The sequence below is a fragment of the Cherax quadricarinatus genome, chromosome 1 (genome assembly GCF_038502225.1).
Source record: "Cherax quadricarinatus isolate ZL_2023a chromosome 1, ASM3850222v1, whole genome shotgun sequence".
NCBI classification, from domain to species: Eukaryota; Metazoa; Arthropoda; class Malacostraca; order Decapoda; family Parastacidae; genus Cherax; species Cherax quadricarinatus.
In genome coordinates this window covers 70,231,431-70,373,267 of record NC_091292.1, presented here as the reverse complement: position 1 = coordinate 70,373,267, position 141,837 = coordinate 70,231,431, and the positions used below count along the sequence as shown (strand labels likewise).

The 141,837-nt window shown below is 43.3% G+C and overlaps 2 protein-coding genes across 2 annotated transcripts; one reads left to right on the top strand and one right to left on the bottom strand.

Annotated features, from left to right (window-relative positions):
- The first annotated feature begins 23,128 nt into the window (after positions 1-23,128).
- On the top strand, positions 23,129-69,589 carry LOC128685630 (uncharacterized). Its single transcript, XM_070082671.1, has 11 exons — positions 23,129-23,200; positions 30,720-30,843; positions 31,345-31,443; positions 33,110-33,227; positions 35,105-35,241; positions 44,964-45,057; positions 60,004-60,233; positions 62,924-63,081; positions 63,333-63,473; positions 64,000-64,133; positions 68,772-69,589. Coding segments are annotated over exons 1-11 (1,338 nt in total). The 5' UTR covers positions 23,129-23,198; the 3' UTR covers positions 68,873-69,589.
- A 19,265-nt stretch (positions 69,590-88,854) lies between these two features.
- Positions 88,855-122,298, bottom strand: LOC128688597 (uncharacterized). Its single transcript, XM_053776492.2, has 2 exons — positions 121,083-122,298; positions 88,855-89,800 (listed from the first exon to the last, which is right to left on the bottom strand). The coding sequence occupies exons 1-2, from the start codon at positions 122,041-122,043 to the stop codon at positions 89,574-89,576; spliced, it is 1,188 nt and encodes a 395-aa protein (XP_053632467.1). The 5' UTR covers positions 122,044-122,298; the 3' UTR covers positions 88,855-89,573.
- Positions 122,299-141,837: the final 19,539 nt, after the last annotated feature.

Below are 141,837 nucleotides of genomic sequence, written 5' to 3'. Positions count from 1 at the left end.
GGGTTGGAGAACTTCCTGCGGGAGGTCCAGTGGGACAGAGAACTGGCAGGAAAGCCAGTAAATGAAATGATGGAATATGTAACAACAAAATGCAAGGAGGCAGTGGAAAGATTTATTTCCAAGGGCAACAGTAAGAACGGGAAGACCAGAACGAGCCCCTGGTTTACCCGACGGTGTAAGGAGGCAAAAACAAAGTGCTATAGAGAATGGAAAAAGTACAGAAGGCAGAGAACACACGAAAATAGGGAGATCAGTCGCAGAGCTAGGAATGAGTACGCACAGGTAAGGAGGGAGGCCCAGCGACAGTATGAAAATGACATAGCATCGAGAATCAAGACTGACCCGAAACTGTTGTATAGCCCATATGACAACAGGAAAATGCAAACTCCCTTCCTGTAAGCTTTTTCACCCTGAAATGTGTACCTCTTCAGTACAGGAAAGACTGTGCTATAACTTAAATTGCCAGGCATACCATCTAAAGGGGACAAAAAGATACAAAACATCCAGGCCATGGGAAAACCTGGGTAGCCACAGCCACTCAAGAGGGAGAGGTTTTTTAGTGCCAGGAAGGAAAAAAAACTGGCAGGAAATGGCAGAAATCGTACACCAAATCCAGTCACTCCTGGAGTGGAACCACAGTCGATGGCCTCCACTCGAAACCAACAGATACAGATACTAATGCCGGAAAAAAAATTTCCCCCCAGTACCAACAATACCACCAGTCCGATAACATTCTTCTTTGCAAATATACAGGGTCTAAAGCCAGCAACAAACAACAAAATACCTTTCATCCGTGGACTGCTTGCAGAGGCAAAGGCAATGTTCGCGGCTTTCACTGAGACCCACATAAAGGATCACTTGGACAACGAAATATGGATCCCAGGTTACAACCTATACAGATGTGACAGAGTGAACAGGCAAAAGGGGGGGGTTGGCCTGTACATTGCAGAGTCACTTGTTTGCACAGAACTGCTTAATGCCTCAAATGATGTAGTGGAAGTTTTAGCAGTAAAGGTCGAGAACCAAAACCTAGTCATTGTGGTAGTCTACAAGCCTCCGGATGCAACATCCCAGCAATTCCAGGAACAGCTGTTAAAAATTAACCACTGTCTGGAAAATCTTCCAGCTCCTGCACCCAACATCTTGCTCCTGGGGGATTTCAACTTAAGGCACCTAAAATGGAGGAATATAGCAAATAATATTGTTGCAGTAATAACACCAGGAGGCAGCTCTGATGAAAACTCACACTCACACGAGCTTTTAAATCTCTGCACAAAATTCAATTTAAACCAGCAAATAATAGAGCCTACTAGACTGGAGAATACACTAGACCTCATCTTCACTAACAATGATGATCTGATAAGAAATGTCACCATATCAAAAACAATATACTCAGATCACAACATAATTGAGGTTCAGACATGTATGCGTGGAGCCCCAGACCGACAAAATGAGACTAGTCATGAGGGAGCATTCACCAAATTCAACTTCAATAACAAAAACATAAAGTGGGACCAAGTAAACCAAGTCCTAACCGATATAAGCTGGGAAGATACACTAAGCAACACAGACCCCAACTTATGCCTAGAACAGATTAACTCGGTGGCACTCGATGTATGCACAAGGCTTATTCCTCTAAGAAAAAGGAGGAGTAGATGTAAAATAGAAAGAGACAGGCGCTCCCTTTACAGGCGACGGAAAAGAATAACAGAGCGGCTAAAAGAGGTCAATATATCTGAAATGCGTAGGGAGACACTGGTCAGAGAAATAGCAAGCATCGAACTTAAGCTAAAAGAATCCTTTAGGAGTCAGGAATCGCGGGAAGAACTAAAAGCCATAAATGAAATCGAAAGAAACCCAAAGTATTTCTTCTCCTATGCCAAATCAAAATCGAGAACAACGTCCAGTATTGGGCCCCTACTTAAACAAGATGGGTCCTACACAGATGACAGCAAGGAAATGAGTGAGCTACTCAAGTCCCAATATGACTCAGTTTTTAGCAAGCCGCTAACCAGACTGAGAGTCGAAGATCAAAATTAATTTTTTATGAGAGAGCCACAAAATTTGATTAACACAAGCCTATCCGATGTTATCCTGACGCCAAATGACTTCGAACAGGCGATAAATGACATGCCCATGCACTCTGCCCCAGGGCCAGACTCATGGAACTCTGTGTTCATCAAGAACTGCAAGAAGCCCCTATCACGAGCCTTTTCCATCCTATGGAGAGGGAGCATGGACACGGGGGTCGTCCCTCAGTTACTAAAAACAACAGACATAGCCCCACTCCACAAAGGGGGCAGTAAAGCAACAGCAAAGAACTACAGACCAATAGCACTAACATCCCATATCATAAAAATCTTGAAAGGGTCCTAAGAAGCAAGATCACCACCCATCTAGAAACTCATCAGTTACACAACCCAGGGCAACATGGGTTTAGAACAGGTCGCTCCTGTCTGTCTCAACTATTGGATCACTACGACAAGGTCCTAAATGCACTAGAAGACAAAAAGAATGCAGATGTAATATATACAGACTTTGCAAAAGCCTTCGACAAGTGTGACCATGGCGTAATAGCGCACAAAATCCGTGCTAAAGGAATAACAGGAAAAGTCGGTCGATGGATCTATAATTTCCTCACTAACAGAACACAGAGAGTAGTCGTCAACAGAGTAAAGTCCGAGGCAGCTACGGTGAAAAGCTCTGTTCCACAAGGCACAGTACTAGCTCCCATCTTGTTCCTCATCCTCATATCCGACATAGACAAAGATGTCAGCCACAGCACCGTGTCTTCCTTTGCAGATGACACCCGAATCTGCATGACAGTGTCTTCCATTGCAGACACTGCAAGGCTCCAGGCGGACATCAACCAAATCTTTCAGTGGGCTGCGGAAAACAATATGAAGTTCAACGATGAGAAATTTCAATTACTCAGATATGGTAAACATGAGGAAATTAAATCTTCATCAGAGTACAAAACAAATTCTGGCCACAAAATAGAGCGAAACACCAACGTCAAAGACCTGGGAGTGATTTTGTCGGAGGATCTCACCTTCAAGGACCATAACATTGTATCAATCGCATCTGCTAGAAAAATGACAGGATGGATAATGAGAACCTTCAAAACTAGGGAGGCCAAGCCCATGATGACACTCTACAGGTCACTTGTTCTATCTAGGCTGAAATATTGCTGTACTCTAACAGCACCTTTCAAGGCAGGTGAAATTGCCGACCTAGAAAATGTACAGAGAACTTTCACGGCACGCATAACGGAGATAAAACACCTCAATTACCGGGAGCGCTTGAGGTTTCTAAACCTGTATTCCCTGGAACGCAGGAGGGAGAGATACATGATTATATACACCTGGAAAATCCTAGAGGGACTAGTACCGAACTTGCACACGAAAATCACTCACTACGAAAGCAAAAGACTTGGCAGACGATGCACCATCCCCCCAATGAAAAGCAGGGGTGTCACTAGCACGTTAAGAGACCATACAATAAGTGTCAGGGGCCCGAGACTGTTCAACTGCCTCCCAGCACACATAAGGGGGATTACCAACAGACCCCTGGCAGTCTTCAAGCTGGCACTGGACAAGCACCTAAAGTCAGTTCCTGATCAGCCGAGCTGTGGCTCGTACGTTGGTTTGCGTGCAACCAGCAGCAACAGCCTGGTTGATCAGGGGCTGATCCACCAGGAGGCCTGGTCACAGACCGGTCCGCGGGGGCGTTGACCCCCGAAACTCTCTCCAGGTAAACTCCAGGTAGCCACATCAGGAGGAAGACAACAGTCAAAGACCAGGTGATCAGATTAAGAACAGAAGGTGGAGAACTCACAAGAAATGATCAGGAGGTATGTGAGGAGCTGAACAGGAGATTTAAGGAAGTTTTTACAGTAGAGACTGGAAGGGCTGTGGGAAGACAGCACAGAAGGGAACATCAAGAGGGAATATACCAACAAGTGTTGGATGACATACGAACAACTGAGGAGGAGGTGAAGAAGCTCTTAAGTGACCTTGACACCTCAAAGGCGATGGGACGGGACAACATCTCCCCATGGATCCTTAGAGAAGGAGCAGAGATGCTGTGCGTGCCTCTAACCACAATCTTCAACACATCCCTTGAAACTGGGCAACTACCTGAGAAATGGAAGACAGCTAATGTAGTCCCCATATTTAAGAAAGGAAACAGAAACTAGGCACTAAACTACAAACCTGTGTCTCTGACATGTATTGTGTGCAAAGTCATGGAGAAGATTATCAGGAGGAGAGTGGTCGAACACCTGGAAAGGAACAAGATTATAAATGAAAACCAGCATGGGTTCATGGAAGGCAAATCTTGTATCACAAACCTCCTGGAGTTTTATGACAAGGTAACAGAAGTAAGACATGAGAGAGAGGGGTGGGTAGATTGCGTTTTCCTAGACTGCAGGAAGGCCTTTGACACAGTTCCCCACAAGAGATTAGTGCAGAAGCTGGAGGATCAGGCGCAAGTAAAAGGGAGGGCACTGTAATGGATAAGGGAATACCTGACAGGGAGGCAGCAACGAGTCATGGTACGTGAAGAGGTATCACAGTGGGCGCCTGTTACGAGCGGGGTCCCACAGGGGTCAGTTCTAGGACCAGTGCTATTTTTGATATATGTGAACGACATGATGGAAGGAATAGACTCTGAAGTGTCCCTTTTCGCAGATGACGTGAAGTTGATGAGAAGAATTAAATCGGACGAGGATGAGGCAGGACTGCAAAGAGACCTGGACAGGCTGGACATGTGGTACAGCAACTGGCTTCTCGAATTCAATCCAGCCAAATGCAAAGTCATGAAGATTGGGGAGGGGCAAAGAAGACCGCAGACAGAGTATAGGCTAGGTGGACAAAGACTACAGACCTCACTCAGGGAGAAAGACCTTGGGGTGACCATAACACCGAGCACATCACCGGAGGCACACATCAACCAAATAACCGCTGCAGCATATGGGCGCCTGGCAAACCTGAGAATAGTGTTCCGATACCTTAATAAGGAATCGTTCAAGACACTGTACACTGTGTATGTTAGGCCCATACTGGAGTATGCAGCACCAGTCTGGAACCCACACCTGGTCAAGCACGTCAAGAAGTTAGAGAAAGTACAAAGGTTTGCAACAAGGCTAGTCCCAGAGCTCAAGGGAATGTCGTACGAGGAAAGGTTAAGGGAAATCGGACTGACGACACTGGAGGACAGAAGGGTCAGGGGAGACATGATAATGACATACAAGATACTGCGGGGAATAGACAAGGTGGACAGAGATAGGATGTTCCAGAGAGGGGACACAGGAACAAGGGGTCACAACTGGAAGCTGAAGACTCAGACGAGTCACAGGGACGTTAGGAAGTATTTATTCAGTCATAGAGTTGTCAGCAAGTGGAATAGCCTAGCAAGTAAAGCAGTGGAGGCAGGAACCATACACAGTTTTAAGAAGAGGTATGACAAAGCTCAGGAAGCAGAGAGAGAGAGGATCCAGTAGCGATCAGTGAAGAGGCGGGGCCAGGAGCTGAGTCTCGACCCCTGCAACCACAATTAGGTGAATTAGGTGAGTACACACACACACACACACACACACACACACACACACACACACATGGTGACAGCAGTAAGACAAGAGAGAGAGGAGTGGGTGGATTGCATTTTCTTGGACTGCAAGAAGGCGTTTGACACAGTTCCACACAGGAGATTAGTGCAAAAACTGTAGGACCAAGCAGGGATAACAGGGAAGGCACTACAATGGATCAGGGAATACTTGTCAGGAAGACAGCAGCGAGTCATGGTACGTGGCGAGGTGTCAGAGTGGGCACCTGTGACCAGCGGGGTCCCACAGGGGTCAGTCCTAGGACTAGTGCTGTTTTTGGTATTTGTGAACGACATGACGGATGGAATAGACTCCGAAGTGCCCATCTTTGCAGATGACGTGAAGTTGATGAGAAGAATTCATTCGATCGAAGACCAGGCAGAACTACAAAGGGATCTGGACAGGCAGCAGACCTGGTCCAGCAATTGGCTCCTGGAGTTCAACCCCACCAAGTGCAAAGTCATGAAGATTGGGGAAGGGCAAAGAAGACCGCAGACGGAGTACAATCTAGGGGGCCAGAGACTACAAACCTCACTCAAGGAAAAAGATCTTGGGGTGAGTATAACACCAGGCACATCTCTTGAAGCGCACATCAACCAAATAACTGCTGCAGCATATGAGCGCCTAGCAAACCTCAGAACAGCATTCTGACATCTTAATAAGGAATCGTTCAGGACCCTGTACACCGTGTACGTTAGGCCCATATTGGAGTATGCGGCACCAGTTTGGAACCCACACCTAGCCAAGCACGTAAAGAAACTAGAGAAAGTGCATAGGTTTGCAACAAGACTAGACCCAGAGCTAAGAGGTATGTCCTACGAGGAGAGGTTAAGGGAAATCAACCTGACGACACTGGAGGACAGGAGAGATAGGGAGGACATGATAACGACTTACAAAATACTGAGAGGAATTGACAAGGGGGACAAAGACAGGATGTTCCAGAGATGGGACACAGCAACAAGGAGACACAGTTGGAAGTTGAAGACACAGATGAATCACAGGGGTGTTAGGAAGTATTTCTTCAGCCACAGAGTAGTCAGGAAGTGGAATAGTTTGGGAAGCGATGTAGTGGAGGCAGGATCCATACATAGCTTTAAGCAGAGGTATGATAAAGCTCACGGTTCAGGGAGAGTGACCTAGTAGCGACCAGTGAAGAGGCGGGGCCAGGAGCTCGGGCTCGACCCCTGCAACCTCAACTAGGTGAGTACACACACACACACACACCGATAAAACAGGCCTAGTGTCTAATCAACATGAGCCTAGGACAAAATGGTAACTAACACGCACTCACACACACACACACACACACACACACACACACACACACACACACACACACACACACATACTTGTCAGGGAATACTTGTCAGGAAGACAGCAGCGAGTCATGGTACGTGGCGAGGTGTCAGAGTGGGCACCTGTGACCAGCGGGGTCCCGCAGGGGTCAGTCCTAGGACCAGTGCTGTTTCTGGTATTTGTGAACGACATGACGGAAGGAATAGACTCTGAGGTGTCCCTGTTTGCAGATGACGTGAAGTTGATGAGAAGAATACACTCGATCGAAGACCAGGCAGAACTACAAAGGGATCTGGACAGGCTGCAGAACTGGTCCAGCAATTGGCTCCTGGAGTTCAATCCCACCAAGTGCAAAGTCATGAAGATTGGGGAAGGGCAAAGAAGGCCGCAGACGGAGTACAGTCTAGGGGGTCAGAGACTACAAACCTCACTCAAGGAAAAAGATCTTGGGGTGAGTATAACACCAGGCACATCTCCTGAAGCGCACATCAACCAAATAACTGCTGCAGCATATGGGCGCCTAGCAAACCTCAGAACAGCATTCCGACATCTTAATAAGGAATCGTTCAGGACCCTGTACACCGTATACGTTAGGCCCATATTGGAGTATGCGGCACCAGTTTGGAACCCACACCTAGCCAAGCACGTAAAGAAACTAGAGAAAGTGCAAAGGTTTGCAACAAGACTAGTCCCAGAGCTAAGAGGTATGTCCAGGAGCTCGGACTCGACCCCCGCAACCTCAACTAGGTGAGTACAACTAGGTGAGTACACACACACACACACACACACACACACACACACACACACACACACACACACACACACACACACACACACACACACACTCACACACAGGAGATCCCAGACCCAGGAAGAAGATCAAATACAGCCTCCCTCACAACTTCCTATAGAAGCCTCCCAACCACGTCAACCCCAGTGCAACCAAACATTCTAAACCAAAACACCCATACCATAACCAATGCCCCCACCCACTGCATTACAAACTCCACCCCACAGCAACCACCCATAGTTCCTTATCAGGTCTCCCACTCCCTCAACCCCAATATACCTCCCAGACCGCAGTCTTAGAAAAGAAGTTGAAGGTGTGGTTTACAAATGCAGATGGAATAACAAATAAGTGCGAGGAGTGGCATGAAAGAATCAAGAAGACATCCCCAGACATAATAGCACTCACAGAAAGAAAACTCACCAGCATAATAACAGATGCAATATTCCCATCCGGATATCAAATCCTCAGGAAAGACAGAGGAAGGAGAGGGGGAGGAGGAGTTGCACTGCTCATTAAAAACCAGTGGGGTTTTGAGAAAATGGAAAGAATGAATGGCAAGGGCGAAAGGGGCTACTTAGTAGGAACAATCCAGTCTGAGGGACATAAGGTGATAATTGCAGTAATGTACAACCCACCACAGAACTGCAGGAGGCCAAGAGAAGAATACGATGAGAGCAACAGAGCAATGGTCGACACACTAGCCGAGGTGGCCAGAAGAGCACACATGGGGGGAGCAAAGTTACTAGTTATGGGTGATTTCAATCACAAGGAAATTGACTGGGAAAACCTGTAGCCCCATGGGGGTCCTGAAACATGGAGAGCCAAGATGATGGATGTGGTACTGGAAAACCTCATGCATCAACATGTTAGAGACACTACCAGACAGAGAAGTGAGGATGATCCAGCAAGACTGGACCTTGTATTCACCTTGAGAAGCTCGGACATCGAGGATATCATGTATGAAAGGCCCCTAGGAGCTAGTGATCATGTGGTTCTGTGCTTTGACTACATAGTTGAGCTTCAAGTGGAGAGAGTAGCAGGAATAGGATGGGAACAACCAAACTACAAAAGGGGGAACTACTCAGGCATGAGGAACTGCCTTCAAGACATTCAATGGGAGAGGGAACTGCCAGGAAAACCAGTACAAGAAATGATGGACTATGTGGTAACAAAATGCAAGGAGGCAGAGGAGAGGTTTGTTCCCAAGGGAAACAGAAATAATGGGAAGAACAGAACGAGTTCTTGGTTCACCCAAAGGTGTAGGGAGGCAAAAACTAGGTGTACTAGAGAATGGAAAAGGTACAGAAGACAGAGAACTCAGGAAAATAAAGAGATTAGCCGAAGAGCCAGAAACGAACATGCACAGATAATAAGGGAGGCTCAGCAACAATATGAAAATGACATAGCATCTTTAGTGTTTTTAAGATGTGCAGTAACTGCTAGCAGTAATCAGTGGTAGTGACAACGTCAGTGAACAGTCCTACGAGTGATAACTAAAGTTATTAGTTAAAAAAATGTCGAGAGGAAGCCTGAAATCATTAATATTTCAAAGTGCCAAACCGTTAGAGGCTAGTAGGCACCTGTTGCCACACAGATTCAAATATACAAAGATCAAAGTGAGTGTGGAAGCGGGAGTTCAAGAATTACCAGCGTTTGGATAACAAGTGAAATGTGGGGCACCATACAGTGAGAGGGAAAAAGTTAATAACCAAAAGGAGAAAGGAAAAAATAAAACATATAATAAGGGAAAGTGGCAGAGTAGGCCTGCTGAAGCAGTGATGTCACAACAAGTTGCATGCCATTATTCATATAAAGTGAAGTGTATATAATGTGAAGTATATACTATCATAAGTGAAAATTAAAATCACATGAGGAACACGGGATGTATGAGCATATATGGTTATAAACATCACAGGTGAAGGATCTCCAAAATAGTGAAAGAAAGCCTATGTACGACGACTACATCATCAGCATCTGGCAACCTGTCATCGCACAGCTGCCAGTGCAAGTATTGCTCATCTATTGTGGTTGCATGTTGTCAGATTCTGGTCTCTGCATCACTGTTAGATACTGGTCACTCACTCCTGCAAGCTATTACCAGAATTAGGGTAGAAATAGCATAGATAAGGTGAAGAAAGTGTTGACAAGAGTGTGAGGTGTAGAGCAGACTAGCGAGGGGTAACGTAGTTTTACTACCAGTAGTTATTAGCAGTATGAATACTTAGGAAGCTAGGAAGTCCTCTCTCAATGTGAACAAGGAATAGGATAATAACCAGCAGTAACTGATACTTAAATCCAGAAAGGGCAATAAGTGGAGAGAGTAGCATTACTAGGAAAGACAACTGGGACTAAATTTGAGCCTACATGACAGAGAGGTATAACAGATCTTTCAACCACAACAACCTCTCCCCTACCCCCCCCTAACCATCTCTCCCTCACACACATACACACACACACACACACACACACACACACACACACACACACACACACACACACACACACACACACAAGGGTAGACACTTATAGAAGCTTTAGACCCTAGTACCAATTTCTGCCAAACACACGAACACACACATACGCACACATATACACACATACACACACACACACACACACACACACACACAAGGGTAGACACTTATAGAAGCTTTAGACCCTAGTACCAATTTCCGCCGAACACACGAACACACACACATATGCACACATATACACACATACACACCTCTACTAGGCGAATACACACACACACACACACACACACACACACACACACACAAACACACACACACACATACACACATACACACACACACACCCTTACTAGGCAAGTACATGCACACACTCATATACACACACATGCACATACACACACACACACACACACACACACACACACACACACACACACACACACACACCCGTAAGGACCCCGTTATCAAGCAGTCACTCTACCATCAGCCTTCTCTTCCCTTCCCTTCCCCTTCTAATCCCATCAAACACACACACCTCCACTGCTTCTAGGGGTCACTCTACTGGGGAAGGATGCTAGTTGAGCTTGCAAGGAAGATGGAGGAGAGGTTAGCAGCAGAATGCAGAAGGTGGGAGCAACATGCCACAGTAGCAGAAGCCAAGATAGAGACATTAGAAGAGGAGTTGAGAAATCTGAAACAGCCTAGAGACAAAGATAATACAGAAGTAGCATCAGCAATGTTTACATCAGACACAGACAAAGGGTCTGAAGGAAGCATGGAAGCTAAACTATATGCAGAGGTCCTGTCAAACCCACATGGGGCCAAAACAAAGACAGGGAGCACATTAGGACAGAATGAGAGGTTGGAAGACATTGAAGGAACTAGGACATGTGCAGGGACCTTACCAGACACTTGTGGGGGCCAGGAACAGGTGAGCAGGAAGGACAAACCAATGAGCATAGGGGCCACAGCTAGGGAAGGGACTGAAGGAAGGAACACTCCATGGGAAGGAACTAAAACACCTCAGAGGATGCAATGGGAGTCACGGTGGGAGGTGGAAAGGGAGAGATCAGTTTTTGTCTATGGGCTAGACGAAGCTGAAGGGGAAACTTATGATGAAAGAAAGCAGGAGGAGAAAAAAGTGATTGAATGTATCATGAACGTGATAGGCGAGGGAGACATGACCCAGGTGGCAAATTTTCGGAGAATCGGGTGGTTCACAAAGAGAAGGAAATGGCCTCTCAAAGTAATTTTCAAAGCAGAATCAACTCGAACCATGATCCTGCAGGAGAAAGCACAGTTGAGAGGCAAACAGGAGTTCATGAGTGTTACCTCGATCGAGACAGAACACAGGAGGAAAGGATGATACTGAAAGAGAGATTGCAAAAACGAAAGGAGGAATGGGAGAAAATGACAAAGAAGAGCAGAACAACCCAGGCACAGGTGGAAGGACAAGCACACCCCCAGAAACACCTGCAGAAGGACTCCAGCCACGACACCCCCAAGGCAACTGAAAAATCCAAACCAACCATCACACACCGATCCCTCTGTTCCCACCCCCGCTCCACGAACCCTACCCCTACAGCAACTCCCTATGGGACCTCTTCCTCCACCTCCACTGCAACCCCCCACAGGCTCCCACCAGGGCTCTTGCTCTCCCAACCCTAGTATTCCCCCAGGACCACAGTTACAGTATTAGAACAGAAGTTGAAGGTTTGGTACACAAATGCAGTTGGATTAACGAAAAGATATGAGGAATGGTAAGAAAGAACCAATGAGAAGTCCCCAGACATCATAGCAGTTACAGAAACAAAGCTCACGGAGACAATAACAGATGCAATCTTCCCACCAAGATACAAGATCATGAGGAAAGATAGAAGGGGCAGAGGGGGAGGAGGGGTTGCTCTGCTCGTAAAAAAACGATGGAAATTCGAGAAAATGGGAGGCATAGACAAGACAGGAGATAGGGACTACATAGTAGGTACACTTCAGTCTGGGGAGCACAAGGTGGTCATTGCAGTGATGTATAATCCACCACAGAACTGCAGGAGGCCAAGAGAGGAATATGAAGAAAGCAACAGAGCAATGGTGGACACACTTGCTGAGGTAGCAAGAAGAGCTCACTCCAGCAGAGCAAAGTTGCTGGTTATGGGGGATTTCAACCACAGGGAGATTGACTGGGAAAACCTGGAGCCACATGGGGGTCCCGAAACATGGAGAGCCAAGATGTTGGATGTGGTGCTGGAAAACCTCATGCACCAACATGTTAAGGACACTGCCAGAGTGAGAGGGGAGGATGAACCAGCAAGATTGGACCTTGTGTTCACCCTGGGCAGTTCAGACATTGAGGGCATCACATATGAAAGTCCCCTAGGAGCTAGTGACCACGTGGTTCTGTGCTTTGAATACATAGTAGAGTTGCAAGTGGAGAGAGTAACAGGAGCTGAATGGGAAAAGCCAGACTATAAAAGAGGGGACTACATAGGGTTGAGGAACTTCCTGCAGGAGGTTCCATGAGACAGAGAACTGGCAGGAAAGCCAGTAAATGAAATGATGGAATATGTAACAATAAAATGCAAGGAGGCAGTGGAAAGGTTTATTCCCAAGGGCAACAGAAACAATGGGAAGACCAGAACGAGCCCCTGGTTTACCCGACGGTGTAAGGAGGCAAAAACAAAGTGCAATAGAGAATGAAAAAAGTACAGAAGGCAGAGAACACATGAAAATAGGGAGATTAGTTGCAGAGCCAGGAACGAGTATGCACAGGTAAGGAGGGAGGCCCAGCGACAGTATGAAAATAACATAGCATCAAAAATCAAGACTGACCCAAAACTGTTGTATAGCCACATCAGGAGGAAGACAACAGTCAAAGAACAGGTGATCAGACTGAGGACAGAATGTGGAGAACTCACAAGAAATGATCAGGAGGTATATGAGGAGCTAAACAGGAGATTTAAGGAAGCTTTTACAGTAGAGACAGGAAGGGCTCTGGGAAGACAGCAAAGAGGAGAACACAAACAGGGAATATACCAACAAGTGTTGGATGACATACGAACAACCGAGGAGGAGGTGCAGAAGCTGCTAAGTGACTTTGATACCTCAAAGGCGATGGGACTGGACAACATCTCCCCGAGGGTCCTTAGAGAAGGAGTAGAGATGCTGTGCATGCCCCTAACCACAATCTTCAACACATCCCTTGAAACTGGGCAACTACCTGAGAAATGGAAGACAGCAAATGTAGACCCCATATTTAAGAAAGGAAACAGAAACGAGGCACTAAACTACAGACCTGTGTCTCTGACATGTATTGTGTGCAAAGTCATGGAGAAGATTATCAGGAGGAGAGTGGTGGAACACCTGGAACGGAACAAGATTACAAATGAAAACCAGCATGGGTTCATGGAAGGCAAATCCTGTGTCACAAACCTTCTGGAGTTTTATGACAAGGTAACAGAAGTAAGACACGAGAGAGAGGGGTGGGTTGATTGCATTTTCTTCGACTGCAAGAAGGCCTTCGACACAGTTCCTCACAAGAGATTAGTGCAGAAGCTAAAGGATCAGGCGCATATAACGGGAAGGGCACTGCAATGGATCAGAGAATACCTGACAGGGAGGCAACAACGAGTCATGGTACGTGATGAGGCATCACAGTGGGCACCTGTGACGAACGGGGTACCACAGGGGTCGGTCCTAGGACCAGTGCTATTTTTGGTATATGTGAATAACATGATAGAAGGGATAGACTCAGAAGTGTCCCTGTTTGCAGACGATGTGAAGTTAATGAGGAGAATTAAATCAGATGAGGATCAGGCAGGGCTTCAAAGAGATCTGGACAGGCTGGACACCTGATCGAAAAACTGGCTTCTCGAATTTAACCCCGCCAAATGCAAAGTCGTGAAGATCGGGGAAGGCACAGAAGACCGCAGATAGAGTATAGGCTAGGTGGTCAAAGACTGCAAACCTCGCTCAAGGAGAAAGATCTTGGTGTGACCATAACACCGAGCACATCTCCGGAAGCACACATCAACCAGATAACTGCTGCAGCATATGGGCGCCTTGCAAACCTGAGAATTGCGTTCCGATGCCTTAGTAAGGAATCGTTCAAGATACTGTAGACTGTGTACGTCAGGCCCATACTTGTGTATGCAGCACCAGTTTGGAACCCACACCAGGTCAAACACGTCAAGAAATTAAAGAAAGTGCAGAGGTTTGCGACAATGTTAGTTCCAGAGCTAAGGGGAATGTCCTACGGAGAAAGAATAAGGGAAATCGGCCTGACGACACTGGAGGACAAGAGGGTTAAGGAAGACATGATAACAAGATACAAAATACTGCGTGGAACAGACAAGGTGGACATAGACAGGATGTTCCAGAGATTGGACGCAGAAACAAGGGGTCAAGCTTGGAAGATGAAGATTCAGATGAGTCAAAGGGATGTTAGGAAGTATTTCTTCAGTCATAGAGTTGTCAGGAAGTGGAACAATCTGGCGAGTGATATAATGGAGGCAGGAACAATACATAGCTTTAAGACAAGGTACGATAAAGCTCATTGAGCAGGGAGAGAGAGGACCTATTAGCGTTCAGTGAAGAAGCGGGGCCAGGAGCTGAGTCTCGACCCCTGTAACCACAATTAGGCGAGTACACACACACACACACAGTTATATGTTTATACTGTGTGTGTGTGAGTTAAAGATATGATAGAAGCACAAGGTCACCATAGTGTTACTAAGAGGAAAGTTCGTTTCAAAATAATCATGAACAAGTGTGTTGTTGATGGGATGCGTCACTTGAGGGTGCTCACTCCACCAGTTGACCTCCACCTCCTGGGCCTCGCCTGACATTTTAATCCATTGACTTCTCTTAAATGTATAAATTTCATTTAATCGGTTAAAAATAATACTACGTTGTGTTGTGGCAGCACACAAGGTAACTTTTAGACTTATTTATTAATGAAACATCCTGCAGCTGTACCAGGGCAAGATTCTTACTACTGTACTAAGCTACGATCTACTGAATAATTGGCTGGTGAGGACAATGTCAGAAACGTAATAAGATTCAGAAAATATTGTAAGAAGTTAGATATTTTAACCCAACCGAAGATATGGTTACGCCATGTTACTTCTCATGGCTTAAAATAGGTATCAGTTAGTAACACCATAAGTATTCTTCACGTTATAATCATAATTAGCCTTAATCTCTTAGTTGCCTTAAACTAAAGATTAATACACTACAGCAACATCTTTAGTTTATGCCACTCATGGCTCTCAAAGCACTTTCTTCAATAAGTGCTGAGAGGAACATCCATATAGAATTCCTAGATAAAATAAAACGGTGTCTTACACAAACTATAAATGAAGCGAGTGAGCTAGATAACTCAAGGCGGTGGGACCAGACTAATGTCTTAATGGATCCTTAGAGAGGGAGCAAAGGCACTGTGTCTGTGTCACTAACAACACTTTTCAACACATTTATGGATACATAGGAACTACGTGAGATGTGGAAGATAGCAAATGTAGTCCCAGTCTTTAATAAAGGAGACAGGCAGGTAGCATTAAACTACAGACCAGTGCCATTAACATGTATAGTATACAAAGTCATGGGAAAGTTTGTCATGACAAGACCGGTGGAGTTTATTCACCATAACTAACACAGTTTCAGGAAAGGAAAATCCTGTATCACAAACCTACTGGAGTTTTATGACAAGGTGACAGAAATAAGGCAGCAGAGAGAGAGAGGGGAGGGGTAGACTGCATTTTCTTGAACTGTAAGAAGGTTTTCGACACAGTTCCGCAGAGATTAATGCAAAAGATGGAGGAGTAGGCAGGAATAACAGGAAAGCACTGCAGTGAATCAGGAAATACCTGACAGGAAGGAAACAACGAGTGATGGTACGTGACGAGGTGTCAGAGTGGGATTGATTCAGAGATGTCCCTGCTCGCAGATTACGTAAAACTAATGAGGAGAATACAAATAGACGAGGATCAGGAACGACAGGCTGCAAGCCTGGTCCGACAAATGGCTCCTGGAGTTTTTAATCCCACCAAGTGGAAAGTCATTAAGCTTAGGAATAGACAAAGAAAATTACAGACGGAGTACATGCTCAGGGGTTAAGGACTGCAAACCTTGGGAAATTGGGGAATCATACCCAGCGCGTCCCCCGAGGCGCACAGAAGTAAAGTAACTGCTGCAGCATATGGGCGCCTGGCATACCTAAGAATAGCTTTTAGACATCTGAGTAAGAAGTCATTCATGACACTACACCGTGTACATCAGTCCCGTATTGGAGTATGCAGCACTATTATGGAACCCACATCTGGTGACACTCGTCAAGAAATTCGAGAAAGTGCAAAAGCTTGCAAAAAGACCAGTCCTAGAGGTTAAGGGAAATCAGCCTGATGACACTGGAGGACAGGAAGGACATATTAACAACGTTTAAAATACTGAGAGGAATTTACATGATAGACAAGGACCGAATGTTTCAGAAATGGGACACAGCAACAAGGAAACAACTGGATCCATACATTGCTTTAAGAAGAGGTATGATAAGTCTCTTGGAGCAGAGAGAGAGTGGACCTGTTAGTTACTTATGAAGAGGCGGGGCCAAGAGCTGTGAATCGACCCCTGCAACCACATATAGATGAGTACATATATGTGAGTATACACAAACACACACACTCAGACACACACACTCAGACACACACACTCACACACACTCTCTCACATACACACACAAACAGGTGTTGAACACAGGGTCTGTTCACAGTATTGGCTGGTGGATTTCCCACTGTTGGTACTGAGCACGTGAGTGTTGTGAGTGTGTGTGTGTGTGTGTGTGTGTGTGTGTGTACTCACCTATTTGTGGTTGCAGGGGTCGAGTCCTAGCTCCTGGCCCCGCCTCTTCACCGGTTGCTACTAGACCCTCTCTCTCCCCGCTCCATGAGCTTTATCAAACCTCGTCTTAAAACTGTGTATGGTTCCTGCCTCCACTACGTCATTTTCTAGGCTATTCCACTGCCTTACAACTCTATGACTGAAGAAATACTTCCTACTATCTCTCTGACTCATTTGTGTCTTCAACTTCCAATTGTGGCCTCTTGTTTCTGTGTCCCCTCCCTGGAACATCCTGTCCTTGTCCACCTTGTCTATTCCACGCAGTATTTTATATGTCGTTATCATGTCTCCCCTGACCCTCCTGTCCTCCAGTGTCGTCAGGCCGATTTCCCTTAATCTTTCTTCATAGGACATTCCCCTTAGCTCTGGAACTAACCTTGTTGCAAACCTTTGTACTTTCTCTAGTTTCTTGACGTGCTTTATCAAGTGCGGGTTCCAAACAGGTGCTGCATACTCCAGTATGGGCCTGACATACACGGTGTACAGTGTCTTGAATGATTCCTTACTAAGGTGTCGGAATGCTGTTCTCAGGTTTGCCAGGCGCCCATATGCTGCAGCAGTTATCTGATTGATGTGTGCTTCCGGAGACATGCTCGGTGTTATACTCACCCCAAGATCTTTCTCCTTGAGTGAGGTTTGCAGTCTTTGGCCACCTAGCCTATACTCTGTCTGTGGTCTTCTGTGCCCTTCCCCTATCTTCATGACTTTGCATTTGGCAGGATTAAATTCGAGAAGCCATTTGCTGGACCAGGTGTCCAGTCTGTCCAGGTCTCTTTGAAGTCCTGCCTGGTCCTCATCAGATTTAATTCTCCTCATTAACTTCACATCATCTGCAAACAGGGACACTTCTGAGTCTAACCCTTCCGTCATGTCGTTCACATATACCAAAAATAGCACTGGTCCTAGGACCGACCCCTGTGGGACCCCGCTCGTCACAGGTGCCCACTGTGATACATCATTACGTACCATGACTCGTTGTTGCCTCCCTGTCAGGTATTCTCTGATCCATTGCAGTGCCCTTCCTGTTATATGCGCCTGATGCTCTAGCTTCTGCACTAATCTCTTGTGAGGAACTGTGTCAAAGGCCTTCTTGCAGTCCAAGAAGATGCAATCAACCCACCCCTCTCTCTCTTGTCTTACTTCTGTTATTTTATCATAAAACTCCAGAAGGTTTGTGACACAGGATTTGCCTTCCGTGAATCCGTGCTGGTTGGCATTTATACTCCTGTTCCGTTCCAGGTGCTCCACCACTCTCCTCCTGATAATCTTCTCCATAATTTTGCATACTATACACGTCAATGACACAGGTCTATAGTTTAGTGCCTCTTTTCTGTCTCCTTTTTTGAAAATGGGAACTACATTTGCTGTCTTCCATACCTCAGGTAGTTGCCCAGTTTCCAGGGATGTGTTGAAGATTGTGGTAAGTGGTACGCACAACATATCTGCTCCCTCTCTAAGGACCCATGGAGAGATGTTGTCCGGTCCCATTGCCTTTGAGGTATCGATGTCCCTTAGCAGTTTCTTCACCTCCTCCTCATCTGTATGTATGTCGTCCAACACTTGTTGGTGTATTCCTTGTTGGTGTCCCCATCTGGTCTGTCCCCCCAGAGTCCTTCCTGTCTCTACTGTAAATACTTCCTTAAATCTCGTGTTGAGCTCCTCACATACCTCTTGATCGTTTCTTGTGAGTTCCCCACCTTCTTTCCTCAGCCTTATCACCTGGTCCTTGACTGTTGTCTTCTTCCTAATGTGGCTATACAGCAGTTTCGGGTCAGATTTGACTTTCGATGCTATGTCGTTTTCATACTGTCTCTGGGCCTCCCTCCTTATCTGCGTATACTCGTTTCTGGCTCTTCTACTAATCTCCTTGTTTTCCTGGGTCCTATGCCTCCTGTACCTTTTCCATTCTCTGTTGCACTTAGCTTTTGCCTCCCTACACCTTCGGGTAAACCAAGGACTCGTCTTGGTCTTCCTATTATTTCTGTTTCCCTTGGGAACAAAACTTTCCTCTGCCTCCTTGCACTTTGTTGCCACATATTCCATCATCTCGTTTACTGATTTTCCTACCATTTCTCTGTCCCACTGAACCTCCTGCAGGAAGTTTCTCATACCTGTGTAGTCCCCCCTTTTATAGTTTGGCCTGTCCCCTTCAGTTCCTGTTACCTTCTCCACTTGTAACTCTACTATATAGTCAAAACTCAGAACCACATGATCGCTAGCTCCAAGGGGCCTCTCGTAAGTGATGTCCTCGTGTGTGTGTGTGTGTGTGTGTGTGTGTGTGTGTGTGTGTACTTAGAGTTGTGTTTAGGGATGCTGAGTCTTAGCTCCTGGCCCCTCCTCTTTAACGCAGTAGCCGTGAATATTGGTACACGGCCTCTCCAGCACTATCATACCTATTCTTGAAACTCTGGATGGTGTTTGCCACCATCACTTCCTCAACTAGATCATTCCACTTAACACCTTGAGACTAAACAAACATTTCCTAACCTCCCTGTGATTCATCTGTGTTTTTAGCTTCCACTTACGCTCTCTTGCCTCTGTGCCTCACATTGTAAACAGTCTTCTCTGCCAGATTCCCTGAACTGAATTTCTTAACGTTGTAATAACGTCTCGTGTGGTTCATTAATAAAGAACAAAGATTTTATTTCTTTTGCAAAGGTTACAATGTGTAATTACAATTTTGATTTGTTAAATACAAAGAAAGTTGGATCGCTAGCACACTCAGGTCACACACTGAGGTCCGGAGTTCGAATCTCCTCCGGTACGGCTGGAAAACATTAGGGACGTGTTTCCATAAGAAACCTGCTGTCCCTGTTCATCCATCAGTAAAATAGGTACCTGGGTGTTAGTCGACTGGTGTGGGTCGCATCCTGGAACAAAACTGACCTAATTTGCCCGAAATGCTTAACATAACAAGCGGCTTTCTATATAGTAATATATCATTGATGTCAGCTAGGACTGTATACCATGTAGTAGTATATGTACTTGTAGTAAATAAAGATATTATTATTATTATTATTATTATTATTATTATTATTAATTATTATTATTATTATTATTATTATTATTATTATTATGATCATGCAGGGGCATTGCGGGTTGCTCTTTCTTAGGTTGTCAGTTTCAGTTACTCTAGTTTTTCCTCATAGTTCATAGTCTTGTTGTAACCTCTGGACCTCTTGGCGCTTCCAAACATGGTTGACCAAGTGTGGACTCCATGCTACGATACCTCTGACGTAAGAGTCTTTACTAAGGTTCACGAAGGAAATCCCTTAGATTAGCTAAGCCGGCATGTGCTTCTGGTATTATCTGGTTTGCTTGTTAGTGAGGATGTAGGGGTTGGAATGATGGTTACATATAGGCAGTGGTGAGGATGGTGCAATATGGAGGTGGTGGGCGGGAAGGGTTATTCTGGGGTATTGCGCTTGTGTGGGTAGTGGGAGGGGGTGAGGGAGTCACTAGGTGACCCGCCCTCTCTGTCCTCTTCGCAGAACTCATCCAATTGTTGTTTTGTTAGAAGATTTGTTTTTCTTTTCTTTCCCCTTCCCCCTTAGTCCTTCCCTCTGTGCCTGTGTTCTGTGTCTCAGGTCTCAGATCTGCTTTCTAAGATTCTGTCTCGTGAAATTCCTCATGCGAGAATGAATTGGATCAGATAGCATTTGTCCCTGCACTGTTTGCTGATCATTAATTATTTACATTTCCCTCGTTTCTTTCTTCGTTCCTACAGCCTCCATGACACTGTGTATTAGTGATCTCACTGCCTGGCTTCCTAAGTTCCTCTGTCATCCTTCAATACTTATCTTGTTTAACTTGTGTCTGGTGTGAGTGTTGCAGCTGGTGAGAGAGAGACCAGCTGACCAACCCTAATTCATGCTTACTCTCTCTCTCTCTCTCTCTCTCTCTCTCTCTCTCTCTTACACAAGGGTTTTTGCAGGATTGAATTAAGAGGTCATATCTTTATAAACAAGGTAAGAGCTGTTACCTGTTTTTTCTCATTTGAAAATCTTCCCTATCCTTATCATTATTAACTGTTTATAAATATACAAATAAGGAACAGGATTAATTGAGAGCCAGCTGTGAACCAGCTGGTTCACAGCTGGTTCACTGACTTTATTTCATCAATGTTTTCATGCTGCATGAACATGTTCCAGACTGAAGTCATTCTAGAAATGAATGATACCAGATGAATTGATCATCTTGAGGAGGGTACAGGCAGAGTGTGGTTGTTGTGGGCTGTCCGTCTTGTGATAAAATAAAGCTGTTTTCCGACTGTCCGCGAAGTATATACAAGTGAGGTACCTTGACAATATTGGCCTTTTGCGTAACGGTAAGACTTACCCACAACTCCCCGGTGTTGAAGGTTCTGCTGAAATTACAGATCTATCCAGGTCGGTCCAGCAAAAAATAATTCGTCTTGCTGGGATCTCTATTCTGACCAAAAGTTGCAGATGAGACTGGGGAGGATGGGGGAGGGTCAGGCAATCCACGAAAGTGGTGCATACTCAAGGTGTGAGCACACTTGTTCCTCATGCAGTTTTGCAGCCTCTACTGTCGAACAGGTACGAGATATGCTTTAGTGCTGTTAGCTTCTTCGCTGCATTGCTTGCAAAATTTACTGAGTAATTCTTCATAGACATTTTGGAGTAAAATTTCACCCTTAGGATATTAACTTCATCCCCGGGTTCTAACACTCTTCTTCCATTCATCCTTACTACTGCTCCAGCAATAACATCTTGTTGCCAAGAGACCATCATCATTGTGTTTTCTCAGGAGCAAATGTAACAAGTCATCGCTTTCCCCAAATTCACATAGCTGTAAGCTGGTGGTTGATATAACGTAGAGCAGCTGGCATTTCCTTTGCATATGCATGGGATTTTGAATGAGGTGACGAAGGTCATTAGAGTAAACATTCCATAACAATGGATTGAACATACTTCTCTGTGGAACACTGACACCAAAAGAGTGTCTTGTTGACTCTGCCCCATTGATAAATATTCGAAGATAACTTTGAGGGTAATTACTAAGGAGGCATCATTCAGAGCCAGCGACTCCAAGTAACTGAAGTTTTGCCAATAGTCCCTGGTGCTATATTCGCTGATCCAGTGCTTCTACACAGCTGATCTTGGATTCATCCAGTGACTGATGCCACATAGTGGGGAAATTTAACAGATCAGCAGCAGGAGTGACACTGGTCCGTAGTTTACGAATACGGACTACATTCGCTTCGTTCCATAACGATGGCCATTTATACTTTGCTAGACAGTGTTGATAGATGCGAGTTAGAGGTGAAGCTAGCTGGTCTGCACATATACACAGCAACCTTGGGTTCACCTTATCGAGGCCCACAGCCATTTTTTGATCCAAGCATTTAATTAAGAAGATAAATATCATCCGGCCTTATTGCTACTTCTGACAGTTATTGCAACTAGCAAAGAAGGTTTCCTTGCTAGATCAGGAACTTGCATCTTGGCAGCAAACTTTTCAGCAAATAGTAGGTCAACTTTTTCTTGACTTCTAGTAGAAACAGTCTCATCCAACCGATTTCGAGGTGGACCACCTTGTGGTCCTTGACCAACGAACACAAGGTTTTGCAGCCCACTCTACCTGATGCCAGTTTTCTTTTTGTGTCAGCCTCCCATCTAGAGATGGCCCACTTTCTGGACTTTTTCCATTTGCCAACAGGCTTTCCTGTGCAGGTTCCTGTTATAGATAGTGGAATGACTCTTGTACCTTCTTCAAGCCTTGTTCTAAGCAGTAGCAGCCTCTCGACAACGAAAGGCAAACCAAGGCTGATCTGAAGGTTTCTTTACTTACTGCCGGTCAGAGATGTACTTCTCTTGGAGGTTAAGGACATGTTTAGTGAAGTCATTCACCAGGTTATCAACATCACTTAATATCATCATCATTCTCTCTCTCTCTCTCTCTCTCTCTCTCTCTCTTAAAAGAGAGGGTAAGATGAATGTAAAGAAGAAAGGAAAGGGGAGGTAGGGAAGGTAGGAAGGAGGGGGATAGAGAGAAACAAAGGGAGGGTGAAGAGGGGAAGGGATAAGGGGTTAGGGGTGGTGTAGTTGAGATATATATATATATAGGCAAGGAAACCTGTACTCTCGGTGTCAGCCTTGGTACACGTCCTCTAGCAGACATGTAAGTTAACGGTGTGTGTGTGTGTACTCTGCTTGCTAGGCTTCCCAGTAGTAACACTCAGCTTACCACTACCTAGCTAGGGTCTCCAATGGTGACCTCTAGCTTACCACTGCCTGACTACCCTTCACAGGTTTACTTCTGCCTCATATATATTGAAACATAAGTGTGTCATTTTTAAAGCGATTTAGTATAACCATTTCTGATATATTAACTAAAAACTAACCCATACTATCAAGATATAAACAAAATACAAAATTCTGAAGGCGGACTGTATATTAACAATGTGAATGAAAGGACACAAATGTATATATTTAGGATACTTTTATTTGATGCGTATTGGTGTGTGGACCTCGGTCACTCCAAATCAAACTTGGAGCGACCGGTAAGAGGACAGTAACATATACGGTACTGTGGAAAATACTGTATATATTTTCCAGAAATACAGTAGTTATATGTAAATAGATGGCCATACTGTATTTAATAATATTTATGTCATAGAAAACGGAAAGCCTGCGTCTGTGCAGGACAGTCGCCATTTTGTTTGAATGGGAGTAACAAACGTTGTGTATAATTGGAAGAATTTTTCGTGCTCTAGAGGTTAAAATTGGGCTGACACCTCTCAAATAGGAGGCGAAATTGTTGAATGTGCAGTCCTGCTTAACTTGAGATATCAGACGACTGGACAAGACAGCTCCAGGAACCTCAGATAAGTCTTATGTAGTAACCTGGCTAGTGTTATTTTCATACATAGATAGTGAGGTTTTCTGAGTATGATACACATTAATCTCCAGTCAAATTGGTGAGTGATATTAAGATATTTTCCTTCTGTTATATAAATGTGTGTATATATAATCCTTTTTTTAATTTTAATATACAGTCCACAAATTTATATATTTACCAGTATTCCTGGAGATGTATAATTCATTTAATTAATAGGTCCAGAGCAACTTGTGTATATGATAGTGGTAGGTATTGAAGGGGGACATTTTTTGCGACCTAGGTGTCCCAAATTCCTACTTGTCTAACTGATAAATAATAATTATCTATGTTCATTTACTGTTATGTATATAATGATACATTCAGATAAATGCAATTTTCCACAGGTACAAAGTTATTAGTGTGTGTAGTGCACTTGTGTCCTGCTCAGGTCAACTCATCTAAACTCTTGCATAGAAGCCGTCCAAACTTATTTCAACACAAGTCTGCATTAATCCAAATGGTTCATAAAACTCGACCTCTAAATGAATAAAATTCACAAGTTTTGCTAGAAAATGACAACACTTTCCTGCACCATTGGAAATTACCTCTTTCCAAATCACTATCCTTATTTTTACTTGAAGAACTTTATTTAATAACAGTCAAAGTCACGTCTTGTCTTAATTGTCACCTTATCTTAATGCCTTAGCCACACAGCATTCCTTTCCACAAGTTATATATGTTGATTTTTCCGCCCACCAATCCACTGGTGCAGCTGGTAGTGCGGTTGTTGTCGTGCAGGAGACTCCTGAATGGAAATTGGAACACTTGTCAACAATTAGGCTTCAGACAGAAGTTTGTGATGCTCCTTGCACTTATATGTGTCCATATATCTAAGGTTGACACTTTATTGCAAAGTGATTCCTTGTTATTGTTGTAGCACAAGTTATTCTGTTCATACTCTTGCGCCTTCAAGTGTTGAGAAACACCTAGTGTTTTGTATTGGAAACTGTGTGTGTGTGTGTGTGTGTGTTTTAGTTAGTTACCATTTTGTCCTAGGCACATGTCGATTAGACACTAGGCCTGTTGTCTGTGTGTGTGTGTGTGTGTGTGTGTGTGTGTGTGTGTGTGTGTGTGTGTGTGTGTGTGTGTGTGTGTGTGTGTGTGTGTGTGTGTGTGTGTGTGTGTGTGTGTGTGTGTGTGTGTGTGTGTGTGTGTGTGTGTGTGTGTGTGTGTGTGTGTGTGTGTGTGTGTGCTCCTCGCTGACCACCCCACAGGCCCGCCACCTGTGTGTGTGTGTGTGTACTCACCTAGTTGTACTCACCTAGTTGAGGTTGCGGGGGTCGAGTCCGAGCTCCTGGCCCCGCCTCTTCACTGATCGCTACTAGGTCACTCTCCCTGAGCCGTGAGCTTTATCATACCTCTGCTTAAAGCTATGTATGGATCCTGCCTCCACTACATCGCTTCCCAAACTATTCCACTTACTGACTACTCTGTGGCTGAAGAAATACTTCCTAACATCCCTGTGATTCATCTGTGTCTTCAGCTTCCAACTGTGTCCCCTTGTTACTGTGTAAAATCTCTGGAACATCCTGTCTTTGTCCACCTTGTGTGTGTGTGTGTGTGTGTGTGTGTGTGTGTGTGTGTGTGTGTGTGTGTGTGTATGTGTGTGTGAGTGTGTGTGTGTGTGTGTGTGTGTGTATGTGTGTGTGTGTGTACTCACCTAGTTGAGGTTGCGGGGGTCGAGTCCGAGTCCAAGTGTGTGTATGTGTGTGTGTGTGTGTGTGTGTCTGTGTGTGTGTGTGTGTGTGTGTGTGTGTGTGTGTGTGTGTGTGTGTGTATGTGTGTGTGTGTGTGTGTGTGTGTGTATGTGTATGTGTGTGTGTATGTGTATGTGTGTGTGTGTGTGTGTGTGAGTGTGTGTACTCACCTAATTGTACTCACCTAATTGTGGTTGCAGGGGTCGAGACTCAGCTCCTGGCCCCGCCTCTTCACTGATCGCTACTGGATCCTCTCTCTCTCTCTGCTTCCTGAGCTTTGTCATACCTCTTCTTAAAACTATGTATGGTTCCTGCCTCCACTACTTCACTTGCTAGGCTATTCCACTTGCTGACAACTCTATGACTGAAGAAATACTTCTTAACGTCCCTGTGACTCGTCTGAGTCTTCAGCTTCCAGTTGTGACCCCTTGTCCCTGTGTCCCCTCTCTGGAACATCCTATCTTTGTCCACCTTGTCTATTCCCCGCAGTATCTTGTATGTCGTTATCATGTCTCCCCTGACCCTTCTGTCCTCCAGTGTCGTCAGTCCGATTTCCCTTAACCTTTCCTCGTACGACATTCCCTTGAGCTCTGGGACTAGCCTTGTTGCAAACCTTTGTACTTTCTCTAACTTCTTGACGTGCTTGACCAGGTGTGGGTTCCAGACTGGTGCTGCATACTCCAGTATGGGCCTAACATACACAGTGTACAGTGTCTTGAACGATTCCTTATTAAGGTATCGGAACGCTATTCTCAGGTTTGCCAGGCGCCCGTATGCTGCAGCGGTTATTTGGTTGATGTGTGCCTCCGGTGATGTGCTCGGTGTTATGGTCACCCCAAGGTCTTTCTCTCTGAGTGAGGTCTGTAGTCTTTGTCCACCTAGCCTATACTCTGTCTGCGGTCTTCTTTGCCCCTCCCCAATCTTCATGACTTTGCATTTGGCTGGATTGAATTCGAGAAGCCAGTTACTGGACCACATGTCCAGCCTCTCCAGGTCTCTTTGCAGTCCTGCCTCATCCTCGTCCGATTTAATTCTTCTCATCAACTTCACGTCATCTGCGAACAGGGACACTTCAGAGTCTATTCCTTCCATCATGTCGTTCACATATATCAAAAATAGCACTGGTCCTAGAACTGACCCCTGTGGGACCCCGCTCGTAACAGGCGCCCACTGTGATACCTCTTCACGTACCATGACTCGTTGCTGCCTCCCTGTCAGGTATTCCCTTATCCATTGCAGTGCCCTTCCTTTTACGTGTGCCTGATCCTCCAGCTTCTGCACTAATCTCTTGTTGGGAACTGTGTCAAAGGCCTTCCTGCAGTCTAGGAAAAAGCAATCTACCCAACCCTCTCTCTCGTGTCTTACTTCTGTTACCTTGTCATAAAACTCCAGGAGGTTTGTGATACAAGATTTGCCTTCCATGAACCCTTGCTGGTTTTCATATATAATCTTGTTCCTTTCCAGGTGTTCGACCACTCTCCTCCTGATAATCTTCTCCATGACTTTGCACACAATACATGTCAGAGACACAGGTCTGTAGTTTAGTGCCTCGTTTCTGTTTCCTTTCTTAAATATGGGGACTACATTAGCTGTCTTCCATTTCTCAGGTAGTTGCAAAGTTTCAAGGGATGTGTTGAAGATTGTGGTTAGAGGCACACACAGCATCTCTGCTCCTTCTCTAAGGACCCATGGGGAGATGTTGTCCTGTCCCATCGCCTTTGAGGTGTCAAGGTCACTTAAGAGCTTCTTCACCTCCTCCTCCTCAGTTGTTCGTATGTCATCCAACACTTGTTGGTATATTCCCTCTTGATGTTCCCTTCTGTGCTGTCTTCCCACAGCCCTTCCTGTCTCTAATGTAAAAACTTCCTTAAATCTCCTGTTCATCTCCTCACATACCTCCTGATCATTTCTTGTGAGTTCTCCACCTTCTGTTCTTAATCTGATCACCTGGTCTTTGACTGTTGTCTTCCTCCTGATGTGGCTATACAACAGTTTCGGGTCAGTCTTGATTCTCGATGCTATGTCATTTTCATACTGTCGCTGGGCCTCCCTCCTTACCTGTGCGTACTCATTCCTGGCTCTGCGACTGATCTCCCTATTTTCGTGTGTTCTCTGCCTTCTGTACTTTTTCCATTTTCTATTGCACTTTGTTTTTGCCTCCTTACACCGTCGGGTAAACCAGGGGCTTGTTCTGGTCTTCCCGTTGTTACTGTTGCCCATGGGAATGAACCTTTCCACTGCCTCCTTGCATTTTGTTGCTACATATTCCATCATTTCATTTACTGGCTTTCCTGCCAGTTCTCTGTCCCACTGGACCTCCCACAGGAAGTTCTTCAACCCTATGTAGTCCCCTCTTTTATAGTCAGGCTTTTCCTATTCTACTCCTGTTATTCTCTCCACTTGCAGCTCTACTATGTATTCAAAGCACAGAACCACGTGGTCGCTAGCTCCTAGGGGACTCTCATACTTGATGTTCTCAATGTCTGAGCTGCCCAGGGTGAACACAAGGTCCAATCTTGCTGGTTCATCCTCCCCTCTCACTCTGGTAGTGTCCTTAACATGTTGGTGCATGAGGTTTTCCAGCACCACGTCCAACATCCTGGCTCTCCATGTTTCGGGACCCCCATGTGGCTCCAGGTTTTCCCAGTCAATCTCCCTGTGGTTGAAATCCCCCATAACCAGCAACTTTGCTCTGCTGGAGTGAGCTCTTCTTGCTACCTCAGCAAGTGTGTCCACCATTGCTCTGTTTCTCTCTTCATATTCCTCTCTTGGCCTCCTGCAGTTCTGTGGTGGATTATACATCACTGCAATGACCACTTTGTGTTTCCCAGACTGAAGTGTACCTGCTATGTAGTCTCTTTCTCCCGTCTCATCTATTCCTTCCATTTTCTCGAATTTCCATCTGTTTTTTACGAGCAGAGCAACCCCACCTCCCCCCCCTGCCCCTACTATCTTTCCTCATGATCTGGTATCCTGGTGGGAAGATTGCATCTGTTATTGTCTCCATGAGTTTTGTTTCTGTAACTGCTATGATGTCTGGGGACTTCTCATTGATTCTTTCTTGCCATTCCTCATGTTTATTCGTTAATCCATCTGCATTTGTGTACCAAACCTTCAACTTCTGTTCTAATACTGTAACTGTGGTGCGGGGGTGGAAACAGAGGGATCGGTGTGTGATGGTTGGTTTGGATTGTTCAGTTGCCTTGGGGGTGTCGTGGCTGGAGTCCTTCTGCAGGTGTTTCTGGGGGGTGCGCTTGTCCTTCCATTTGATCCTGGGTTATTCTGCTCTCCTTTTTCATTTCCTCCCATTTCTCCTTTCGTTTTTGAACTCTCTCTTTCATTGTCTTCCTTTCGTCCTGTGTTCTGTCGTGTGTATGTGTGTGTGTGTGTGTGTGTGTGTGTGTGTGTGTGTGTGTGTGTGTGTGTGTGTGTGTGTGTGTATGTGTGTGTGTGTGTGTGTGTGTGTTTGTGTGTGTGTGTGTGTGTGTGTGTGTGTGTGTGTGTGTGTGTGTGTGTGTGTGTGTGTGTGTGTGTGTGTGTGTGTGTGTGTGTGTGTGTATGTGAACGTTTCATGGCACCTAAGTTGACACAGAATATTGTCACAAACGCAGATTTGGGCGTCAGTAAGAAACTTTTCACAGTGCGCTGAATGAAATCAAAGTTCTTGGTTGCATCTTCATTAATGCCCTTGTTATACTGATTAGTATGCTTGCTGCAACAACCAATGGAATGGTGGTGAGTGTCAAGTGTGATATACTGGTGTCCGACACGACACAGAAATGACAGACAGTGGAATGGGATCTCCTACTCATCTTCAAATACCTGATCAAACTAATGAATTGGCACGGGCATAAGTCTTTAAAACTCTTTAAAAAAGCTGTTTACAGTGAAGGGTTTGTAGGGTCTAGAAGGGACTCGTGCAATGTTAGCTTTCCCTGTTGTTTAAAGTTTTCTCAGTGTTTTTTAAGGTTTTTACATTTAGTTCACTATTACACTGTGTATTCTATGGTATAATTAACTATTTTTGTGCTTAAAAATCTTAGAAAAACAATATTTACATACAGTTCGTAGGGGTCTGGAACGGATTAATCGTATTTACATACAATCCAATGGGGAAATTAGGTTCGGGTCACGACCAAATCGGGTCGCGACCAGAGTTTTGGAGCGAATTATGGTCGTGACCAGAGGTTCCACTGTATATGGATATACAAAACGTAGGAACTAGTCTCTGAAAGGGTTATCAGGAGCACATCTGCATTTATATCTACAGTTCACTTACCTGTTGCAAGCAGATTTCAACTGGTATCTTAATTTCATCAATAGGATATCTTGGCATATCACACAGGTTATTATACTGTCTATCAATGGACAGTATAATAACCTATGTGTTGAAGAAAGCGACCAAAGGGCTAACTATCCGTGTGTCTGCGAAACTGCCAGAAGTACTTATACCCAAGCTATGGCTACTACAACATCAGGCAGTCTGTTCACATTGCAAGTTGCTCCATAAACTTACTTACCTTCCTTTATGTTATCATAGAGGGTTATAGTTCTACTCAGAGCTCTAATTGCATTCCTATGACATTCATTTTCACTATTTACTTCTCTCTTATTATTTCTCATGCTAGAAACACATACCAAAGTGAGGGAGTACGCTTCGTACGGGAAGTGAACAAGGATACTACACATACGTATATCCTTCCCAGGACAGGAGAGATGAGACAGACAAGCTTGAGGGTGGAAGGCCACAGATGCAAAACGCAAAGCACGTACCCAGACATTTAGTGACCCACTTTTAACCCCCAGTCATTTATCCACCCCTTCGATGGTGTAGACTATAGGGAAACCCTTTCTGTATCAAGATATCTGTCAAATTTAAAGTAGCTGATATTTCTCCTTTAATATCATTGCTATAGTGGCTAACATGTTTGATTCACCACAAACGAGACAGCAGTTAGATTCAGCATGATTCATCGCAATTTATAGTGTTAAATTCACTACTGTGTGAAATTTTTCTTCATATTTCTCCTTTTGTTATGTTCTCTCCTTATCTTCATTGACAGGTTGTTTCAAAGATCTGCGGTGGTGGTGGTGGTGACGTTGATAATGACTGCAGCGGCAGAAGTCAGCAGCACAGTTGATAAACCAGGATGGGAGCCACGCTTCCTTGGGCAAACCAAGTTGAAGGTGAGTGATCCGCAAACCTTTGATCCTCTGTTTCGTGGTGAAATCCTAGTTTAGGTGACGCTGGAGTTTGTCTAGTGCTGAAATCTGTGTAATGGTGATCAACTCATTTTATAAGTCCTAGAAACTGTAGGGAGAATGGGAGGCAATTAAGTTTGATCTCAGGAATGGAAGGCCCGTTTCAGTTCCTTGTATCAAGAACCTCTCACCAACGTCCAGGAACCTACCTTGGCATTGATGTATCTTCCGTTTAGGGAGTACTGGAATCCCTTCACAGTTACCAGAACCTCTTATTTAGATGTTGCTATAGGCTGTGCTGGAATCCCCTTATAGACCTGGAACGGGGTCTGGAACCCAATGAGTGATTAACGTTCATGATCCCGGATGGAAAATCGAATATTTACAAGTAACTTTTTTAACACACTGTGAGTTTCTCGTGCTTTATACTTTAGCAAAGAATGATGATGACATTACTAACGGAACCTCTGGTGTGTGCCCCTGCAGCACGCGGCCTTCATGGAAGCTTACTTCTCCGAGGACGACTCGCTGGAGTACGAAGATAGATGGAACCTCTACATCTCTAGCTTCGACCCTCTGGGCGGGGTAGGTCCTGTTGCACCTGATCATGCAGTGGTTTTCAACCTTTTGACACCTGCGGACTGGTAAAATTTCGAGAAATATTTCGCGGACCGCTAAAGCAGAAATAAAAACCATTATTTATATATAATAGAAATTATTTTTTATTTTGTGTATTAGTTTTTAAATCTAATAATATAAAATAAAAATTCTATAGCTACTTAAAATAACCAGAAACCGAACAATAAACAAAAAGTTCTAATAATATTTAATATTAGAACGTCTTGAATTTTGGAGAAAGCAATATTTAATTCAAATTTTAATTATTATTTACTTCAAGTAAAATTAGTTTGAACTCTGCTTCTGCTTCTTTTCTAGAATGTTTGATAACAATGGCTCCAACCTTGTTTCTGACAGACGTAGCTTGATAACCATGGCTCCAACCTTGTTTCTGACAGACGTAGTTTGATAACCATGGCTCCAACCTTGTTTCTGACAGACGTAGCTTGATAACCATGGCTCCAACCTTGTTTCTGACAGACGTAGCTTGATAACCATGGCTCCAACCTTGTTTCTGACAGACATAGCTTGATAACCATGGCTCCAACCTTGTTTCTGACAGACGTAGCTTGATAACCATGGCTCCAACCATGTTTCTGACAGATGTAGCTTGATAACCATTGCTCCAACCTTACTTCTGACAGACGTAGCTTGATAACAATGGCTCCAACCTTGTTTCTGACAGACGTAGCTTGATAATCGTGGTTCCAACGTTGTTTCTGACAGACGAAGCTTGATAACCATGGCACCAGCGTGGTTTCTGACAGACGTAGCTTGAAAACCGTGGCTCCAGCGTTGTTTCTGACAGACGAAGCGTTGCATTAATATCCATTCGGTTTCTCTGTTTGGTTTTTATCACTGACATGGCTGAAAAAGTCTTCTCACACAAATAAGTAATCGAAAATGAGACCAAAAATTTAGTAGCCCAGTAACTGAGAAATGGACATTCTTTTTCCAGTGATAACCAAAACTGAGACAATGATTGTGTTTTATGTTTGGACACCACAGTGACATCAGAAGACAACCCAAAGGTTGCCTTTACGAGGATACTCATTCGCAGGGTAATAATAATTAAAGCTTTGAGCTAAAGCCCTTAAATGTTGACTTATTATATTGAATATGACTTTTCGATTGACGTCAGCAGTAACCAAAAATTCTTGCAGAAGTGGAAACATTTCTATTTCTTCTTCTTGTACGTGATTATCCCAAAAATATCAGCATCTTTATGAACGCATCTGTCTAATTTCTCATTGTAAAAATATTTGTGCAAAACCCCTGAAGAGAAATATTGAGTTCGCTAAGGAGGCTCAATATGTCCGCCATATACGCAAGCTTATCCATCCATTCCCCATCCAACAAATGTTCTAATAGGGTTACCAGGGGCTTTCTGTAAAGTACATTAGAACATAAGAAAGGATGCCAATAATATTAAGTAGGCCGGTTTATTTTGTAGAAATTATTATTATTATTATTTTTATTATTATTATTATTATTATTAAGTCATAAATTTAGAATTACAAATGATTCACGATGAACTGAAATGTCATCTTATTTCCATCTGTAATTTATGGATTAAAAGCGAATGATTCAGAGTGTCCTAAAAGGAAAATCAAGTTTGATTGTATCATTTCAGCTGGATGAGGTGTACATCACGAGAGCTCCAGGGAGATACCTCTCAGATGTAGCCTCCTGGAACCTGGAAGTGATGGACAAGTCGGCCTACTGGCCCAATAATCCTGACTACCTTCCCAGTGAGTTTATTTGTACAAAAGGTACAGTCGTACCCTTGTTTAGTCGTTTATCGTATTGCCATCTATACATGTCCCAAATGACTTGTATTTTCCTAAATTCTGGAAGAAATGTGGTGAACAGAGGTTCCATGTTTAAATAACAAAAAAGGCACAATACCGTGACTGTGACAAAGTCACAGTGTGACTGTCAATGGTCCAAGTCGGACCGAAACGTCGTCGTAAGCTTCTCTCTTTTATGTGCGGGTTATTTGTGAGGTTCCATGTTGTTAAAATTATGTTACAATTGTTATAATGGGTACAATAACGATTACAGATGTCAACAATGTGGAACTTGCTATGTGAATACTGACGAATATAACAAAGTGGAATTCCGTCATGTGTAGTGTCGCAGAATCAGTGTCAATGAGGCTATATTGTAGAAGGTTAACAAGATTATTATTCCGAATTAAAATGTCTTCAACCAGGACACAGAGGCTCTGCTCAACACTGCTTGTACAAACATACAAAATTAGAGAAAAGATTAATTTACAACACAGCGTAGGATGAATCTCTTGACCTTATAATACATTTTCTGTATTGTGGTAAGGTAACAAAAAAAAAAAAAAAAAGACGAGGAGACAGAAAAATACGTTTAGCCCTTTCAGGGTCCAAGGCCCAAATCTGGAGTCACGCACCAGTGTCCAAGATATTTCAAAAAAAAAATTTGTTATTTTTTCTTATGAAATCGTAGAGAATCTTTTTGTGAAGGTAATAAAACAAAAAGTACGAAAATTGGTGGAAAATTGACGAAATTATGCTCTCGCGAATTTTGATGTGTCAGCGATATTTACGAATCGGCGATTTTGCCGACTTTGACTCCCATTTTAGGCCAATTACATTATTCCAATCAACCAAATTCTTAGCTATTTCACTAGTATTACTTCTATTCTATCGATTGAGCACAAGAAATCGCCAAGTCAACTGTTTCAACTACAAAATAAAGTGATCGGAAATTGTTAATTTGGCCAATTTAACACAAAGTTCAAAATATTCCAATTTCAAAATAGGGTCCAGAATGAACAATGTAGGCATTCCTGGCACTAAACTAACATTTCCTCTGTTCATTAGTTATGTTTTGAGGCTTTACAAATAAATTCCATTTTGATTTTTTATTCACATAATGAATTTTTATTCACACCAAAAAATAGAAGATTTACTGTTATGCAATACTGTAATAATTGTATAAATATCATCACCATATTTGTGAATGTATATTAGACCTACCAGCTGACGTGTATTAGATGTGTGAGGTCGTTTGTTTACTTTTGAATATCGGCAAAAATTTAACATTTCCGCTACTTTGAGCTCAGTTTCAAGCCATTTCCAATGCTAAAACCAATCAAAATCATCTCTATTTCTGTAATATGTCTTCCATTCTATCAAATGAGACCAAGAAATCGCAAATACAACTATAAAAAACATACGAAAAAACACTGCAAAGTTGCTGTTTTAATCGAAAAATCATGATTTCATTTTTTTTCTCTCATTATGCACAGTGTGCTGCAGGATCTGTTTTATGTGGTGCACACATACCACATAGATGTATTCTCTCATATCTAGGCCCAAATGTAAAACTCACAGTTTATCAGAGTGAGCTGAGCTCATGGCGTAGATCTACGGTTTGGACCCTGAACATAAAGCCGTAGATCTACGGGACGGACCCTGAAAGGGTTAGAAAAATGTTGAGAAACTGAGAAGAGGCAAAAATTTTAAAAAGTACAACAATCATATGAATTCAGAAACAGTTTTTATTCTCGTATTTCTCTGTAGCTTCAAAAGTCACTTGTTTTTATTTTTACTTTTTGCATCTTCACTTGACAGTGTCTTTGTCACTTTAGGTTCGATCGGAGGCGCCGAGGGAGTGATCTGGACGTCAGGGTTCCTGGTGACCGGCAAGACTGACGGTCAACTACAGATGTATGACACAACTCAGGACCCAGTCATTGGTCCATACAACATAGCAGCTAATGACTCCGTATGTTGTAGTGAAGATGGTTATGTGTGTGTGTGTGTGTGTGTACTCGCCTAGTTGTACTCACCTAATTGAGGCTGCAGGGGTCGAGTCCTAGCTCCTGGCCCCACCTCTTCACTGGTCGATACTAATTCACTCTCTCCCTGCTCCATGATATTTGTCATACCTCTTCTTAAAGCTATTTATGGAACTTGCTTCCACTACTTCACTCTCCAGATTATTCCACTTCCTGACAACTCTAAGACTAAAGAAATACTTCCTAACATCCCTATGACTCATCTGGGTTTTCAGCTTCCAATTGTGACCCCTTGTTCCTGTTTCCCATCTCTGAAACATTCGATCCTTGTCCACCTTGTCAATGCCTCTCAGTATTTTATACGTTGTTAGCATGTCCCCTCTATCCCTCCCATTCTCTAGTGTCATCAGGTTGAGTTCCCTTAACCTCTCCTCATAAGACAGACCCCTCAGTTCCGGGACTAATCGTGTTGCAAATTTTTGCACTTTCTCCAATTTCTTGACGTGTTTGACAAGGTGAGGGTTTCATACTGGCGCTGCATATTCCAGTATAGGCCTTACGTACACGGTGTACAATGTCGTGAATGACTCCTTACTCAGATGTCTAAACGCCAGTCTCAGGTTTGCCAATCATGATATGTATGCAAGGGATGGGGTTCATCTCTCTGGGGCAGGGGTGGTAGCACTTGCAGACTCGATTGAGAAGGCCATTGGTGAAATGCCTATGATTTTAAACTGATGGAAGATAGAGGTATGGGTGTGTGTGGGAAACAAGCAGGTTGCAACACTAGGGTTGGAAACAGTAAATGTATAAAAGGCATTCAGCATGAAGTTATAAATAAAGACAATAGAACAGGTCAGAAAACAAAGGGGGACAGCAGAGGGCAGCAAGGGACTAGCTCCCTTAAGGTTTACTATACTAATAGCAGGAGTGTTAGAAATAAGATAGATGAGCTAAGATTAATTGCAAGTGCAGGAAACATAGATATTAGTGCTATAACAGAGACCTGGCTCAATCTGAAAGATAGAGAGATGCCATCTGAATGTCACATACAAGGCTATAAATTATTCCACACTGACAGGGTCAACAGGAAAGGTGGTGGAGTAGCGATGTATGTCAGAGACAATTTAAATTGTTGTGTTAGACAAGATATTAAATTAGAAGCGTCAGCCACTGAATCTGTTTGGTTACAGCTTCTCGAGGGCCGAGAAAAACTAATTTTGGGTGTGATTTACAGGGCCCCAAATCTTGATAGGGAGTGCAGTAAACTTCTATGGGACGAAATTCGTAAGGCATCTACATACGAAAATGTTGTGCTAATGGGAGATTTCAACTATAGACAGATTGACTGGAGCAATTTGACAGGAAATTTAGAGTCGGGTGACTTTCTTGATACGATCCAGGATTGTTTTTTAAAACAGTTTGTGACAGAGCCAACTAGGGGAAATAACCTCCTTGACTTGGTTCTTGCCAGTAGGGAAACACTAATTAATAATCTTGAGGTTAATGATGAGCTTGGGGAGAGTGATCACAAATCACTCAGTTTTAACATATCATGGAATTCCCCTAATAATGGCAATCAAGTCTCCGTCCCTGACTTTCGCTTGGCTGATTTCATAGGACTGAAAAATTACTTAGGTGGGCTGAACTGGAATGACCTGACTAGGGGTCAGGTAGGTGGTGATGGTTGCCGATATGATGCTTTCCAGGGCATAGTTCTAGCTGCTCAGTCAAATTATGTTCCAAATAGGGAAATCAGATCAAACAAAAATGATCCTAAATGGATGAACAATAGATTAAAATATCTGATTGGTCAAAAGAGAGGCATATATAGGCAAATCAAAAGAGGAGAGGGGCAATTAAGAAATCGATATATTCAGTTAAAGAGAGAAATAAAAAAGGGAATTAGAAAAGCAAAAAGAGATTATGAGGTTAAAGTTGCAAGAGAATCGAAGACTAACCCAAAAGGATTCTTTCAGGTATACAGAAGTAAGATCAGGGACAAGATAGGCCCACTCAAAAGTTCCTCTGGTCAGCTCACTGACAGTGATAAGGAAATGTGTAGAATTTTTAACACATACTTCCTCTCAGTTTTTACACAGGAGGATACCAGTGATATTCCAGTAATGATAAATTATGTAGAACAGGACGATAATAAACTGTGCACTATTAGGGTCACAAGTGACATGGTCCTTAGGCAAATAGATAAATTAAAACCTAACAAATCCCCAGGCCCTGATGAACTGTATGCAAGGGTTCTAAAGGAATGTAAAGAGGAGCTTAGCACACCTTTGGCTAATCTTTTCAACATATCACTACAAACTGGCATGGTGCCAGATAAGTGGAAAATGGCAAATGTGATACCTATTTTCAAAACAGGTGACAGGTCCTTAGCTTCGAACTATAGACCAATAAGCCTAACCTCCATAGTGGGAAAATTTATGGAATCAATAATTGCCGAGGCAGTTCGTAGCCACCTTGAAAAGCATAAATTAATCAACGAATCTCAGCATGGTTTTACAAAGGGACGTTCCTGCCTTACGAATTTATTAACTTTTTTCACTAAGGTATTTGAGGAGGTAGATCATGGTAACGAATATGATATTGTGTATATGGACTTCAGTAAGGCTTTTGACAGGGTCCCACATCAGAGACTATTGAGGAAAATTAAAGCACATGGAATAGGAGGAGAAATTTTTTCCTGGATAGAGGCATGGTTGACAAATAGGCAGCAGAGAGTTTGCATAAATGGGGAGAAATCAGAGTGGGGAAGCGTCACGAGCGGTGTTCCACAGGGGTCAGTGTTGGGCCCCCTGCTGTTCACAATCTACATAAACGACATAGATGAGGGCATAAAGAGCGACATCGGCAAGTTTGCCGATGACACCAAAATAGGCCGTCGAATTCATTCTGACGAGGACATTCGAGCACTCCAGGAAGATTTGAATAGACTGATGCAGTGGTCGGAGAAGTGGCAGATGCAGTTTAATATAGACAAATGCAAAGTTCTAAATGTTGGACAGGACAATAACCATGCCACATATAAACTAAATAATGTAGATCTTAATATTACGGATTGCGAAAAAGATTTAGGAGTTCTGGTTAGCAGTAATCTGAAACCAAGACAACAGTGCATAAGTGTTCGCAATAAAGCTAATAGAATCCTTGGCTTCATATCAAGAAGCATAAATAATAGGAGTCCTCAGGTTGTTCTTCAACTCTATACATCCTTGGTTAGGCCTCATTTAGATTATGCTGCACAGTTTTGGTCACCGTATTACAGAATGGATATAAATTCTCTGGAAAATGTACAAAGGAGGATGACAAAGATGATCCCATGTATCAGAAACCTTCCCTATGAGGATAGACTAAGGGCCCTGAAACTGCACTCTCTAGAAAGACGTAGAATTAGGGGGGATGTGATTGAGGTTTATAAGTGGAAGACAGGAATAAATAAAGGGGATGTAAATAGTGTGCTGAAAATATCTAGCCTAGACAGGACTCGCAGCAATGGTTTTAAGTTGGAAAAATTCAGATTCAGGAGGGATATAGGAAAGTACTGGTTTGGTAATAGAGTTGTGGATGAGTGGAACAAACTCCCAAGTACCGTTATAGAGGCCAGAACGTTGTGTAGCTTTAAAAATAGGTTGGATAAATACATGAGTAGATGTGGGTGGGTGTGAGTTAGACCTGATAGCTTGTGCTAACAGGTCGGTTGCCGTGTTCCTCCCTTAAGTCAATGTGACCTGACCTGACTAGGTTGGGTGCATTGGCTTAAGCCGGTAGGGACTTGGACCTGCCTCGCATGGGCCAGTAGGCCTTCTGCAGTGTTCCTTCGTTCTTATGTTCTTATGTTCTTATGTAATCTCCCATATGCTGCAGCAGTTATTTGATGGATGTGTGCCTCAGGGGACATGTTCGTTATAATGCTTACCCCAAGATCCTTTTCTTTGTGTGCTTGTGTGTGTGTGTGTGTGTGTGTGTGTGTGTGTGTATGTGTGTGTGTGTGTGTGTGTGTGTGTGTGTGTGTGTGTGTGTGTGTGTGTGTGTGTGTGTGTGTATGTGTGTGTGTTTTCACTTATTTCTACTCACCTGTTTGTGGTTGCAGGGGTCGATTCATAGCTCCTGGCCCCGCCTCTTCACTGATTGCTACTGGGTCCTCTCTCCCTGCTCCATGAGCTTTATCAAACTTCGTCTTAAAACTATGTATGGTTCCCGCCTCCACTACGTCACTTTCTAGGCCATTCTACTTCCTGACAACTCTGTGACTGAAGAAATACTTCCTAACATCACTTTGACACATAGGAGTCTTCAACTTCTAATTGTGACCTCTTGTTTCTGTGTCCCTTCTCTGAAACATTCTGTATTTGTCCACCTTGTCAATTCTTCGCGGTATTTTATATGTCGTTATCATGTCCTCCTTAACCCTCCTGTCCTCTAATGTCGTCAGGCCGATTTCCCTTAACCTATCTTCGTAGGACAATTCCCTTAGCTCTAGGACTAGTCTCCTTGCAAACCTTTGCACTCTCTCTAATTTCTTAACGTGCTTGACCTGGTGTGGATTTCAAACTGGTGCTGCATACTCCAGTATGGGCCTGGCGTACACGGTGTACAGAGTCTTCAACGATTCCTTACTGAGGTATCAGAACGCTATTCTTAGGTTTGCCAGGCGCCCATATGCTACAGCAGTTATCTGGTTAATGTGTGCTTCAGGAGACGTGCTCGGTATTATACTAACCCCTAGATCTTTCTTCTTGAGTGATGTTTGCAGTCTTTGGCCGCCTATATTCTGTCTGTCTGCGATTTTCTTTGCCCTTCTCCGATCTTCATGGCTTTGCATTTGGCGGAGTTAAATTCAAGGAGCCAGTTGCTGGACCAGGTGTCCAGCCTGTCCAGGTCTATTTGAAGTCCTGTCTGATCCTCATCTGATTTAATTCTTCTCATTAACTTCACATCATCTGCAAACAGGGACACTTCTGAGTCTATCCCTTCCGTCATGTCATTCACACACACACACACACACACACGTGTGTGTGTGTGTGTGTACTCACCTAATTGTGTTTGTAGGGGTCGAGACTCAGCTCCTGGCCCCGCCTTTTCACTGACCGCTATATGTGTTATATGTTATATGTGCCTGTTCCTCTAGCTTCTGTACTAATCTCTTGTGAGGAACTGTGTCGAAGGCCTTCTTGCAGTCCAAGAAAATGCAATCAACCCACCCCTCCCTCTCATTTCTTACTACAGTTACTTTGTCATAAAACTCTAGTAGGTTTGTGACACAGGATTTGCCTTCCATGAATCCGTGCTGCCGTTTATAATCTTGTTCCGCTCCAGGTGCTCCACCACTCTCCTGATAATCTTCTCCATGACTTTGCATACTTTACACGTCAGTGACACTGGTCTATAATTTAGTGATTCATTTCTGTCTCCTTTCTTAAAGATGGGGACTACATTTGCCTTCTTCCATACATCAGGTAGTTGCCCAGTTTCAAGGGAAGTGTTGAAGATTTTGCTTAGTGGCAAACGTAGTGTCTCTGCTCCCTCTCTAAGGACCCACGGAGAGATGTTGTCCGGTCCCACCGCCTTTGAGGTATCAAGGTCACTTAGGAGCTTCTACACCTCCTCCTCAGTTGTATGTAATTCATCCAACACTTGTTGGTATATCCCTTGTTGATGTACGCAACTGTTTTGTCTTCCCAGTGTCCCTTCAGCCTCCACTGTAAATACTTCCTGAAATCTCATGTTGAGCTTCTCACATACTTCTTGGTCTTTTCTAGTGAGCTCCCCACCTCAGCCTGATTACCTGGTCCTTGACTGTACTCTTCCTCCTGATGTGGCTGTAAAGTAGTTTCGGGTCAGACTTGACTTTCGATGCTATGTCGTTTTCATACTGCCGCTGCGCCTCCCTCCTTATCTGTGCATACTCGTTCCTGACTCGTAGATTAATCTCTTGATTTTCCTGAGTCTTTTTTTTTTTTTTTTTTTTTTTTTTTTTTTTTTTTTTTTTTTTTTGTGTGTGTGTGTGTGTGTGTGTGTGTGTGTGTGTGTGTGTGTGTGGGTGTGTGTACTCACCTAGTTGTACTCACCTAGTTGTACTCACCTAGTTGAGGTTGCGGGGATCGAGTCCAAGCTCCTGGCCCCGCCTCTTCACTGATCGCTACTAGGTCACTCTCCCTGAGCCGTGAGCTTTATCATACCTCTGCTTAAAGCTATGTATGGATCCTGCCTCCACTACATCGCTTCCCAAACTATTCCACTTACTGACTACTCTGTGGCTGAAGAAATACTTCCTAACATCCCTGTGATTCATCTGTGTCTTCAGCTTCCAACTGTGTCCCCTTGTTACTGTGTCCAATCTCTGGAACATCCTGTCTTTGTCCACCTTGTCAATTCCTCTCAGTATTTTGTATGTCGTTATCATGTCCCCCCTATCTCTCCTGTCCTCCAGTGTCGTCAGGTTGATTTCCCTTAACCTCTCCTCGTAGGACATACCTCTTAGCTCTGGGACTAGTCTTGTTGCAAACCTTTGCACTTTCTCTAGTTTCTTTACGTGCTTGGCTAGGTGTGGGTTCCAAACTGGTGCCGCATACTCCAATATGGGCCTAACGTATACGGTGTACAGGGTCCTGAACGATTCCTTATTAAGATGTCGGAATGCTGTTCTGAGGTTTGCTAGGCGCCCATATGCTGCAGCAGTTATTTGGTTGATGTGCGCTTCAGGAGATGTGCCTGGTGTTATACTCACCCCAAGATCTTTTTCCTTGAGTGAGGTTTGTAGTCTCTGACCCCCTAGACTGTACTCCGTCTGCGGCCTTCTTTGCCCTTCCCCAATCTTCATGACTTTGCACTTGGTGGGATTGAACTCCAGGAGCCAATTGCTGGACCAGGTCTGCAGCCTGTCCAGATCCCTTTGTAGTTCTGCCTGGTCTTCGATCGAGTGTATTCTTCTCATCAACTTCACGTCATCTGCAAACAGGGACACCTCAGAGTCTATTCCTTCCGTCATGTCGTTCACAAATACCAGAAACAGCACTGGTCCTAGGACTGACCCCTGCGGGACCCCGCTGGTCACAGGTGCCCACTCTGACACCTCGCCACGTACCATGACTCGCTGCTGTCTTCCTGACAAGTATTCCCTGATCCATTGTAGTGCCTTCCCTGTTATCCCTGCTTGGTCCTCCAGTTTTTGCACCAATCTCTTGTGTGGAACTGTGTCAAACGCCTTCTTGCAGTCCAAGAAAATGCAATCCACCCACCCCTCTCTCTCTTGTCTTACTGCTGTCACCATGTCATAGAACTCCAGTAGGTTTGTGACACAGGATTTCCCGTCCCTGAAACCATGCTGGCTGCTGTTGATGAGATCATTCCTTTCTAGGTGTTCCACCACTCTTCTCCTGATAATCTTCTCCATGGTTTTGCATACTATACATGTCAGTGACACTGGTCTGTAGTTTAATGCTTCATGTCTGTCTCCTTTTTTAAAGATTGGGACTACATTTGCTGTCTTCCATGCCTCAGGCAATCTCCCTGTGTGTGTACTCACCTAATTGTACTCACCTAATTGTGGTTGCAGGGGTCGAGACTCAGCTCCTGGCCCCGCCTCTTCACTGATCGCTACTGGATCCTCTCTCTCTCTGCTTCCTGAGCTTTGTCATACCTCTTCTTAAAACTATGTATGGTTCCTGCCTCCACTACTTCACTTGCTAGGCTATTCCACTTGCTGACAACTCTATGACTGAAGAAATACTTCCTAACGTCCCTGTGACTCGTCTGAGTCTTCAGCTTCCAGTTGTGACCCCTTGTCCCTGTGTCCCCTCTCTGGAACATCCTATCTCTGTCCACCTTGTCTATTCCCCGCAGTATCTTGTATGTCGTTATCATGTCTCCCCTGACCCTTCTGTCCTCCAGTGTCGTCAGTCCGATTTCCCTTAACCTTTCCTCGTACGACATTCCCTTGAGCTCTGGGACTAGCCTTGTTGCAAACCTTTGTACTTTCTCTAACTTCTTGACGTGCTTGACCAGGTGTGGGTTCCAGACTGGTGCTGCATACTCCAGTATGGGCCTAACATACACAGTGTACAGTGTCTTGAACGATTCCTTATTAAGGTATCGGAACGCTATTCTCAGGTTTGCCAGGCGCCCGTATGCTGCAGCGGTTATTTGGTTGATGTGTGCCTCCGGTGATGTGCTCGGTGTTATGGTCACCCCAAGGTCTTTCTCCCTGAGTGAGGTCTGTAGTCTTTGTCCACCTAGCCTATACTCTGTCTGCGGTCTTCTTTGCCCCTCCCCAATCTTCATGACTTTGCATTTGGCTGGATTGAATTCGAGAAGCCAGTTACTGGACCACATGTCCAGCCTCTCCAGGTCTCTTTGCAGTCCTGCCTCATCCTCGTCCGATTTAATTCTTCTCATCAACTTCACGTCATCTGCGAACAGGGACACTTCAGAGTCTATTCCTTCCATCATGTCGTTCACATATATCAAAAATAGCACTGGTCCTAGAACTGACCCCTGTGGGACCCCGCTCGTAACAGGCGCCCACTGTGATACCTCTTCACGTACCATGACTCGTTGCTGCCTCCCTGTCAGGTATTCCCTTATCCATTGCAGTGCCCTTCCTTTTACGTGTGCCTGATCCTCCAGCTTCTGCACTAATCTCTTGTGGGGAACTGTGTCAAAGGCCTTCCTGCAGTCTAGGAAAACGCAATCTACCCAACCCTCTCTCTCATGTCTTACTTCTGTTACCTTGTCATAAAACTCCAGGAGGTTTGTGATACAAGATTTGCCTTCCATGAACCCATGCTGGGGCCGTGTGTGTGTGTGTGTGTGTGTGTGGGTGGGTGTTCACATATTTGTAGCTACAACAGCAGAGTTATGCTCGTAGTGCCCCGGTCTTGAGTGTTTCTCAGTGTGTGTATATGAGTGAATGTGTATATTGATTTATAAAGTTGTAAATATAAGTGTGTCTATCGGAATATATATATATATATATATATATATATATATATATATATATATATATATATATATATATATATATATATATATATATATATATATATATATATATATATATATATATATATATATATATATGAGTTTTTAAAAGAAGTTTTGCAATATACTAACATTTTACAATAGTCATTGTTCTTTTGAGCATCTTAAAGTTATTTTTCAGAATCAGAAGAGACTGATCTCAGACCGTAATTTGAGTAACAGAAAACTCACCTTTTGACTCAGATTCAGCCTCATACAAGTTTTTAAACCAAAGCTAAGCATGAGCCTCATCTTTAAAGTTAGTTCCCGAGTTAGAAACAAACTTGGTCCACCTCAAGCCCTAACGTAAACATTAACTTTTCTATCCTCATGACGGAAGAAACTTCATATTCTTCATCTTTAAGACACAACAGTTACCATCATCTCCATCTTCAAGACATTTTTCACCATCATCTCCATCCTCAATTATTATTATTATAATCAAAAAGAAGCGCTAAGCCACAAGGGCTATACAGCTCTCCATCCTCAAGAGACAATATTCGCCATCTCCATTTTTATGGCACAACAATCAACCCTATTCCCCTCCAATCTTTAAACAAGAAGCACTATCTCCTCAATCTTCAAGACACAACAATCACCCTATTCCCTTCCAATCTTTAAGACAAGACGTGTCATCTTCCCCTCCATTTTCAATGCATTGTCCACCACACAGGACGAGTGGTCGTACCATCGTGTGGTGTGGAAGGATATGGACATCGATGGAGATCTGGACGCACTCACAGCCAGATTCCACAAGCCTTTGATCGGTATGTACTCATGTACTCTCTCATGTATGTACTCAGTCCCGGCACATGTTTTTACTAAGCTCCCCACGCATTATGTGCTTATCCCCTGTTCATGTATGTATTTAACCCCTGCTTGTGTATGTATTCAACCCTTACTCACGTATGAACTAACTCCTGCTCAAGTACGTACTCAGCACCCGCTCATGTCTTTACCCAGCACCCTCTCACGTCTTTACTCAGTTCCCATACAATTATGTATTCATCCCCTACACTTGTAAATACTCACATCCAAAATAATATACCATCCATGGGTCGTGAAGAAAAAATTATGTAAAATAAATGAAGAATTAATGAAAGACATCCTCGAAGATTGCATCGTCATGACCCGCGTGGGTACCAGTGATTTAGTGCACTACAGATCAGAGGCTATGTTAGATTTTCGAAGATAACGGGAAACTATTTTATTTACAAGCTTACGTACTTCCAAGATTTAAAGACACTCTCTTGTACACAGTGTAAAGCCGCGAGAATTAGCAAGACACCGCAACCTTGATATAAGAGGAACGACAAGTATGAGCACACAAACTGGGAACTTTAATTAACTTTTGTTATTGTAGTAACAAGTGTAGAATTACCGACAAAATGTTAGGCATATGGACACAGATGCAACTAATAGGACATTGTATTTTGGCAACGTTTAGCTTTCCGCGAGCTTTGTCAAGCCGTAACAGCTTGACAAAGTCGTCCGCCTGGTGATGTCTGCCTGGCCGTTGGGAATGGCCGTGGAGCTGTTGTGGGGCATGGCCGTGGGGCTGGCCGTGGGGCATGGCCGTGGGGCTGGCCGTGGGGCATGGCCGTGGGGATGGCCGTGGGGCTGGCCGTGGGGCTGGCCATGGGGCTGGCCGTGGGGAATGGCCGTGGAGCTGGTTGTGGGGCATGGCCGTGGGGCATGGCAGTGGGGCTGGCCGTGGAGCTGGCCGTGGGGCACGGCCGTGGGGCTGGCCGTGGGGCTGGCCGTGGGGCTGGCCGTGGGGAATGGCCGTGGAGCTGGTTGTGGGGCATGGCCGTGGGGCATGGCCGTGGGGCATGGCAGTGGGGCTGGCCGTGGAGCTGGCCGTGGGGCACGGCCGTGGGGCTGGCCGTGGGGCTGGCCGTGGGGCTGGCCGTGGGGAATGGCCGTGGAGCTGGTTGTGGGGCATGGCCGTGGGGCATGGCCGTGGGGCATGGCAGTGGGGCTGGCCGTGGAGCTGGCCGTGGGGCACGGCCGTGGGGCTGGCCGTGGGGCATGGCCGTGGGGCATGGCCGTGGGGCTGGCTGTGGGGCTTGCCGTGGGGCTGGCCGTGGGGCTGGCCGTGGGGCTGGTTGTGGGGCTGGCCGTGGGGCATGGGCGTGGGGCATGGCCGTGGGACTGGCCGTGGGGCTGGCCATGGGGCATGGCCGTGGGGCTGGCTGTGGGGCTGGCCGTGGGGCTGGCCGTGGGGCTGGCCGTGGGGCTGGCCGTGGGGCATGGCCGTGGGGCTGGCTGTGGGGCTGGCCGTGGGGCTGTCCGTGGGGCTGGCCGTGGGGCTGTCCGTGGGGCTGGCCGTGGGGCTGTCTGTGGGGCTTGCCGTGGGGCTGGTCCCTACTCTGTACCAATCATGGTCATGGGGCAAGATTCTCACTCTACTGTAACGTTGTCATTCTCATAACCTGGTATTAGTTCACATACATAACTTTAGCGTTTCAGATACTTTAATGTTTTTGTATAGAAGAAAATTCAGCAAATCAGTACTCACCTAACTGTACTCACCTAATTGTGGTTGCAGGGGTCGAGACTCAGCTCCTGGCCCCGCCTCTTCACCGAGTGCTACTAGGTCCTCTCACTCCCTGCTCCATGAGCTTCATCATACCTCATCTTAAAGCTATGTATGGTTCCTGCCTCCAATACGTCACTTGCTAGGCTATTCCACTTCCTAACTACTCTATGACTGAAGAAATACTTCCTAACATCCCTTTGACTCATCTGAGTCTTCCACTTCCAATTGTGACCCCTTGTTTCTGTGTCCCATCTCTGGAACATTCTGTCTCTGTCCACCTTGTCTATTCCATGCAGTATTTTTTATGTCGTTATCATGTCTCCCCTAACCCTCCTGTCCTCCAGTGTCGTCAGGTCAATTTCCCATAACCTTTCTTAATAGGACATTGCCCTTAGCTCTGGAAATAGCCGTATCGCAAACCTTTGCGCTTTCTCTAATTTCTTGATGTGCTTGATCAAGTGTGGGTTCCAAACAGGTGCTGCATACTCCAGTATGGGCCTGACGTATGTGGTGAACAGTGTCTTGAACGATTCCTTATTAAGGTATCAGAACGCTGTTCTCATGTTTGCCAGGCGCCCATATGCTGCAGCAGTTATCTGGTTGATGTGTGCTTCCGAAGACGTGCTCGGTATTATACTCACCCCAAGATCTTTCTCCTTGAGCGAGGTTTGCAGTCTTTGGCCTCCTAGCCTATACTCTGTCTGCGGTCTTCTGTGCCCTTTCCTGATCTTCATGACTTTGCATTTTGCGGGGTTAAATTTGAGAAGCCAGTTGCTGGACCAGGTGTCCAGTCTGTCCAGGTCTCTTTAAAGTCCTGCCTGATCCTCATCTGATTTAATTTTCCTCATTAACTTCACATAATCTGTAAACAGGGACACTTCTGAGTCTAACCCTTCCTTCACGTTATTCATATATACCAAAAATTACATTGGTACTAAGACCAACCCCTGTGGGACCCCGCTCATCACAGGTGCCCACTGTGATACCTAATCATGCACCATGACTGGTTGTTGCCTCCCTGTCAGGTATTCTCTGATCCATTGCAGTGCCCTTTCTGTTAAATGTGCCTGATCCTCTAGCTTCTGCACTAATCTCTTGTGAGCAACTGTGTCAAAGGCTTTCTTGCAGTCTAAGAAGATGCAATCAACCCACCCGTCTCTCTCATGTCTTACTTCTGTTACTTGATCATAAAATTCCAGGTTTGTGACACAGGATTTGCCTTCCATAAATCTGTGCTGGTTGGCATTTATACTCTTGTTCCGGGCTGCCCTGGGTGACACAATTTAGGGGGTGACACCATAGAGCCTCTTAAGAAGGTAACACTAATGACCAAAACCATGCTGCAGCAACCTAAGAGAAAAATCTTTCGTTTCTATATAGCCTATTATAGGATTACAGAGTACAAATAGGCCTATATAGGGAAAATCATTGATTTTTATGATGTGAAAGATGATTTTGCAGGATTGAAGGCAAGGAAATGAAATAGTAAGTAAGTAAGTAAGTAAATTTATTCAGGTATACACAAATACAGTTACATAGAATTATCATACATAGCAGCATATGTGTAGAGAACCTGGGATAACCCAAAAAAGTCAGACAGAGTGACTTATTTTCATTGGGGTCCTTTTACCTTATTATTATAATATAAAGGTTATAATATTTTCTTATTATTCTACAATGAAGATAACATCTTATTATCATACTAAAAAGACTATCTACTACACGAGGGTCATTAAGACTATCTACAATACGAGGGTCATTACTAGGAATAAGGTAAAATTTACACGTATTTTAGCTAAAAAATAGAAAATCATTCCCCTCCCTTTCTGTAGCTTCATTCATCAGACACTTTTTGGCAGTCTTCTTGAACTGGTTCATGCTATGACTGGCTTTTACATGTGCGGGCAGTCTGTTCCATTCCTTTATTGCTGTACAATAAAAGGTGTTTGAAGCCTGGCCACTGACTGTGGGTACTACAAAGTTGTGCTCTCTCCCCCTAGTACTATGATTGCTTTGGTTCCCAACCTTGACAAAATTGACAGCAAGATATTCTGGACACTGATCGTGAGCAATTTTATAAACATGATTTAGCTTCAGTTGTTTTACTCTGTCTTCAACATTCAGCATATCCAACTGCTGTAATTCATCCTGGCCTACATGTTCTCTTGGTCCCAGCCCCAGGATGAATCTTACGATTTTGTTCTGGGTGATTTGCAGTCTATCTTTCAGTTTTTTTGTCAAGGCAGAATACCATGAAGAGCAAGCGTAATCCATATGGCATTGTATAAGGGCTAGACATAGGGTCCTGCGAGCCTCAGTAGGTAGACACTGTGCTTGTCTATACAGGAACTTCAGTCTGGCATTCGCTTTCTTTACTACACTGTTCCCTATCAATTCTCCTGACATGCATGGGTCAAAGGGGATTCCCAGATATTTTACTGATGAAACCAAAGTGATGGACTCCCCATTACACTGAACATTAAAATTATTTACCCTTCTCAGTTTATGTTTCGTTCCAAAGAGAATGGCTTCAGTTTTCCCTAGGTGTAATGATAGTTTGTTGTCTAATAACCATTTGCTGCAGGAATCCAGTTCCAGTGTTAAAACATTAGCAATATCTTGTGGGTCTTTACCTGTCACTAACAGAGCACTGTCATCTGCATACAGTAGGAGTTTGCACTTGACACTGATAGGCATATCATTGACATAACATAAGAATAATAAGGGACCCAGAATACTACCTTGGGGAACTCCACATGTTATCGGCAGGGGTTCTGATTCCGTTTTGTTGATTTTGACTATTTGTCTCCTGTTGCTAAGGTAGGACTTAAACCAGTCTACAGAACCTATACCGATAGCTTGAAGTTTCTTACATAATATATTGTGGTTGACAGTATCGAAGGCCTTTTGCAGGTCTAAGGTTACCATACCTATGAGGTTCCCTTTTGACATTTCAGTTCTCAGGTAATCCATCAGATTAATAAGGGAGGTATCGGTTGAGTAGGATCTTCTAAAGCCCGATTGATAGCTATGGAAAATGCTGTTGTCATTAAGGTACTTAACTACTTGAGAATACACCGCCCTCTCCAGAATTTTAGATATTATACTAAGTATACTAACAGGTCTATAGTTGCTTACATCAGACCTATTATTTTTCTTGAAGATAGGAGTAACTCTGGCCTCCTTGAACCCCTCCGGTACGGTATTAGTGGTGATTGATAGATTTATTATGTGAGCAATAGGGATTGACAGTTCAGAAGCACCATCTTTTAGGAACTTAGACGGGATGTTATCAGGGCCTGTGCTCTTAGTTGGGTTTAACCTGCTTAGTTCTTTTTGAATGAAGTCATGAGATACACTTTCTAGTTGACAACTGTTTGGGGTTACCCCTTTATTGGTATAGTATGTTTGAAACTTATCAGAGTCTGTGTTAAAGGTATTTGATGCAGCTGGTAGTTTACTTACTAGTGTTGATGCAACAGATGTGTAGTAGGAATTAAAGCAATTTGCCACCTTAGATGTTTCGTGGCATACCTCATTATCGATAGTGAGTACTATGTTAGACCTATCTACTGGCTTATGGCTATACCCCAACTGTTTTAGTTGTTGCCAGAGCTTTCTGGGGTTATGCTTATACTCTTCAAATTTTGAGCAGTAGTGCTTTGCCTTTGCTCCTTTTATAAGCCTCTGTACTCTGTTCCTCACCCTTTGGAATTCATTTAGTGCTGCAATATCCTGTCTGTTTGCTTTAAATCTTTTTAGCAGCTGGTCTCTGAATTTCATATTATCTAATATCTCAGTAGTCATCCAGGGTTCAGTTCTTCGTTTAATCCTAACCTCTTTAACTGGTGCAATATTATTAAGAATGGTAGTGAACATTGTTTTGAATTTTTCCCAGGCATCATTTACGTCCGTGCAACTTGTCATCTCTGTCCAGTCACAATTGTGTAGCCTATTTACCAGTGTTTCTTTACTGTAGTTTCTAGTTGACCTCATTTTTATTGTCCTGTGTAGGCCTATCCTATCCCTAGTGATTTTCCTGGTGCAGTAAATGATGAAATGATCACTAAGACCTGTGGTAATGACGCCTGACTGACTAATGTTCTCAGCGCGGTTACAAAGTATGTGGTCAATTAGGGTGGCTGAGAACTGTGTGATCCGGGTTGGTGTATTAATTAATTGGGTGTAGCTATTTAATCCTAGAATTTGCTTATACCTTTTGCATAGCCAGTTATTTTGCTGCTGAAAACAGATATTGAAGTCGCCCAGTATTATTGTCTCGCAATTGTTTTCAACTCCGGACAAGACTCTGGAAAAGTCTTCTAAGAACTGGTCCTGGGTAGGAGGGCGGTAACTAGTTCCTACTAAAATGGGTTTGGTCTTGGGAAGCAGCACTTCAAACCATAGAATCTCCAGTTTATTGTTATTTAAATCAGGTCTTGGGTTGTAAGCTAAGTCATTTCTAATGTAGGCACATACTCCACCACCCTTTCTGTTCCTATCTAAGCGTTTTATATTGTAACCTTCTGTTTTGACCTCGTCGTCAGTCACCGTATCATCCAACCAAGATTCAGAGATGGTTATAACTGCCGCCCTAATTTTGTTAGTTAGAATCCTAATCTCTGCCAATTTAGGAAGAAGTGATCTTGCATTGACATGAATAAAGTGAAGGCCTGTTTTCATAAAACAATCATAATCATCAATATATGGCAATGGGTCATTTGTATTAAAATTAGGTAAATCAATGTCATCACTGCTAAAGGGTAACTGTGCCAAAGTGCATTTGTTACACACAAAATGAATTCTGGCACCGTTGCTATAATTGTACATACATCCATCATGCACCCACCCCTTACACATTTTACATAAGGTGCCTTTTCTGTTTTTCATGCGTACTTTAGTACAGTGTATGCACCTGTTTGGTAGTGTTTGAGATAATAATGGCTGTATTGTCTCACATTGACCTATGTATGCATTAGATATGGAGTTAAGGTTATCATCCCTAGCTTCTAGACCGTCATTATCGCCGTCATTTATCTGTCTGTTTTGCCTCTGCACAATAGTTTGAGGTCCTGGATTAATTTGGATATCACCACTTAAGAGCGCTACAATAAGAGCTGTGTGCCACTGTTTTTGTTTGGGTATCCGGTGTTGCCATACCTTGCGGCGATAGTGAGGTTTACTTTTCTGGTAGGATGGCAACTGTTGGGCTTTTACTGTCCAGGGTGCTGTTACTCCATTCACCTTTTCCAGCCCCCATGACTGATTTCTTTCTTCTTGGAATTGAAGAAGAAATATAAATATAATTATGGCAGCCTGTACCCCTCTAATGCCTGCCATTTTCACTCTTCGCTCTTTTACTCATATACAATAATATTTATTTCAGATTCTTTGAGATGTTACCTGTACTCAAGGTTAAATCAGAATTAGTTTTTTTCTTTATTTTTCAAGTTTTTTTTCATTGTTGAAGATGAATAAATGTAGGATCTGTTGCCTGTACTCAAATTGGTATTTGAGTTTATTTTTCCTCATTATTACTACGATTATTTATTTTATCATTAATAAAGTTTGGTTTATGGCCTTTAAACATTCTCATTGCTAAACATTAGTCACTGGTCATGTGTTGAGAAATGGATTACCAGCTAAGTTTATAACTTTAAATATAGGGAATACTTAGCTGATAAAAGACAGCAAATCGTCTGCACAGCCGCTCCTGCAGATGAGGTCTTGAATTGTTGTCATGATTATCTCTCAACGGGCTGTAATAGATCATATTATGTAAACAATAAATTACCCCTAGGGGGTGTTATGTCAGCATATTTCATTCACAGATTGCTGACAAAGATACTTGTGTGGACTCAAAAGTCCGCACCTCACTGCCGACTATAGGTTGATTACAAACTCCTTGCAACTCAAGAACTGCGCAGTCCCCTGTACTACAAGAAATTCGTAACCTACCTTGCTCTTGTAGCGTGAGCTATGGTGTTCTTCACACCTTCGACAGGTATCGGTGACTTGATAGAAGCTGAAGTGTCCTTGGATGTCCACGTCTTCCATAGTCTAGGAATACACACACTGGTACACTATGTTCCACAAGATTTGTCTTTATTGTTCACAATCTTATCACTGAAGAAGCTGATCACACTTCTCTTAAATGTTTATTGTGTTTTGTGAGACACTTTGTTCACACTAACACACGGATCAGTGTTCTTTGTTGGTTATCCTGGCATCAGTGTGACTCTCAGTAGAGTCAAAAGTAATCTGACCTCACAACGCCCCATGCCGTCACTGCCCCTAGCACGTAAAGGAAAAGCTGACCTAGTGCTTTTTCTTCCTTGCCACTTCCTTCATGAAGCAAAGCAGAATGTTTGATTCTTGCTGTCTTAAGCATAGACAACAATGTACACTATCTTTACCTTGGTAATAAAGTGGGAGCAGGATTTTCCGTAATTGCCCTGCTAAGGTAAGAGATGGACTGTCTTTTATTAAATTACACTTTGCAACACTGGAGTCTTGCACGGAGCGGAGGTCGCTTGATGTCGCATACTCGTACTGCATCTGGGATCAATTACTCGATGTAGCAGTAAACAAGATGCTTGCCTCTTCTGAAAGGGCTGGGCCCCTCAGGGCTGAAAAGGGCTGAAAGGGGCTGAAGGGGGTTGATACCCCCCTCCTGGAGAAAATTTCTCCACACTGGTGGGCAGCGGAGGTTTGCTGCAGGTGAACTATTCATCACTTAACATTAATTTGATTTTCTCACTCGCCACCACTGTTGCTTGCCTTTTCTGAACAGCTTTAGTCTGTGTGGTTTCTGGAGAATCACCAATTTTATTTTCAACACTGTAATTCTAATGGCACTAGTTTATTTATTGTCCACTTATTCACTACACCTTTGCTTAAAACATCAACTGTCCTGATGATTCCATTTGCATCAGGATATATGGTCACAATTTTTCCAAGTGGCCACTGGGACCTCGGACCATCATTGTCATAATCACTATGTCTCCAGTTTTTAAGGACTTATGATTTTCAGGAACACCAGCTCCATAGAAGTGTTCTCTCAATGAGGTGAGATAGTCTTCTCGCCAAATTTTCTCCCAACGTTCAATCGCTTTATTAAGGTGTTTGAATTTACGTCTGAGTTGCTCAGGTTCGAAATAAGTAGGATCCTCTATGATTTCTTTATCATTCATGGGAGGAACAGGTTCGAGCCTTCTGCCATGGAGTAAATGAGATGGACTTAACACTTCTAAATTGTCCAGATCATCGGTAACGTAAGTTAGAGGTCTGTTGTTGACTCTATTTTCTATTTCAGTCACAACTGTACGGAATTCTTCTAAGTCGATTCTTTGACGATGAAGAGTCTTCCTTAAACAACATTTTACAATGCCGATCATTCTTTCATATAATCCGCCGTGCCATGGAGATTTAGGAGGAATGTATCTCCAACGACAACTGCGTTGATTCAGCATCTGTTGTACTTCTGGTTGATCAAAGATCTTGCTTATATAAGCAGCACCAGCAACAAAGTTCGTTGCATTGTCTAAAATCATCAGTCTGGGACACGCCCTTCTGGCTGCAAACCTTCTGAATAATTTGATAAAGATTTCAGCAGACATGTCAGTGGCTACTTCTAGATGTACTGCTCTAGTCGTAGCACAAGTGAACAAACAGATGTACACCTTGATGGGAACTTTGTCAACTGTTTTGGTTAAAATTATTGGTCCAGTGTAATCTACACCTGTCACCTCAAATGGAGTGACATGATAAACTCTTTCAGAGGGATATGGAGGTGGACCTGGATACTGACATACTCGCATATCATAGTGACGACAAGTAATACAGTCCTTTATTTGTTTTTTCACACTTTGTCGACCTTGAGGTATCCAGTAGGATTGCCGTATATGACAAAGTGTGTCAGCTACCCCACCATGTAACACGTTACTGTGGGCGTTTTGCACAATCAGTTTTGTTAGCCAATGATTCTTGGGGATCAATATTGGATTTATGGCTTCTTTAGGTAGTGAAGAATTATGAATTCTTCCTCGACATCTTATAATCTTTTCTGAGTCGAGATAAAGTCCTAAAAAATTAATCATAACAGGTTTTTTTGGGGATTTATCTTGTGTTTCCAGAAATTTATATTCTGTAGAGAAAACAACTTTCTGTATTAGTTTCACCCAGTATTTAATGGGTTCAAGACATTCATAATCAGGTTTTATTCCTTTAATGAATTTAAATACAAGAGCTGTAACTCTTAAGAGTTTACCCAAAGATGAGTATTTAGATCCATCAATGACTATTTCTGTTGTGTCTGCAGTATTTACGCAACTTATTTCTGCTGTGTTCAAGCAAACTGTTTCTTCTGGCATAATGTGAGCTTTTTGCTGAGGCCAGTTATTTTCATTAGAGAGCCAGTTCGGTCCGTGGAGCCATAATTTATTATCCACACATTTCTTGAGTGGGACACCACGTGACAACATGTCAGCTGGATTCTCTTGGGTAGAGACGTGGAGAAAGAGATAATCTCTCTGCATCTCTTTTATTTCTGCTACTCTATTCTGTACATAGACCAACTTACTCTTATTATTTCTTAACCACTGGAGAACTGCTTCATTATCACTCCAGATCACGGTTTTTTCAATAGTGAGATGATCAAGTACTTTGTTGAGATAGACAGCTAATTTTGTACCTACATAAAGTGCTGTCAGTTCCAATTGTGGTACTGTTCTGACCTTCAAGGGTGCTACCCTGGCCTTTGAAGCAATTAGTGTACTTCCTTCAGCATTACTCATGTAAGCTACAGCGCCATAACCTCTGGTTGACGCATCACAGAACACATGTAATGTGTAATTGTTTCCCTCTTGACCTATTTGTCTGGAAATTTAATTTGATGAAGTTGCTTAAACTCCTTGGATATTTCATCCCATGCTTGACTCATTTCTAGAGGCAAGTTCTCATCCCATCCAATTTTGAGTTTCCATGCATCTTGCATAAGCATTTTACCCTTTATGGTAATTGGTGAGACGAGTCCTAGAGGATCAAAACATTGTGATACCTCTGACAGTAAACTACGTTTAGTGAGTGTACTGCATGATTTATTGTTTATCCTTTTGAGACTCAAAGTATCTTCCTGTGTGTTCCAATTAAGTGTCAGCATATTGTTGCAATCAGGAATTTCAGTTTCAGGGAAATCTACTTTGACAAGCTCCCTTAATTGCATTGAATTAGTATTCCACATCCTTAGAGGCATATTTGCTTCTTTCATTTCCTTGTTAGCTTCTCTGTATAAGGATTTCAAATCTTCCTCTTTATTCACAGTACCTTGAAGATTGTCCACATAGAAACTTTTCTTAAAGATTTCTTTGAAGGGACTTTCAGATTTCTTCAAATGTGTATTTAGAGTAGCTTCTAGTAAGAATGGAGAGGATGTTGCGCCAAATAATATTGATCTGAAACGATAAGTTTTCACAGGACTTTGAGGATCATGTGGATTTTCAGGCCACAAGAATCGAGTATAATCTCTATCTATTTCTTGTAGTCCTACTCTTAAGAAAGCTTTGGAAATATCAGCCGTGTAGGCATATGGGTTTGTGCGAAATTTCATAAGCACGTCTCCAAGCTTCTCAGTTAGTGAGGGTCCGGTCATCAGACAATCATTAAGACTTGCTACATCTATAGTTGCACGTGCGCTGCAATTGTATACAACACGTAGTGGAGTGGTTTCAGAATCTTTTCTGACTCCATGGTGCGGGAGATAATGAGCTTCTGTCTTCGACTTATCTTCGACTATTTCCTCAATGAATTTATTGTCCAACTGTTCTTGTATGATATTATCATAAACAGTCAGTAGCTCTGGATTCTTCCTGAGCTCATGTATTTGTGCTTTCATTTGTCCGAAAGCCATGCGATAATTGCTAGGCAGATGTGGTGGATTTAATTTCCATGGTAACCTAACCCAATACTGTCTATCTTTATATTTGACAGTGTCCAAATATTGGTTATAAGTCTGAGACTCTTGTGGGCTTGGTTTATTTACATCAATACCTATCGCATCTAAATCCCACAACTTATCAACTGGTTCATTCATTTCTTCCAGTAATGATAATTTTTGCTGTGGTACATGATCAGCGGTTATTCTCGTAACTAGTACATTTTCCACTGAATCACTATCAGCTTCTTTCCCACTTTGAGAGGGAATGGGACCACATATCATGTGGCCTCCTGCTGTTTTCAGCAAGTGAACATCATGTTTACTTACTATATTTTGCACAAAACACTGATAATAATCACTTCCAATGATTAAATCAATTGGACTAATTGTGTCCGTCTGTATGTCAGGACAGGCTAACTTGACCTTAGCTGCTTTCAGTGCTGCAACTGTTTCTTTTAATCCCTGGATCTGCACAGACTTAGGCAAATCATCTACTACCACAGCTTCTACTGTCTTTTTCCTGTTTCCTAGACCAACAGTGATTCTGGCTAGGTCATATGTCTGTTTACCAGAATTGTGGAAAAATGCAGCTATATCTAACTGTATTTTGGCATAGGGTTGTTTATTCAGTTTCTGCAACACTGTTCTTCTTATGAAGGACCTTTGTGAGCCTTGATCAAATAGTGTTAGCACATTGGTTTTGTGTAATTTATTAGATAACTCAATTCGAGCTATCGGGAGAGCAGTTGCTTTAAACTTATCTCTCACATTTAATGCTGTTGCTTGTTGACTTCCTGATTCTGTGGAAGTCTTCTGCTGTTCAGCAAAAGTATTTGGGCATAATGCATTTAAAACACTTCTTCAGTGAGCATTTTCCTCCCTTGTGTTCACCTAAACACTTGGTGCACCTTTTCAGCTGATGTATACGTTGTTTACGTGCCTCCATTGATGTGTATTGAATACATTACTGTGCCCAATGTGTTCCATCACAAAGTACACATTTTGGAGTACGTTTATGTGTGACAGTCTGTTTACTGTCTGTTTACTGTCTGTCTGGGATTTCCTATTCTGTGGTTTAGTGGGAGTAGATATACTTTTGATATACTGAGTTGAAGGTTTATTATCCACTGGATTTGTGGATTTTTCATCTTGTCTCGTTGCTTGCATGCATGAAACTATTGTTTGTAAACCATTGTTCATTTCTTCACAAGTGAAATAGCGTTTATTGAACATAATATTTAATCGTTCAATAGTTTCTGGTGACAACTTATCCTGTACAATACCACTGATAAACCAATCACATTGCCTTAGGTCATATTTAGCACCCAGAGATCTGAGACTATTGTCTAATGTGATTCTAAATGCCTGTAAGTCTGAAAAACAATGTTTTGGTGGCTTCAAGCTATTAAGACTGCATGTCTAACTCTGGCCTTGTCAGCATCAAAGTAATTGTCTGCTAAGACACGTAAGGCTATTTGATAATTGCCTTTAACCACCGGAAATGACTTAATCATAGGGTCCTCCCTTCACAAAACATTTAAGATAATTGAACTTAGCAATCTCATCTATGTCAGTTCGTGAATTTACTATGGACTGAAACCCACTAATGAATTCTTCATAATTATGACCTTGGAAAATAGGTAATGACAAGGTAGGTAAACTAGGTAATGGGACACTTGTTACAAATGTAACAGGTGTTTGACCACTAGTTACAGTAGGTCTCTGTGACAGAGTTTTGCAGCAAATTGCCTGTACTCCTGTCCACCTTAATTGTTCATTACTAAAAGTATCCAAAACATTTTTAATTTCATCCTCAGATGGATCTGATTCAAGAAATTCCTTTTCATAATCTGTATAGTCTGAATTAATTATTTTCAGACATTGTGTAAGTAATTCAAATTTACCTCAAGATCATCAAAATCTATGTTTGTATCTTGAGTTAATCCTATACAGACTGAAATTAGATTTTCTAATTGTGTAATCTTAGTCTGTAAAGACTGAAACTGAGTTTTCAAACAAGCCATTTTAATAATATATTGAAAATTCTAGCACCACACTTAGAGTGTTTAAAAAAACACTATACTGCTATAAAAGCTGAGTTTTTGTTGTGCTTAAGTCAGCAATAATCGAGTCAGACACTACTGACCCACTAAGCTTAACCTCAGGGTCAATGACCATGAAGGGTACAGAGTACATATGGCTGGTGTTTATGGCTTGAGTTTTCTGTGTCAGCCAGACCATGATGATTAATCGTAAATAACGATGTTATACACTTCATTCACTATACACTATAAATGTCACTGTATAACTGTAAATCACACGTGAATATTACTTACACATATATAAATGTCACTGTTAATATATAGTTTCCTTTAATATAACAGTTATATCTATAAGAAACTTAAACACAATCTCTGTCTATAAACATTATAAACACTATGTGTATATACACTCAGACAAACTGAACATCAGTTGGGTTGTTGCTGTAGTCAGCGTTTCTGAAAGCTGGAGCAGTAGATTCATTGCTAAACATTAGTCACTGGTCATGTAACAGTGATGTAACTGGAGTTTACTACATTCATCCCTCAGCTCTTGGATTTCATGGGGGTGACACCAAAGATTCCGCTCCAGGTGACACCAACCCTAGCGACGCCTCTGCTTGGGAACAAACCTTTCTTCTGCCTCCTTGCATTTTGTTGTTACATATTCCATCATCTCTTTTAATAATATGAGTTAAATAATATGAGTGCTCGTGGACCACAAACAATCAACCAGCGGGCCACTTGTGGCCCACAGACCCATAGTTGGACCAACCTCTTCTAGAGTGTAACCAAACATCAACAAACCCCTTCGGGTGAAAATTTTTCTATTGATGAGTCATTGTGTCGGAATCTAAGGATGCGCTGCTATCTAGCAGAGGGATGCTCTTTTATTTTAATTGGGGGAGGGGGAGGGAGACACATCATCAGCTTAACCAGTTTAGATGACCTTATCCAACTTCCCTAAGCTTCGCGAGCTACTTCAGCCAATGTATAAATTGTTGATTATATTTTGAGGTAGCTTTAAACCCAGAGGGGTCATATAGCCTCCATCTTTCCTTGTCCTGGGTGTCCTGCATCCAGGACATCATGTGATTTTTAGACCCGTGTCCAGGAAAGACACACTGCCATGTTTCCCGACGAACAAAACACCCCCACCACCACCACACCTGACCTGGGTGGGTCTCCTCCTGGCCAGGGTTCACTAAGCACGACCTGGTGTGGTTCGAGAACGCTGGGGAGGGATTCAGCGAGGGCTGGACCGCCCACGTGGTAGCCACTAATGGTCCAGATGTGCATTTTGCCACGGTCACCCTCAGCGCCGGCGGCCGCGACTTTGACTGTGTGGTGGTGGGAGAGTTCTTCAAGGAGCGCACCTCCATCTACTGGACCGAGAGTGACACCAACGACTGGACGGACCTCTCCAAGGTGAGTCTGGTCCACCACCCGAGGATGATGATCATTCTTCTTCAAGTTACTGCTAGTAATTTAATTATTTTTTTTAAAACTGATAATAATAATAATAATAATAATAATAATAATAATAATAATAATAATAATAATAATAATAATGTTAAATGTTGTTGAAGCTAGGGAAGCTGTGATTTCGTGCAATGAGCAGGGAGATATAACATCTTGTAGGAGTGATGAACACCAGTTGTGAGTGTTAGAGGAGATATGTGAGGCAGTGAGTAGAATGAAAGGGGGTAAAGCAGCTGAGATTGATGGGATAAAGGTAGAAACGTTAAAGGCAGGAGGGGGATATAGTTTTGGAATGGTTGGTGCTTTTATTTATTAAATGTATGGAAGAGGAGAAGGTACCTAGTGATTGGAAGAGGAGAAGGTACCTAGCGATTGGAAGAGAGCATGCATATTTCCTTTGTATAACAGCAAAGGGGACAAAAGAGAATGCAAAAATTATAGGGGAATAAGCCTGTTGAGTATACCTGGTAGTGTATGGTAGAATTACTAGTGAAAGAATTGAGAGTAAGACGGAGAGTAGGATCGCATATGAAGAGTGCGTATAAATCAAACGTTTACTACAATGAAGCATATAGGTGAACAGTCTTTATATAAGGGTAAAGAGGTTTTCGTTGCATTTATGGATTTGGAAAAAACATATGATAGGGTGGACATGGAATCACTGTGGCAGATGTTGCAGATGCATGGTACAGGTGGTAGGTTACTGAAAGTAGTTAAGAGTTTTTGCGATGATAGTGAGGCTCAGGTTTGAGTATGGAGGAGAGAAGAGAGATTATTTTCCAGTAAAAGTATACCTTGGGCAGAAATGTGTCATGTCACCATGGTTGTTAAATATATTTATAGATGGGGTTGTAAGAGAAGCGAATGCTTGGGTGTTGGCAAGATAAAGAATCTAACACAATATGGGAGTTGTCACAGTTGCTTTCTGTTGATGACACTGTGAGTTTGGAACATTCTGAAGAGAAAGTGCAGAGGTTGGTGGACGAGTTTGGAAGGGTATGTTAAAAAGGGAAACTGAAAGTGAACAAAGGAAAGAGCAAAGTGATGAGGATAACAAAAAAAAAAATTAAGTAATGAAAGACTGGATATCAGATTGGAGGGAGAGAGTATGGAGGAAGTGAATGTGGTCAGATATTTGGGAGTTTACTTGTCAGCAGATGGGTCTATGAAAGACAAGGTGAATCATAAAACTGAGAGAAGAAAAAGGTGAGTGGTGCACTGAGGAGTCTGTGGAGACAAAGAACATTATTCATGGAAGCAAAGAGGAGAATGTATGAGTGTATAGTGGTACCAATGCTCTTATATGGGTGTGAAGCATGGGTAGTGGATGTTGCAACAAGGAGAAGGCTTGAGGCAGTGGATATGTCGTGTCTGAGGGCAATGTGTGGTGTGAATATAATGCAGAGAATCCATAGTTTGAAGATTAGAAGAAGGTATAGGATTTCTAAATGTATTATCCAGAAGGGTGAGATGGATCACACATTTAGAGAGGACGGGACAAAATAGAATGAGTTGGAAGGCGTATAAACCAGCAGTGGAAGGAAAGCAGTGTAGGGGTTGAACTCGGAGAGGTTAGAGGGAGAAAGTAAAGGAAGTTTTGTATGCAAGGGGCATGGACTTCCAGCAAACATGCATGAACGTGTTAGGAACGAGTGGAGACAAATGGTTATTATGACTTGACGTGCAGTTGGAGTGTAAACAAAATAACACTTATGAAGGTATTCGGGGAAACCAGTTAGCCAGACTTGAGTCCTGGAGGTGGAAAGTACAGTGCCTGCACTCCGAAGGACGGGTGTTGACATGCTGCAGTTTTTTAAAACCCTTAAACTGTCCAAACAGATTTACGTTCACATGCGTAGTGCTCCAAAAGTAGATCTTCGGTTTTTTTTTTTTTACATATTTTCAAATATAACAAAAAAAAGTAGAGCAAAGATTTTTTACACGTTTTCAAATGTAAAAAAAAAAATATCTACGTTTTTTTTACATATTTTCAAATGTTGAAAAAGCGTAGATCTACGTTTGGACAGTTTAAGGTTTAACTGTAGTGTAGGTGCGCATCTGGTAACACAGTGATGGAGTAAATGATGAGGAAAGCATTTCTTCTTTTTCGGGTCACTGTCTCGGTGGGAAACGGCTGATGTATTAATAAAAAATTTTTTATTGTTATTAGTAGTAGCAGTATTAAAAATATTAATAATAATCGAATATCAACTGGATATTTAATTTATGTTTAAATGCTATAATTTAAAATTTTCTAATTTTGTCGAATTTCCACAAACTAAGTTACGTAAATACACAAACTAAGATAAATTCCTCAACTTCTAAAAAAGTTCTCTTGTATGAAGCAAAAACTCTCCCAGTCAACAGACGCGTCAACATAACCTTGCTAAATTTTGCTTGAACTCGTTTCGATATGAATCGCATTTTAATTTCATACAGCTGGTATTTTACTGTCTAAAAGGAATAGCGGAAAGCAAGAAGATATAGATCTGTAACTAGGTATGTCAGAGTCAGTCAATACTAGAACATCGAAATCACTAAAACTTAGATTAAAAAAAAAATATTAAGAAATAATCAATGAGTTCAGTTTCAGGTCAGATTTCAGGTCACTCACGAGTTCCGCCTTCTCAATGCAGGTCAAGTCTCGGGTCATTAACGCAGACGCTGGCCAGGTCTTCGACGTGTTGGTGGATGACTTCAATCGCGACGGAACGTTGGAATTTATCGCCTCTGAGTACAAGACTGACCTTGGAGTCGGACAAGTCACCTTGTACCAATTCCCTGAAGATTTCAGGTGAGCAGTGCAATGAACAGGTGATATACAGACCGTAAAGAAAATATAGCTTTAGTATACTCACTTATACGTGGTTTCAGGAGTGGTTTACCAACTCCCGTCCCCTTCTTTTTGCTGGTGAGAGAAAGAGAGAGAGAGAGAGAGAGAGAGAGAGAGAGAGAGAGAGAGAGAGAAAGGGTGAGAAATCATGTTTTATATTGTTGAACCCCAAAACTACTTTTCACCTTACTGTTATTATTTTCTGCTCATAGGACAGACGAGTTTCCCCAGATTGTGATAGCTGACGGCTTCCAGCCTCACAACATGCTGGTGGGTCAGTCTATGTCACCCGGCTCACCCAAAGTCTACTACCCGACCACCGAGTACGCCAACGACTTGGCTGAGGACGGCTTGTACGTACCTTTAAAAAATAAAAAGGCTCAATAGCGTGACCACAAAAATACACAAAGAACCCTCATATAGGAGAAAGAAAATTAGGGCGACATTTCAGTCCATCTTGGATCATTAACAGACTGATACGTCGTCATAAGTTTTTCCTATGTGCGGGTTATTTGTGTAGTGTATGTACCTTTGTTTAGTATTTAACAAGGTTAGATGCAGCCGCAGTGTGTGACTCCCTTATTCTACGTGATAATTACATTGTGAGAACTCATACTGTGTGTGGCTCCCTTATTCTACGTGATAATTACATTGTGAGAACTCATACTGTGTGTGGCTCCCTTATTCTACGTGATAATTACATTGTGGGACCTCCCACAGTGTGTGGCTACCTTATTCTGCGTAATAATTACATTGTGAGAACTCCCACAGTGTGTGGCTACCTTATTCTGCCTGATAATTACATTGTGAGAACTCCCACAGTGTGTGGCTACATTCTAAATAATTATGCAATTACACCTCTTCTACATCCTTCAACAGACCGCACAAGCCCTTCATCCTGCTGTCGGGGGATGATGATGGTTGCATGTACATCTTGTATCCTGACACTGAGGAGAGGGATGATTGGACGTACCAGAAGCACATCTTGGTTAACACAACCCACACCACCTCGGGTGAGTGACTAGCAAGGTTGTTGTTGATGGTGTCCAGATGTTACAGCACAGATTAGAGGTGTTCCTCTTGTTGTTCTGATGTTGCAGCATAAACCAGTGATGTTCCTGTTGTTGCTCTGGTGTTGCAGCGCAAACTATTGGTGTTCCTGTTGTGTTCTGATGTTGCAACAAAGGCTAGTGGTATCCTTGTTGTTGCTCTGAAGTTACACTCAAAACCACTAGTATCCTTGTCGTTGTCTGATGTTAGAGCACAGACAAATAATGTTCTTGTCGATGCTACAACGCAGACTTGTGGTGTTCTTGTTGCTTTCTGATGTTACAGCACAGACTAGAGGTGACTTTGTTGTGTTCTGTGCTCACCACAAAATCAGGACATTACTTCAGTTGATGGTATCCGGACAGATATTGATTCTACCATAGTACCAATGTTATAATTATTTTATTTACATGAGCGTTAAAAAATCCATATAAATAAATAGAAAGACTGGAATATGTAAGATAAATTGATAATATCGGGCCTGGAGAAAATAGATGATGAAATAGCAATCACTCAGGATATGGTCATTAAAGAGGGTGACCAATTAAAACAAAATAAGTTCCCAGGCCCCGATGAACGTTTTTATAACTTGGAGTGCTCAATGGAGCTTAGTGAACTATTGACTAACTTTTAATATGTCTCTCCAGACAGGTTGTGGGGTGGGAGCACTGGCAACTGCAGTGGAGGGAGCAGTTAGGACTTTAAACTAGGAATAGTTAGTGGTATGGGTTTTGGCAGGAAAACAGTGAAGTCCCAGTGTAGTAATATTACGAGTTCTAGGGGAACTAGTAATAATAAGAACGAGATAGATATTGAAAACCCAGGGACCTTGGGTGATAAGGACGGTAATAGGTTTAGTAGAAAAATAGAAATGAGCAGGAAGGGTAAAGAGAAAGGAGAGTCTTTCAATGTTTATTATGCTAATTGCCGTAGTGCTAGGAATAAGATGGACGAGTTGAGATTAGTTGCTAGTGTAGGTAACATTGATGTATTTGCCTTAACTGAGACGTGGTTTAATTCAAAAAGTCGGGACATGCCTGCGGAATGTCATATTCAGGGTTTTAAATTGTTCCAAGAAGATAGAAGTATTGGGAGGGGGGGTGGGGTGGCATTGTATGTCCGAGATCGCTTGAACTGTTGCATAAAAACGGGTATTAAGTCTGAAGTAACACATACAGAGTCTGTTTGGATAGAATTTTCAGAGGGGCATGAAAAACTGATTTTAGGAGTGATATACCGTCCCCCTAACTTAGATAGGGACCAGGGGAAACTACTATGGGAGGAAATTGTTAAGGCCACAAGGCACGATAATGTAGTAATTCTAGGAGACTTTAACTTTAGTCATGTTGATTGGAATTTCTTGACTGGGAATTTAGAATCGTACGACTTCTTAGAAGTATTTCAGGATTGTTTTTTGAAGCAGTTTGTGACAGAACCTACAAGGGGAAATAACCTGCTTGACTTAGTTATGGCAAACAATGAATCCCTTGTTAATAATTTAGAAATTTCAGAGGAACTGGGTGCTAGCGACCACAAATCAATTACATTTAGCATTGAATGGAAGTACGATAGTAGCGATAACTCAGTAACAGTCCCAGATTTTCGCTTAGCAGATTACGATGGGCTTAGAGAACACTTATCATCTGTTGACTGGGGTAACGAAGAGAGCTATCAATATGACAGTTTTCTGAACACTATACATGCTGCTCAAAGAGCGTTTATCCCATATAAAGAAATTAGATCAAATAGAAATGACCCAAAATGGATGAATAATAGGCTCAAATATCTACTAGGGCATAAGAAAGGAATTTATAGGCGTATCAAAAGAGGTGAGGGTCATCTTATGAATCAGTATATTGACATTAAGAGGGACATTAAAAAGGGGATAAGAAAAGCTAAAAGGGACTATGAAATTAAAGTTGCTAGGGATTCTAAAACTAACCCAAAAAGTTTTTTCCAGGTCTATAGAACAAAAGTTAGAGATAAGATAGGTCCCCTTAAAAATAACTATGGGCACCTTACTGACAATGAGAATGAAATGTGCTTGATTTTAAATAATTATTTTCTCTCAGTTTTTACACAGGAAGACACTAACAATATTCCAGTAATTAATTTTTACAGTGGGCTAGAAGAAGATAAATTATGTAACATCACAGTCACTAGTGAGATGGTTGTGAGGCAGATAGACAGACTGAAGCAAAATAAGTCGCCGGGTCCTGATGAGGTTTTTTCAAGGGTTCTTAAGGAATGCAAAATGGAACTCTGTGAACCATTAACTAATATTTTTAATTTATCTCTTCAATCAGGTGTAGTGTCTGATATGTGGAAGATGGCTAATGTAACTCCTATTTTTAAAACAGGGGACAAGTCGTTACCGTCAAATTACCGCCCAATAAGCCTGACCTCAATTGTAGGCAAATTACTAGAGTCAATTATAGCTGAGATTATAAGAAGCCATCTCGATAAGCATAGCTTGATTAATGATACTCAGCATGGATTCACAAGAGGCCGGTCTTGTCTAACTAATTTATTAACTTTCTTCAGTAAAGCTTTTGAGGCTGTTGACCACAATAAAGAATTTGATATTATTTACTTAGATTTTAGTAAGGCTTTTGATAGAGTTCCGCACCATAGACTGTTAAAGAAAGTGGCAGCTCATGGCATTGGGGGAAAAGTGCTCTCGTGGATCGAGTCATGGCTCACTGACAGGAAGCAGAGAGTGTCCATAAATGGGGTTAAATCCGAGTGGGGATCTGTAACAAGTGGCGTTCCACAGGGATCAGTCTTGGGCCCGTTGTTGTTTATAATATATATCAATGATCTTGATGAGGGAATTACTAGTGATATGAGCAAATTCGCCGATGACACAAAGATAGGTAGGAAAATTGATTCAAACGTAGATGTTAGGGAACTTCAGGAGGATTTAAACAAACTCTATTCTTGGTCAGAAAAGTGGCAGATGCAGTTCAATGTAGATAAGTGCAAGGTTCTGAAGCTTGGGAGTGTCCATAACCCTAGTACTTATAAATTAAATGATGTAGAACTTAGCCATACAGATTGCGAAAAGGACTTGGGGGTTATGGTGAGCAGCAACCTTAAACCAAGACAGCAATGCCTAAGCGTACGTAATAAGGCAAATAGATTACTGGGATTTATATCAAGAAGTGTAAGCAATAGAAGTCCAGAGGTCATACTGCAGCTTTATACATCATTAGTAAGGCCTCACCTTGATTATGCAGCTCAGTTCTGGTCTCCGTATTACAAAATGGACATAAATTCGTTAGAAAACATTCAGCGTAGGATGACTAAATTAATACATAGCATCAGAAATCTTCCTTATGAAGAAAGATTGAAGACTCTTAAGTTACATTCACTTGTTAGACGAAGAATGAGGGGAGACCTGATCGAAGTGTATAAGTGGAAGATAGGTATTAATAAAGGGGATATTAATAAGGTCTTGAGGATGTCTCTCCAAGAGAGAACCCGCAGTAATGGATTTAAATTAGATAAGTTTAGATTTAGAAAGGACATAGGAAAGTATTGGTTTGGAAATAGGGTAGTTGATGAGTGGAACAGTCTACCTAGTTGGGTTATTGAGGCTAGGACTTTGGGTAGTTTCAAATCTAGGTTGGATAAGTACATGAGTGGGAGGGGTTGGATTTGAGTGGGACTTTCACATAAGAGCTTATTTCTTGGATAGCATTGAAAATTGGGTTGGGTAAATGTTTTGTTAGTGGGATGAATTGTAAAGGACCTGCCTAGTATGGGCCAGCAGGCCTCCTGCAGTGTTCCTCCTTTCTTATGTTCTTATGTTAGGTGTAGCGTCTGATGTGTGGAAGATGACCAGTGTAATTCCTATTTTTAAAGGAGGGGATAGGTCATTACCATCAGGTTACTGCCCAATAAGCCTGACCTCAATTGTAGACAAATTATTCGTCAATACTGGCCGATATTAAAAGAAAACATCTTGATAAGCATAGTGTGGTTCATGATACTCATCATGGATTCGCGAGGAGCCGTTCCTGCCTGACTAATTTACTGACTTTTTTGCAGTAAAGCATTAATACAGTTGATCATGATAAAGAATAATGTGATATTGCTTATTTGAGTACCACACAAAAGTGGCAGTTCGTGGTACTGGAAGAAAAGTTCTGGTATGGATCGAGGCAGGGCTGACCAGTAGGAAGGACAGAGTCTTCATAAATAGGGTGAAATCAGAATGTGGATCAGTCACAAGTGTCGTTCCGCAAAGATCAGTTTTAGACCCACTGTTGTTCATAATTTACATTAATGACTTTGACGAGGGAATTATACGTGATATGAGCAAATTCGCTGATGACACAGAAGTAGGCAGAATAATAGTGTCATATGAAGATGCAGCTGAACCTCAGAAAAGTGGCATATGCAGTTCAGTCCCTCAGCCTGGAGTCGATGTGCATCGACTCCAGGCTGAGGGATTCATTACTTCAAATCCTTTTGATCTTCATTATTCTTCTTTGTATAGGACTGATGAAGCCAATGTATGGCGAAACATTTCCTATCAAATTGTGGGTTCTCTGAACCATTTATCTGCACTTACCTTTTCTCTCTTGTGTCCTCAGGCAAGATGGCTCACGGAGACTTCAATAACGACGGCTATGAGGATGTTGTAGTAGCAGGATACACTGCTGGCCAACTCTATGTATACACCTATGCTCCCTAGCTGTATGTTTACACTTATGCTTCCTAGCTGTATGTTTACACTTTTGCTCCCTAGCTGTATGTTTACACTTATGCTCCCTAGCATTATGTTTACACTTATGCTTCCTAGCTGTATGTTTACACTTATGCTTCCTAGCTGTATGTTTACACTTTTGCTCCCTAGCTGTATGTTTACACTTATGCTTCCTAGCTGTATGTTTACACTTATGCTTCCTAGCTGTATGTTTACACTTTTGCTCCCTAGCTGTATGTTTACACTTATGCTTCCTAGCTGTATGTTTACACTTATGCTTCCTAGCTGTATGAAGGTTTACACTTACACCCCGTAAGTGTGAGTAGATCCTAGGAAGGCCTCCCCACAACACATACGCTGAGAACTCATTACAAAAAAAATCACTTATGATAAGCATTTAGGATTATCTTCAGCGTGCGAACGTCTTTGCCGTTGATGTATGGCTGTATGAAGGTTTACACTTACACCCCGTAAGTGTGAGTAGATCCTAGGAAGGCCTCCCCACAACACATACGCTGAGAACTCATTACAAAAAAAATCACTTATGATAAGCATTTAGGATTATCTTCAGCGTGCGAACGTCTTTGCCGTTGATGATTTAGTGCAAAATAAACCTATGTGACTTTCTTATGTGATTTACTTCAGCAACACACGACTGAAAAAAAAGATTATGTAAATCTTTTCAGTAAACACCAACGAAAATCTTATATTTTTTTATTTTTCTTCCCATGTTTGTTCTCTTGAACTTTGCACTTAGATACGACTTAGAATATATTCTAAGATTGTTTCTAAGCTCAAGTTAAATTCTGAAACCGAAGATTCTAGCTGGGGTATCTCCAAAGTGCCTACTAGCTGGTTTTCTCCAAAGTGGCTACTAGCTGGGTATCTCCAAAGTGGCTACTAGCTGGGTTTCTTTGTAGAGGCTAGCTGGATATCTCCGAAGTGGCTAGCTGAGTATTTTCTAAAGGGCTACCTGGATATTTCTGAAGAGGCTAGCCTGTCATCCCAGTGATCACGTGACAGGTGTTTGATACCTACCCCAGTTATCACGTGACACGAATTTGTTCCTCCAGGCATCAAGTGACAAGTTCTCATTGCCTTAATCATCACGTGACAGTTGCTTGTTATACCAATCATCATGTGACAGGTGTCTTTTTACCCAGATATATGACAGGTGTCTGCTATAGCAGTCACCACACAACAGGCGTTTCCTATACCAGCCATCACATGACAGGTGTTTGTTATAGCAGTCATCACATGGCAGGTGTCCGTTATACCAGTCATCACATGACAGGTGTTTGTTATACCAGTCATCATATGACAGGTGTTTGTTATAGCAGTCATCACATGACAGGTGTCTGTAACAGCAGTCATCACATGACATGTGTTTGTTATACCAGTCATCACATGACAGGTGTCTGTTATAGCAGTCATCACATGACAGGTGTCTGTAATAGCAGTCATCACATGACAGGTGTTTGTTATACCAGTCATCACATGACAGGTGTTTGTTATACCAGTCATTATATGACAGGTGTTTGTTACAGCAGTCATCACATGACAGGTGTCTGTAATAGCAGTCATCACATGACAGGTGTTTGTTATTCCAGTCATCACATGACAGGTGTCTATTACAGCAGTCATCACATGACAGGTGTCTGTTACAGCAGCCATCACATGACAGGTGTCTGTTACAGCAATCACACGACAGGTGTCTGTTATAGCAGTCATCACATGACAGGTGTCTGTTACAGCAGTCATCACATGACAAGTGTCTGTTATAGCAGTCATCACATTACAGGTGTTTCTTATACCAGTTATCACATGAGAGGTGTTTGTTATACCAGTCATGACATGAGAGGCTTTCGATAAACCAGTTATCACATGAGAGGTGTTTGTTATACCAGTCATCACATGACAGGTGTTTGTTATACCAGTCATCACATGAGAGGTGTCTGTTACAGCAGTCATCATGTGACAGGTGTATGTTATAGCAGTCATCACATGACAGGCATTCGTTATACCAGTGATCACTTGAGTGGTGTTCGTTATACCAGTTATCACATGAGAGGTGTTTGTTATACCAGTCATCACATGACAGGTGTTTGTTATACCAGTCATCCCATGACAGGTGTCAGTTACAGCAATCCCATGACAGGTGTCTGTTATAGCAGTTAAGACATGAGTGGTTTCTGTTACAGCAGCCATCGTGTGACAGGTGTCTGTTATAGCATTCATCACATGACAAGTGCCTGTAATAGCAGTCATCACATGACAGGTGTTTCTTATACCAGTCATCACATGAGAGGTGTTTGTTATACCAGTCATCACATGAGAGGTGTGTGTTACAGCAGTCACCATGTGACAGGTGTATGTTATAGCAGTCATCACATGACAGGCGTTCGTTATATCAGTGATCATATGAGACGTGTTCGTTATGCCAGTTATCACATGAGAGGTGTTTGTTATACCAGTCATCACATGACAGGTGTCAGTTACAGCAGTCATCACATGACAGGTGTCTGTTACAACAGTTATCACATGACAGGTGTCTGTTACTGCAGTCATCACATGACAGGTGTCAGTTACAGCAGTCATCACATGACAGGTGTCTGTTACAACAGTTATCACATGACAGGTGTCTGTTACAGCAATCACACGACAGGTGTCTGTTATAGCAGTCATCACATGACAGGTGTCTGTTTCAGCAGTCATCACATGACAAGTGTCTGTTATAGCAGTCATCACATTACAGGTGTTTCTTATACCAGTCATCACATGAGAGGTGTTTGTTATACCAGTCATGACATGAGAGGCTTTCGATAAACCAGTTATCACATGAGAGGTGTTTGTTATACCAGTCATCACATGACAGGTGTTTGTTATACCAGTCGTCACATGAGAGGTGTCTGTTACAGCAGTCATCATGTGACAGGTGTATGTTATAGCAGTCATCACATGACAGGCGTTCGTTATACCAGTAATCACTTGAGTGGTGTTCGTTATACCAGTTATCACATGAGAGGTGTTTGTTATACCAGTCATCACATGACAGGTGTTTGTTATACCAGTCATCCCATGACAGGTGTCAGTTACAGCAGTTATCACATAACAGGTGTCTTACAGCAATCCCATGACAGGTGTCTGTTATAGCAGTTAACACATGAGAGGTGTCTGTTACAGCAGTCATCATGTGACAGGTGTTTGTTACAGCAGTCATCACATGACAGGTGCCTGTAATAGCAGTCATCACATGACAGGTGTTTCTTATACAAGTCATCACATGAGAGGTGTTTGTTATACCAGTTATCACATGAGAGGTGTGTGTTACAGCAGTCATCATGTGACAGGTGTATGTTATAGCAGTCATCACATGACAGGCGTTCGTTATATAAGTGATCACATGAGACGTGTTCGTTATACCAAATATCACATGAGAGGTGTTTGTTATACCAGTCATCACATGACAGGTGTCAGTTACAGCAGTCATCACATGACAGGTGTCTGTTACAACAGTTATCACATGACAGGTGTCTGTTACTGCAGTCATCACATGACAGGTGTCTGTTACAGCAATCCCATGACAGGTGTCTGTTATAGCAGTTAACACATGAGTGGTGTCTGTTACAGCAGTCATCATGTGACAGGTGTCTGTTATAGCATTCATCACATGGCAGGTGCCTGTAATAGCAGTCATCACATGACAGGTGTTTCTTATACAAGTCATCACATGAGAGGTGTTTGTTATACCAGTCATCACATGAGAGGTGTGTGTTACAGCAGTCACCATGTGACAGGTGTATGTTATAGCAGTCATCACAAGACAGGCGTTCGTTATATCAGTGATCATATGAGACGTGTTCGTTATACCAGTTATCACATGAGAGGTGTTTGTTATACCAGTCATCACATGACAGGTGTCAGTTACAGCAGTCATCACATGACAGGTGTCTGTTACAACAGTTATCACATGACAGGTGTCTGTTACTGCAGTCATCACATGACAGGTGTCTATTACAGCAATCCCATGACAGGTGTCTGTTATAGCAGTTAAGACATGAGTGGTGTCTGTTACAGCAGTCATCATGTGACAGGTGTCTGTTATAGCATTCATCACATGACAGGTGCCTGTTAAACCAGTCATCACATGACAGGAGTTTGTTATACCAGTCATCACATGAGAGGTGTTTGTTATACCAGTTATCACATTACAGGTTTTTGTTATACCAGTCATCACATGACAGGTGTCTGTTACAGCAGTCATCACATGAGAGGTGTCTGTTACAGCAGTCATCACATGACAGGTGTCTGTTATAGCAGTCATCACATGACAGGTGTCTGTTATAGCAGTCATCACATGACAGGTGTCTGTTATAGCAGTCATCACATGAGTGGTGTTTGTTATAGCAGTCATCACATGACAGGTGTTTGTTATAGCAGTATCACATGAGAGGTGTTTGTTATAAGTCATCACATGACAGGTGCCTGTAATAGCAGTCATCACATGACAGGTGTTTTTGATACCAGTCATCACATGACAGGTGTTTGTTATACCAGTTATCATATGACAGGTGTTTGTTATACCAATCATCACATGAGAGGTGTTTGCTACAGCAGTCATCACAGGTGTCTTTTACAGCAGTCATCACATTACAGGTGTCTGTTACAGCAGTCATCACATGACAGGTGTTCGTTAAAGCAATCACATGAAAGGTGAGAGTTATAGCAGTCATCACATGACAGGTGTCCGTTATAACAGTCATCACATGACAGTTGTTTGTTATAGCAGTCATCACATGACAAGTGCCTGTTTTAGCAGTCATCACATGAGAGGTGTCTATTACAGCAGTCATCACATGACATGTGTCTGTTACAGCAGCCATTACATGACAGGTGTCTGTTACAGCAATCACATGACAGGTGTCCGTTATAGCAGTCATCACATGACAGGTGTCTGTTACAGCAGTCACATGACAGATGTCTGTTATAGCAGTCATCACATGGCAGATATCTGTTATACCAGTCATCACATGACAGATGTTTGTTATACCAATCGTAACGTGACAGTTTATCATTGCACTCATCACGTGACAGGTGTTTGCTATGCCAGTCATCACATGACAGGTGTTTGTTATAGCAGTCATCACATGACAGGTGCCTGTAATAGCAGTCATCACATGACAGGTGTTTCTTATACCAGTCATCACATGAGAGGTGTTTGTTATACCAGTCATGACATGACAAGTGTTCGCTATACCAGTTATCACATGACAGGTGTTTGTTATACTAGTCATCACATGACAGGTGTATCGTAAGAGGGTTCTTGAATGAAGATATCGAGGGTTGAAGGTAGACACACTTGTTGGATGGTAACATATATATTGTCAAACTGTGATGATGAATGTGGAGCCCAGCCTCTGCCTGTCTTCGCCTGTAGGTCTACGCTTACTGAGGGGGAGGCAGAGGTACGAGCCTACAGATGCGCATCCCGTGACGTCACACAAAGTCACAGGCCTACAAGGGATCTCGTATCTAAAGCACATGGACGATACTAATATGCCATGCTATGTAACACAGGGATCAGCAACTATGCTGACAGGTGTTTGTTATACCAGCCATCACATGAGAGGTGACTGTTACATCAGTCATCATGTGACAGGTGTATGTTATAGCAGTCATCACATGACAGGTGTTCGTTTTACCAGTGATCACATGAGAGGTGTTCGTTATACCAGTTATCACATGAGAGGTGTTTGTTATACTAGTCATCACATGACAGGTGTTTGTTATAATAGTCATCACATGACAGGTGTCAGTTACAGCAGTCATCACATGTCAGGTGTCTGTTACAACAGTCATCACATGACAGGTGTCTGTTACTGCAGTCATCACATGACAGGTGTCTGTTACAGCAATCACATGACAGATGTCTGTTATAGCAGTTAACACATGAGAGGTGTCTGTTACAGCAGTCATCATGTGACAGGTGTCTGTTGTATCAGTCATCACATGACAGGTGCCTGTTGCAGCAATCCCATGACAGATGTCTGTTATAGCAGTTAACACATGAGAGGTGTCTGTTACAGCAATCATCATGTGACAGGTGTTTGTTATGCCAGTCATCCCATGACAGGTGTCAGTTACAGAAGTTATCACATAACGGGTGTCTATTACAGCAGTCATCACATGACAGGTGTCTGTTACAGCAGCCACCACATGACAGGTGTCTGTTACAGCAATCACATGACAGGTGTCTCTTATAGCAGTCATCACATGACAGGTGTCTGTTACAGCAGTCATCACATGACAAGTGTCTGTTATAGCAGCCATCTCATGGCAGATGTCTGTTATACCAGTCATCACATGACAGGTGTTTGTTATACCAGTCATCACATGACAAGTGTCTGTTATAGCAGTCATCACATGACAGGTGTCTGTTACAGCAGCCATCACATGACAGGTGTCTGTTACAGCAATCACATGACAGGTGTCTCTTATAGCAGTCATCACATGACAGGTGTCTGTTACAGCAGTCATCACATGACAAGTGTCTGTTATAGCAGCCATCTCATGGCAGATATCTGTTATACCAGTCATCACATGACAGGTGTTTTTATACCAATCATAACGTGATAGTTTATCATTGCACTCATCACGTGACAGGTGTTTGCTATGCCAGTCATCACATGACAGGTGTTTGTTATAGCACTCATCATATGACAAATGTTTGTTATACCAGTGATCACGTGACAGGTGTTTGTTTTAGCAGTCATCACATGACAGGTGCCTGTAATAGCAGTCATCACATGACAGGTGTTTCTTATACCAGTCATCACATGAGAGGTGTTTGTTATACCAGTCATGACATGACAAGTGTTCGCTATACCAGTTATCACATGAGAGGTGTTTGTTATACTAGTCATCACATGACAGGTGTTTGTTATACCATCAAGAACTGCAAGAAGCCCCTATCACGAGCCTTTTCCATCCTATGGAGAGGGAGCATGGACACGGGGGTCGTCCCACAGTTACTAAAAACAACAGACATAGCCCCACTCCACAAAGGGGGCAGTAAAGCAACAGCAAAGAACTACAGACCGATAGCACTAACATCCCATATCATAAAAATCTTTGAAAGGGTCCTAAGAAGCAAGATCACCACCCATCTAGAAACCCATCATTTAAACAACCCAGGGCAACATGGGTTTAGAACAGGTCGCTCCTGTCTGTCTCAACTATTGGATCACTACGACAAGGTCCTAAATGCACTAGAAGATAAAAAGAATGCAGATGTAATATATACAGACTTTGCAAAAGCCTTCGACAAGTGTGACCATGGCGTAATAGCGCACAAAATGCGTGCTAAAGGAATAACAGGAAAAGTCGGTCGATGGATCTATAATTTCCTCACTAACAGAACACAGAGAGTAGTCGTCAACAGAGTCAAGTCCGAGGCAGCTACGGTGAAAAGCTCTGTTCCACAAGGCACAGTACTCGCTCCCATCTTGTTCCTCATCCTCATATCCGACATAGACAAGGATGTCAGCCACAGCACCGTGTCTTCCTTTGCAGATGACACCCGAATCTGCATGACAGTGTCTTCCATTGAAGACACTGCAAGGCTCCAGGCGGACATCAACCAAATCTTTCAGTGGGCTGCAGAAAACAATATGAAGTTCAACGATGAGAAATTTCAATTACTCAGATATGGTAAACACGAGGAAATTAAATTTTCATCAGAGTACAAAACAAATTCTGGCCACAAAATAGAGCGAAGCACCAACGTCAAAGACCTGGGAGTGATCATGTCGGAGGATCTTACCTTCAAGGACCATAACATTGTATCAATCGCATCTGGTAGAAAAATGACAGGATGGATAATAAGAACCTTCAAAACTAGGGAGGCCAAGCCCATGATGACACTCTTCAGGTCACTTGTTCTATCTAGGCTGGAATATTGCTGCACACTAACAGCACCTTTCAAGGCAGGTGAAATTGCTGACCTAGAAAATGTACAGAGAACCTTCACGGCGCGCATAAGGGAGATAAAACACCTCAATTACTGGGAGCGCTTGAGGTTCCTAAAACTGTATTCCCTGGAACGCAGGCGGGAGAGATACATGATTATATACACCTGGAAAATCCTAGAGGGACTAGTACCGAACTTGCACACGAAAATCACTCACTACGAAAGCAAAAGACTTGGCAGACGATGCAACATCCCCCCAATGAAAAGCAGGGGTGTCACTAGCACGTTAAGAGACCATACAATAAGTGTCAGGGGCCCGAGACTGTTCAACTGCCTCCCAGCATACATAAGGGGGATTACCAACAGACCCCTGGCAGTGTTCAAGCTGGCACTGGACAAGCACCTAAAGTCGGTTCCTGACCAGCCGGGCTGTGGCTCGTACGTTGGTTTGCGTGCAGCCAGCAGCAACAGCCTGGTTGATCAGGCTCTGATCCACCAGGAGGCTGGTCACAGACCGGGCCGCGGGGGCGTTGACCCCCGGAACTCTCTCCAGGTAAACTCTAGAGGTGACTGTTACATCAGTCATCATGTGACAGGTGTATGTTATAGCAGTCATCACATGACAGGTGTTCGTTTTACCAGTGATCACATGAGAGGTGTTCGTTATACCAGTTATCACATGAGAGGTGTTTGTTATACTAGTCACCACATGACAGGTGTCAGTTACAGCAGTCATCACGTGACAGGTGTCTGTTACAACAGTCTTCACATGACAGGTGTCTGTTACTGCAGTCATCACATGACAGGTGTCTGTTAAAGCAATCCCATGAGAGATGTCTGTTATAGCAGTTAACACATGAGAGGTGTCTCTTACAGCAGTCATCATGTGACAGGTGTCTGTTATAGCAGTCATCACATGACAGCTGCCTGTCATACCAGTCATCACATGACAGGTGTTTGTTATAAGTTATCACATGACAGGTGTTTGTTATACCAGTCATCACATGACAGGTGTCTGTTACAGCAGTCATCACATGACAGGTGTCTGTCACAGCAGTCATCACATGACAGGTGTCTGTTATGGCAGTCATCACATGACAGGTGTCTGTTATACCAGTCATCACATGACAGGTGTCTGTTATGGCAATCATCACATGACAGGTGTTTGTTATTTCAATCATAACGTGACAGTTTATCATTGCACTCATCACGTGACAGGTGTTTGTTACATCAGTCATCACGTGACTGGTGTTTGTTATAGCAGTCATCACATGACAGATGTTTGTTATAACAGTCATCACATGACAGGTGTTTGTTATACCAGTCACCACATGACAGGTGCCTGTAGTAACAGTCATTACATGACACGTGTTTGTGATACCAGTCATCATATGACATGTGTTTGTTATACCAGTCATCACACGAGAGGTGTTTGTTACATCAATCATCACATTACAGGTGTCTTTTACAGCAGTCATCACATGACAGGTGTTTGTTATACCAGTCATCACATGACTGGTGTCTGTTATAGCAGCCATCACATGACAGGTGACTGTTATACCAGTCATCACATGACAGTTGTTTGTTTAGCGTTCATCACATGACAGGTGTCTGTAATAGCAGCCATCACATGACAGGAGTTTGTTATACCAGTCATCACATGACAAGTGTTCGTTACTGCAGTCATCACATGACAGGTGTCTGTTACAGCAATCCGATGACAGGAGTCTGTTATAGCAGTTAACACATGAGAGGTGTCTCTTACAGCAGTCATCATGTGACAGGTGTCTGTTATAGCAGTCATCACATGACAGGAGTATGTTATACCAGTCATCACATGACAGGTGTTTGTTATACCAGTTATCACATGACAGGTGTTTGTTATACCAGTCGTCACGTGGCAGGTGTTTGCTATGCAAGTCATCACATGACAGGTGTTTGTTATAGCACTCATCATATGACAAATGTTTGTTATACCAGTGATCACGTGACAGGTGTTTGTTATAGCAGTCATCACATGACAGGTGCCACTAATAGCAGTCATCACATGACAGGTGTTTGTTATACCAGTCATCACATGAGAGGTGTTTGTTATACCAGTCATGACATGACAAGTGTTCGCTATACCAGTTATCACATGAGAGGTGTTTGTTATACTAGTCATCACATGACAGGTGTTCGTTATGCCAGCCATCACATGAGAGGCGACTGTTACATCAGTCATCATGTGACAGTGACAGGTGTATGTTATAGCAGTCATCACATGACAAGTGTTCGTTTTACTAGTGATCACATGAGAGGTGTTCGTTATACCAGTTATCACATGAGAGGTGTTTGTTATACTAGTCATCACATGACAGGTGTTTGTTATACCAGTCATCACATGACAGCTGTCAGTTACAGCAGTCATCACATGACAGGTGTCTGTTGCAACAGTCATCACATGACAGGTGTCTGTTACTGCAGTCATCACATGACAGGTGTCTGTTACAGCAATCCCATGACAGATGTCTGATATAGCAGTTAAGACATGAGAGGTGTCTGTTACAGCAGTAATCATGTGACAGGTGTCTGTTGTATCAGTCATCACATGACAGGTGCCTGTTACAGCAATCCCATGACAGATGTCTGTTATAGCAGTTAACACATGAGAGGTGTCTGTTACAGCAGTCATGTGACAGGTGTTTGTTATACCAATTATCACATGACAGGTGTTTGTTATACCAGTCATCACATGACAGGTGTCTGTTATAGCAGTCATCACATGAGAGGTGTCTATTACAGCAGTCATCACATGACAGGTGTCTGTTACAGCAGCCATCACATGACAGGTGTCTTACAGCAATCACATGACAGGTGTCTCTTATAGCAGTCATCACATGACAGGTGTCTGTTACAGCAGTCATCACATGACAAGTGTCTGTTATACCAGTCACCTCATGGCAGATATCTGTTATACCAGTCATCACATGACAGGTGTTTTTATACCAATCATAATGTGATAGTTTATCATTGCACTCATCACGTGACAGGTGCTTGCTATAACAGTCATCACATGACACCTAGGTGTTAGTTATAGCACTCGTCATATGACAAATGTTTGTTATACCAGTGATCACGTGACAGGTGTTTCTTATACCAGTCATCACATGAGATGTTTGATATACTAGTCATCACATGACAGGTGTTTTTTATACCAATCATCACATGAAAGGTGTCTGTTACAGCAGTCATCATGTGACAGGTGTATGTTATAGCAGACATCACATGACAGGTGTTCGTTTTACCAGTGATCAGATGAGAGGTGTTTGTTATACCAGTCATCATATGACAGGTGTTTGTTATACCAGTCATCACATGACAGGTGTCAGTTACAGCAGTCATCACATGACAGGTGTCTGTTACAACAGTTATCACAAGACAGGTGTCTGTTACTGCAGTCATCACATGACAGGTGTCTGTTACAGCAATCCCATGACATGTGTCTGTTATAGCAGTTAACACATGAGAGGTGTCTGCTACAGCAGTCATCATGTGACAGGTGTCTGTTATAGCATTCATCACATGACAGGTGCCTGTTATACCAGTCATCACATGACAGGAGTTTGTTATACCAGTCATCACATGACAAGTGTTTGTTATACCAGTTATCACATGAGAGGTTTTTGTTATACCAGTCATCACATGACAGGTGTCTATTACTGCAGTCATCACATGACATGTGTCTGTTACAGCAATCCGATGACAGGTGTCTGTTATAGCAGTTAACACATGAGAGGTGTCTCTTACAGCAGTCATCATGTGACAGGTGTCTGTTATAGCAGTCATCACATGACAGCTGCCTGTTATACGAGTCATCACATGACAGGAGTATGTTATACCAGTCATCACATGACAGGTGTTTATACCAGTTATCACATGACAGGTGTTTGTTATACGAGTCATCACATGACAGGTGTATATTACAGCGTCATCACATGTCAGGTGTCTGTTACAGCAATCACATGACAGGTGTGTGTTATAGCAGTCATCACATGACAGGTATGTTACAGCAGTCATCACATGACAAGTGTCTGTTACAGCAGTCATCACATGACAAGTGTCTGCTATACCAGTCATCACATGACAGGAGTTTGTTATGCCAATCATAACGTGACAGTTTATCATTGCACTCATAACGTGACAGGTGTTTGCTATACCAGCCATCGCATGACAGGTGTTTGTTATAGCACTCATCATATGCCAAATGTTTGTTATACAAGTCATCACATGACAGATGTTTGTTACAGCAGTCATCACATGACAGGTGCCTGTAATACCAGTCATCACATGACAGGTGTTTCTTATACCAGTCATCACATGAGAGGTGTTTGTTATACCAGTTATCACATGAGAGGTGTTTGTTTTACCAGTCATCACATGACAGGTGTTTGTTATACCAGTCATCATATGAGAGGCGTCTGTTACAGCAGTCATCATGTGACAGGTGTTTGTCATAGAAGTCATCACATGACAGGCATTCGTTATGCCAGTGATCACATGAGTGGTGTTCGTTATACCAGTATCACATGAGAGGTGTTTGTTATACCAGTCATCACTTGACAGGTGTCAGTTACAGCAGTCATCACATGACAGGTGTCTGTTACAACAGTTATCACATGACAGGTGTCTGTTACTGCAGTCATCACATGACAGGTGTCTCTTACTGCAGTCACTATATGACAGGTGTCTGTTATAGCAATCCCATGACAGGTGTCTGTTATAGCAGTTAACACATGAGAGGTGTCTGCTACAGCAGTCATCATGTGACAGGTGTGTTATAGCAGTCATCACATGACAGGTGCCTGTTATACCAGTCATCACATGACAGGTGTTTGTTATAAGTATCACATGACAGGTGTTTGTTATACCAGTCATCACATGACAGGTGTCTGTTACAGCAGTCATCACATGACAGGTGTCTGTCACAGCAGTCATCACATGACAGTTGTCTGTTATGGCAGTCATCACATGACAGGTGTATGTTATACCAGTCATCACATGACAGGTGTCTGTTATGGCAATCATCACATGACAAGTGTTTGCTATTCCAATCATAACGTGACAGTTTATCATTGCACTCATCACGTGACAGGTGTTTGTTACATCAGTCATCACGTGACTGGTGTTTGTTATAGCAGTCATCACATGACAGATGTTTGTTATACAAGTTATCACATGATAGGTGTTTGTTGTACCAGTCATCACATGAGAGGTGTTTGTTACAGCAATCATCACATTACAGGTGTCTTTTACAGCAGTCATCACATGACAGGTGTTTGTTATACCAGTCATCACGTGACTGGTGTCTGTTATAGCAGTCATCACATGACAGGTGACTGTTATACCAGTCATCACATGACAGTTGTTTGTTTAGCAGTCATCACATGACAGGTGTCTGTAATAGCAGCCATCACATGACAGGTGTTTGTTATACCAGTCATCACATGACAAGTGTCTGTTATAGCAGTCATCACATGAGAGGTGTCTATTACAGCAGCCATCACATGACAGGTGTCTGTTATAGCAGTCATCACATGACAAGTCTGTTACAGCAGTCATCACATGACAGGTGTCTGTTATACCAGTCATCACATGACAGGCGTTTGTTATACCAATCATAACGTGACAGTTTATCATTGCACTCATCACGCGACAGGTGTTTGCTATACCAGTCATCACATGACAGGTGTTATAGCACTCATCATATGACAAATGTTTGTTATACCAGTCATCACATGAAAAGTGTTTGTTATAGCAGTCATCACATGACAGGTGTTTCTTATACCAGCCATCAAATAAGAGGTGTTTGTTATACCAGTCATGACATGACAGGCGTTCGTTATACCAGTTATCACATGAGAGCTGGTTGTTACAATAGTCATCACATGACAGGTGTTTGTTATACCAGTCATCACAAGAGAGGTGTCTGTTACAGCAGTGATCATGTGACAGGTGTATGTTATAGCAATCATCACATGACAGGTGTTCGTTATACCAGTGATCACATGAGAGGTGTTCGTTATACCGGTTATCACATGAGAGCTGTTTGTTATACCTGTCATCACATGACAGGTGTTTGTTATATCAGTCATCACATGACAGGTGTCAGTTACTGCAGTCATCACATGACAGGTGTCTGTTACAGCAATCCAATGACTGGTGTCTGTTATAGCAGTTAACACATTAGAGGTGTCTGTTACAGCAGCCATCATGTGACAGGTGTCTGTTATAGCAGTCATCACATGACAGGTGCCTGTTATACCAGTCATCACATGACAAGAGTTTGTTATACCAGTCATCACATGAAAAGTGTCTGTTACTGCAGTCATCACATGACAGGTGTCTGTTACAGCAATCCAATGACTGGTGTCTGTTATAGCAGTTAACACATTAGAGGTGTCTGTTACAGCAGCCATCATGTGACAGGTGTCTGTTATAGCAGTCATCACATGACAGGTGCCTGTTATACCAGTCATCACATGACAAGAGTTTGTTATACCGGTCATCACATGACAGGTGTCTGTTACAGCAATCCAATGACAGGTGTCTGTTACAGCAGTTAACACATTAGAGGTGTCTGTTACAGCAGCCATCATGTGACAGGTGTCTGTTATTCCAGTCATCACATGACAGATGACTGGTATGGCAGTCATCACATGACAGGTGTTTGTTATTCCAATCATAACAGGGCAGTTTATCATTGCACTCATCGCGTGACAGGTGTTTGTTACATCAGTCATCACATGACTGGTGTTTGTTATAGCAGTCATCACATGACAGGTGTTTGTTATAGCAGTCATCACATGACAGGTGTTTGTTATACCAGTCATCACATGAGAGTTGTTTGTTATAGTAGCCATCACATTCCAGGTACCTGTAATAGCAGTCATCACGTGACAAGTGTTTGTTATACCAGTCGTCACATGACAGGTGTCTGTTGTACAAGTCATAACATGACAGGTGTTTGCTATACCAGTTATCACATGACAAGTGTTCGTTATACCAGTTATCACATGAGAGGTGTTTGTTATACCAGTCATCACTTGAAAGGTGTTTGTTATAGCAGTCATCACATGACAGGTGTTTGTTACAGCAATCTTCACATGACAGGTGTCTGTTACAGCAACCATCACATGACACGTGTCTGTTACAACAAGCACATGACAGTTGTCTGTTATGGCAGTCATCACATGACAGGGGTCTGTTATAGCAATCATCACATGGCAGTTGTCTGTTATACCAGTCATCACATAACAGGTGTCTGTTACACCAGTCATCATATGACAGGTGTTTGTTATACCCATCATAACGTGACAGTTTGTCATTGCACTCATCACGTGCAGGTGTTTGTTATACCAGTCAGCACTTGAAAGGTGTCTGTTATAACAGTCATCACATGAGAGGTGTTTGTTATAGCAGTCATCACATGTCAGGTGTTTGTTATAGCAGTCATCACATGACAGGTGCCTGTAATACCAGTCATCACATGACAGGTGTTTGTTATACCAGTCATCACATGACAAGTGTTCGTTATACCAGCTATCACATGACAGGTGTTTGTTATAGCAGTCGTCACATGACGAGTGTCTTTTACAGCAGTCATCACATGAGAGGTGTATGTTACAGCAGTCATCACATGACAGGTGTCTGTTACAGCAGTCATCACATGACATCTGTCTGCTACAGCAACCACGTAACAGGTGTCTGTTACAGCAATCACATGAGAGGTGTCTGTTATACCAGTCATCACATGACAGGTGTCTGTTATAGCATTCATCACATGACAGGTGTTTGCTATACCAGTCATCACATGACAGGTGTTTGTTATACCAGTCATCACATGGCAGGTGTTTGTTATGCCAATGATAACGTGACAGTTTATCATTGCAGTCATCACATGACAGCTTATCATTACAGTCATCACGTGACAGGTGTTTGATATCCTAGTCATCACGTGACAGGTGTTTGTTATACACGTCATATTGTGACAGGTTGTAATCGTGGTCATCACGTGACAGACGACTGTTATCCCAGTCATCACATGACAGGTGTTTGTTATACCAGTCATCATTTGACAGGTGTTTGTTACCCCAGTAATCACGTAAGAGGTGTTCTCTAACACCAATACAATTTATTCCTCGTGTAGATATTAATATATATGTTCATTACTGTTGTTATAAACGCGTGACACAGTGTTCATTACTGTTGTTATAAACGCGTGACACAGTGTTCATTATTGTTGTTATAAACGCGTGACACAGTGTTCATTACTGTTGTTAGAAACGCGTGACACAGTGTTCATTACTGTTGTTAGAAACGCGTGACACAGTGTTCATTACTGTTGTTAGAAACGCGTGACACAGTGTTCAATACTGTTGTTATAAACGTGACACAGTGTTCAATACTGTTGTTATAAACGTGACACAGTGTTCATTACTGTTGTTATAAACGCGTGACACAGTGTTCATTACTGTTGTTATAAACGCGTGACACAGTGTTCAATACTGTTGTTATAAACGTGACACAGTGTTCATTACTGTTGTTAGAAACGCGTGACACAGTGTTCATTACTGTTGTTAGAAACGCGTGACACACAGTGTTCAATACTGTTGTTATAAACGTGACACAGTGTTCATTACTGTTGTTATAAACACGTGACACAGTGTTCATTACTGTTGTTATAAACACGTGACACAGTGTTCTTTACTGTTGTTATAAACACGTGACACAGTGTTCATTACTGTTGTTATAAACGTGACACAGTGTTCATTACTGTTGTTATAAACACGTGACACAGTGTTCATTACTGTTGTTATAAACACGTGACACAGTGTTCATTACTGTTGTTATAAACGTGACACAGTGTTCATTACTGTTGTTATAAACACGTGACACAGTGTTCATTACTGTTGTTATAAACACGTGACACAGTGTTCATTACTGTTGTTAGAAACACGTGACACAGTGTTCATTACTGTTGTTATAAACGTGACACAGTGTTCATTACTGTTGTTATAAACACGTGACACAGTGTTCATTACTGTTGTTATAAACACGTGACACAGTGTTCATTACTGTTGTTATAAACACGTGACACAGTGTTCATTACTGTTGTTATAAACGTGACACAGTGTTCATTACTGTTGTTATAAACGTGACACAGTGTTCATTACTGTTGTTAGAAACGCGTGACACAGTGTTCAATACTGTTGTTATAAACGTGACACAGTGTTCAATACTGTTGTTATAAACGCGTGACACAGTGTTCATTACTGTTGTTAGAAACGCGTGACACAGTGTTCAATACTGTTGTTATAAACGTGACACAGTGTTCAATACTGTTGTTATAAACGTGACACAGTGTTCATTACTGTTGTTAGAAACGCGTGACACAGTGTTCATTACTGTTGTTAGAAACGCGTGACACACAGTGTTCAATACTGTTGTTATAAACGTGACACAGTGTTCAATACTGTTGTTATAAACGTGACACAGTGTTCATTACTGTTGTTAGAAACGCGTGACACACAGTGTTCATTACTGTTGTTATAAACACGTGACACAGTGTTCATTACTGTTGTTATAAACACGTGACACAGTGTTCATTACTGTTGTTATAAACGTGACACAGTGTTCATTACTGTTGTTATAAACGTGACACAGTGTTCATTACTGTTGTTATAAACGTGACACAGTGTTCATTACTGTTGTTAGAAACGCGTGACACAGTGTTCAATACTGTTGTTATAAACGTGACACAGTGTTCAATACTGTTGTTATAAACGCGTGACACAGTGTTCATTACTGTTGTTATAAACACGTGACACAGTGTTCATTACTGTTGTTATAAACGTGACACAGTGTTCATTACTGTTGTTATAAACGTGACACAGTGTTCATTACTGTTGTTATAAACACGTGACACAGTGTTCATTACTGTTGTTATAAACGTGACACAGTGTTCATTACTGTTGTTATAAACGTGACACAGTGTTCATTACTGTTGTTATAAACGTGACACAGTGTTCATTACTGTTGTTAGAAACGCGTGACACAGTGTTCATTACTGTTGTTATAAACGTGACACAGTGTTCATTACTGTTGTTATAAACACGTGACACAGTGTTCTTTACTGTTGTTATAAACACGTGACACAGTGTTCATTACTGTTGTTATAAACACGTGACACAGTGTTCATTACTGTTGTTATAAACGTGACACAGTGTTCATTACTGTTGTTATAAACGTGACACAGTGTTCATTACTGTTGTTATAAACGTGACACAGTGTTCATTACTGTTGTTATAAACGTGACACAATGTTCATTACTGTTGTTATAAACGTGACACAGTGTTCATTACTGTTGTTATAAACGTGACACAGTGTTCATTACTGTTGTTATAAACGTGACACAGTGTTCATTACTGTTGTTATAAACGTGACACAGTGTTCATTACTGTTGTTATAAACGTGACACAGTGTTCATTACTGTTGTTATAAACGTGACACAGTGTTCATTACTGTTGTTATAAACGTGACACAGTGTTCATTACTGTTGTTATAAACGTGACACAGTGTTCATTACTGTTGTTATAAACGTGACACAGTGTTCATTACTGTTGTTACTGTAAGTTAACTGTTTCTTAGAAACGGGTGAGTTGGTGACACAATTGTCTCGTAGGAACTTTATTAATTGCAATTTTAACGGAAAAATCGAAGAATATTTTAAATTTATTAATCATATATGGGTCCGCTGACCTGACCATTAATTATACATTATTGTCGTAAGTGTATATTAATTTAATATATCAATGGTTTTTCTAGGTCGAAAATTATATAATCTGTATTCTAAACATATAATTTTATTTATTATTGTAGAACTCAGAAGCGTGAGAAGAGGATATACAATTTATGAAAAAAAAAAATCCTATCGGGAGGATAAAATTAAATTGGGAAAATCATGTAATCTTTTTCTTAATATTCTGGTACAAGTGACGGGACTAGAAATAAAATTAATGAATCTAATTCATGAAACACTGATGTAATATCTATCTTACCAAGCGAGGTTATGATCTGCTGAAGATAACAAAGATAATGGCCTTTAGTGTGTGTGTGTGTTTGTAATTATTATTCTCTTAAACAAATCAGTATATTGATGGCTCTGCTAATGCCATTGTTGTTGGGTGGTTGGTTAATTAATGAGGTTTAAGAGGCACGTAAGTTCCTCCGTCTTCTAATAACATGTTCATTTTTCCGCTATAATCAACCTTGTCAATAATTACTATCGCATTTGTTTTGTCTGTTTCGTAAGGTGAAGTCTAGGATCTTTTTTTAATTCAAGCACAGACGATAGTATTTAACAGGATAGATAATAGTGGAAAGATGAACATGCTATTAGAAGACGGGGAACTTACGTGCCCTTTAAGTCAGTCGACTACACCGTGGTCGTTGAGTCTCCACAATAACCTTTTCACCACTAGACATGAATACTTCATTCCCTATCTTAGGGATTAAAGTAAACTCGCAGCATATGTACGCTGAGAGAAAGACACCTCTCAGGATATAGTATATCCTGTGTTATTGTTGTCAGAGTGATGGCACTTATATAGAAACTGGAGAACGTAACAACAAATGGACTTCCACCCTTCCAACTGAACTACTTGCCACACTCCTTACATTATTATAAGTTAATGTATCTAAGTTTACATTAAAATTGTCAGTAATTCTCTACCATACATAAATGATCTTCGAGTGTCAGTTGTCACAAGATCTTATCAGAAGCCAGGCACAAGTACGATAAAATTGTAGACAGTGGAGTAGAGATGTGAGTTCCATCTCATACTGGTTCTCAAAAGCATGATAGAAGTAATGAAGTGGTAAAGGTAATCTATTTCCATAAGAAAGTAGATCACAAGTCTGTCCTGTTCACTGGTAGTTTGAGGTCAATAACACGAAAACAACTTCAACTAAACTTTACCGATTGGAGACTAAGGTAGTCAGAATTCAGTCAGCCAATTTATCATCATTCTATCATGCAGGAGGAGCCACATTTCTATGGTGCATCCAACAATGTCAGCGGACTCTTGGATGTCACTATTGCTCAGCTTCGGCTGGGCTACAAGTATCTCTTTGTCCAATCAACTCTCTTCACACCCTGCGTCAGTATGTGATGCAGGGTGTGACAATCACTCTCAAATGTTCAAAAAATGTTTAAGTGTTTAATTAATCTACAGTGGCATATTACCAACTATTCTGGAAAAAAACCTGCTTTGCCTATTGTATATGACTCATTACCACTTAAACTTGTAATAATTCAACCATACCTTACTGAAATACAAGGTGTTATAATTCATAATTACACATGTTATATAATATTTTTGTGACTGAATTCATGTCTGGCTTAACAACTCATTACCACTGTTATCAGATCGTAAACTAGTATGAAGTTCATTACTAATTTAACTTGCTTAGCTATCAAAACACTGGAGCCCAGTTCCTGGACCCATTACGTGTCTGTAATATTTTGACTACCGCCCACAGGATGTGTATTGGCTACATAATAACACTTTTGTATTTAACTAAACTATTTACAGATACAGGAGTAGAGCTATGCTTAAGGTGTCTCGTCTTCAAAAATATGTGTAAGAAGAGAGGGGAAGGCAGCACTAGTTGCAGTGTTTAAGGCCTCATGTAGTTGAGAGCTTGAAGTATGGTAACCTCACGAGGGTAGTTGAGGTACCTCCATGAGCCCAGGGTGGGTATCTGGCCAGCGTCAGTGCAGGAGTGGCAGCAGTGGAAGGATACGAACTGCAGCTGACACTTCTTGAAGCGCACAGCGGCAGCGCATACGCTCAGGTTGGGTGAACTGCCTCTGAACACACTGTCCTCACACGCTACCAGCGGTCCTGGGAGATACAGTAACTGGTTAAAATCATAGTCAGATTATTCATGCTCACAACCACAAGTACCCGAGTCAAACTCTGGACTACATAGTATAAATGGGCAAGTTTCTTGGACAAGCTTGAGTTTTTCGACTAGTGGGCAAGATCCAGGAGGAAGGACCTAAAAATGCCAAACTGTTTAGTTTTCTCGGGTTATTCAGAGTTATTAACCCTCTCTTCTTGAAAGTCAACATGTTCGTGTTTAGATCAAATCAGGGAGTGCGTTTAGTGTCTGTTTACGACAGTCGGACTCAGATTCAGGCCTCCATCACTACGCTGAACGACACAAGGATTTATCGATTTACATAGACCATAATAAATGTAATCGAGTTCAGATAAAAAGAAATTATTAAAAAAAAAAAACTAGAGAAAGTGTTAAGGTTCATGATGGAATTCAAAATTATATTTACATTCTCTTACTTAGCTTAAGACTCCTTTGTTAGCACAAATACTGTTGGCACCAACATTGTTGGCACCAGTATTGTTGGCATCAATATTGTTGGCACCAATATTGTTGGCATCAATATTGTTTGCACCAATATTGTTGGCACCAATATTATTGGCACCAATATTGTTGGCACCAATATTGTTAACATCAATATTGTTGGCACCAATATTGTTGGCATCAATATTGTTGGCACCAATATTGTTGGCATCATTATCGTTGGCACCAATATTGTTGGCACCAGTATTGTTAGGTAAGACACATATGCAACAGTTAGACATCTTTATTCCGAAACGTTTCGCCTACACAGTAGGCTTCTTCAGTCGAATACAGAAAGTAGGCAGGAGCAGTAGAGATGTGAAGACGATGTAATCAGTCCATCACCCTTAAAGTCGTAGAATTTGAGGTTGTCAGTCCCTCGGCCTGGAGAAGTTCAGTTCCATAGTCAGGAACTATCTGAAGATCAAGCGACAGTGCGGAGGCTTAAATACTGTCGGAAGGAGAGGTGCAGGGTAGTAGTAGTAGTAGTAGTAGTAGTGAGAGGCAACTGAGAGGTCATGTCCCTCTCAGATCCAACCCTTCTCACTTGAAAAGCTTGTCCAAGGTGTTTTCTGTACCAAGATGCCACGTGTTGCAGTGTCTGACAAGATGAACATCAAAATGGTATACAATACCGACAGGTTGTTAGGTAAGACACATATGCAACAGTTAGACATCTTTATTCCGAAACGTTTCGCCTACACAGTAGGCTTCTTCAGTCGAATACAGAAAGTAGGCAGGAGCAGTAGAGATGTGAAGACGATGTAATCAGTCCATCACCCTTGAAGTCGTAGAATTTGAGGTTGTCAGTCCCTCGGCCTGGAGAAGTTCAGTTCCATAGTCAGGAACTATCTGAAGATCAAGCGACAGTGCGGAGGCTTAAATACTGTCGGAAGGAGAGGTGCAGGGTAGTAGTAGTAGTAGTAGTAGTAGTGAGAGGCAACTGAGAGGTCATGTCCCTCTCAGATCCAACCCTTCTCACTTGAAAAGCTTGTCCAAGGTGTTTTCTGTACCAAGATGCCACGTGTTGCAGTGTCTGACAAGATGAACATCAAAATGGTATACAATACCGACAGGTTGTTAGGTAAGACACATATGCAACAGTTAGACATCTTTATTCCGAAACGTTTCGCCTACACAGTAGGCTTCTTCAGTCGAATACAGAAAGTAGGCAGGAGCAGTAGATTGAACATTAAAATGGTATAAAATACCGACAGGTTGTTAGGTAAGACACATATGCAACAGTTAGGTATCTTTATTATGAAACGTTTCGCCTACACAGTAGGCTTCTTCAGTCAAGTACAGAAAAGTTGATAGAAGCAGAAGATACTTGAAGACGATGTAATCAGTCCATCACCCTTAAAGTTTTGAGGTGGTCAGTCCCTCAGTCTGAAGAGGAGCATTGTTCCATAGTATGAAACAATATGGAGATGAAGTGACAGGATGGAGCTTTTATAGCGCCAAGAGGTGAGACGTAGACCACCAGGAGAGGTAAGAACTCAGATGTTGAGAGATCAGGTCCCTCTCAAATCCAGCCTCTCTCACTAGTGGAAGTTGTCGAAGTTGATTGCAGGTCTGTACCAAGATACCCTTGTGTTGCAGTGTCTGACAGATTGAACTACCGACAGGTTGTTAGGTAAGACACCTAACTGTTGCATATGTGTCTTACCTAACAACCTGTCGGTATTTTATACCATTTTAATGTTCAATCTGTCAGACACTGCAACACAAGGGTATCTTGGTACAGACCTGCAATCAACTTCGACAACTTCCACTAGTGAGAGAGGCTGGATTTGAGAGGGACCTGATCTCTCAACATCTGAGTTCTTACCTCTCCTAGTGGCCTACGTCTCACCTCTTGGCGCTATAAAAGCTCCATCCTGTCACTTCATCTCCATATTGTTTCATACTATGGAACAATGCTCCTCTTCAGACTGAGGGACTGACCACCTCAAAACTTTAAGGGTGATGGACTGATTACATCGTCTTCAAGTATCTTCTGCTTCTATCAACTTTTCTGTACTTGACTGAAGAAGCCTACTGTGTAGGCGAAACGTTTCATAATAAAGATACCTAACTGTTGCATATGTGTCTTACCTAACAGGAGCAGTAGAGATGTGAAGACGATGTAATCAGTCCATCACCCTTAAAGTCGTAGAATTTGAGGTTGTCAGTCCCTCGGCCTGGAGAAGTTCAGTTCCATAGTCAGGAACTATCTGAAGATCAAGCGACAGTGCGGAGGCTTAAATACTGTCGGAAGGAGAGGTGCAGGGTAGTAGTAGTAGTAGTAGTAGTAGTGAGAGGCAACTGAGAGGTCATGTCCCTCTCAGATCCAACCCTTCTCACTTGAAAAGCTTGTCCAAGGTGTTTTCTGTACCAAGATGCCACGTGTTGCAGTGTCTGACAAGATGAACATCAAAATGGTATACAATACCGACAGGTTGTTAGGTAAGACACATATGCAACAGTTAGACATCTTTATTCCGAAACGTTTCGCCTACACAGTAGGCTTCTTCAGTCGAATACAGAAAGTAGGCAGGAGCAGTAGAGATATGAAGACGATGTAATCAGTCCATCACCCTTAAAGTCGTAGAATTTGAGGTTGTCAGTCCCTCGGCCTGGAGAAGTTCAGTTCCATAGTCAGGAACTATCTGAAGATCAAGCGACAGTGCGGAGGCTTAAATACTGTCGGAAGGAGAGGTGCAGGGTAGTAGTAGTAGTAGTAGTAGTAGTGAGAGGCAACTGAGAGGTCATGTCCCTCTCAGATCCAACCCTGCACCTCTCCTTCCGACAGTATTTAAGCCTCCGCACTGTCGCTTGATCTTCAGATAGTTCCTGACTATGGAACTGAACTTCTCCAGGCCGAGGGACTGACAACCTCAAATTCTACGACTTTAAGGGTGATGGACTGATTACATCGTCTTCACATCTCTACTGCTCCTGCCTACTTTCTGTATTCGACTGAAGAAGCCTACTGTGTAGGCGAAACGTTTCGGAATAAAGATGTCTAACTGTTGCATATGTGTCTTACCTAACAACCTGTCGGTATTGTATACCATTTTGATGTTCATCTTGTCAGACACTGCAACACGTGGCATCTTGGTACAGAAAACACCTTGGACAAGCTTTTCAAGTGAGAAGGGTTGGATCTGAGAGGGACATGACCTCTCAGTTGCCTCTCACTACTACTACTACTACTACTACTACCCTGCACCTCTCCTTCCGACAGTATTTAAGCCTCCGCACTGTCGCTTGATCTTCAGATAGTTCCTGACTATGGAACTGAACTTCTCCAGGCCGAGGGACTGACAACCTCAAATTCTACGACTTTAAGGGTGATGGACTGATTACATCGTCTTCACATCTCTACTGCTCCTGCCTACTTTCTGTATTCGACTGAAGAAGCCTACTGTGTAGGCGAAACGTTTCGGAATAAAGATGTCTAACTGTTGCATATGTGTCTTACCTAACAACCTGTCGGTATTGTATACCATTTTGATGTTCATCTTGTCAGACACTGCAACACGTGGCATCTTGGTACAGAAAACACCTTGGACAAGCTTTTCAAGTGAGAAGGGTTGGATCTGAGAGGGACATGACCTCTCAGTTGCCTCTCACTACTACTACTACTACTACTACTACCCTGCACCTCTCCTTCCGACAGTATTTAAGCCTCCGCACTGTCGCTTGATCTTCAGATAGTTCCTGACTATGGAACTGAACTTCTCCAGGCCGAGGGACTGACAACCTCAAATTCTACGACTTTAAGGGTGATGGACTGATTACATCGTCTTCACATCTCTACTGCTCCTGCCTACTTTCTGTATTCGACTGAAGAAGCCTACTGTGTAGGCGAAACGTTTCGGAATAAAGATGTCTAACTGTTGCATATGTGTCTTACCTAACAACCTGTCGGTATTGTATACCATTTTGAGGCACCAGTATTGTTGGCACCAATATTGTTGGCACCAATATTGTTAACATCAATATTGTTGGCACCAATATTATTGGCATCAATATTGCTGGCACCAATATTGTTGGCATTAATATCGTTGGCACCAATATTGTTAACATCAATATTGTTGGCACCAATATTGCTGGCATCAATATTGTTGGCATCAATATTGTTGACTTTTGAGCGGAAACTAGAAAATGCATCTTCTGGTCGGATTTAAACTTTTAGTGCTGTCGTGTTTTCATTTTAACATCAAATTAGTTCTGTGAAATAACTGACGAATATCTCGTTTTATCTGAAGTAAGTCAGAGTACTTGACTTTATTTGGTTCTCCTGGGTAATGTGTCTGTGACATGTGTGGTAATGTGTCTGTAACATGTGTGGTAATGTGTCTGTAACATGTGTGGTAATGTGTCTGTAACATGTGTGGTAATGTGTCTGTAACATGTGTGGTAATGTGTCTGTAACATGTGTGGTAATGTGTCTGTAACATGTGTGGTAATGTGGCTGTGACATGTGTGGTAATGTGTCTGTAACATGTGTGGTAATGTGTCTGTAACATGTGTGGTAATGTGTCTGTAACATGTGTGGTAATGTGTCTGTAACATATGTGGTAATGTGTCTGTAACATGTGTGGTAATGTGTCTGTAACATGTGTGGTAATGTGGCTGTAACATGTGTGGTAATGTGTCTGTAACATGTGTGGTAATGTGTCTGTAACATGTGTGGTAATGTGTCTGTAACATGTGTGGTAATGTGTCTGTAACATGTGTGGTAATGTGTCTGTAACATGTGTGGTAATGTGTCTGTAACATGTGTGGTAATGTGTCTGTAACATGTGTGGTAATGTGTCTGTAACATGTGTGGTAATGTGTCTGTAACATGTGTGGTAATGTGGCTGTGACATGTGTGGTAATGTGTCTGTAACATGTGTGGTAATGTGTCTGTAACATGTGTGGTAATGTGTCTGTAACATGTGTGGTAATGTGTCTGTAACACGTGTAGTAATGTGTCTTTAACACGTATTTTAATGTGTCTCTACCATGTGTGTTCATAAGACCATTACTAAATAATTGTATGATATAGAGCAGTCTTACATAAAACTTAACTTCCATAAGAGCTGGTCACTCTGACCCCGAGAAAGTATATAATAAGTCTGGCTTGTGAAGCATCCTATTTTTTTTTTTTTTGGGGGGGGGGGAATAAAAAAAAATTAAGTGCTACATTTCATACAATAATTTCCGAGTGTCTCATTCGATTAATTTCAACCCTTTCAAGCTGATATATTAACTTCAACCCTTCCAAGCTGATATATTAATTTCTGAGTGACTTCAAGCTTAATATTCTTGAATATTTTAGGATAATGGTTTTTTCTGTCTGAATTCGGTCTGGCCTGTAGAATTTCATAATATTCTGTTTTTATTGAAGAAATTAGGATATTAGTTCCCCAGTGATGACTTGTAAATCCTTCTTCTGATTCCCTCTATCATCAACATTTTATTTAATTGCATTACAAATTTGTGCCGCACTCTACACCGTCTCTTGCACTGCTGTACTGTGACTGAGGTTATGGTACTGGGACTGAGGTTATGGTACTGGGACTGAGGTTATGGTACTGGGACTGAGGTTATGGTACTGGGACTGAGGTTATGGTACTGGGACTGAGGTTATGGTACTGGGACTGAGGTTATGGTACTGGGACTGAGGTTATGGTACTGGGACTGAGGTTATGGTACTGGGACTGAGGTTATGGTACTGTGACTGAGGTTATGGTACTGTGACTGAGGTTATGGTACTGTGACTGAGGTTATGGTACTGTGACAGAGGTTATGGTACTGTGACTGAGGTTATGGTACTGGGACTGAGGTTATGGTACTGGGACTGAGGTTATGGTACTGGGACTGAGGATATGGTACTGGGACTGAGGTTATTGTACTGGGACTGAGGTTATGGTACTGTGACTGAGGTTATGGTACTGGGACTGAGGTTATGCTACTGGGACTGAGGTTAAGGTACTGGGACTGAGGTTATGGTACTGGGACTGAGGTTAAGGTACTGGGAATGAGGTTATGGTACTGGGACTGAGGTTATGGTACAGGGACTGAGGTTATGGTACTGGGACTGAGGTTATGGTACTGGGACTGAGGTTAAGGTACTGGGACTGAGGTTATGGTACTGGGACTGAGGTTATGGTACTGGGACTGAGGTTATGATAATGGGACTGAGGTTAAGGTACTGGGACTGAGGATATGGTACTGGGACTGAGGTTATGGTACTGGTACTGAGGTTATGGTACTGGGACTGAGGTTAAGGTACTGGGACTGAGGTTATGGTACTGGGACTGAGGTTATGGTACTGGGACTGAGGTTATGGTACTGGGACTGAGGATATGGTACTGGGACTGAGGTTATGGTACTGGGACTGAGGTTAAGGTACTGGGACTGAGGTTATGGTACTGGGACTGAGGTTATGGTACTGTGACTGAGGTTATGGTACTGGGACTGAGGTTATGGTACTGGGACTGAGGTTAAGGTACTGGGACTGAGGTTATGGTACTGGGACTGAGGTTATGGTACTGTGACTGAGGTTATGGTACTGGGACTGAGGTTATGGTACTGTGACTGAGGTTATGGTATTGTGACTGAGGTTATGGTACTGGGAATGAGGTTATGGTACTGTGACTGAGGATATGGTACTGTAACTGAGGTTATGGTACTGTGACTGAGGTTATGGTACTGGAACTGAGGTTATGGTACTGGGACTGGGGTTATGGTACTGGGACTGAGGTTATGGTACTGCGACTGAGGTTATGGTACTGGGACTGGGGTTATGGTACTGGGACTGAGGTTATGGTAATGGGACTGAGGTTATTGTACTGGGACTGAGGTTATGGTACTGGGACTGAGGTTATGGTACTGGGACTGAGGTTATGGTGCTAGGACTGAGGTTATGGTACTGGGACTGAGGTTATGGAACTGGGACTGAGGTTATGGTACTGGTACTGAGGTTATGGTACTGGGACTGAGGTTATGGTACTGGGACTGAGGTTATGGTACTGGGACTGAGGTTATGGTACTGGGACTGAGGTTAAGGTACTGGGACTGGGGTTATGGTACTGGGACTGAGATTATTGTACTGGGACTGAGGTTATGGTACTGGGACTGGGGTTATGGTACTGGAACTGAGGATATGGTACTGGGACTGAGGTTATGGTACTGTGACTGAGGTTATGGTACTGGGACTGAGGTTATGGTACTGGGACTGAGGTTATGGTACTGGGACTGAGGTTAAGGTACTGGGACCGGGGTTATGGTACTGGGACTGAGGTTATTGCACTGGGACTGAGGTTATGGTACTGGGACTGGGGTTATGGTACTGGGACTGAGGTTATGGTACTGGGACTGAGGTTATGGTACTGGGACTGGGGTCATGGTACTGGGACTGAGGTTATGGCACTGGGACTGGGGTTATAGTACTGGGACTGAGGTTATGGTACTGGGACTGAGGTTATGGTACTGTGACTGAGGTTATAGTACTGTGACTGAGGTTATGGTACTGGGACTGAAGTTATGGTACTGTGACTGAGGTTATGGCACTGGGAATGAGGTTATGGTACTGTGACTGAGGTTACGGTACAGTGACTGAAGTTATGGTACTGTGACTGAGGTTATGGTACTGGGACTGGGGTTATGGTACTGGGACTGAGGTTATGGTACTGGGACTGAGGTTATGGTATTGCGACTGAGGTTAGGGTACTGTGACTGAGGTTATGGCACTGGGACTGAGGTTATGGTACTGTGACTGAGGTTATGGTACTGGGACTGAGGTTATGGTACTGTGACTGAGGTTATGGTACTGTGACTGAGGTTATGGTACTGGGACTGAAATTATGGTACTGTGACTGAGGTTATGGTACTGGGAATAAGGTTATGGTACTGTGACTGAGGATATGGTACTGTGACTGAGGTTATGGTACTGTGACTGAGGTTATGGTACAGGAACTGAGGTTATGGCACTGGGACTGGGGTTATGGTACTGGGACTGAGGTTATGGTACTGCGACTGAGGTTATGGTACTGGGACTGGGGTTATGGTACTGGGGCTGAGATTATGGTACTGGGACTGAAGTTATTGTACTGGGACTGAGGTTATGGTACTGGGACTGGGGCTATGGTACTGGGACTGAGGTTATTGTACTGGGACTGAGGTTATGGTACTGGGACTGAGGTTATGGTACTGGGACTGAAGTTATTGTACTGGGACTGAGGTTATGGTACTGGGATTGAGGTTATAGTACTGGGACAGAGGTTATGGTACTGGGACTGAAGTTATGGTACTGGGATTGAGGTTACGGTACTGGGACTGAGGTTATGGTACTGGGACTGGGGTTATGGTACTGGAACTGCGGTTATGCTACTGGGACTGAGGTTATAGTACTGGGACTGAGGTTATGGTACTGGGACTGGGGTTATGGCACTGGGACTGGGGTTATGGCACTGGAACTGGGGTTATGGCACTGGGACTGGGGTTATGGTACTGGAACTCAGGTTATGGTACCGGGACTGGTGTTATGGTACTGAGACTGGGGTTATGGTACTGGAACTGAGGTTATGGTACTGGGACTAGGGTTATGGTACTGGGACTGGAGTTATGGTACTGGGACTGGGGTTATGGTACTGGGACTGGGGTTATGGCACTGGGACTTGGGTTATGGTATTGGGACTGGGGTTATGGCACTGGGACTGGGGTTATGGTACTGGAACTAAGGTTATGGTACTGGGACTGGGGTTATGGTACTGGGACTGAGGTTATGGTCCTGGAACTGAGGTTATGGTACTGGGACAGGGGTCATGGTACTGGAACTGAGGTTATGGTACTGAGACTGGGGTTATTGTACTGGGATAGGGGTTATGACACTGGAACTGAGGTTAAGGTACTGGTACTGGGGTTATTGTAATGGGACTGGGGTTATGGTACTGGGACCGGGGTTATGGCACTGGGACTGAGGTTATGGCACTAGGACTGGGGTTATGACACGGGGACTGAGGTTATGGCACTGGGACTGGGGTTATGGTACTGGAACGGAGGTTATGGCACTGGGACGGGTTATGGTACTGGGATTGGAGTTATAGTACTGGAACTGGGGTTATCGTATTGGAACTGGGGTTATAGCACTGGGACTGAGGTTATGGTACTGGGACTGGGGTTAAGGTACTGGGACTGAGGTTATGGTACTGGGACTGAGGTTATGGTACTGTGACTGAGGTTATGGTACTGGGACTGAGGTTATGGTACTGGGACTGAGGTTAAGGTACTGGGACTGAGGTTATGGTACTGGGACTGAGGTTATGGTACTGTGACTGAGGTTATGGTACTGGGACTGAGGTTATGGTACTGGGACTGAGGTTAAGGTACTGGGACTGAGGTTATGGTACTGGGACTGAGGTTATGGTACTGTGACTGAGGTTATGGTACTGTGACTGAGGTTATGGTACAGGGACTGAGGTTATGGTACTGGGACTGAGGTTATGGTACTGTGACTGAGGTTATGGTACTGGGACTGAGGTTATGGTACTGGGACTGAGGTTAAGGTACTGGGACTGAGGTTATAGTACTGGGACTGAGGTTATGGTACTGTGACTGAGGTTATGGTACTGGGATTGAGGTTATGGTACTGTGACTGAGGTTATGGTACTGTCACTGAGGTTATGGTACTGGGACTGAAATTATGGTACTGTGACTGAGGTTATGGTTCTGGGAATGAGGTTATGGTACTGTGACTGAGGATATGGTACTGTGACTGAGGTTATGGTACTGTGACTGAGGTTATGGTACTGGAACTGAGGTTATAGTACTGGGACTGGGGTTATGGTACTGGGACTGAGGTTATGGTACTGCGACTGAGGTTATGGTACTGGGACTGTGGTTATGGTACTAGGACTGAGGTTATGGTACTGGGACTGAGGTTATTGTACTGGGACTGAGGTTATGGTACTGGGACTGAGGTTATGGTACTGGGACTGAGGTTATGGTACTGGGACTGAGGTTATGGTACTGGGACTGAGGTTATGGTACTGGGACTGAGGTTATTTTACTGGGACTGAGGTTATGGTACTGGGACTGAGGTTATGGTACTGGGACTGAGGTTATGGTACAGGGACTGAGGTTAAGGTACTGGGACTGGGGTTATGGTACTGGGACTGAGGTTATTGTACTGGGACTGAGGTTATGGTACTGGGACTGAGGTTATGGTACTCGTACTGAGGTTATGGTAGTGGGACTGAGGTTATGGTACTGTGACTGAGGTTATGGTACTGGGACTGAGGTTATGGTACTGGGACTGAGGTTATGGTACTGGGACTGAGGTTAAGGTACTGGGACTGGGGTTATGGTACTTGGACTGAGGTTATTGTACTGGGACTGAGGTTATGGTACTGGGACTGGGGTTATGGTACTGGGACTGAGGTTATGGTACTGTGACTGAGGTTATGGTACTGGGACTGGGGTTATGGTACTGGGACTGAGGTTATGGCATTGGGACTGGGGCTGTGGTACTGGGACTGAGGTTATGGTACTGGGACTGAGGTTATGGTACTGTGACTGAGGTTATAGTACTGTGACTGAGGTTATGGTACTGGGACTGAAGTTATGGTACTGTGACTGAGGTTATGGCACTGGGAATGAGGTTATGGTACTGTGACTGAGGTTACGGTACAGTGACTGAAGTTATGGTACTGTGACTGAGGTTATGGTACTGGGACTGAGGTTATGGTACTGGGACTGGGGTTATGGTACTGGGACTGAGGTTATGGTACTGGGACTGAGGTTATGGTACTGTGACTGAGGTTAGGGTACTGTGACTGAGGTTATGGCACTGGGACTGAGGTTGTGGTACTGTGACTGAGGTTATGGTACTGGGACTGAGGTTATGGTACTGTGACTGAGATTATGGTACTGTGACTGAGGTTATGGTACTGGGACTGAAATTATGGTACTGTGACTGAGGTTATGGTACTGGGAATGAGGTTATGGTACTGTGACTGAGGATATGGTACTGTAACTGAGGTTATGGTACTGTGACTGAGGTTTTGGTACTGGAACTGAGGTTATGGCACTGGGACTGGGGTTATGGTACTGGGACTGAGGTTATGGTACTGCGACTGAGGTTATGGGACTGGGACTGGGGTTATGGTACTGGGGCTGAGGTTATGGCACTGGGACTGAGGTTATTGTACTGGGGCTGAGGTTATGGTACTGGGACTGAGGCTATGGTACTGGGACTGAGGTTATTGTACTGGGACTAAGGTTATGGTACTGGGACTGAGGTTATGGTACTGGGACTGAGGTTATTGTACTGGGACTGAGGTTATGGTACTGGGATTGAGGTTATAGTACTGGGACTGAGGTTATGATACTGGGACTGAAGTTGTGGTACTGGGACTGAGGTTATGGTACTGGGACTGAGGTTATGGTACTGGGACTGGGGTTATGGTACTGGAACTGCGGTTATGGTACTGGGACTAGGGTTATGGCACTGGTACTGGGGTTATGGCACTGGAACTGGGGTTATGGCACTGGGACTGGGGTTATGGTACTGGAACTCAGGTTATGGTACCGGGACTGGGGTTATGGTACTGAGACTGGGGTTATGGTACTGGAACTGAGGTTATGGTACTGGGACTAGGGTTATGGTACTGGGACTGGAGCTATGGTACTGGGACTGGGGTTATGGTACTGGGACTGGGGTTATGGCACTGGGACTTGGGTTATGGTACTGGGACTGGGGTTATGGCACTGGGACTGGGGTTATGGTACTGGAACTAAGGGTATGGTACTGGGACTCGGGTTATGGTACTGGGACTGAGGTTATGGTACTGGAACTGAGGTTATGGTACTGGGACTGGGGTTATGGTACTGGAACTGAGGTTATGGTACTGGGACTGGGGTTATTGTACTGGGATTGGGCTTATGACACTGGAACTGAGGTTAAGGTACTGGTACTGGGGTTATTGTAATGGGACTGGGGTTATGGTACTGGGACCGGGGTTATGGCACTGGGACTGAGGTTATGGCACTAGGACTGGGGTTATGACACTGGGACTGAGGCTATGGCACTGGGACTGGGGTTATGGTACTGGAACTGAGGTTATGGCACTGGGACTGGGGTTATGGTACTGGGACTGGAGTTATAATACTGGAACTGGGGTTATCGTATTGGAACTGGGGTTATAGCACTGGGACATGGGTTATGGAACTGAGACTGGAGTTATGGTACTGGGACTGGGGCCATGGTACTGGAACTGGGGTTATTGTACTGGGACTGAGGTTATGGTACTGGGACTGGGGTTATGGTACTGGGACTGAGGATATGGTACCGGGACTAGGGTTATGGTACTGGGACTGGGGTTATGGTACTGGGACTGGGGTTATCGTACTGGGACTGGGGTTATGGTACTGGGACTGGGGTTATGGTACTGGGACTGAGGATATGGTACCGGGACTGGGGTTATGGTACTGGGACTGGAGTTATGGTACTGGGACTGGAGTAATGGTACTGGATCTGGGGTTATTGTACTGGGACTGGAGTTATGGTACTGGAACTGAGGTTATTGTACTGGGACTGGAGTTATGGTACTGGGACTTGGGATATTGTATTGGGTCTGAAGTTATCGTACTGGGACTGGGGTTATTGTACTGGGACTGGAGTTATGGTACTGTGACTGGGGTTACGGTGCTGGGACTGGGGTTATGGTACTGGGACTGGGGCCATGGTACTGGGACTGGGGTTATTGTTCTGGGACTGGGGATATGGTACTGGGACTGGGGTTATGGCACTGGGACTGAGGATATGGCACTGGGACTAGGGTTATGGTACTGGGACTGGGGTTATGGTACTGGGACTGGGGTTATGGTACTGGGACTGGGGTTATGGTACTGGGACTGGGGTTATGGTACTGGGACTGGAGTTATGGTACTGGGACTGGGGTTATTGTACTGGGACTGGAGTTATGGTACTGGGACTTGGGTTATTGTACTGGGACTGGAGTTATGGTACTGGGACTGGGGTTATTGTACTAGGACTGAAGTTATGGTACTGTGACTGGGGTTATGGTACTGGGACTGGGGATATTGTACTGGGACTGGAGGTATGGTACTGGAACTGGAGTTATTGTACTGGGACTGGGATTATTGTACTGGGACTGGGGTTATTGTACTGGGAAAGGGGTTATTGTACTGTGACTGGGGTTATGGTACTGGGACTGGAGTTAGGGTACTGGGACTGGGGTTATGGCACTGGGACTGGAGTTATGGTACTGGAACTGGGGTTATGGCACTTTCACTGGAGTTATGGTACTGGGACTGGGGTTATGTTACTGGGACTGGGGTTAAGGTACTGGAACTGGGGTTATGGTACTGGAACTGGGGTTATGGTACTTGGACTAAAGTTATGGTACTGGGACTCGGGTTATGGTACTGGGACTGGGGTTATGGCACTGGGACTGGGGTTATGGTACTGGAACTGGAGTTATAGCACTGGGACTAGGGTTATGGAACTAGGACTAGTGTTATGGTACTGGGACTGGGGTTATGGTACTGGGACTGGGGTTATCTTACTGGGACTGGGGTTATTGTACTGGGACTGGGGGTATGGTGCTGGGACTGGAATTATGGTACTGGGACAGGAGTTATGGTACTAGGTCTGGGGTTATTGTACTGGGATTCGAGTTATGGTACTGGGACTGGGGTTATGGTACTGGGACTGGGGTTATGGCACTGGGACTGAGGTTATGGCACTAGGACTGGGGTTATGGCACTGGGACTGAGGTTATGGCACTGGGACTGGGGTTATGGTACTGGAACTGAGGTTATGGCACTGGAACTGGGGTTATTGTGCTGGGACTGGAGTTATAGGACTGGGACTGAGGTTATGGTATTGGAACTGGGGTTATAGCACTGGGACTGGGGTTATAGAACTGGGACTGGAGTTATGGTACTAAGACTGGGGTTACGGTGCTGGGACTGGGGTTTTGGTACTGGGACTGGGGCCATGGTACTGGAACTGGGGTTATTGTACTGGGACTGGGGTTATGGTACTGGGACTGGAGTTATGGTACTGGGACTGGAGTTATGGCACTGGGTCTGGGGTTATTGTACTGGGACTGGAGTTATGGTACTGGGACTGGGGTTATTGTACTGGGACTGGAGTTATGGTACTGGGACTTGGGTTATTGTACTGGGACTGGAGTTATGGTACTGGGACTGGAGTTATGGTACTGGGACTGGAGTTATGGCACTGGGTCTGGGGTTATTGTACTAAGACTGGGGTTACGGTGCTGGGACTGGGGTTATGGTACTGGGACTGGGGCCATGGTACTGGAACTGGGGTTATTGTACTGGGACTGGGGTTATGGTACTGGGACTGGGGTTATGGTACTGTGACTGAGGATATGGTACTGGAACTAGGGTTATGGTACTGGGACTGGGGTTATGGTACTGGGACTGAGGATATGGTTCCGGGACTAGGGTTATGGTACTGGGACTGGGGTTATGGTACTGGGACTGGGGTTATCGTACTGGGACTGGGGTTATGGTACTGGGACTGGGGTTATGGTACTGGGACTGAGGATATGGTACCGGGACTAGGGTTATGGTACTGGGACTGGGGTTATGGTACTGGGACTGGGGTTCTCGTACTGGGACTGGGGTTATGGTACTGGGACTGGGGTTATGGTACTGGGACTGGAGTTATGGTACTGGGACTGGAGTTATGGTACTGGATCTGGGGTTATTGTACTGGGACTGGAGTTATGGTACTGGAACTGAGGTTATTGTACTGGGACTGGAGTTATGGTACTGGGACTTGGGTTATTGTATTGGGTCTGAAGTTATCGTACTGGGACTGGGGTTATTGTACTGGGACTGGAGTTATGGTACTGTGACTGGGGTTATGGTACTGGGACTGGGGTTACGGTGCTGGGACTGGGGTTATGGTACTGGGACTGGGGCCATGGTACTGGGACTGGGGTTATTGTTCTGGGACTGGGGATATGGTACTGGGACTGGGGTTATGGCACTGGGACTGAGGATATGGCACTGGGACTAGGGTTATGGTACTGGGACTGGGGTTATGGTACTGGGACTGGGGTTATGGTACTGGGACTGGGGTTATGGTACTGGGACTGGGGTTATAGTACTGGGACTGGAGTTATGGTACTGGGACTGGGGTTATTGTACTGGGACTGGAGTTATGGTACTGGGACTTGGGTTATTGTACTGGGACTGGAGTTATGGTACTGGGACTGGGGTTATTGTACTAGGACTGAAGTTATGGTACTGTGACTGGGGTTATGGTACTGGGACTGGGGATATTGTACTGGGACTGGAGGTATGGTACTGGAACTGGAGTTATTGTACTGGGACTGGGATTATTGTACTGGGACTGGGGTTATTGTACTGGGAAAGGGGTTATTGTACTGTGACTGGGGTTATGGTACTGGGACTGGAGTTAGGGTACTGGGACTGGGGTTATGGCACTGGGACTGGAGTTATAGTACTGGAACTGGGGTTATGGCACTTTCACTGGAGTTATGGTACTGGGACTGGGGTTATGTTACTGGGACTGGGGTTAAGGTACTGGAACTGGGGTTATGGTACTGGAACTGGGGTTATGGTACTTGGACTAAAGTTATGGTACTGGGACTCGGGTTATGGTACTGGGACTGGGGTTATGGCACTGGGACTGGGGTTATGGTACTGGAACTGGAGTTATAGCACTGGGACTAGGGTTATGGAACTAGGACTAGTGTTATGGTACTGGGACTGGGGTTATGGTACTGGGACTGGGGTTATCTTACTGGGACTGGGGTTATTGTACTGGGACTGGGGGTATGGTGCTGGGACTGGAGTTATGGTACTGGGACAGGAGTTATGGTACTGGGTCTGGGGTTATTGTACTGGGATTCGAGTTATGGTACTGGGACTGGGTTTATGGTACTGGGACTGGGGTTGTGGCGCTGGGACTGAGGTTATGGCACTAGGACTGGGGTTATGGCACTGGGACTGAGGTTATGGCACTGGGACTGGGGTTATGGTACTGGAACTGAGGTTATGGCACTGGAACTGGGGTTATTGTGCTGGGACTGGAGTTATAGCACTGGGACTGAGGTTATGGTACTGGGACTGGAGTTATGGTACTAAGACTGGGGTTACGGTGCTGAGACTGGGGTTATGGTACTGGCACTGGGGCCATGGTACTGGGACTGGGGTTATTGTACTGGGTCTGGGGTTATGGTACTGGGACTGAGGATATGGCACTGGGACTAGGGTTATGGTACTGGGACTGGGGTTATGGTACTGGGACTGGGGTTATGGTACTGGGACTGGGGTTATGGTACTGGGACTGGGGTTATGGTACTGGGACTGGACTTATGGTACTGGGACTGGAGTTATGGCACTGGGTCTGGGGTTATTGTACTGGGACTGGAGTTATGGTACTGGAACTGGGGTTATTGTTCTGGGACTGGAGTTATGGTACTGGGACTTGGGTTATTGTACTGGGACTGGAGTTATGGTACTGGGACTTGGGTTATTGTACTAGGATTGTAGTTATGGTACTGTGACTGGGGTTATGGTACTGGGACTGGGGATATTGTACTGGGACTGGAGGTATGGTACTGGAACTGGAGTTATTGTACTGGGACTGGGATTATTGTACTGGGACTGGGGTTATTGTACTTGGAATGGGGTTATTGTACTGTGACTGGGGTTATAGTACTGGGACTGGAGTTAGGGTACTGGGACTGGGGTTATGGCACTGGGACTGGAGTTATGGTACTGGAACTGGGGTTTTGGCACTTTTACTGGAGTTATGGTACTGGGACTGGGGTTATGTTACTGGGACTGGGGTTAAGGTACTGGAACTGGGGTTATGGTACTGGAACTGGGGTTATGGTACTGGGACTAAAGTTATGGTACTGGGACTCGGGTTATGGTAATGGAACTGGAGTTATAGCCCTGGGACTAGGGTTATGGAACTAGGACTAGTGTTATGGTACTGGGACGGGTTATGGTATTGGGACAGGGATTATGGTACTGGGACTGGGGTTATTGTACTGGGACTGGGGTTATGGTGCTGGGACTGGAGTTATGGTACTGGGACAGGAGTTATGGTACTAGGTCTGGGGTTATTGTACTGGGATTCGAGTTATGGTGCTGGGACTAGGGTTATGGTACTGGGACTGGGGTTATGGCACTGGGACTGAGGTTATGGCACTAGGACTGGGGTTATGGCACTGGGACTGAGGTTATGGCACTGAGACTGGGGTTATGGTACTGGAACTGAGGTTATGGCACTGGAACTGGGGTTATTGTACTGGGACTGGAGTTATAGCACTGGGACTGGGGTTATAGAACTGGGACTGGAGTTATGGTACTAAGACTGGGGTTACGGTGCTGGGACTGGGGTTATGGTACTGGGACTGGGACCATGGTACTTGAACTGGGGTTATTGTACTGGGACTGGGGTTATGGTACTGGGACTGGGGTTATGGTACTGTGACTGAGGATATGGTACTGGAACTAGGGTTATGGTACTGGGACTGGGGTTATGGTACTGGGACTGGGGTTATGGTACTTTGACTTTGGTTATGATACTGGGACTGGGGTTATGGTACTGGGACTGGAGTTATGGTACTGGGACTGGAGTTATGGTACTGGGTCTGGGGTTATTGTACTGGGACTGGAGTTATGGTACTGGGACTGGAGTTATGGTACTGGGACTGGAGTTATGGTACTGGGACTGGGGTTATGGTACTGGGGCTGGGGTAATGGCACTGGGACTGAGGTTATGGCACTAGGACTGGGGTTATGGCACTGGGACTGAGGTTATGGCACTGGGACTGGGGTTATGGTACTGGAACTGAGGTTATGGCACTGGGACTGGGGTTATGGTACTGGGACTGGAGTTATAGCACTGGGACTGGGGTTATGGTATTAGATCTGGGGTTATAGCACTGGGACTAGGGTTATGGAACTGGGACTGGAGTTATGGTACTGGGACTGGGGTTACGGTGCTGGGACTGGGGTTATGGTACTGGCACTTGGGCCATGGTACTGGGACTGGGGTTATTGTACTGGGACTGGGGTTATGGTACTGGGACTGGGGTTATGGTACTGGGACTGAGGATATGGTACTGGGACTAGGGTTATGGTACTGGGACTGGGGTTATGGTACTGGATCTTGTTATTGTACTGGGACTGGGGTTATGGTACTGGGACTGGGGTTATGGTACTGGGACTGGAGTTATGGTACTGGGACTGGAGTTATGGTACTTGGTCTGGGGTTATTGTACTGGGACTGGAGTTATGGTACTGGGACTGGGGTTATTGTACTATGACTGGAGTTATGGTACTGTGACTGGGGTTATGGTACTGGGACTGGGGTTATTGTACAGGGACTGGAGGTATGGTACTGGAACTGGAGTTATGGTACTGGGACTGGGATTATTGAACTGGGACTGGGGTTATTGTACTGGGAATGGGGTTATTGTACTGTGACTGGGGTTATGGTACTGGGACTGGAGTTATGGTACTGGGACTGGGGTTATGGCACTGGGACTGGAGTTATGGTACTGGAACTGGGGTTATGGCACTTTTACTGGAGTTATGGTACTGGGACTGGGGTTATGTTACTGGGACTGGGGTTATGGTACTGGAACTGTAGTTATGGTACTGGAACTGGGGTTATGGTACTGAGACTGGAGTTATGGTACTGGGACTCGGGTTATGGTACTGGGACTGGGATTATGGCACTGGGACAGGGGTTATGGTACTGGAACTGGAGTTATGGTACTGGGACTAGGGTTATGGTACTAGGACTAGAGTTATGGTACTGGGACTGGAGTTATGGTACTGGGACTGGGGTTATGGTACTGGGACTGGGGTTATTGTACTGGGACTGGGGTTATGGTACTGGGACTGGAGTTATGGTACTGGGACTGTAGTTATGGTAGTGGGTCTGGGGTTAATGTACTGGGACTGGAGTTATGGTACTGGGACTGGGGGTATTGTACTGGGACTGGAGTTATGGTACTGGGACTGGCGTTATTGTGCTGGGACTGGAGTTATGGTACTGGGACTGGGGTTATGGTACTGGGACTGGGGTTATTGTACTGGGACTGGAGGTATGGTACTGGAACTGTAGTTATGGTACTGGGACTGGGATTATTGTATTGGGACTGAGGTTATTGTACTGGGAATGTGGTTATTGTACTGTGACTGGGGTTATTGTACTGGGACTGGAGTTATGGTACTGGGACTGGAGTTATGGTACTCTGGTTATTGTACTGGGACTGGGGTTATGGTACTGGGACTAGAGTTATGGTACTGGGACTGGAGTTATGGTACTGGGACTGACGTTTTTGTACTGGGACTGGGGTTATTGTGCTGGGACTGGGGTTATTGTACTGGGACTGTGGTTATTGTATTGGGACTGGGATTATTATACTGGGACTGGGGTTATTGTACTGGAACTGGGGTTATGGTACTGGGACTGGGGGTATGGTACTGTCATGTGGAGGTTCGATACGTGGATTGGGTAAAAACACTCACGAAGGCTGGTTAGTACGTATAATTATAGTGGAAAGTATGGGAAGAAGCCGTGCTGCCCTGCCTCTCTGCTCTCTATCTTAAGACTGACCAATAGAACTAGCGTCAGTTCTAAGATAGAAGAGCTTAAAAATATCTGGAAATTTCAAAATTGGAGCAGATGTTAGCTTTTCTTTTAGAGTTTGGAATGCTCTTTCTTGACGGAAGGTCCAAGTGAAAGGAGCATCTTTCTTAAGCAACTCAGTTAGAGGAGCAACCATGGAAGAAAAATTTGCAATGAAAGATGTATAAAAATCTGCTAAGCCCACAGAGGATCTTACGGCATCAGCAGTTTTGGGAGTTGGAAAATTTAGTACTGCAGTTACTTTACTTTGGTCAGTCGTAACCCCTCCAGGAGTGACTACGTGACCAAGAAACTTAATTTCTGATCTGAAAAATTGACATTTAGACAGCGAAACGTTGCCACAATAAAATGTCACATTAGTTGCACTTGTGTCCTTTTACTTTACATATTGTCTGTAATTCTACCAACTTTATTCTTCAAACTTACCAAATACTACATCAAGTCTTTTCAAGTGTGTATCCACATCTTTAGACATGACGATTACGTCATCTAAGTACACCATAAGTGCATTACCTATGAGACTATGGGCCTTGAAAACGTGATAGGGGAGGATCATAATCCAAAGGCCGTATGGAGGAAGTGATAATGACCTGTAGGAGTGGAGAATGCAGTTAGCTCTTGGCTGTCCTCGTGAAGAGGGACTTGCCAAAACCCTTGTAACAAGTCAAGGGTTGAAAAGACTTTGTTATCTCCGATTGTTACGTAAAAGATCACCAAGTACAGGAAGTGGGAAGCGATCTGGAAAATTTTCGCATTTAACTTCCTAAAGTCAATCACTGGGCGCCAAGTACCATCCTTCTTAGGTACTAGGATCAAGGACAACAGCAACTTGTGAATGAGGCATTCTGTACGCAGGTATATAGATAGGTCTAGTACCAGGTTCAAGTGAGATCCGATGGGACAATAAGTTCATTATACCCATCTTCTCACTTGGTAAGGCAATGGCTTTACGACGTTTGTTCAACAGTCAACAAATGCTTGACCTCGTCTGGGAAGTCAGTGGGAGCTAAGTCTTTCTCCTCAACTGGTGGAATGGATTGATCCAGTGAAGTGGATGAGGTCCCCCCGGTAGAAATAGCACCGACCCACTGGTCAGGTGACAACTCATCCTCTACCTGAACAGGGTAAGGATAGTGAACAAGGTCAACAAGATTAGTATTTGCTCTGAGATGAACACTGTGACCAGAAGCGTTAGCTAGGATGAAATGGATCTTACTATCTCTTACAACATGTAAGGATGGCTCAACAAAAAACCCTTTACTTTGCAGGAATCACTGTCAACTAGGACATTATCACCATCTGGAACACTAGGAACAACAACAGACACTCTAGTGAGGGCACTAGCAGCAACAGAAACGTCTTTCTGCAGATGACATGTGACATTAACAAGAGATGGCATTACTAGTTGCAAGTAATCGTTTTCCGACAAGGCGTCCCTGTGGAGAAACTACTACTTGAACTAGCAGACATTGCAGGGATAGGCTCAGCATTCAAGGTAGTCAGAGCATCCTCGGACACTTGAGGTAACTGAACACTTACCTGGCAAGTCAAATGTAGTCGTAGATGCTTTATCGTGACATGTTAGCATAGCAACTGTAGACCCTCCATTTACTGCTGAGGATGTAAAGAATGCTCAATAAGCAGATCCCATGTGGTCTGGAGTGATTCGATTTCTGCTCCAGGATGGTCTTATTCTGACTGTGAAGCCACCAGCTCCCATCAGTGACTTTGTCATGAACCAAGAATTACTGTATCGAACAGCCGAAGGGTATACAAGTTAGTAATTCCACAATCACTAGTGAATGTAGCCTTACAGCTAGTTCACGATGTACCAGGTGTTGCACACCCTGATATGGATAGTTCAGTAAAACAAGCCAGATTGAAATACTTTTGGCCTCGTATGGCAACTGATATTTCTGAGTATGTTAAGAAATGTAGTGTCTGCATGCAACATAAAGGTAATGCTAATGGTCCTAATCCAATCCAAGTGTATCCAACTACTAGCTAACCATGGGAAAGAGTTGCGTTAGCTCTGTTAACTAATTTCTAATGTTCCCTCCAGGGCAACAAACATCTGTGTTATGGTAGACCATTTCACCAGATATTTTGAGTTAGTTCCTATTGCAGATAAGACTGCAGAGACACTAGCTAAAGCGTTTAAAGAACGCATTACCTGCAGGCATACCACCCCTAAATCCCTAGTAACAGATAATGGAGGTGAATTCTGTAATGCGATTCTTGAAAATTTGTGTACCTTGTACAAGATCTCTAAATCCACCATTGTTCCTCATCATCCTGCCAGCAGTGGGTTAGCAGAACGAACCAATAAGAGCCACTATCAATCCCAACAGTGAAACTTGGGATGAAGTTATACCTGATGTGCAGTGCACTATAAATTCTGCTGATGATGTTGCTTCACTGGTGGGTCAGTCTTAAGATAGAGACCAGAGAGGCAGGGCGGCACGGCTTGTTCCCATACTGTCCATTATAATTATACGTACTAACCAGACTATGCAAGTGTTCTTACCCAATCCACATATCGAACCCCCACATGACAGTACTGGGACTGAGGTTATTGTATTGAGACTGGGGTTATGGTACTGGGACTGAAGTTATGGTACTGGGACTGGGGTTATGGTACAGGGGCCGGGGTTATGGTACTGGGACTGAGGTTATGGTACTGGGACTGAGGTTATGGTACTGGGACTAGGGTTATGGGACTGGGGTTACGGTACTGGGACTGGGGTTGTGGTACTGGGACTGAGGTTATGGTACTGGGACTGGGGTTATAGTACTGGGATTGAGGTTATGGTACTGGGACTGGGGTTATGGTACTGGGACTGGAGTTATGGTACTGGGACTGGAGTTATGGTACTGGGACTGAAGTTATTGTACTGGAACTGGGGTTATGGTACTGGAACTGGGGTTATGGTACTGGGACTGGGGTTATGGTACTGGACTGGGGTTATGGTACTGGGACTGGGGTTATTGTATTGAGACTGGGGTTATGGTAGTGAGACTGGGGTGTCATGTAGGGGGAGGGGTATTGGTTAGGGGAATATGGGAGTAAGAGGAGGGAGTTAGTAGGTAGGTGACAGGCGAGGCAGTAGGAGGGATGAGTGCGGAGGTAGGTAGGTAATGTGAGGTCACTGGTGACTACAACTTCACCTCTAATTACTCTACCCACCACTCCACACTACTCACCCTCTCACTACTTTAACTAAACATAAATAAATGGAAATAAGAATAAATAACGGGGACAGTGAACATTACTATTCTACTCACACACAGTTTATTATTAAGTCCTTGTACAATAATATACTTGGGAACAGGAGTACATCATTGGGGTTTAGATAAATGGGGTGGTACACATAAGCAGTGAGACAGGGGACACAATCAACTTGACGAAAATGAATATAACTTACAATAAAGTACAGAGGACAGTTCACTACAAGAACTAAGCCACAGGTCCCAAGACCTACACAGCACGAGTACTGCTCCAAGCCAGTACTCTGCCCAATGTCTCCAACAGTCTCTCCTCCCGAGACTCTCCAGCTCAGCTCTGCTCACAGGCCAGAGCTCCGCTCGAATCTCCCCTGCTCAGCTGTTCCTTGGGTTTATATGGCGGCCCAAGCACACCGCACAACCACGTGTACGACCTGACGCCTAGGTCTGACGCCGTCAAGAACAAAAGACCTCAGACGTGGGTGTGGCTGACAGACGTTTGCCAAGGCAAGGTGTGACTACATAATTGGTTAAATTAGGTCTCCCCAGAGGCCTCACAAGCCCAGCTGGACTACATCACAGGGGTTATAGTAGTGGGACTGGGGTTATGGTACTGGGACTTGGGATATGGTACTGGGACTGGAGTTATGGTATTGGGACTGGGGTTATGGTACTGGGACTAGAGTTATGGTACTGGCATTGGGGTTATGGAACTGGGATTGGGGTTATGGTAGTGGGACTGGGGTTATGGTATTGAAACTGGGGTCACAGTACTGGGACTAGGGTTATGGTATAGAAACTGGAGTTGTGGTACTGGGACTGGGGTTATTGTACTGGGACTGGGGTTATGGTACTGGGACTTGGATTATGGTACTGGGACTGGGGTTATGGTACTGCACTGAGGTTATGGTACTGGGACTGGGGTTATTGTATTGAGACTGGGGTTATGGTACTGGGACGGGTTATGGTAGTGGGACTGGGGTTATGGTAGTGGGACTGGGGTATATGGTACTGGGACATGGGTTATGGTAAAGGGAATGGGGTTATAGTACTGGGGTTATGATACTGAGACTGAGGTTATGGTACTGATACTGGGGTTATGGTACTGGGACTGGGGTTATGGTACTGGGACTAGGGTTATGGTACTGGGACTGGGGTTGTGGTACTAGGACTGGGGTTATGGTATTGGGACTGGGGTTATGGTAATGGGACTGGGGTTATGGTACTGGGACTGGGGTTATGGTACTGGGGTTATGATACTTAGACTGAGGTTATGGTACTGATACTGGGGTTATGGTACTGGGACTGGGGTTATGGTACTGGGACTAGGGTTATGGTATTGTGACTGGGGTTATGGTACTGGGGTTGGGGTTATGGTACTGGGACTGGGATTGTGGTACTGGGACTGGGGTTATGGTACTGGGACTGGGGTTATGGTACTGGGACTGGGGTTATGGTACTGAAACTGGGTTGAGGTTCTGGGACTGGGGTTATTGTACTGGGACTGGGGTTATGGTACTGGGACTTGGGTTATGGTACTGGGACTGGGGTTATGGTACTGGGACTGGGGTTATTGTACTGGGACTGGGGTTATGGTACTGGGACTTGGGTTATGGCACTGGGACTGGGGTTATGGTACTGAAACTTGGGTTATGGTACTGGGCTTATGGTACTGGAACTGGGGTTAAGATACTGGGACTTGGGTTATAAGAGAATAAGAACATGAGAAAAAAGGAACACTGCAACAGGCCTTCTGACCCATGCGGAGCAGGTCCATGATGTCCCCCCCCGGATTAGACCAATGACCCACCTCCCGGATTATCCCAATGACCCACCCAGTCTGGTCATCCCCACTCAAGGATGGAGCACTGTACCAGACCCAGCAGCACAAGCTAGTCAGGTCCAACTCACACCCACCCACACCCACTCATGAATTTATCTAACCTATTTTTAAAACTACACAACGTTTAAGCCTCAATAACTGTACTCGGGAGCTTGTTCCACTCATCCACAACTCTGTTACCAAACCAGTGCGTTCCTATATCCTTCCTGAATCTGAATTTTTCCAACTTGAAACCATTGCTGCGAGTCCTGTCTTGGCTGGAAATTTTCAGCACACTGTTTACATCCCCTTTATTTATTCCTGTTTTCCATTTATACACCTCGATCATATCCCCACTAATTCTACACCTTTTGAGAGAGTGCAGATTCAGGGCCTTCAGTCTATCCTCATAGGGAAGATTTCTGATAAATGGGATCATCTTTGTCATCCTCCTTTGTACGTTTTCCAGAGCATTTATATCCATTCTGTAATACGGTGACCAAAACTGAGCAGCATAGTCTAAATGAGGCCTAACCAAGGATATATAGAGTTGAAGAACAACCTGAGGACTTCTGTTATTTATACTTCTAGATATGAAGCCAAGAATTCTGTTAGCTTTATTGCGAACACTAATGCACTGTTGTCTTGGTTTTAGGTTACTGCTAACCAGAACTCCTAAATCCTTTTCGCAATCGGTAGTATTAAGATCTACATCATTTAGTTTATATGTGGCATGGTTATTTAACTGTCCAACATTTAGAACTTTGCATTTGTCAATATTAAACTGCATCTGCCACTTCTCCGACCATTGCGTCAGTCTATTCAAATCATCCTGGAGTGCTCTAGTGTCCTCATTAGAATGAATTGGACGGCCTATTTTGGTGTCATCAGAAAATTTGCTTATGTCGCCATTTATTCCCTCATCTATGTCGTTTATGTAAATTGTGAACAACAACGGGCCCAACACCGACCCCTGAGGAACACCGCTTGTGACGTGCCCCCATTCTGATTTCTCCCCATTTATGCAAACTCTGTGCTGTCTATTTGTCAGCCATGCCTCTACCCAGGAAAAAATTTCTCCTCCTATTCCGTGTGCCCTAAGTTTCCTCAATACCCTCTGGTGTGGAACTCTATCGAAAGCCTTATTGAAGTCCATATACACAATATCATATTCAGTACCATGATCTACCTCCTCAAACATCTTAGTGAAAAAAGTTAGTAAATTCGTAAGACAGGAACGCCCCTTTGTAAAACCGTGTTGAGAATCATTAATCAATCTGTGCCTGTCAAAATGGCTACGAATTGCTTCGGCAATTATTGATTCCATAAATTTTCCAACTATGGAGGTAAGGCTTATTGGTCTATAGTTCGAAGCCAAGGACCTGTCACCTGCCTTGTAAATAGGTATTACATTTGCCATTTTCCACTTTTCAGGCACTATGCCAGTTTGTAGTGATATGTTAAAAAGATTAGCCAGAGGTATGCTAAGTTCCTCTTTACATTCCTTTAACACCCTTGCAAACAGTTCATCAGGACCTGGGGATTAGTTAGGTTTTAGTTTCTCTATTTGTCTGAGGACCATGTTACTAGTTACCGCAATCGTACATAGTTTATTATCATCCTGTTCTACGTAATCTATTACTTCAGGAATATCGCTAGTATTTTCCTGGGTGAAAACTGAGAGGAAGTAGGTATTTAAAATTTCACACATATCCTTACCACTGTCAGTGATCTGACCAAAGTTACTCTTAAGTGGGCCAATCTTGTCCCTAATCTTACTTCTGTATACCTGAAAGAGCCCTTTTGGGTTAGTCTTTGAATCCGTTGCGACCTTAGCCTCATAATCTCTTTTTGCTTTTCTTATTCCTTTTTTTTATTTCTCTCTTTAATTGAATATATTGATTTCTTAACTGCCCATCCCCTCTTTTGATACGCCTATATATGCCTCTTTTTTGACCAATGAGATGTTTTAATCTATTGTTCATCCATTTGGGATCATTTTTGTTAGATCTAATTTCCCTACTCGGAACAAAAGTTGTCTGGGCAGCTAGAACTATGCTCTGAAAAACGTCATATTGGCAACCAAGATCACCTACCTGACCCATAGTCAGGACATCCCAATTTAGCCAACCCAGGTAATTTTTCAGTCCCATGAAGTCGGCTAAACGAAAATCTGGGACAGAGATTTGATTGCAGTTATCTGGGTAATTCCATGATATATTGAAACTAAGTGATTTGTTATCACTTTCCCCAAGCTCATCATTAACCTCAAGATTATTAATTAGTGAATCTTTGTTGGCAAGAACCAAGTTAAGCAGATTGTTTCCTCTAGTTGGTTCTGTCACAACCTGTTCTAAAAAGCAACCCTGAACCGTATCAAGAAAGTCACTAGACTCAAGATTTCCTGTCATGTTGTTCCAATCAATTTGTGTAAAGTTAAAATCTCCCATTATCACTGGGACTCTGGTTATGGTACTGGGACTGGGTTTTTTACTGGGACTGGGGTTATGGTATTGGGACTGAGGTTTTGGTACTGAAACTGGGGTTATGGTACTGGGACTGGGGTTACGGTACTGGGACTGGGGTTATGGTACTGGGACTGGGGTTATGGTACTGGTACTGAGGTTTTGGTACTGAGACTGGGGTTATGGTACTGGGACTGGGGTTATGGTACTGGGACTGGGGTTATGGAAAAGTCGGTCGATGGATCTATAATTTCCTCACTAACAGAACACAGAGAGTAGTCGTCAACAGAGTAAAGTCCGAGGCAGCTACGGTGAAAAGCTGTTCCACAAGGCACAGTACTAGCTCCCATCTTGTTCCTCATCCTCATATCCGACATAGACAAGGATGTCAGCCACAGCACCGTGTCTTCCTTTGCAGATGACACCCGAATCTGCATGACAGTGTCTTCCATTGCAGACACTGCAAGGCTCCAGGCAGACATCAACCAAATCTTTCAGTGGGCTGCAGAAAACAATATGAAGTTCAACGATGAGAAATTTCAATTACTCAGATATGGTAAACATGAGGAAATTAAATCTTCATCAGAGTACAAAACAAATTCTGGCCACAAAATAGAGCGAAACACCAACGTCAAAGACCTGGGAGTGATTATGTCGGAGGATCTCACCTTCAAGGACCATAACATTGTATCAATCGCATCTGCTAGAAAAATGACAGGATGGATAATGAGAACCTTCAAAACTAGGGAGGCCAAGCCCATGATGACACTCTTCAGGTCACTTGTTCTATCTAGGCTGGAATATTGCTGCACTCTAACAGCACCTTTCAAGGCAGGTGAAATTGCCGACCTAGAAAATGTACAGAGAACTTTCACGGCGCGCATAACGGGGATAAAACACCTCAATTACTGGGAGCGCTTGAGGTTTCTAAACCTGTATTCCCTGGAACGCAGGAGGGAGAGATACATGATTATATACACCTGGAAAATCCTAGAGGGACTAGTACCGAACTTGCACACGAAAATCACTCACTACGAAAGCAAAAGACTTGGCAGACGATGCACCATCCCCCCAATGAAAAGCAGGGGTGTCACTAGCACGTTAAGAGACCATACAATAAGTGTCAGGGGCCCGAGACTGTTCAACTGCCTCCCAGCACACATAAGGGGGATTACCAACAGACCCCTGGCAGTCTTCAAGCTGGCACTGGACAAGCACCTAAAGTCAGTTCCTGATCAGCCGGGCTGTGGCTCGTACGTTGGTTTGCGTGCAGCCAGCAGCAACAGCCTGGTTGATCAGGGGCTGATCCACCAGGAGGCCTGGTCACAAACCGGGCCGCGGGGGCGTTGACCCCCGAAACTCTCTCCAGGTAAACTCCAGGTAATGGTACTGGGACTGGGGTTATGGTACTGGGACTAGGGTTATGGTACTGGGACTGGGATTATGGTACTAGGACTGGGGTTATGGTACTGGGACTGGGGTTATGGTAATGGGACTGGGGTTATGGTACTGGAACTGGGGTTATGGTACTGGAACTGGGGTTATGGTACTGGAACTGGGGTTATGGTACTGGGACTGGGGTATGGTACTGGAACTGGGGTATGGTACTGGAACTGGGGTTATGGTACTGGAACTGGGGTATGGTACTGGGACTGGGGTTATGGTACTGGAACTGGGGTATGGTACTGGGACTGGGGTTATGGTACTGGAACTGGGGTTATGGTACTGGGACTGGGGTTATGGTACTGGGACTGGGGTATGGTACTGGAACTGGGGTATGGTACTGGAACTGGGGTTATGGTACTGGAACTGGGGTTATGGTACTGGGACTGGGGTATGGTACTGGGGGGGTTATGGTACTGGAACTGGGGTATGGTACTGGAACTGGGGTTATGGTACTGGAACTGGGGTATGGTACTGGGGTTATGGTACTGGGACTACTGGAACTGGGGTATGGTAATGGGACTGGGGTTATGGTACTGGAACTGGGGTTATGGTACTGGGACTGGGGTTATGGATGTTATATGTTGGTATGTAATTAATGTTATGTGTTGGTATCTAGTTAATGTTATGTGTTGGTATCTAGTTAATGTTATGTGTTGGTATCTAGTTAATGTTATGTGTTGGTATCTGATAGATGTTATATGTTGGTATCTGATAGATGTTATATGTTTTGGTATCTAATTAATGTTATGTGTTGGTATCTGATAGATGTTATGTGTTGGTATCTGATAGATGTTATATGTTGGTATCTAATTAATGTTATGTGTTGGTATCTAGTTAATGTTATGTGTTGGTATCTGATAGATGTTATGTGTTGGTATCTGATAGATGTTATATGTTGGTATCTAATTAATGTTATGTGTTGGTATCTAATTAATGTTATGTGTTGGTATATGATAGATGTTATGTGTTGGTATCTGATAGATGTTATATGTTGGTATCTAATTAATGTTATGTGTTGGTATCTACTGATAGATGTTATATGTTGGTATCTAATTAATGGTGTTATGTGTTGGTATGTGATAGATGTTATGTGTTGGTATCTGTTGGTATCTAATTAATGTTATGTGTTGGTAACTGACAGATGGGGTATGGTACTAATTAATGTTATGGATCTAATTAATGTTATGGGTTCCGATAGGTTAATCACGATGTTATATGATAAAATTTATGTGTTGGTATCAGATCGCATAATGTTATGTGTTGGTATCTAATTAATGTTATGTGTTGGTATCATCTGACAGATAATGTTGGTAGGTGTTGGCATCTAATTAATGTTATGTGTTGGTATCCGATAGATGTTATGTGTTGGTATCTGACAGATGTTATATGTTGGTATCTAATTAATGTTATGTGTTGGTATCTAATTAATGTTATGTGTTGGTATCTAATTAATGTTATGTGTTGGTATCTAATTAATGTTATGTGTTGGTATGTTATGTGTTGGTATCCGTAGATATGTTGGTATCTGACAGATGTTATATGTTGGTATCTAATTAATGTTATGTGTTGGTATCTAATTAATGTTATGTGTTGGTATCTAATTAATGTTATGTGTTGGTATCTAATTAATGTTATGTGTTGGTATCTAATTAATGTTATGTGTTGGTATCTAATTAATGTTATGTGTTGGTATCTAATTAATGTTATGTGTTGGTATCTAATTAATGTTATGTGTTGGTATCTAATTAATGTTATGTGTTGGTATCTAATTAATGTTATGTGTTGGTATCTAATTAATGTTATGTGTTGGTATCTAATTAATGTTATGTGTTGGTATCCGATAGATGTTATGTGTTGGTATCTGACAGATGTTATATGTTGGTATCTAATTAATGTTATGTGTTGGTATCTAATCACAAGCAGATCCTCTCCCACTGTTGAATTTACACCCTCTATTTTTTTTTTTTTTTAGAAATAAAATTTGGGTTTGACTTTGAATATACATATTTAATATCTTTATGATTATTTCTCTACGTTGAAACAACATGGAAGCATCTCGGAGTCCCTCTCAAATGTTCACGCAGTTATCAGGTAATAAGAAAAATGTGTTTCAGAAATACCTTTTGTGGTGGGTGGCAAGGTGGTGGTGGTGGTGGTGGTGGTAGTGGTGGTGGGTGGTGCTGTTGGGGGAATTTCGGTGTTGTTCTTGATCTCTTTGACGGTGACCTCCAGGGTTGTCAGTCTCCCACTCAGGTCGGCAGCTACGCCATCAAGCTTGCCTGCCAGGTCGTTCAGGTTTGTGTTACCATTTTCTATCAACTGCTGTAGGTCGTGTATTATACTGGTCAAGTTTCCAGCGGTGAGAATGTGATGGTTTCCCCATTCCGTGAAAGCATCCCTTTGAGCTGTAGACACACCTTCGATGCTCTCTTTGTTCAACGTTACCTTGTTCAAAACTTCGTTCAATATCTCCTTGTTTTCAGCCGTCGACGATTTGCAGCAGTCGGTCAGCAGCTCCTTGACCTCGGTAAGGCGGGTATCCAGCTCATGCGTACTGTTCGAGAGGTGAGATTGCGTAGCTAGAGACGACAAGCTGCTTTTAACGTCTGATGTTGTCGTGGAGATGAGAGTGGAGAGTTTACCCTTCAACTCCACTAAGTCACTGTGAGTCCCCAGAGTCGAAATTGTTTGCTGCAGCTGAGAAATTCTGTCGTTGAGTGGTGATATCTTGTTATCCAGTGAGTTTAAGACTTCACTAGATAAAATATTGATCCTAGTGTCTATATCTTGTACAGCTCTCGTCGTTATCGTCGATAATTTGTTTATAAACTCATCAATTAGTAGGGCCATCTTGATGTCAAAATCACTGGAAACAGTATTTTGCGACGTGTATTGTTCAGGTTGTGGGGTGCAGGACTCTTCCACCTTCTGCTGCAGAGTTTGAAAGCGCTCGTTAAAGAAATTTTTCTGCTGATCCAGAAACAGCTCTAGGTCTTCGAAGGCCAATTGGGTGTTAGGTTGCTCGTCACGTGCTGTACCTCGCCCCAACACTAGCACCAGCGCCAGCACAGTCACCCACATGATTTAGTGAAGAACTGCTTCTTGATTGGACGAAGTTGGAATGTTATATTAGTTTGATTTTTTTTGAGCGACGCGTGAGTGTCAATTCGGTTAACTGGGCTACACGTAGTGTCAAGGGAAGCTAATGTTCTCTTCGTTAAGTAGATGAGGCGTGGATGTGAACCGTAGAGCGTATAACTAATGTCCTCCTGACACGGCTTGTTCCCTCACACTAATGTGGGCTTCCTCAATCCTCCCTCAGCTCCTGACTCTACCCTCCCAGCCTCAACACTGTCACCTCAGACTCTTTCATCCCTCTCCCGACTATACGCAATATTTGCATTTAAGGCCAGATTAACATTCCGCTAAGAAGGCTGAGTATTTATGTGTGTAAGACATAAAATAGAAGATCTTATACTTGCTCAGTGATATACTTCTCAAAGCTGCCTTAGAATGCACTCGCTGGCAACGTTATCCATGAATGCTTGACTCTCCTCGGAAAAATTTTCCGGGAATAGTGGAGGGGAGGGAGAGAGGGTGGGGAAGGAGAGGGAGAAAGGGTGGGGAAGGAGAGAAAGAAAAGGTGGGGAAGGAGAGGGAGAAAAGATGGCAAATGAGAGGGAGAAAAGGTGATGGAGAGATTGTCCCTGGGAGAGAGGTGACGTGGGGGCTGATGACGAGAAAGAACATGGGACAAGAGAGAGAGAATACTCTTTTAATTTCGTAATTGACGGTTAATTATAGGGAAATAGCGATGAACGCATGTTAACATTTATTTCCCAACCAAACCTAACCTAGACTAACTAACTTAACCTAACCTAACCTAGACTAACTAACTTAACCTAACCTAACCTAGAACAATAATAATATTAAATTACTGAACGTTTATTCAGGTATAAATGTAAACAAGTTAATTAGTGAAAAAATTGGTTGCCCTAATTAGAGGAAAAGTAGAGTTAGGAAAAATTAGATTAGGTTAGGTTAAGTTAGGATAGATTAGGTTAGCATACGATAGAGAATATCAGAAGGGGAAAGTGGAGGAGGGAAAGGGCTAGCAGAAGGGGAGGAAGGGGAAAAGGAGGGGAGGGGGACTAGCAGAAGGAGAGGAAGGGGTCAAAAGTGGAGGAGTGGGACTAGCAGAAGGGGAGGAAGGGGGTCAAAGGAGGGGGAGGGGGACTAGCATAAGGGGAGGAAGGGGGTCAGAGGAAGGGGGTGGGACTAGTAGAAGGGAAGGAAGGAGTCAAATGAGGGGAGTCATACTGAAAAATGCTAATCCCAATTCTCTACCAAGACTGAATTCATTCTTCATCGCGTCAACTGCCACCAAACATTGTTTGATACTTTCAAGGGAACTCTGGAAAAATTAGTATAGTTCTGAAAGCCGCTCCTTAACACGTATGTAGTATAACCGCTTAGATAACAGACAAGTCGGTCTCAGACACGCCTCTTATTAAGGTCATAAATATTGTGGTAGTCATATCCTTGAGGTCAATTTACACTCTCCTCATACAGTAATAAAAAAATGTTAAAATAATACATCTTATTTCCTGAGTGTTCCAAGGAACTGTTGTTGTTGTGGTAGTGGTTGTTGTTGTGGTTGTTGCTGATGCTCTTGCTGATGTTGTTGTTGTCTGTTGTTGTGGTTATGTTGTTTATTGCTATTGTGGTTGTATAGTTTGTTGCAGTTGGGGTTGTGTTGTTGTTATTATAGTTGTTTATTATTGTTACAGTTGTGTTGTTTGTTATTGTGGTTGTTATCTGTTGTTGTTGTGTTAATTGTGTGCTTAGGATCCTAATGGAAATAAGTCACTCTGTCTGACTTTTTTGGGTTATCTTAGGTTCTCTACACATATGCTGCTATGTATGATAATTCTATGTAGCTGTACTTGTGTATACCTGAATAAACTTACTTACTTACTTACTTACTTAGTGTTATGGCATAGGAATTTGATGGTTGATGCAAAACAACCACGGATGGGGGAGGGGTTGAAAATCTTCTATCTGGTTCTTTGTGAGTTGTCCACTCTGGCAGTCACACAGATAACCCAGTCCACTCTGGCAGTCACACAGATAACCCAGTCCACTCTGGCAGTCACACAGATAACCCAGTCCACTCTGGCAGTCACACAGATAACCCAGTACTCACACAGATAACCCAGTCTACTCTGGCAGTCACACAGATAACCCAGTACTCACACAGATAACCCAGTCTGCTCTGGCAGTCACACAGATAACCCAGTCCACTCTGGCAGTCACACAGATAACCCAGTCTGCTCTGGCAGTCACACAGATAACTCAGTACTCACACAGATAACCCAGTACACTCTGGCAGTCACACAGATAACCCAGTCCACTCTGGCAGTCACACAGATAACTCAGTACTCACACAGATAACCCAGTACACTCTGGCAGTCACACAGATAACCCAGTCCACTCTGGCAGTCACACAGATAACCCAGTCCACTCTGGCAGTCACACAGATAACCCAGTCCACTCTGGCAGTCACACAGATAACCCAGTCCACTCTGGCAGTCACACAGATAACCCAGTCCACTCTGGCAGTCACACAGATAACCCAGTCCACTCTGGCAGTCACACAGATAACCCAGTCCACTCTGGCAGTCACACAGATAACCCAGTCCACTCTGGCAGTCACACAGATAACCCAGTCCACTCTGGCAGTCACACAGATAACCCAGTCCACTCTGGCAGTCACACAGATAACCCAGTCCACTCTGGCAGTCACACAGATAACCCAGTCCACTCTGGCAGTCACACAGATAACCCAGTCCACTCTGGCAGTCACACAGATAACCCAGTGACTCTTAGGGAGCACTTCCTTGTGAGAATTAATCTAACTTGCAGGAAACTCTTATCTGCATGCACCATCTGGAACAGACTTACTTGATTGTGGAGTCTATGCTAACTAGAAATTTCTTAATTCTACCCAAGCAATCTAGACTTCTAGGACCTCTCATATCAAGATGCTGTATGCCCAAAAGGACTGATTCCTGCAATTAGGTGTTATTAACAACTCCTACAACTTAGACGATATGTAATCATTGGAAGTTTCCCTAACTAACATATGTAAAGAGCTACTGGCTTTTGGTCTATATTCGAGGGACAATTTCTCAAAAATTTTAGCTGTTAATCACCTGGTTGTTGGGCATGTACCTGCTTCTTAACCATAATTTAGTTATTCCTGCGTTTCTTCCCAGTAGTTTAGTGGCCATATAACGCTAGACAAAAGCCAGTGTGGAAAATCTTTGAATTTTCCGCAACCATAATGCTAAATGCATTATGGTTGTGGAAAATTCAATGTAATTCAATGAAATGCATTGTTGTTGGTTAAAATTAATTTGGGAATTAAAAAGGAAACCAGCAAAGTAGCGTCTGGTGGGGGAGGGACGCCATATTGGAATTGGAGAAACAAGACAACGTTGAAATTTGAGGAAATTCTTCAGAGGCTCTGGAGGCTAAATGGGGTTTAAATCTCCCAAATAGGAGTAAGAAGAATCGGAGTTATAGTCTTGCGGAATGTGCGAAACCAGTGACTTGGCAGGACTTGGAAATTAGATAGTAAAAGGGGATTATAAGGAACCATCAACACCCACAGCTAAGTATACTGCACTTTATATGTCGAACTTAAGGCACCTAAAATGGAGGAATATAGCAAATAATATTGTTGCAGTAATAACACCAGGAGGCAGCTCTGATGAAAACTCACACTCACACGAGCTTTTAAATCTCTGCACAAAATTCAATTTAAACCAGCAAATAATAGAGCCCACCATATCAAAAACAATATACTCAGATCACAACATAATTGAGGTTCAGACATGTATGCGTGGAGCCTCAGACCGACAAAATGAGACTAGTCACGAGGGAGCATTCACCAAATTCAACTTCAATAACAAAAACATAAAGTGGGACCAAGTAAACCAAGTCCTAACCGATATAAGCTGGGAAGATATACTAAGCAACACAGACCCAAACTTATGCCTAGAACAGATTAACTCGGTGGCACTCGATGTATGCACAAGGCTTATTCCTCTAAGAAAAAGGAGGAGTAGATGTAAAATAGAAAGAGACAGGCGCTCCCTTTACAGGCGACGGAAAAGAATAACAGAGCGGCTAAAAGAGGTCAATATATCAGAAATGCGCAGGGAGACACTGGTCAGAGAAATAGCAAGCATCGAACTTAAGCTAAAAGAATCCTTTAGGAGTCAGGAATCGCGGGAAGAACTAAAAGCCATAAATGAAATCGAAAGAAACCCAAAGTATTTCTTCTCCTATGCCAAATCAAAATCGAGAACAACGTCCAGTATTGGGCCCCTACTTAAACAAGATGGGTCCTACACAGATGACAGCAAGGAAATGAGTGAGCTACTCAAGTCCCAATATGACTCAGTTTTTAGCAAGCCGCTAACCAGACTGAGAGTCGAAGATCAAAATGAATTTTTTATGAGAGAGCCACAAAATTTGATTAACACAAGCCTATCCGATGTTATCCTGACGCCAAATGACTTCGAACAGGCGATAAATGACATGCCCATGCACTCTGCCCCAGGGCCAGACTCATGGAACTCTGTGTTCATCAAGAACTGCAAGAAGCCCCTATCACGAGCCTTTTCCATCCTATGGAGAGGGAGCATGGACACGGGGGTCGTCCCTCAGTTACTAAAAACAACAGACATAGCCCCACTCCACAAAGGGGGCAGTAAAGCAACAGCAAAGAACTACAGACCAATAGCACTAACATCCCATATCATAAAAATCTTTGAAAGGGTCCTAAGAAGCAAGATCACCACCCATCTAGAAACCCATCAGTTACACAACCCAGGGCAACATGGGTTTAGAACAGGTCGCTCCTGTCTGTCTCAACTACTGGATCACTACGACAAGGTCCTAAATGCACTAGAAGACAAAAAGAATGCAGATGTAATATATACAGACTTTGCAAAAGCCTTCGACAAGTGTGACCATGGCGTAATAGCGCACAAAATGCGCGCTAAAGGACTAACAGGAAAAGTTGGTCGATGGATCTATAATTTCCTCACTAACAGAACACAGAGAGTAGTCGTCAACAGAGTAAAGTCCGAGGCAGCTACGGTGAAAAGCTCTGTTCCACAAGGCACAGTACTAGCTCCCATCTTGTTCCTCATCCTCATATCCGACATAGACAAGGATGTCAGCCACAGCACCGTGTCTTCCTTTGCAGATGACACCCGAATCTGCATGACAGTGTCTTCCATTGCAGACACTGCAAGGCTCCAGGCGGACATCACAGTTAGGCTCCTCATATCTAACATTATACAATCCACATAATTTTAATGTAAATATTATTAACCAGAATTACTGGTTGTGTTTATTAAATTTAAAGTTAATATTTATAGGTCCAGAGTAACTTGTGGGAATGTAACAGGACAGTGAGTGTCGAAGGGAGACATTCTCCTGGTGACCTGGGATGTCTCAAAATATTCCTACATGCCTCAGAGTTGTAACACTTGGTAAGAAATAGTTATTTTTCTTGCCTTCATTAAATTACTGGTATGAATATAATGAGGTTCATGCAGGTAATTTAATCTCCACAACCAGTAATGATTATCACAAACGGGTCTGGTGCAGAGACTTATATCCACGGTTCATTGGGAAGGCCTCTGATGAAAGTTGTTGGCGGCCAGAAAACTATTTTGTAAACCGCGTGGGACTGAGCCTAATAGCTCCTATCTAGGGAGTTGTTGATGCTATGATGTTTGGTGTCAGAAGTTCGTGCTAACATCTGCTAGCCTAGATCTCGACTTACTTGTGAGCTACTAGGTACCATAATTCTACTTAGTCTCTTTACTTAATACAACCTTATGGAAAATTTTATAGGGGTTACCTGTATGTACCTCAATATTACATGCATACAAGTAATCTCAGTGGGAGACAACAACCATATTGTTTACCGTAGTCACCCCTTGTAGACATGTGAGAAAACTTAGCCACCCCTGGTCATTGCAGGTGGCTCCTTCGACCTCACAATCTTACCCATATCTATCCGAAACCAGTATGAATTGGATAGCACCCACAAGTACGGCGCTACTAATTAATTGTGGACTGTATAGATTATATTGGTTTGACTGAATGAAAGGGGAAAGTAGGTTACACACATATATCCATCAAGGAAAAAACACTTGTATATAATACCACCACTTACCAGATATTCTCTGGTGGTCACTTGATGTAGCTGGATCACCCACAACCTATTCAGTTACAACATACCTAACTGGCCAGTATCAGTTTGTTATAACTAGAAGGGTTACTTAACTGTGGGTGATTGATGCTCCTTATTCCCTCCATTCACCATCTCATTTCGATGTCCTGTTACACCGATACAGTTCTTATTTCAGCAGGACGGGGTATCCGTTGGTTTATCCCAGTTTAGAAATCGTGACTCCATAAACTCCACTATCCTCGGGACAGGAAACCACGAGGTTAACAGATGCTCACTCTGAGAACGGCAACTCATTTCACTTCACACATTCTCTTAACTTAGTGTTATTATCACTGATTACTTCATAGCCCACCATATGGTTTAATGTCTCATAATTATTATGCACATTGGAGGCCACTCTATTAAGATCTGAGACCGATGAGTGATGATTAAATCACGGGTATTTTCCCCTGGACACACTCCATGGCATCGCGCCAATCACCACCGGTCCTACCATTATTCACTAATTTTAACACTTTATTACGGTGGTCCCGTAAATCACGTTCCCTCATTCTTCACCAGGAACAGTTACGACACTTCTTATTATGAAGTGAGGCCTATATTAATCCTTAGGCCGTCGTGAACACCAGTTTCCTGGTCCCATGCTTTCCCAGCCTCTTAACTCCATTCAAAACACTCCCGCTCCCTGATGCCCCATCTCGACCTCCCCCCTACCCATCAGCGCAGGCGCAGAGCTTCCCTGTTGGCTCTATTCCATTTTCAAATGCATTTTTGACCCATATCAACATTAAACACCTATTAGGCACTATAGCTTTGGAAAATTAAAATATTTTCCACAAACCTAATATTATCTAATATTTTGGTCTAAGGCTACAGTATTATTTCTAATATTAATTACTAGCAATTTAAACCTACCTAAGATCTCCTTAAAGTGCAAGTCTACCAATTATTATATGTAAAGTTTCAGCAGTTATCTTTGGGTGGGTGTTAAGGGTTCCGACCCGACTCGTCACTTATTTACAAACGAATCCAGTTGGTGGAATTTCTTGGACTCAATAAATTTCCACAGGGGGAATTAAATGATAGCTCTAGGCCTTTCGTGTTGCAATCAGCACATCATCAGGAGCTTGCAATGTTGCAGAAAAGATGAGGAGATTCAGCCAGATATGATCACAGCTAGAGCAAAGGCGCTCCTTATGATGGAATCTGCTCGGACCTCCTCTTTTCTACAACATTACAAGCTTCTGATGATGTGTTGATTCAACACGAAAGGCCTAGAACTATCATTCAACTCCCCTGTAGTTGTTTTGCATCTTGTATTGCTTGTTCGCGATATTTGCATATAATGGTTGAGTCGCTGATGCATCAGCAACGCTAACCTGAGTTTATACCCCGGCCACAGCGAGCAGGAGGTAGTTACGATGTAGACACCAAACTCATAGGATATGGCTGACTGACATCATCGTTGCTCATATGGCATCGATTACTTGTTTTATTTGGTCTTTCAGCTAAGCCATTACTGGCAGGATGGTGAGGGACAACAATGGACTTATTGATCTGTATAAAGTTCACAACTTCTCAAGATTTCATTACAAAATTCCCCTTTGTTACTTGTTACGAGGGACTTAGGTGTAGTATGCCTGCAGATAATTCGTTCTTTAAATGCTTTAGCAGTTTTATCTACATTGGATACTAACTCAGAGTATATTGTGAAATTATCAACCATCACACATATATGATTACTGCCTTAGAGGGAACGTTGGAATTTTGTCAGCAAGTCAGGGGATACAATAACATTTATTTCTACAAGTACATGATACGAATATGACAGACCTAACTGACATACTTTATAGAAAGATGCAGGTTATGCAGAGCATTTTGGGCAATTTAGGTTAGTTTTGTCCCCCCAGGCTGCAACTCACAGCAGTTCTCTAACGCCCAGGTACCTACTCACTACTAGGTGACCAGGGACAACAGGTGTTTACCTGGAGTTTACCTGGAGAGAGTTCCGGGGGTCAACGCCCCCGCGGCCCGGTCTGTGACCAGGCCTCCTGGTGGATCAGAGCCTGATCAACCAGGCTGTTGCTGCTGGCTGCACGCAAACCAACGTACGAGCCACAGCCCGGCTGATCAGGAACTGACTTTAGGTGCTTGTCCAGTGCCAGCTTGAAAACTGCCAGGGGTCTGTTGGTAATCCCCCTTATGTGTGCTGGGAGGCAGTTGAACAGTCTCGGGCCCCTGACACTTATTGTATGGTCTCTTAACGTGCTAGTGACACCCCTGCTTTTCATTGGGGGGATGGTGCATCGTCTGCCAAGTCTTTTGCTTTCGTAGTGAGTGATTTTCGTGTGCAAGTTCGGTACTAGTCCCTCTAGGATTTTCCAGGTGTATATAATCATGTATCTCTCCCTCCTGCGTTCCAGGGAATACAGGTTTAGGAACCTCAAGCGCTCCCAATAATTGAGGTGTTTTATCTCCGTTATGCGAGCTGTGAAAGTTCTCTGTACATTTTCTAGGTCGGCAATTTCACCTGCCTTGAAAGGTGCTGTTAGTGTGCAGCAATATTCCAGCCTAGATAGAACATGTCCAACATTTTACCCGTGCCAGGATCGATCCAAGTACCCTCAGTGTACGAGCTGAGGACACTACTAACAAGTACCCTCAGTGTACGAGCTGAGGACACTACTAACAAGTCACGAACACACAAGTAAAACCCAGCAGAGCAACTGTGTATTACTGCAATGCCTCCATTTCATTTCTAGAACCCATCTAAAACAGTTATTTTCTGTTGTTTTCGTTGATGTTGCTGCTGTTTGTATTGTTGTTAGTTGTTCTTGTGGTATTTTTGTCATTTGTTGTTATTGTTGTAGTTGTAGTTGTTGTTTTTGTTGTTGTTATCAGAGAGAAATCTACCTCTCACATAACATTCTCATTTAACTCTCACAACTTCCATGTAGGTTGTTATTTTGTATTTTAGGTAACATAAACCTGTTAAAAAATATATTTTAACCTGAAATAAGCAAGCTAAAAAAAAAAAATGCGAGCCCTGATACCTTTGCCACCGAGGCAGCCGGTCAGGCCTGAGTTATCTTTCTGACACAGTGTGTAAGTCCTTTGGCAGAGTTTTAGGAATTTCTGAAATTACAAGGTGTTAAAACAAACCTATAATGTCTGATGAAGTGAATTATTTACATTGATAAAGGGTAAATAGAGGGGACGGGAGGAAGGGGGTTGGGATGTGAGAGGAGGGATTGGTAGGTGAGGGGAGGGGTTGGGAGGTGATGGGAGGGGTTAGGAGGGGATGGGAGGTGAGGGGAGGTGAGAGGAGAGAGGAGAGGGAGGGAATAAGAGGAACCACTCAAGGAGAATTTTACCACTACAGACAGAGGCTTCTTGTTGTGCTTTTGTTGATGCAGAAGACAAGGTCACTGTAGTCCCCAGTGTTAGTCCCCAGCGGTCATCCCCAGTGGTAGTTCCCAGTGGTATTCCCTAGTTTCTGGCTTGGTTACTGAAGATAGTACCGTAGTTCTAGAAACAACACAAATTGAGAACGCATCTACCACAAAAGCCAACAAAAAGCAAAATGGTACAAATTCTATGCTTAGGGTATCTGTAAGCATGGAATATCGGAGAAAACAAATGGAATATGCAACTCTGAGCACCCCAAAAAATGTCGCGACCTCCTGTCCACAACAGTGTGTCGTTCTTTCTCCTGTGAACTCTTCCTCCCTAAAATGTGACATTCATCAATTCTCAAAAAGCAATGTTACAACACCAACATACCATATAAAAGAGACCAGGAGAGACAGGCCGCATAAAGCAAACCATAATAGTTACGGCAATCCCAGCTAAAAAAAAAAAGAGAATGGAAAGAAATAACTTAAATATTCCACCACCTTGGAGCCTTGTTGGGCTGGAGGCACAGCCAACCCCACTCCCCGTTCCCCCAACAGAACCACAACTACTGATGCCAACAACAAAATCTCCCCAACAAACGCGCAATACGACTTCATTTGTATTTATGCATATACAGGGCCTTAATTAAGGTTCTGTATATTTGTAAATACAAGAAAATACCTTTCATTTTTTTTTATATTTTATTTAAAACAATACAATACATTAAATAGATAAAAGAACATAGTATCCGTTCTTACCCAGAATTATAAATTACATTGTCAAAATACACACAGACGTTTAACTCTGTACTGACACAAACTGTCCCTCATCCCCTATACATTATATCCCATGCACCTATGTTAAGCAAGATTACACAAGACTACATTACAATAAGCATTATAATTATTATCAACAAAGAAGCATCAAACCTACAATATGCATTTATTTTCCACTTTGTCATTTATATATTATTTTTTTTTATATTTTATTTAAAACCAATACAGTTTAACATAAAAATAAAGAAACAGTATGGATCTCAATCAAATTAACTGACAAACGGATTGCACCTATATGCTCGCAAGATATTGCTGCCAAACATATAACAAGAACTTATGGCAAGAACATAGCTAAAAAAAATTACATGTCACAGGGTCATGAATTGACATATATACACATTCATTGATGCAAAACCTTACATATATATAAATTGTACATATAACATGACATCTGACAAAGGCTCAATACATTTGAACATAAAACATACAGAGAAGTTATATCAGTTAAATCCCATCCTTCGTATTAATCAAAAACCCAAAACCTACCATCATAATCTTACTAGAACATCTACATACGCATCCCTAACAATACAGCTTTACATATACCAACATACGAATATACAGAAAAAGAATACAGCTTAGAACACAATAACTGAAGCGCTATACTGTTACAATAAACCCATATACATAATCTCAAGACACAAATGGACTACGTCACTAAACTGTCTAGATGTCTGTATACCATACAGACTAAAACTTAACATCAAGAACTTAGCATTGACACCAAACCGGTATCAGGGTACAGACCATAATTATAAACTTTAAAAAGAATCGAATCATACATATATAAAGTATTACATAACGTCTGACCCATGACAAAGGCTCAATACAACAGAAAGGGATATATATATATATATATATATATATATATATATATATATATATATATATATATATATATATATATATATATATATATATATATATATATATATATATATGCACACACACACACACACACCCACACCCATACACACACACCCACACACACACCCACACACACACCCACACACACACGTACACACAAAATTTTCACAAAATCACATTAATCAGATGCACTGTATGCACAAAGCAAAACAGTATATAAGTATATCTCATCATGCAAAAACCCAGCACGTAACATAAATACAAACTATAACACACTTCATGTCGCAAATAACTTATTACTCAAGAATCATGTTATACGAGACTGATACGCATGAAAATTATACATAAAAAATCTACTATATTATACCTACATTCTGAAAAGTGTTATATCTAACATAACGAGACCTTGAGCTCTACATCCACACTTGGATGCCATAAAGTCTCAATGAAAACCAGGAAACCATTCCAAACCCACATTCACAACACTCTCACGACCCCCCCCCCCCAAAGGAGGCGAGCCCGCTGTGACCCCCTGACTCCCTCCAACCTATGAAAACTCCTTCACTCACTTATTATCAATCACAGATTTACGAGAATACCTAACGTTAGCATTCTATACCCCTCTGAGAAAGCCTGATCCCACCTCCTCCCATACAAATCTCTGTTACGACACATCGTACGATAGAACGTTACCACAAGAACCTTCGCTCTTCACTATCCCCTCTCCCCCTCATCACCCACGACATATATATATAATCTACCATGATATAATCTAAAGCTCTTATGACACCATCGTCTAACCCACCCATATCTAGACTTAAAGCACGCAAAACCGACACCCCACGGCCCCCCACCCTCTGTACCAACCTACTTAACCAGCACCTAACCTCCTCTAGCCCTTCACAAAAGTAAACTACATGGAACGCTGTCTCATCCCCTCCACAGATACCACACCCCCCACCCTCTACAACCTGTCTGTTTCGTAATATCTCACCAGACGGAAGGATCCCATGCAGAAAACGAAACATCACCTCACGCGCCCGAGGGTTTAACTTCATTTTACTAAATCTAAACCAAATACTCTTCCACGCATACATGGGGAACAAACCCTCAACTGGGACAACGCACCTACCTACAAGTAACCTACACAAAACCCTTATACGAACCTTTCTCAGTTCCCTAACCAACATCACAGCCCTCAAAACTATTTCACATTCCCTCAACTCCATTCCTCGATACCACATACCCAGCCTGTAGTGTATCCTTCCCAAACGCCCCGCGTTCACACCCTCACGCAACACTTCCCATTTAATAAACACACATTTAGCCCTCCGTCTCAAATCCATCAACCCCATCCCACCCTGACTTACAGGTAGCATTACAACTTCCCTCCATAACCAATCACAACGTGAACCCCACAAAAATTTGTACACCCGTCTGAGAATCCCCGCAATCGCTGTCCCTGTAACTGGGAACACAGCTGCAACATGCCAAACCTTACTATGCAATAAAATGTTCACGACTATCACTCGCTGTATCAGAGTTAGGTGCTGGGGTCTCAGAACACCTAGACGCCCCACGATCCTTTCCAATAACCTATCCGAGTTTTCCTCCCGCGCCGCAACCATGTCATCCTTATAAATAATACCACAAATCTTTAAAGACACCGCCCATTCTTTAACAACATTACATCTCCCCCCACACCCCCCACCCAAGAACCCAACCCCATGCACCTTGACTTCGCACTATTTACCTGCATACCCGTGGCACTTCCAAATAATTGCACAACCTCGTCCAACACTCCCATTGACATCCCTTCACGAATGAGAACAGTGGTGTCGTCAACATATCCAATTAAACCCGGCCAGGCCCTCCCACCCCCCACACTTCCTCCACATGGCGCACATAAGCTACGGTCAACCATTCTATAAAAGGGGTCCTGGAAACATGCAAACAATATTTGGGATATGGGGCATCCCTGTCTAAGGCCTCTACCCATTGCAATTTCCCTCCCCATACACCCATTAATCTGTATCCTCATTTTCGCCCCCTTGTACAACGTATTTACCCACTCGACTATTTCCTCCCCAAAACCCTGTCTCCTAAGTATAACCTGCAAAGCTCCCCTTTCCACTCTGTCATATGCTCCCTGCCAATCTAGAGCCAACAAAGCCGCCCCTCCACCCCCACCCTTAGCTTCCACAAAACTTCTCAGTATCCCATGTCCTTCAATCATCGACCTTCCCGGCAACCCAAACTGAGATTTTGACACCACCCTCCCCACAACACATTTGAACCTATTACCTAAAATTTTTGCAAACACCTTATAGTCTGCACACATCAGTGATATGGCTCGGTACTCCCGAAGGGTGGGCTGCCCCTTGACCTTCGGGACGAACACTACAACTGCTGTTACCTGCTTCTCCCCCAACTTATCCTTCTCCTTCATACGAATAAATAACTTAACTATAAATTCCTTTATCAACGTCCAATGTTGTAAATAAAATTCTACCGGGAGACCGTCAATACCGGGAGCTTTCCCCTTCCTCATTCCCCTTAACGCATTCTCTATTTCCTCTGCTGTAATAGTCCCACCTAAAGCCTTTCTATCACTATTTCCTAAATTACACGTCACATACGGACACACCTTGTCCAACGCCACGTCGCCAACCCCTCCACTGTTCCAGTACTTCTCGTACCAAGCCTCCGCATACGCACACATCCCCTTCGTGGTTCGTATCTCCTGCCCTGCTCTATAATTCCCAACCATCTCCGTTACCTCTAAACATGGTATAGCTGTCACCGCCTGCCTTTGCTTTTGATGCCGCAAAACACACGCTGACGGCTTGTCGCCCCAAAGCACTTCCTCCACCCCTGCCTGCTCCCTTACAGCTTGAAACCTTTCATTTTGCAACACCCTCAACCTCCCCTTTATTTCAGCTATTTCATCCATAGGAAAATTATTCCCACCCATCCCCCGCCGATAGCAACTTCTTAACCTATCCTCTAAATAGTTAGCCAGCCCATATTTTAAAATTATTAATACGTTTTCCCTCTCTCACATAAAACTTTCTAATCCTTTCCTTTGCGACACTATCCCACCATGTCACAATGTCATTCACTCCCTGTTCTTCCACACTAAGCTCCCTCCATAGGACTGAAAACCCCTCCAACCCCTCCTCATCACCTAACACACTTATATTTAATTTCCAATAACTTCTATATATGTCCGCGAGCGTCCCCCACCCAACCTCCACCACCACTGCCCTATGATCTGACATTGTAGCCTCCACAGTACTGAAAGATTTCACATCCACTCCCTGAGAAAGGTACACTCTATCTAGTCTCGCAGCATATCCACTCCTAACAAACGTATATTCAGTCTCCCACACCGCCCCCCCAAAGACATCACGTAACCTAACATCCCTTAATAAATCCCTAAGAGCCACAGACATATATCCAGCCCCTTTTGGGTCCATATCAGCCACCCTGATTACACTATTCCAGTCCCCACCAACTATCACCACCTCTGGCAGTGCACTTAAGAAAAACACAAGATCCTCACACACAAAATCATTCTTTACCTTTATGTTATTTTCAGCCGGCACATACACACTCACAAAAGACACACGCTTACCCATCCACCACCCATCCACACGCAACACCCTCCCTCCCCCTCCTCCCTCGCTTCTCTGCAAAACAAACGGGCTCGTCTCCCTTATTAAAATTCCAACACCACCTTTTAGACGGGGAGATGGCAGGGTAACTACTCGAAATCCTGCCACCTCCAACACCCTACCCTCTTTAAAATTGTGCTCCTGCAGGAACACAACATCCACTCTAGATTTATTCAGAAAATTACGAAACCAATCTCTCTTCATACCGCTACATAACCCATTAACATTTACAGACATACACCTAAGGCCTATTAAAGTTTCCACCCCCTGCTTCCTCTCATCACTCTTTACAACTCCAGAGCTTGAATTTAAGTTTGACACCTTCAGAGTGCTCTCTTTCCCTCCCCCCTTCTTCCGGTGCCTCCTATCATGGCTACCACCACCTACACCACTACCTTCACACTTCACCTCAGTCTGTTTCCCAGGCCTTTGTGCAGGCGTAAGGACGTCATCAGAATCTGATGTAGCCGCCCTCTTTCTCGTGACAGTCATGTTACACATGTCTTGGTCAGATGTTGCCTCTCGATGAACCTCCACCTCCACCTGAGAATGGTTTAATGATTCAATGGACGACTCCAAACCACCATCATGTCCCAAATTATCATGTCTCAGACTTTCTGGAAGCGACGATTCTCCGATGACACCATGCTCAGATGTAACGTCCCTCTCTGGCGGTGACAAAGTCTTCAACACCTCCACCAATTCCTCCTCAATTTCAAGAACCTTCTCCTGTAATTGCTGCTCCTCCTTATCCACAGGAGATGACACCTGATCAGGCAGCTTGGGGCGGGACTCCAACTCACCGCCAGTCCTGTGTGCCTGATCCACTATCTCGCTCCACAAAACACCACGCCCTCCATCCGATGTTTGTTCCTCACCTGCCACCTTTGAAGCAGGGGCTGCGACGTCCACCACAGGTCCAGGCACATGTCTTCGCTTGTCACAGGTCGCCGCTATGTGATCATACTCACCACATAGGCGGCACGTACGTCGTTGTCCTGGGTACATTACCATTACCTGCGTCCTGAAATCTTGTAGATACACATAGGACGGTATTGGGTGCCTCAAAGTCATTTTGAGGTTGAAAGAACCCTCTGGAAAACCGGCATAGGCTCCTGCCGCCCACGTACCATGTTGAGCATAATGCACCGTCCCATGCTTCTCAAAAACTTTCCTTATATCCGCCTCGTCCGCCTCAAGGGGAACGTTGCGTAACTTGATCCACGTATAATGCCGTGAAACATCTATCATTCTTACACTGACAGCTGGTGTGACGTTAAGACTCACGTCCTGAAACCTGGTGACTAACGATTCATAAACCGTTGCTGACAGCAGTTTGACGAAAATTCGTTGTCCTCCGTTCAATGCAACACCATACAAGTCACTATCTTGTACGCCATATGTCTCCCGGATGATCTTTGGCAATAAGACTTGCGCAGAACTGGGCGTTATCGTTCCTTTAAGTAGCTCAATGCCTACAATATTTATCCGGCGTCTCAGACTAACCGTCATCTTGACAATCACAGTGCACCTATGTTGTTAGCCGAGGTGTGACAGCACCACTTCACACCACTGCAGCCAGGTAACTGACAAGGGAGCTCCCCTACAAACAGCAGAGGGGTGCAGAGCACAACCGCACTCTACCGTGGTCAGGCAGCGAATGTGAGAGTTAATAATCTCGTATATATAACCTTGTTCAACTTAATAAATCGATACACTGCCGATGTCAATGCTTCTGACCAATTGTATACCTTTCATTAGTGGACTTCTAGAAGAGTTACATGCGGATTTGCAGCCTTCATAGAGACCCTAACAAAAAAACACTTTGACGATGAAATGTGGATAACAGGGTACAACTGTTTTAGATGTGACAGAAAGAACAGGCAACAAGGGGAAGGGGGTTGGCCTGTATGTCAGAGTTGCTCATTTGCACAGTTATTGATGTTATGCCAAAATACAGCTTTAAAGATATAACCTTCATATTTGTTTATCTGTTTAATATTAGATTGCAGTTATCATCATTAATAGCTAAAATGAAGATAATCAACTTTATAATATTATCTATTCATTTTCTTCTTTCTCATTATTATTATGTGTATCATACACAGTGTATGTATTTATATGTTGAAATACATTAGTTAGGAAATGGACCGTACACCATTGGTGACGTCCAGTTTATTGCATATATATATATATATATATATATATATATATATATATATATATATATATATATATATATATATATATATATATATATATATATATATGTATATATATATATGCACATATATATATATATATATATATATATCTATATATATATATAAGCAGATATATATATATATATATATATATATATATATATATATATATATTATATATATGCACATATATATATATATATATATATATATATATATATATATATATATATATATATATATATATATATATAGAGAAATATATATATATATATATCTCTATGTGTGTGTGTGTGTGTGTGTGTGTGGGTGTGTGTGTGTGTGTGTGTGTGTGTGTGTGTGTGTGTGTGTGTGTGTGTGTGTGCATTAAAACCCCACAAAAACTTTACTCAATGGAAAAACGACGAAGATTATACATGAAAAATATGTGTGAATTCACTTGACACCAAATAACATAACTATTGCCGGAAAAACAAAGTCCCCCCCAGTACCACCAATACAACTAGTCCGATGACATTCTTCTTTGCAAATATACAGGGTCTAAAGCCAGCAATGAAAAACAAAATACCTTTCATCTGTGGACTGCTTGCAGAGGCAAAGGCAATGTTCGCTGCTTTCACAGAGACCTACATAAAGGATCACTTGGACAACGAAATATGGATCCCAGGTTACAACCTATACAGATGTGACAGAGTGAACAGGCAAAAGGGGGGATTGGCCTGTATATAGCAGAGTCACTTGTTTACACAGAACTGCTTAATGCCTCAAATGATGTACTGGAAGTTTTAGCAGTAAAGATCGAGAACCAAAACCTAGTCATTATGGTAGTCTACAAGCCTCCAGATGCAACGTCCCAGCAGTTCCAGGAACAGCTGTCAAAAATTGACCACTGTCTGGAAAATCTGCCAGCTCCTGCCCCAAACATCTTGCTCCTGGGGGATTTCAACTTAATGCACCTAAAATGGAGGAATATAGCAAATAATGTTGTTGCAGAAATAACACCAGGAGGCAGCTCTGACAAGAACTCACACCTCGAGTTTACCTGGAGAGAGTTCCGGGGGTCAACGCCCCTGCGGCCCGGTCTGTGACCAGGCCTCCTGGTGGATCAGAGCCTGATCAACCAGGCTGTTGCTGCTGGCTGCATGCAAACCAACGTAGGAGCCACAGCCCGGCTGGTCAGGAACCGACTTTAGGTGCTTGTCCAGTGCCAGCTTGAAGACTGCCAGGGGTTTACCTGGAGTTTACCTGGAGAGAGTTTCGGGGGTCAACGCCCCCGCGGCCCGGTCTGTGACCAGGCCTCCTGGTGGATCAGCGCCTGATCAACCAGGCTGTTGCTGCTGGCTGCACGCAAACCAACGTACGAGCCACAGCCCGGCTGATCAGGAACTGACTTTAGGTGCTTGTCCAGTGCCAGCTTGAAGACTGCCAGGGGTCTGTTGGTAATCCCCCTTATGTGTGCTGGGAGGCAGTTGAACAGTCTCGGGCCCCTGACACTTATTGTATGGTCTCTTAACGTGCTAGTGACACCCCTGCTTTTCATTGGGGGGATGGTGCATCGTCTGCCAAGTCTTTTGCTTTCGTAGTGAGTGATTTTCGTGTGCAAGTTCGGTACTAGTCCCTCTAGGATTTTCCAGGTGTATATAATCATGTATCTCTCCCTCCTGCGTTCCAGGGAATACAGGTTTAGAAACCTCAAGCGCTCCCAGTAATTGAGGTGTTTTATCTCCGTTATGCGCGCCGTGAAAGTTCTCTGTACATTTTCTAGGTCGGCAATTTCACCTGCCTTGAAAGGTGCTGTTAGAGTGCAGCAATATTCCAGCCTAGATAGAACAAGTGACCTGAAGAGTGTCATCATGGGCTTGGCCTCCCTAGTTTTGAAGGTTCTCATTATCCATCCTGTCATTTTTCTAGCAGATGCGATTGATGCAATGTTATGGTCCTTGAAGGTGAGATCCTCCGACATAATCACTCCCAGGTCTTTGACGTTGGTGTTTCGCTCTATTTCGTGGCCAGAATTTGTTTTGTACTCTGATGAAGATTTAATTTCCTCATGTTTACCATATCTGAGTAATTGAAATTTCTCATCGTTGAACTTCATATTGTTTTCTGCAGCCCACTGAAAGATTTGGTTGATGTCCGCCTGGAGCCTTGCAGTGTCTGCAATGGAAGACACTGTCATGCAGATTCGGGTGTCATCTGCAAAGGAAGACACGGTGCTGTGGCTGACATCCTTGTCTATGTCGGATATGAGGATGAGGAACAAGATGGGAGCTAGTACTGTGCCTTGTGGAACAGAGCTTTTCACCGTAGCTGCCTCGGACTTTACTCTGTTGACGACTACTCTCTGTGTTCTGTTAGTGAGGAAATTAGAGATCCATCGACCGACTTTTCCTGTTATTCCTTTAGCGCGCATTTTGTGCGCTATTACGCCTTGGTCACACTTGTCGAAGGCTTTTGCAAAGTCTGTATATATTATATCTGCATTCTTTTTGTCTTCTAGTGCATTTAGGACCTTGTCGTAGTGATCCAGTAGTTGAGACAGACAGGAGCGACCTGTTCTAAACCCATGTTGCCCTGGGTTGTGTAACTGATGGGTTTCTAGATGGGTGGTGATC

What these genes read in the sequence shown, in the direction of transcription:
- LOC128685630 (XM_070082671.1), top strand. An exon ending in TTGGGCAAACCAAGTTGAAG is followed by an intron (nt 30,844 to 31,344) that starts GTGAGTGATCCG and finishes GTGCCCCTGCAG; the next exon opens with CACGCGGCCTTCATGGAAGC. An exon ending in GCTTCGACCCTCTGGGCGGG is followed by an intron (nt 31,444 to 33,109) that starts GTAGGTCCTGTT and finishes GTATCATTTCAG; the next exon opens with CTGGATGAGGTGTACATCAC.
- LOC128688597 (XM_053776492.2), bottom strand. Translation starts at nt 122,043, where the DNA reads ATGTGGGTGACTGTGCTGGCGCTGGTGCTAGTGTTGGGGCGAGGTACA. An exon ending in CTTGCCACCCACCACAAAAG is followed by an intron (nt 89,801 to 121,082) that starts GTATTTCTGAAA and finishes TGTATCTCCCAG; the next exon opens with GACCGCTGGTAGCGTGTGAG.